The following is a 144179-nucleotide window of genomic DNA, read 5'->3' as shown; positions in this document are numbered from 1 at the left end:
TCAGGTATTGGTCCCCACTTCTTTTAGAGAACCGGTGTTAATGGGAAGGGGTCACTACAGAAAGGATAACACCCTTAAGTTTCTGACAGAGAAGATTTATTGGCCCGGGGTTTATAGGGGTGTCGCCAAATATTGTGCTTCTTGTGTAACGTTCTAATATAAGAACCCGACCAATGTAAAAAAAAGCCCCTCTACTTCCTCTCCCCATAATCAATGTCCCCTTCAAGAGAGTTGGTATGGACTAGTGGGACCACTTTCCCCCTCTGCAAGAGGTCACCGTTATATATTGGTACAGGTCGACTATGCTAGTAGATATCCCGAAACTTTCCCTCTAACTAGTATGACTACTCCTAACGTAGCCCAGGCCATGATCTCCTTTTTCTCAAGGGTTGGGTTCCCCACCGAAATTCTAACAGACCGGGGATCTGCAAGGTGTTAGGGATCAAACAGACTAGAACCTCAGTATACCATCCCCAGACTGATGGTTTAGTGGAGCGCTACAATAAAACCATTAAAAATATGCTACGCAAGGTCATTTCAGAGACCCGGAAAGACTGGGACAGATGCCTACCTCTAGCCCTCTTGGGATAAGATTGCATGAACAGTGATTCACAGGATTTTCCCCTTTTGAGCTAGTACTTGAGAGAAAACCAAGGTCCTTCCTGGAGATGGCACTAGAACAGTGGGAAAGTGAGCAGTAGGAGGGAAAACCAATGTCTGAATACGTAGAAAACCTAAAAACCATCCTGTCTCAGTTATGGGGTTTACTACATGACCACATGGAGGAAGCGCAAGAAAACCCAAAAAAGTATTATGATTGAAGGAGCTCACTAAGGGAGTTTGAAAAGGGGAACAAGGTACTCATCCTACTCCCATCCACAGACAACAGACTCCTGACCCAGTGGCAATGACCCTATGTCATTGAGAAGAAGATTACTCCTGTTACCTATAGCATGATGTCACCCCTACGGGGGGAGAGAGACAAATATATCACGTTAACCTCTTAGAGAAATGGGAGGAACCTCTTCCCTCTAGAAAAGAACAGACATCCATACTACATGTTAGTACAACTACCCCAGTGGATATTCCCCTGTTTTCTTGCTAAGAGGATGAGGATACTGTAGTCAATATAGGGGCTGCCTTAGACAACTCTCAGAAACGGCACCTACACAATTTGTTAGACAAATATTCAGCTCTTTTTTCTACCAAACCAGACCTAACCCCTCTTTTTCACCATGATATAGTGTCTTTAAAAGATCAAGTAGTGAAGTTGAAACCATATTGTATACCAGCAGCCCAAAGGGAAGCCATTGAGAGAGAAGTAACTGCCAACCTATGGTCCAATATAATAGAACCATCCCAGATTGACTGGTGTTCCCCAATCGTAATTGTACCCAAACCCGACAGTTGCCTCCACTTTTGCATCGACTTTCGTCAGGTGAATAAAATCACTAATCTCAACACGTACCCTATGCCCCATGTCAATGACCTTGTTGAGCAGCTGGGGAAGGCCAGCTTCATGTCCACCCTTAACTTGACAAAGGGGTACTGGCAAATCCCTTTAACTCCCCAAGCTAAGTAAAAGACCACATTCTCTACCCCTTCAGGTTTATATCACTTTAAGGTTCTACCCTTCGGATTGCATGGAGCCTCAGCAACATTCCAGTGCCTTATGGCTAGAATTCTTAGACCCCATAGAAACTATACAGCAGCCTATCTGGACGATATAGTTATTTTGAGTTCTACTTGAGAGGAACACCTACGGCACCTGGCCTCCGTTTTTAAGGCAATACAAGAAGCAGGACTAACCACAAACCCAAAAACGTCAATGGTAGCCACAAACAAAATTCAATATCTGGGATACACCATACAAGAGGGACTCATACAACCACAGAAGGTTAATATTGAAGCCATTCAAAGAATACTTACCCCCACAACCAAAAAGGACATACGGTTGTTCTTGGGGTTTATCGGGTATTACTGCAGATTTGTTCCCCATTTCTCAACAATAGCTAGTCCCCTCACAGACTTCCTCAAATACCCATAAGGCATAGCCCACTGGAATCAGGACCATGAAGGGAGTTTCAAAGCCCTAAAAGACTGCATTTGTAAGGAACCAGTTCTCCACTGCTTAGATTTTACCAAAACCATTGTTTACAAACAGATGCGTCCGGACGGGGCCTAGGGGCTGTCTTGTCAGTCAGACACACAAGGAGCTCTGTCACCCCTTTTGTACATCAGCAGGAAACTGTTTCCTATAGAGATGCATTACTCACAGATTGAAAAAGAATGCCTATTGATAAAATGGGCTATAGAAGTCCTCCAATGCTTTCTTTTGGGATGTAAATTCCTAGTCCTCACTGATCATGCACCCCTCACCTGGTTAGTAAAAAACAAGAACTCCAATCCCCGCATTTTGCGCTGGTTCTTAGCGTTGCAACCATTTGCTTTTCAGGCCCTCCACATCCCGGGTAAAATGCAGATTTTGGCTGATTATCTTTCCAGACACCCATCATCTGAATGGACACAATGGCCAATCCTAGTTGAAGATTATTATAAGAAAGGTCCGGAATCCAACATGGCCAACATCCCCAGCTGAACCCAGGACACGAAGAGCACTCCAGTCTTTCCTGGAGCAGATGAGAGACCATGCCCCCTATTAGGTCAAAGGGAGCATGAGAAGGAGAAGCGGGGTTCGACCCAAGAAGCTCGCGAGCACGGCTTCGGAGAGAACGCCAAGAGAAACGGAGACGCGAACTGCCGGGGAAGACGACCTTCCGTCTGAAGATGAGAGAACAAGGGGATTTGTAATAGAGCATACAGTTTAAAATCAGAGCCAACATATTATAGGTTATGTTCTAAAGCTTGCCCTTACGAGTCTACTTTAACAACCTTTTTATCATCTCTCCCGAAGAAAGTTTTATTTCTTGGTATTGCCGGGGCACACACCTTACCCCTATGAGCAATCCATCTACTCCAGATCTGCCCCCAATTTTGGAGGCAGCCTTTATTCTCATAGATGGTCTTTTCTGATACCATTTACCAGTCCATGTCTCTTTCCCATTCCGTTATTGTGGGCGATTCACCTACTCCTCATTTCCTAGCAATATTCCATTTAGTGTAATAGTGTGCTTTTAGGTTTTGAATATATGTCCTATTGTTCATTTACAGTTACCCCTGACGAAGGGCCCTGAGGGGCCCGAAATGCATTGGGTTTTAATAAACTGCTTTCGACGAACGTTGCCTTATTCGTGTTCTTTGAAGAGGTTCGGATGGCCCACTAGAACATAAGAAAAATTGGAAATTGCATTTCCTTGCATGGGATACTGTATGTTCAGTAAAAGCAGAAACGGAAAAACATGGTGGAAAGAAAAGGAAAAATTAATTAGAGAAGATGAATGATTAAATGTATCTGCAATTGCAGCAACAGGCTGTCACCACTGGCTTTGGGGTAAAAAGTAGCCCCAATAAGATGGTGTTCAGTTTAAAAACGTGTTTTTTGGGCTTGGCACGTCAGCAGTGAGCACGCCTTAAGATGAATTGTGTTGTTTAAAAGTGAGCTAAAAATTCAAGAAAAACGGAGTGCAACCCCCCCAGAATTGAAAACCCAGTGTTACCCATAATTGTTGCTTTCTGTTGAGGTCTGTCTGTCCCCATATGTTTAGAAGACATAATTTGGGTGTGTGCTGGATTCCCTTTCCACTGACCACCTACAGTTGTGTTGCCACCGCCTCCCAGTATTTCTGAAGGACAGGACACTCCCAAATTATATGATAGAATATTTCCTCTTGTTTACACTGCCTGTTGCACATGGAATCTTCTTTTCTCTACATTTTTGTCAGAGTAGTGCAGGAAAAATATGTTCTGTGAAGGATCTTAAATTGGATTAGTCTTAATCTGGAGGTTATGCCTACATCTCTGGAGGAGGCTAACGCTTCCTGCCAATCGTCTTCTTCCAGCTCTCCTATGTTATTTTGCCATCTCTCTCTCAGTGTCAGTAAAGGATCTGGCATGTTATTGTGTAATTTCCTATATGTGATAGAGCTCACTTTGCTGTCTATACGGTCATTAAGCAGTCTGTCCTCCAGTGGTGTTGATTCTGGGAGGTCTGTACCCTGTGGGATGGCCGCTCTTAGAGCATGTCTAATTTGTAGCTATCTATATGCCTCGGAATCTGCCATATCGTATTCTGTTTGTATTTCGACAAATGGTTTAACATTACCCCTGGACCACAGGTCACCCACCCTCGAGATGCCGATCATATCCCATTTGTCAAAACCAGGACATTTTATCAGTGTACCCAATCTCTCAGCATCTCATAGTGGCATGTAATTGGGTCACTTTATTCCTCCACCCTAGTCTTTTTGTCACTGTATGCCAAAGAGTAACAGTTTGTTGTGTCGGGCCTATTAGGGGCTGCTTTTTTGGGTTTGTATACAACGCTGTCTGTAGCCTATGGGCCCCACAAGTATATTATCTATTTGGTATGCGGGGATGGTTTGTGAGCCATATATCCACTGGCTGCTTACCGCCAATTGGCCGGCCTCGTAGTACATTCAGACGTCAGGAAGGGCTATACCTCCGTCAAACCACCCCTTTACAAGTTTGTGTGTAGCGATTCCACGGGGTCTTCCATCCCACAGTAGTGCTCGTATCTCACTTTCAATGTCACTAAATTAAGTGTCTGGGACAGCGTAAGGTGTGTTTTGTAAGAAATACTGTAATCTTGATAATGCCATCATTTTAAAGAGGGCTGTGCTCCCTAATAGGGATAGTGGTAGAGTTCTCCAATGTTGAGTGTCCTTTTACAGTCATTTTAAGGGGCCTAGTAAATTATGCTTATAGAAAATGGTGGGTTCACATGTGACATAGGGCCCGATTCACAGAAGTAATCTGAGACAAAATCCTAAACTTACTACTTTTGGTATTCACAGAAGGCATTTAGTAGTAGTAAAGTTAAGATTTTGTCTTAAATCTGTCTTAAGTCTCTCTTAAGTCTTTCTTAAGTCTGTCCTAAGTTTGTCTTAAGTTTGTCTTAAGTCTGTCTTAAGTCTTTCTTAAGTCAAATTTAAGACAAAATCCTAACTTTACTACTACTAAATGCCTCTGTGAATACCAAAAGTAGTAAGTTTAGCCTTTGTCTCAGATTAGTTCTGTGAATTGACCCCATAGATTCCTAGATAACGTAAACCCTCTTCGGCCATCGTAACTGTACAGTTTGGTGGTACTTTTGGAACAGGTCCATGAAGGATAAACAGTACCGACTTGGACCAATTGATGGTATATCCGGAGTATTTCTGAAAATTAGTGAAAATTTGCACGATCCTGTTAAAGGATGAATATGGTGAGGCCATACAGAGCAGAACATCATCCGCGTATAACGAGAATCTATCCTCCCACCCCCTAGTCCACCACAATCCTCAAATAAAAGGATCTCCTCTTATCCAGGTCTCTAGCGGCTCTAGCATTAGTGCAAATATCATTGGTGATAGACTTCATCCCTGCTGTGTTCCTCTTTTGAGAGGAATATTATGTGAAGTGTGTCCATTTACTACAACTTGTGCTAATGGTTCTGCGCATAGCAACTTGACCCACGCGATGCATTTGGAACCATAACCTAACCGTTCCAGTACTGCAAAGAGGTATGGCCATTCGATGGTGTCAAACTCCATACGTGCATCTAGTGATAGTATTGCTGCCTCTTCCTTGATGGTCTGTCTTCTGCCCAGCACGCCATGTAGGCATCACAAATTTAAGTCCGTGTTTCTCCCTGGCAAGAAGCCACATTGATCTGAGAACACTAAATTTGCAATGACCGGTAGAAGTCTATTTGCTAGTAGTTTGGCCGGTATTTAATCCTCTGCGTTAAGCAGCAATATGGGGCGGCACAAGCTGCATAATTCTGCCGGTTTCCCCTGTTTGTGAATGACCAGGATGGTGGCCAGTCTCTGGTCTGCAGGAAGGCTCCCCTGTCGTCTACTGTCTTCATAAATTTGTCAAAAGTAAGGTGCAATTTTCGAAGCTGTGAGTTTATATAGTTCTATTGGGAAGCCACTTGTCCCCATTGCTTTCCCTGATTGTATACTATTTATTGCACTGACGATTTCATCTTCGGTGATGTCGATATCTAGTGTGTCCACTTCCTCTGTGGTTACTGAGGGGAGAGGCATTTCTGTGAGTAATTCTTTAGAATCATTGATCGTCGTATATAAACATGTGTAGTATAGAGCGAATAACTCAGGTATTTCTTGAGAGTCCCTTACTGTCATTTCATTCTCAGTCCTAAGAAACGCCATCCATTTATTTGCCTTTTCGCACCTGTCTAGCCATGCTAGTAACTTCCCGGCTTTGTCTCCTGTCTCATATATTCTATGGTGTACTGCTAAACAGCTACTCCTGGCCGCCTCTGTTCCTAGGTTTTTGTATTCCTGTTGCTTGATAGCCAGTGCGTGGTTAGTCACCTCACTCTCTGAGACGGTTTATCTGTGCTTCTTTCTTTAGGAACTCTTTTTCCAATTTTGTGAGTGCTATCTGCCTATCCTTTTTGTGTCCGGTCGTTAAAGATAGTGCTTGCCCTTTGATGACTGTTGTATATGCTTCCCATAGGGTTTGCAGGGATTTTACAGAACCTTCATTTTCGTTAAAGTAGTGTACTGTGGTTCGGGTTAGGTCATCGTGTATGTGAGGGATGATTTTGAGATACCTGGGATTCAGGGTAATCATCTTCCGTATCGGTGTGTGTAGAGGGCCGATATCTGTGAAGGATACGATATTCCACGTGCAAGATGATGGACGTCCTTAATGGAGGGTACTTAGTCAGTCAATGTCAGGATATAGTCTATTCGTGATTGGCTGTTGTATGCGCCTGAATGAAATGAGAATTGTGAAGTGTACGGATTATGTGCTCTCCAAACGTGTGTTAGGCCCATTGTCACCAGGTAGTCTGCTAGGGTAGAGCTGTTGCCTGGTGTATTTATCGGGGGTTTGGGATCTTCTTTCCCCGCAAGGCACTATATTTAAGTCCCCACCTAGTATCATGTCTCCCTTCTGGCAGTTCAAGAATTAATTTTCTTAATTCAGGCAGGGTAGTCTTCTGCAGTGTTGGTGAGATATAAACCAAAAGGACATGGAGTGGCTTACCTTCCCATGTACTCATGATGGCAGCAAATCTACCCAGAGGTCTATATTAGATCTTCCTGTTATGATGGGAAAATTGTTGCTTATGAGTATTCCTGTCCCTCTGGATTCAACTGTAAACCTGTGTGTGTAACTAACGTGTATCCCCATTTGTTTAGCACTTTACATTTGTTATCTACAAGGTGGGTCTGCTGTAGTAATACTACCTCCAGTGGGTGTTGTTTGATGAATTGAAGGACTATCCCCTGCTTCAGCTTATCGCCTAAACCATTTGCATTCTAGGAGAGTAGCCGGAGGGAGGGATTGTAGTTTGAAATCAGGTATCAGCGGGGATTGGTGTGTGGGCATAACTTCTCTCTTTTTGAGATGTACCACAGACTGTGTGGAAGTAGAGATGAGAGTGGAGTGTGGGCTGTTTCCTGACTTTGATCGGCTTCCGGTGTTTGTCATTTAGACTTGACTGTGTGAAGTGTTTCCAAACAATTAAACAAAGAATATCACAAAACTGCTCCCAACTTATATAATCAGTGCAGGTTGCAAATTCAGAATGTATTCGAACATTTCCCTCCCCCATCCCTGTCTTCCTGCATGACAGTGTGCTGACTGCCTGCCTCCCCAAAATTGCAGAGTGCCTGTCGTCTACCCAAAGAAAGAAAGAAACTGAGGGGATCTAGGTCTCCCAATCCCCTTCCTCTCATTACCATGTTAGCCTGGTGCATACATTGTCTGGAATCCGATTACCTCTAAGTCACATACTTTGTCCATGTTTGTTGGTACTTACATCGATGTATAGTCTCGAGACTTTAGGCATATTTTGTTTTGTAGTAGGGCTTCTAGGACATGTTATTCGCTCGTCAAGCTCCTTGTTTATTCATGGATTTTTGCCCAGGTTTGTATCTGTGTGTTTCTGCAATTTCTCAATGCGTCTTGCTCGTTTACAGGAAGGGCTCTAATGTTCTACTGTTCGCCATCCATCTAGCCACTCACAGGTTTCCTCAGGGTTGGAGTAGAACCAGGTCTTCCCCTCAGCTTCCACCCTTAACTTTGCAGGGAACAGCATTGCATATTTGATTTATTTTTCTCTGAGTGCTCTTTTGACTTCAAGAAAGCAGCGTCGCTATCTTTGCACATTTAAGGTGAAGTCAGGAAAGAATGTAATTGTATTATTTTCATAATGGGCCTGTGGGGCACTGCGCGGTATTTGTAATAGGACGTCATGGTCTTGGAAATTAAAGACTTGGGCCAGAATCGGTCTAAGTGGGGCCCCCAGTCTGGGGCTTCCTCTCGAAACCTATGGGCTCTCTTGATGGAGAAATAATTCGACAAGCCCCGGGTTTGTAGGTGTTTCAAAATAAGATCCTCCACAGGAGATCTATGGCCGGTCCTTCAGATTGTTCGGGTACGCCAATAATGTGTATATTGTTTCTTCTGGATCTAACTTCGTATTCATCCAGCTTTGCTTAGAATATTTTTGTCATATTTTTCAATTCTTTCACTTGTTGTTGAAGGGTTGAAGTCTCTGCCTTTAGGGTTTTGACTGTGAACTTTGTTACTGGCGGCCATGATATTGTTCAGGGTTAGTTTGTCTTTCCCGTGTGCTGATTCAGTCGTGTTGCCACCATCTACCTGGCCTTTTTGTAGGGTATATTAATCTAATTTGGTCTGTTGTATTCCCTGTCCTCCTTTACTGCCCGACATGACGTGCTTGCCTGCAGGGGTTGATTGGGAATTGTGTGGACCGGTGTTGGTCACCAGGTTACTCACTGCCACCTGCCCGGGGGAATATTACCTCATGGCCTGCCGGTTTTCTCCAGGAGGGTGACGCACAGTCACTTGTTCTATAACTGAGACTTGTTATGATGTGCGTTTGGCCCAGAGTATGATGGGATCAACCTGAGGAGCAGTAATTATATGCTTCTGTAGGCGTTAGCACTTTGGTCTTGAAGCACACATCTTTAGTGTGTGGCTTCCACTGCTGATTACTAGTCCGTGTGGGGGAGGAAAATGGAACAGGAGCAAACAGCGCCATCACCAATGTGGGCTGCCTGCCCTGTTGCTGTCTGTTGCAACAGGTGCGGGGGAGGGCATCAGTGCTTCCCCACTGTGTGATCAGAGCCCTCGTCTGTTGCCCTCCACTGTGTGATACTAGGTAGTGCTGCTGTCGCCTCTCTGATCGTCTCTCCTTCTCCCGGTGATCTCTTCCTTCCCAGTAGGGGACCGGCTGCACCCTTACCTGACGTTCTTTTGCATGACACCGGCTCCTGGTTACTCGTCCAGTGTAGATGATTTGTGTCTTTGCTACGTCACAGCTGTTGGCTCTTGCTAATCAGTCGTGGCAGACATCGGAGGGTGGGCGCAGTGGTCGCGGGTCTCTGTATGTTCTTTAGAGGTGCAGATGTGTTCTTCGCATTCTCTGCTTGTCTGCACAATTTTGGAAGTTGCTCGTAGGAACGCCCTTTTGCCTGTGCTGTGCCCCGCCCACTTCTCTCACACGTTGGCTCTGTCCGTCACTGTGTGTCCCGGCTTTTAAAGTTTGCAGGCTGCACAAGGCTACAGATTACAGCAGCCAGGAATTGGTCACTTTCATGGAGGTTTAAGAATCAGTGATTGGACATCAATAGCGTTATGTCCGCATAATATTGATGGATTTTGAGTTGGATATTAACCCCTTCTGTGCCCATGACGAGCTGGACTCGTCATGGGCCGCGGTTGCGCTGTGCCCATGACAAGTCCAGCTCATCATGAACCCCGCCCGCTAATGCAACGCCCGGCACAGGGCAGGGAAAGGGCGGGGCACACAAGGGGTTAAGGGGTAAAGGGCACAGTCCCCAGGAGCTAAGCCTGTGTGCAGCCATTTCCTTTAATAGCTGGCCACACCCCCTAGCATTCAGCGTTGTTGTCTGTAAATACCAATGACAATTGAGCCAAGGATTAAAAAAAACAAGCATTTGCAATGCAATCGGTCTCGCATTTGTCAGCGTTAGAGCTATTGGTGTTGTAAATGACAATGTCTTTTACCCATGTGTTTTGGTTTGCAGTGGAGTGAATGTATGTGGTTTGGATGGGTATTAGGTGTGTTGAATTGGAATTGTTAGTTGTGGAATTGAGTGGGGTAGAATTGTGTGGTGTGTAGTGTATTTGTGTAGTGGAATTATGTGGGATAGTGAATAGAAAGGGGTGAGAGTTGCACAGAATAGATGGAAAGGAAGACAGAGAGGGTAGTTTGTGCATGAAATGGCAAATGAACTCCAGACAGAGGAGTAGAAAGAGTGTGCAAAAAAGAGAGAAAGAATGGGAGAGCAGGCCACAGATGCATTTTTGTGGCATGGAACTGAGTGACTTTGCATGATGCGTATTGGAAATATGGGTCATGGTGAATAGTAGTGCATTTATGTGGATTGCTGGTATGTGGCATAGAGTGAATTTATGAGGGGTGTTTTATGTTGTATTGAGTAGAATGTAATTATTTGGAGTGTAATGATGTGACGCTGATTGGTATTATGTGGAGTGTAATTATGCTGTGTTGTTTAGAATTGTTTGGCACTGAATGGTGTGTTTGGTTGTGGAATTATGTTGGGTAGTTTGGAGTGGTATTATGTGGCATTGTGTGGAGTAGGATTATACGGTGTGGAATTATGTGGCATGTTGTGAATTTGAATTTATTTTGTAGAGTCTAATTATGTGTTTTGGAATTTAGTGGAGAGATGTGGAGATACATTCTGCAGGACTGCAGCATGTTCACTGTAAGGTGGATTCTTGTGCCTTTTGTTTGATGCTCTCTGTCAGTTTCCTTCCTAAGTCACCTCCCTAGCTATCTTTATGCTACAGCTTTACAGATAGTCAACAGTGGGCTATGTTGCATCAAGCGTGTAGCTTGGTCAGTGAGATTCAGGGCCCATACATCATGACTTTGCAGAGGTTCAACTGAGCGGAACATTTTTCAAATGTCCTGAGTGTCTTTTATTGACCACAGAAACATAAAAAGTTGAGTCGGCCCTAAGGGGCTCCAGTTTGTGAACTGCATATCATAGGTAGATTGTCTGTCTGCACATGAAGCCTTTGAGATATCTACTGTTGAAACTCAAAAGGCTTGCATGCAATACCAACAGTTACTTAACATTACTGTTAACTCATGTAAGTGATATTTGAAAAGGAGTGTTACACCAAAGAAAGATACACTATTTACAGAGTAATCAAACAGGACCAGAATGCAGTATTACAGATCAAGGTACAGTTATATTATTGCATGTCTAAGGTATGTGGACCAGGTGCATGCCTGAGCAAATATAACTGAGAACCGAATGCCTATCAGATTAAATTCCCTCATTGTTTGATCAAACTGGGTGAGGAAGTAGAGAACTTAGGAAAAAGAATTGTAACTTTCCTGAGTTTGAGGGGGCGTGGAGGTGGGCTCTGCCAAGCATGAGGGCAGGAAGGAGAGCCAAGGACAAACAAGGTCTTTAAGCTAAGTGAAAAACAGTTGTGAAAACAGAAAGCGAGGGGCAGTCATAGTGGCAGCAGACTTCTGCTGTGGCATTGATTTGGACACGCACACAGTGCTCATCCTGTGACCTGCGATGTCAAAAGGGTGTGTTGAGAGGGGGGTGTCTGATGCGCACTGAGGTATCTCAACACAGCCACCATAGTATAGCAGAGCTCTGCAGACCCACCAGTGCCGCACAGCTTTAGTTATCATCTGGTAGATGAGTGATGCACAGCCCGTGGTGTGTAATACAGAAGAGGTATGCAAAAACAGCAAAAAGAAAGGTTACGAAAATAGAACAATAATTATAAATGCAGTTAAACTATTTAACAGTAAAACTAAAAGTGGTAGAATAGAGTTTCTGCTCATTTCGACTTGCTATAGTCCGGACATTTCATTTAACAAAGTGATCTCATAAATATGTGACAACAGAGACAAAATCTCCCCAAAATACATGGAAATAAAAAGCAAAAAGCACACGTGTAGCTCCAATTCAAACTGCCACTCTTTACCTGCCTGCTGATTTTTCTGCTGCCTATTAGTCTGTTTTTGCAGCTCTGTGAGGTGCACTGACACCCTTGAACAGGGTCAACATCATCTTGTACATAAAGTAAAATGCATAACTGCAACTCCCTAAATAAAGTGCAGACATGGGACGCTTGGATCATAGTGACATGTCATTCGCCACATGACACATGCAATTACACAGTTGCATGCGTGGTAAGCAGAAGGTGATCAAAACATATCGCAATTATTTGGTCAAGAGCACATAACCGATCAGGCAATTTCACAACATACTAAAAAAAATACATAATGTCAGAATTACGAATGTGCAGAAACACACACACACAGAAACATGCACACACAGCTGCTGCACGACTCCTGATGAACATTTCCAAACATCAAGCTTAACCAAGACTTTGAGAGATCTCCACTGGCTTCCAGTAGAACACAGAGTGCAGTTCAATACTCTTTGCATTATGCGCAGGGCAATTAATACAAAAAGGCCCTTCTTTGTTAAGATCTCCAGCCTCCCCAAACTTGCCGGGTAGAGTCCTCAGAGCCTCTTCAGCTCACCTACTGAAGGTCCCCAGGATCCGTAGATCTCGCTGGGTTGACTGTTCTACTTCCTTCCTGCCCCTAGACTCTGGAACAATTTACTGCTCGAACTGTGCCTATTGGAGCAGGAACTCCCCTTCAGCAAGGCCTTGAACACTGGCTTTTCTGAGACTAACTTCCTTGTCAGTCTGGTTCTACCATCTCTCGTGTCTGTTGCCGCGTTGGGAGGCCTCCAGGCAGTCATGCCCTATTGAAGAGCGCAAGAATAGAATAGAATAGGTCAGGTCATAAAGAGCGTGCTGCATCATCTGCTCTCAGGCTTTGCTCCAAGTAAAACTGATTAGAAATGAGAGAAATTAAGATAGTGGCCCACGTGACTTGCAGTCTCTGTGTGCCTTGAAACAAGATGGCCAAGAGATTAACCTGAACATAAAAGCATTCTAGTTTCTCAATCCTTATAGAACGCAATGGTTTTATAAAGAATAGGTGAAATAAAAGGGTGTGTTATGAGAAGAGGCAATAAATATCTTGCATCCTTTATTACACTAGATAGCTTGCAGCCTTTATTGTATTCAATGTAGACACGGGTGGACGCTATAAGAGGTGTGGCACCGTGGCCAAGGAGACTGACTCCAGAATCTGGGGATCACGGTTCGATCGCTGGCGGCAGATAAGCCCAGCACCATCTGACTCTGGGCAATAGCTTGCTTAATCTTCCCGATGGCCCCCAGCGCCTAGAGACCCTTATGGGTGATTGTTCGCGCTTTACAAATGTGTATATTATTATTATTATAAAGCTTTTACTCTGTATCCCATGCACATGGGTCACTTTGCTACTGCTCTGAGGGTGACAAGACCTCATAAACGAGGGGGATGCACTCTATTCCTCACTCATTTTCTTTTCACTAAACGGCTATGCAGCACCGCAAGTCAGCAGAGTTGCACCGCTCCTGCCAGTCACAGAGGATATAAAAAGACACTTCCTTAGATAACCTACATTACAATCCATCACGTATTAAGGTCTTTTACAGCTTATAACGCTCGTGCAGTAGAGCGCGTTGTCCGTATGTTTTTGTCATACAGATATACCCCAAAGAATTTCCATTTGCCACAGGATACATTACATACTAATGCAGGGAGCTTGGTGTGTGTTCAGTTTCAGGGGAATGTATCTACCTGCAATCCTTTTGCATTTCGTAACCAAGATAATACTGGATGATCTGCCAACTCCATGTTTTCAGAGATGCTCATCTCCTGTTCTTGTGTGGCTATTGCCCCTGAAATCTTTCCTCTGAGGCTAGCCACATTGCTGGGTTCTGAGAAGACTCAATCCACGATCGGTACCAAGATACCTTTAACATGACAGTCACCCAAACATAATACTGTATTTGCCAAAGGTTGCTCATAACCGTTGACCAGACATGCACCCATTTCTCCACTACTGAACACTCCGGGTTCATGTAGCCTGTAAGACACGTCTCAGATCAGTTTTACTTGGCATCCGAGCGTACGTAGGTTATGCGTCAGTGTCTTTCTAGGTGGCAATTGACAGTTGCCAAGTGGCTCGTCATAATCGTGAGTAAAAATAGCGCCCGTGGTCTTGGTGCATCCTCTATTGCTGCCGAGTATGAGGGAGATGCAGGAACGAACATACAGTAGGAACTCCGTGCAGGTGCCAGGTCAATGATTCACTATCATAATTTCTTATCCTGAGTTATTAAATAATTATGAGCTACGCTCTGCAGCACTACCTATAGACGCCAAGAACACAGCGGGTACAATAGCCCTGATTCTAGCATTCGCGTGCTTCAGACAACTATAGAAGCCCTGTCACTACCCTCGAAGTGCTAAAAGCTGGAACTGGTGCACAGTGGCTATTTCAGGGTTTCACCTGTCTAGCCTTAAACAGCCGAAAGAAGTGACAGGGGCCAAGGACGCTGGGGTGCCGATTCATAAGACGCACTAATACTTTTTGGTGGGGTCATGGGGTACAGGATACCATTCAAACGATATCATACGGTGGGTTCGGAGAATTTCGAGAACGGGGTGAGGAGCTTATGATCTTCTTGCTATTGAAGCTGTCGTTCGGAAGCTAGAGCGCATCGTTTCAAAGGGGATAGTTGCCGAACTGCACTCTATTACTGGGACGGCCAGGGTTCGTTACCTGGGTGGGGGTCAGCTCCTTCCCCAGCTCATCCAACTCCAAATGCCCGTAGCGGACCTGGAGAGGATGCATCAGCTTCTCTTCCAACTGAGGTTCAGTGGTCCATTCCACGTGGCCAAGTCGAGCATCATGGTGGGCAACGGGAGGAATGCACAAAGAAAACACGTCAGAAAAAAAGCGGCCATTACAAACGTGTGAACGGCGCTCCCTTCCCTCAAAGGACGCCACAGACAGCAGCGCCCGCCACTCACATTCACAAATGAGTAGCATCTGCTAGTGCTTGCGCGTGCATGCGATAGAAACAAGCAGAGCATGCGCTGCAACAAAAAAGGAGTGCTAATTTACTGACCAATCACACAACAAACAAGCATTTAAAATGCAATAGGACTCTTATTTACGTGAGACCTATTGAATTTTAAACGGAAGTGTGAGCGTTAAAAAGGCACAAACAGGAGTTTGGGGGGGTGCTACTGGCCTGAGAAGCCACGGATTGCGGGAGGGAATGGGAGGAGGCAGGGAAACGAAACGGTTTTGAAAGTAAAGGGGCCGATAGCTGTGGAAGGACAATAATGACAACATGGCTATCAGGAGGCGGGATTAAGTTTACAAAAACCAATCAGAATGCAGCATTTACGATTGCGGCCAATTACAAAGAAAGGCGGAAAGTGGGCGGAGCTTCCTCTATTATACTGTACACAGCATCTCTCAACGAAACAGCGCATGCGCTGCCTAGGCGAGACCTAAAAAAAAAAAGAAAAGCAGCCCATCACTGCATAAAGATGCACAGTGCTGCACGGGGGAAAATCTTACAGCGCTGTATGTGCTAAGAATGCTGTGATGTCTTCAGCTGCACTTGCCATAAAAACGATGTGCTATTCCAGTGCTTTAATGTGGTCGCACTACAGACGCAAATGAACGGTCTCTTCTGTGAAATTTGTACTGAAGGCACACTCACACTGCACATTTCTATGTGGAGAGAACCACCCAGGGGTAAGCCTGGTAAAATGTGTAATTTTGGAGACATTACACTTCTTGTGCATGGAAGGAACACGTGATATTCAGCTTGCCCATTGTTTGCTCCTAGGTTGCTTTACAGCTAGATTTCAATGTAAAGATAGTTTGTGGTACTTTACTAGCTGTGGCTTTACATGGAACCCTAGGGTTGTTGCATGGTTCCTGTCCTTTATGCCTACTTTTCACAGATTGTAAATGGCTTTGTACTGTGTGACACATGGAAAAGTGATGCTGTGCGTTCTATAGTGCTGAAGCACACAGTCTGTGTTCTGCCACACCCAAGTCTGTGTTGTGGTTTGGACCCATTCACAGGCTATTTTGATGTTTCTGCCTCCAATTAGACTTTTCGAAGTTTGTGCAAGCACAAGGCTGTGTTCTGGTTTGTGCCTTTTCATGGGCTATTTGGTTGTGGTTAGTATTCACTCACTGCTTACATAGTTTGGCACTAAACAAGGCTGTGTAAGGGTTTTGAGGTGCAGACACTCACGCAGGCTATGGCCACAAGTATTTAGTCTGTGGTTTGTTCCCATTCACAGGCTGTTTTTTGTACTCTCACTTCAGTTTTATATGGTTCGAGCCTGCAAGCAGATGGTCTGTGACTACACGTAGGGAGTGTATGGTTTACGTGTACACACGGGCCGTGTTGTGTGCCGACAGCCTCTTCTTGAGTAAGTGACTGTTGTGTTTTATGTTAATGGTAAATTGTGCTCCGTGCTGAAATAAAAACTCTTTAATTTGTTACTTTAAAATAGAAGATTGTTTACCTACTCTGGAACCTCTGAGCTACAAGTGACATTAAGTTTTAGTTCTGAGATGATTCTTAGGAGGAGCAAATGTGTATTGCATGCTGCATCTCTGTATAAAATGCACAAGTCTAAAAGTACAGATTCACTAATAATATATGTGCCATTTACGTGTATTTTATAGTTCAGTCTAGTTCCTCATTATGGCTTTTGAAAGCCCTTCCATATATTAATGCAGACTAAGTTATACAAACATATCACTTTAAATAAGTACTTCTCAATACACTGCTATAATGTGCCTATCAGTGCCGAAGCTTTCACTTTAAAGAACAGCAGATGCTGTTGCACCCAGGATAATGTACTGCATGTCTAAAAACGTATAAGATCCCAACAGCGAGAACTAATGGCTATGCCAATGCAATGAGCACCAGTGGTTTAACTGGGTGGCTTATTTCTCCATGATGTAAATTGTTTCATTACCTGTTCTAACATCTAAGTACACCTCCTGGTCGGAAACGCCCCGGCTGTTCTTTTTTAATTAAAGTCATTCTTCTAATGTAAACTTTTCAGGTCGAGCCTAGAGTCAGCGCGCAAGCACTGCTCTGGTGATGATTTGGGGTAGTTCAGTATGGGAGAGAAGCCCCGCCCACTCCCTGCCCCTATTTTTCATTGCCTTGTGTCTTTCTCCTTCCTAAACGCTGTGTTCTGATTCCTGAACAGTCTTGTTAGTGACTCCTTAGTATGGCCATGTCATCATTTGTCACCTCCCATGACTACTGGCCCCTTTACTTCGCTTTGCACATGGTACATTTTATTTTTTTATTTAACGAGTGCTGCAGCCTTAGCATTAATAATGACCGGGGCGCTTTCCTTTTGCATCTTACAATCATCGAACGCGGCCCGAATGCCTTTTTTTCTACTTATTTACTTTTTTTAGGTCAAGCATCAGCGCGCATGCGTTGTCTGCAAGACCTGGGGTAATTACTGATACTGGGTGTAATCCCGTCTGCTGCTTGCCATTGGCTAACTCCTGCATTGCTCTTCTTTCCTGTCTACCTATAGGTTGGTGCTCCCGGTTCAACATTTCCGGTTTGTGCTGAGGAGCACTGGTCAACTACAATTTTCTTACGCTATTAGATGTTATCCGTTTCTGTAGGGACTATTTGTTTTCTTGCCTTCGAGTATTTTCTCACAGGGCGCGCATATCGTTTTTAGGCACAAAAGTGTATCATGGTATAGCACGGCGCCAGCTTTATTTATATTGCAGCTTCTATTCTAAAACAGGTGGCGCCCTCGCAAAGACAAAACAAACAGCAGATGTGCAAACCGCTGGGCATCTGTGTGCTTTTAATGTCCAGTCTGCACAAAAAGAAGAAGCCGGGTGTGAAGTTTACACTATTGTACATCCGCGTTCTGCGGTGCTTACATGAAGGAAGTTATACGTTTGTAGTAGTTATGAATAAAAACAATTATCCGAAAGCGGGGCTCTGCTTTTTAAAAATAATCTATTTTCATGGATTCCTCGCAACTGGCAGTATTTAAAGGCCCTCTGTTCCCCTCTCGGCTGGTCGTTCCCTTTTCCACTCCTCCACCATCCTCTCCTTCTGAAAGGTTGTCTGCTTGCATCACTTTGCCTCCATGGGAGTTTTCTAGGCACCAGAACGGATCGAGCGTGCTCTGAAAATGCAGAGCATGTTACCCAGCCAATCCCAAGAAACACTCGCACATTCCTCCTATTAAGTAATCTTGTTCTAGACTATTCTTTACAGCTGTAGGCATTTCTGTTCTTTTTATGCATGGCTTTGGCTCCGGTTTCCAGTTCTTCTTCAAATGAAGTTCTTACAAATAGTATTTCCGCCGAACGTTCCTTAAAATAATTCTAACTAACAATGTTCACACGAAGCTGCATTATAACACTGATGCATTGAAGTTTACCACTTAATAATATGACCGAGAATTCAAATTACGATAAACATTACAATTTGCACTAAATTAGTATAAAAGGCCAGTTTCAGGTGAGTGAGGCAACAGTTTTAAAATCTCAGACTTAAAAAAATCTCACTTTTGGCTGTTAGCGCGAGGAATTTCATCGTTTTTGAGATAAGCGTTGCTGTTAGCACGCTATCTCAGCGATAAAATTCCACGATAGCCGGCGATAATTATCCTAGCGCTAAGTGCGCTTAGCGATAATTATCGCCGGCCCTTGCTGATATGCCCCTACATTTGTAAATGAACATGGCAAAGCTAAAACAGAGCAACATACCGTCGTCAGTCCGAAATGCGGAACCATTGCAGCCTTCTGAAGTCAAATCTACTCGTTTTATTTATCAGTGAGGGACACATTTCTGTTTTCTCTCAAAGCACGCTTATTTCATCAAACGCTAACTTATTCTTTCAGCAAGGACAACGAAGAATGTTTTGCGATGTCCATCCATAGATTGTCACCTCCAGCGCAATGTCCATGACATTCAGGTGGGCACCGAAAAGCCGTAATATGTTGTGGCAGCTGTAGTGTCTTACATACATTTATAGTTAAATGTACACATCTCTGTATGTGCGGCATCGAATCATGTTTTGGACGGTAGCAGTTACACCGTGAAGCAGTTCAAGGCTGGGATAGTTTTCTATTTCTTTTGCTGCTGTATGCAAAATGTTTTGGTGTCATGTAGGAGTGACCTGGAGATGCTCTTGCCTTAGGGTGCCGTGCATAGTAATATGATAGTTATAGTCAGGGGCACTATATTTATGCGATGCTGCAGCATTTTCCTCTTAATTAAAAATTTGCCACATTTCGTCCACGCTACACCGTTTACAGATACTTTCTAGTTATAATGCATCAAAAATTAGTAAAAGCCCTGCAGTGGTAGGCCCTTTGCAATCCTTAACTAGTCATCTTCCAATTGCTGAATTCTGTACTTAAGTGGTAAACTGATAATAATGATGTTAAACTTTAGCCCAAATAGTGTTAAAGTTGACACAATAGTGAAGCAGTATGGGACAAAATGTGATGCACTGCCACCAGACAAACGTCCAATAGGACACCACTAGGAACACCCATTCCGGAAGAATCATTGTTCAACTTAGCATTGCGCTTCCTTAATTTGCAGTGTTACTGCTTCTGTACAGGCATTTCTTATTCAATGTGCAAGTTTAGTGCTTATTTGCAGGCATCTCATATAAGTGTGCCAATGAATGTGCAATACTGGATCCTTTTCATTTTCAATGCCAATAGCTCAAAATTTCACTAATGCGAGATCTATTGCATTGACAATGCTTGTTTAACAATGCTACCACCCGCGTTTAGCTAAAGCGCAGGTGCCGAGATTGCTTCAAAAGTAAAGACATTATTTATTTTTCTATTTATTTACTTTTGTAGCAATCTCGGCACCCGCGCTTTAGTTTACGATGTTTACAGCTAAAGTGCGAGTGCCGCAAAGAAACAAAGCTGTTGGCTGCTGGCCAGAGGCCAGGCCCAGAGTCACCAGATACAAATAACAAAAGATGGCTGAGAGAGCAGGGAAGGAGGGCAAAAGCCTGCCCCTTTCAGCAACTAGCGTTGCCCACCGGCAACAGACCCCGGCTTCTCACCCCCTGCACGGTGCTTCCAAACACACTCAAAAGTCACACTTCCTAGCTTTTCTAACGCATTTGGAAATGACAGCTCTGCAACGCACAGAGACGTTTTGATGCATGGGCAAAGTGGGCTCTGACCCAGGTCGCCAGCCTTTCAGGGGGCACCCTGACTGAGTCAGCTCCGTTCTCCAGAGTTTTGCCCCAATGACCTTGAATATTTCTTAAACAGATTGCTTTAAATACTGTTTTCCTTTAATTTATTTTTTATGTACCTGATGTGTGAGAGTCTAGTACAGCCATTTTGCAGAGAAATGTTGTGTTTATGTTTCATGCAATATACATAAAAATGTTTCTTTTAGATCAAAACAAGGCCTAACATATAAGAAATGGAAGGGTTTCACAGAGATTATTTGCAGTAATATTGGTGAGCTGCTGCTGTTTTACAATATTGAAAACACACATAACTATCCCTAAATATTAGATGTAAACACATTTAGGGCCTTATTTATGAGAAGTGATGCATCGCTGTATGAAAACAGGGATGCGTCACTTCTTAGTGCGACATGACGGATGTGTCATATTTACTGTATGATGCATCATGTCGCAAGGACTTACAGATTCGTCAGTATTTCTGAAGTGTCTGTAGGCGCAAAAGTGATGCATTGCTGGGGTGTGTCTGAAAATAAACGCAACTCCAGCAATGTGTCCTTTCACATAGGGCAAGCCCCATGTGAAAGGGCCTGCATCAGTCTTACCCCTGCTGTGAGACAGGTGTAAGATATTGACGCAATGGCGTCCTAGAAGTGGCGCACTGAGTTCTCATAGATTTCAATGCGCCACTTCTACAAGGCTTCTTGCGGGGGAACACCCACCCTGCATACATTATACCTGGCTCAGATGTAATGTGGTGCTGGGGTTTACAAAGTGACGCATCTGCCTAGATGCATCACTGTGTAAATAGGGCGCAACATGGCATATCTTTTACACTGCCGGTGCGTCACAAAAAGTAATGCAATGGCGGCATAAAAGTGAAGCAAGGCCTCATAAATAAGGCCCTTAGAATTTGGATGAGTGTTCCTTTGCACTGTCAGGGACCTAATGAAATGAAATAGTGTATTTAATAAAGCGCGCAGCTACTTAGACTAGAGTGTCCTGACACGCGACAGCGGGAAGAAAAGGTTCCTCAAAAAACCCATAAGTTATTAAAAAGACAGGTTTTAAACATTTTCCTGAAAGAGAGTAGGTCTGTGGTTAGTCTCAGAGACTCAGGGAGTCTATTCCACAATTTTACGCCTAGAAACCAGAGGGACCTGATCTGCCTCCAGTGCTGCCACTGCATATTTTAGGCACGATAGCCTGGAAGATCTTAGGGGCCTAGATGTTGTTGTTGGAAGGCGGACCCCGAGGAGTCGGCGAGACCACCAAGGGGGGCCCTCACACTGTACGAAGTAGCCGAGCGCTGCCGAGAAGTCTCCTGAGAGATCCTTCTCCTATCACGTACTAGCACAGTAACACCACCACACAGGACTCAGGGAGGTTGTCTCAAGATAAGCAATTCTTTATCAGCAATAAAAAGGTTACGAGGTCAATATTTACACGAAGGGATCGAGGGATCCACCAAAAGTCTCAGTGTCTCTTTGGAAGGGTAGGGGTAGCGGGACAGTCTTTGGCAGGAATGCGGTACGAGGGTACCTGGGGCCCAGTTCTTATCCTCAAGCTGGAGGACCTCCGGATCTCGGAGGGGTCGAGCCGCGACGGCGTCAGCAGGGCTCTGGCGTACAGTTCGTGGAGAGCCGCGATTCAATCAGCAGGGCTCTCAAGATGGTTTCTGCTCAGCTCGAGCCGCGACGTCGTCAGCAGGGCTCCGAGGAAGGTTTCAGCGAGGTTGGGCCGCGACAGCGTCAGCAGGGCTCCGATGGTCCGGGTGGTTCAAAGTGTTCACAAGAGGGAGCCGCGACGCAGTCAGCAGGGCTCGTGATGGTTCCGACAAAAGTTCTTCTCCGTAAGGTCAGCCGCGATTCAATCAGCAGGGCTCTCGACTCCGGGATACAACTGCCGATCTGTGGTGGGGTCGCCCCAGATATAGGTCTGGAGCCCTTTGATGTCCGGACCTATGCGCCCCGGGGGGCGGAGTGGCCGGGTGGAGGTGGCCAGACGCCCAGCAGGAGAGGCGCCAGGCCCAAGGGAGTTGCAGGGCGATCACACCTCGAGAGGGGAGGACAGTTGGGGGTCCCATCGATACTGTCCTCCGCCGGGGGCGATGAATGGTTCCTGCGGCACCCCCTGGCCAGTTCGTGGTGCCTCTATGTCAGGGCTTCGCTGGGGTCGCGCTGGCTGGTGCACAGAGTGACGTGGATGCCAACAAGATGGCGGAGCCACGAGGAGTATGCGACCGCGTGCAGCTCAGGGTGAAGGGCCTTGGTGCAGTTCAGACGGGTGGCCCGTGAAGGCCGGGGCGGGGAACGGGCACAATCCATGGGGTTAAGGACCACGCCACGAGGCCGGGTCCAACAGGCGTCCCCCCCAGCCGAAGGCATGGAGAGTCACCCATCTCCTTGGGGATTCTCCTCGTCAAGGCGGAAGAAGCGGGACAGGCCGTCGGCGTTGGCGTAGTCATTGCTGGGCCGGTGTTCGACATCAAAGTCCATCCCTTGTAGCGAGATGGACCACCGCAGCAGCTTGGGGTTCTCGCCCCGCATTTGCATTAACCACCGCAAGGGCCGGTGGTCGGTCTGGACCCGGAAGTGGGTACCAAAGAGGTAGGGCCGGAGCTTCTTGAGGGCCCACACTACAGCGAAGGCCTCACGCTCAATGGTGCTCCATCGTTGCTCTCGGGGCAGTAGTCGTCGGCTGATGAAGGCCACTGGTCGGTCGAGCCCCTTTTCGTCGGCTTGGGATAGGGCGGCCCCGATCCCATACTCGGAGGCGTCTGTCTGTACCACGAACTCCTTATTGTAGTCCGGGGCTTGCAGCACCGGAGCAGTACACATGGCTGTCTTTAGGGTGTCGAAGGCTGTTTGGCAGCGGGGTGTCCAGTGCACCTTCTTGGGCTGCTTTTTGGACGTTAACTCTGTGAGGGGGCCAACAATGCTCCCATAGTCCCGGATAAACCGCCGGTAGTATCCGGTGAGGCCCAGGAAGGCCCGGACAGCGGTCTGGGTAGTGGGGGGTTCCCAGGTCTGGATGGCATCTATCTTCGCTTGGAGGGGGGCCACCTGCCCGCTCCCCACTTGATGGCCCAGGTAGGTCACGGATCCGTGGCCGACTTGGCATTTGCTGGCCTTGATTGTGAGCCCGGCCCGCTGGAGGGCGGCCAGGACGGCTTTAAGGTGAAGGAGGTGCTCTGCCCAGTGGTTGCTGTACATGGCAATGTCATCTAGGTAGGCCGCGCTGAAGGCCTCAAGCCCGGCCAAAACCTTGTTCACCAGTCTTTGGAAGGTGGCCGGGGCGTTCTTCATTCCGAAGGGCGTCACCCAAAAGTGGTAATGCCCATCCGGGGTCGAAAAGGCGGATCTTTCTTGGGCGCCGGGGGTGAGCTGGATTTGCCAGTACCCGGCGGTGAGGTCCAGCGTGCTCAAGTAGCGAGCGGCCCCTAGGCGGTCGATGAGTTCGTCGGCCCGGGGTATCGGGTGGGCGTCTGTCTTGGTTACTGCATTCAGGGCTCGGTAGTCCACGCAGAATCGCAACTCTGGGGGGTGGCCGGGAGCTGCGGCCTTGGGCACCAGGACGACAGGGCTGGCCCACGGGCTGTCGGAGGGTTCGATGACCCCCAGGGCCAGCATCTTCGTTACTTCGGCCTGGATGCAGGCCCGCACTCGGTCAGGCACCCGGTAGGCTCTGTGTCGCACGGGGGGGCTCTCCCCGGTGTCGACGTCGTGGACGCACCAGTGGGTCACCCCCGGGGTGAGGGAGAAGAGGGCTGCGTAGTCCCGCAGCAATTGCTGGCAGTCGTTGCGCTGTTCCGGAGTCAGGGAAGAGGCGAGTTGGACACCTTCGATCGATCCATCATGAATGTTGGACTGCAAGAGGTCGGGCAGGGGTTCGGAGTCGTCCTCGCCCCCCTCGTCGGTCGCCAGCAGCAGGCTCAGTTCGGTCCGGGCAAAGTGGGGTTTTAGCCTGTTCGCATGTAAGACCCGGAGGGGGTTCCGGGGGGACTCCAGGTCGACCAGGTAGGTGACGGGACTTTTCTTCTCCACTACCTTGAAGGGCCCGGTCCACTTGTCCTGGAGGGCGCCGGGTTCGACCGGGGCCATGACCCATACTTTCTGACCGGGCTCGAATTCTATGGTAGAGGAGTTCCGATCGTACCACCGCTTCATGTCCTCCTGGCTGGCCTCGAGTTTGGCTTCGGCCATGGCTCGGAACTTGCGGGTCTGGTTCCGGAGAGTCAGGAGGTATCGGTAGACGTCAGGAGGGGCGCCTTGGGGCTTCATCTGCCAACCCTCCTTGACCAGGCTGAGCGGTCCGCGGACCGGGTGTCCATACAATAGCTCGAACGGGCTGAACCCCAGGGACTTCTGCGGAACCTCCCGATAGGCAAACAGGAGGCACGGCAGCAGAACATCCCATCTCCGCCTGAGGGGCTCTTCCAGGCCCTGGATCATCCCTTTTAATGTTCGGTTGAACCGCTCAACCAGTCCGTTCCCCTGAGGGTGATAGGGGGTCGTGAACTTGTATGTGACCCCGCACTGCTGCCACAGGGACCGCATGTACCTGGAGATAAAGTTTGTGCTGCGGTCGCTCACCACTTCGCGGGGAAATCCCACTCGGGAGAAGATCCCCATCAAGGCCCGGCCTACCACAGGGGCCGTTATAGTTCTTAGCGGGACCGCCTCCGGGTACCTGGTGGCGTGGTCCACGAGGACCAGGATGAAGCGGTGGCCCAGGGCGGTTTGGGGGTCCAGGGGCCCCACAATATCGATTCCGACCCGTTCGAACGGGGTGCTGACGGCTGGAAAGGGCTGGAGGGGGGCCTTGACCCGACCCCCCGTCTTCCCGCTGGCTTGGCAGGTCTGGCAGGACCGGCAGTGGTTGTCCACGTCTCTCCGCATCCGGGGCCAGTAGAAGTGGGTCACCAGACGACTGTACGTTTTGTCTTGCCCCAACTGTCCGGCGAGGGGCACATCATGTGCCAGGTTGAGAAGGAACTCCCGGAAGCCGAGGGGGACCACCAACACGCGGCTGGCCCCGAGTTCTGCCACTTTCTGTTCACTGTACAACAGGCCCTCGGCCCAGTAGACCCAGTGGGTGCCGGTCTGGTCACCGTTGGCTTGCGCGGTCGCCTGTTGTCGGACCCCTTCGAGAGAGGGACAGGACTGCTGTTCTTGCTGGAACTGCTCTCGGGTGGGGCCCCCTTCATGTCGCCATTGTGTCAGTTCTGGTAGGGCGCTCGGGGACGCCATCTCTTCGGGGGAGGATTCGCTGGGTCCAGGGTCGGTGTCCGCCTCCTCCTCGCTGCTGGTGGGAGGGGGTGTGAGCCCCTCGGCTTGGGCGGCCCCGGAGGTCGAGGATGAGCGGGGGGGCCCGGGCGGTCATGGACCGGGTGATGGCGCAGGCCCAGTCAGCCAGTCCCAACATTCGGAGGTGCTCTCGTCGCTCCACTTGAGCCCAGGGGGAACTCTCCAAGTCGTTCCCCAGGAGACAGTCGACAGGGGCGTCGTCGCGCACCGTCACCTTCAGCAGGCCCGTCACCCCTCCCCACTCGAAGGGGACCAGGGCCATCTGGCACAGGCTTTCACTGTTGTCGGCCGTCCGTACGGGGCACAGGACATTCGGTAGAATCTGTTCAGGGGTCACCAGGTGGCAGCGGACAGCGGTGATACTGGCGCCTGTGTCACGAAGGGCTTCGGCCCGTTGTCCATTGACCGTGACCTGCTGCCGGTATTTCTGGGTGTTGCTTGGGATGGGGGTGCAGGGTACCATTTCTCGGCTACCCAGGCAGACCAGGGACATGGCTGCCGGCTCCCACTCAGTGTTTCCTCGGTCGAGGGCCTCCTCTTCCTCTTCTCCTTCTCCCAGGGCGGCGGCCGCCAGCTGTCGGGGCGGGGGCCCGCCGGCCCCGTTTCTTCGGTTCAGGGGGCAGACCGGATCACTGGCATAGTGTCCGGTTTGTTGGCAGCCGTAGCAGGTCACTGGTGGCCGTGGTCCGGGTCTGGCCGGGGGCGCCCCCCTTCGGGCTAGGCTCGGGGAGAGTGGTTGCTGCAGTGGCCCTCGAGGGGGGCTCCTGGGGGCCCCGGCGGGAGGGTCTCGGTTCCTGTTCGGCCCTCCCCCTCCACCGCGCTGGCGGGGGGGTCCGGTGGGGTTCCTCTGGTACTCCCCCATTGAGTTCCGGGGGACCCGGGAGTTGACCCATCGATCGGCCTCGACGGCGAGTTTTCGTGGGTCGGTCATTTTGCTGTCGAGGAGGTGCTGTCTCAGTTCCACAAAGCAATTGTTGGAGAGGTGCTCCCACACGATGAGGTCGACCAACTGCCCGTAGGTGGTTACTTTGCTCCCTTTGATCCACCCTTCTAGGGCCCGACTGAAAAAGTGCACATATTCCACCCATGTGGTACCCGGGATTTTCTTGCAGTCTCTGAACCGCTGGCGGTACATTTCCGCGGTTAGCCCGTAGCGGGTGAGCAAGGCCTCCTTCATGTGATCGTAGGAGGTCATCACCTCCTCCGGCAGCTGGAGCAGCGTGTCTCGACCCTCACTCAGGAACTGCCCCCACAGGCCCGCGCCCCAGTCTTTTCGGGGCACCCGATGAGAGGTCATGGCCACCTCGTAGGCCTTGAACCATTGTTGGATGTCGTCATTCTTGTAATACTCCTTGACGACCTCTTTCGGGATATGTACCTTGGTCTCGGAAGGCGGTAGAGTGTCTCTAGTACTGGGGGTGTTGGTCCCTCCGTTCTTGGCCTTGATCTCGAGCTCCTTGAGACTGCGCTCGTGCTCAAGAGTCAGTTTCTTCTCCTCCAACTCCCGGTGTTGTCTCTTCTCCTCGATCTCCTCTTGAAGCCGTAGCTGCTCTAGGGCCAGTTTCTTTTCTGCCAGCTGGAGTTCGCCGTCCAGCCGCAGTCGTGCGAGCTCTAGCTCGTGGCTCCGGACCTTCTCCCGCTCTTGTATTTCGTCTTCGGAGAGGCCGGTTTCTAGGCTCTTTCTTCCTCCGGTTGCCGGAGTCAGTGCGGTTGATGTGGTCTCAGTCAGGGGCAGGGGACCTTCTTCCTGGGAGGGGCCTGCCCCGGCCTCCCACCATGCCCTTAGAGCTTTCTGCATCTCCTAGGCCGGTGGTTGCAATGCCTTTGTCCTTGCAGAACTGTTTTAACTCTTTGTGCGTATATTCCTCCAGCCGTTCGGGCTGGAACTCCATTGTCGCGTTGTTTTCCTGGCTGCTCATGATGCTGTTCGTTTGGATGGGTAGCTAGTGGGTACTGGCTGGTACGTATTGCGTTCGGCTCGGATCCCGTCGCTGGCCACCAAATGTTGGAAGGCGGACCCCGAGGAGTCGGCGAGACCACCAAGGGGGGCCCTCACACTGTACGAAGTAGCCGAGCGCTGCCGAGAAGTCTCCTGAGAGATCCTTCTCCTATCACGTACTAGCACAGTAACACCACCACACAGGACTCAGGGAGGTTGTCTCAAGATAAGCAATTCTTTATCAGCAATAAAAAGGTTACGAGGTCAATATTTACACGAAGGGATCGAGGGATCCACCAAAAGTCTCAGTGTCTCTTTGGAAGGGTAGGGGTAGCGGGACAGTCTTTGGCAGGAATGCGGTACGAGGGTACCTGGGGCCCAGTTCTTATCCTCAAGCTGGAGGACCTCCGGATCTCGGAGGGGTCGAGCCGCGACGGCGTCAGCAGGGCTCTGGCGTACAGTTCGTGGAGAGCCGCGATTCAATCAGCAGGGCTCTCAAGATGGTTTCTGCTCAGCTCGAGCCGCGACGTCGTCAGCAGGGCTCCGAGGAAGGTTTCAGCGAGGTTGGGCCGCGACAGCGTCAGCAGGGCTCCGATGTTCCGGGTGGTTCAAAGTGTTCACAAGAGGGAGCCGCGACGCAGTCAGCAGGGCTCGTGATGGTTCCGACAAGAGTTCTTCTCCGTAGGGTCAGCCGCGATTCAATCAGCAGGGCTCTCGACTCCGGGATACAACTGCCGATCTGTGGTGGGGTCGCCCCAGATATAGGTCTGGAGCCCTTTGATGTCCGGACCTATGCGCCCGGGGGGGCGGAGTGGCCGGGTGGAGGTGGCCAGACGCCCAGCAGGAGAGGCGCCAGGCCCAAGGGAGTTGCAGGGCGATCACACCTCGAGAGGGGAGGACAGTTGGGGGTCCCATCGATACTGTCCTCCGCCGGGGGCGATGAATGGTTCCTGCGGCACCCCCTGGCCAGTTCGTGGTGCCTCGATGTCGGGGCTTCGCTGGGGTCGAGGCCGGGTTGAGCGGGGTCGCGCTGGCTGGTGCACAGAGTGACATGGATGCCAACAAGATGGCGGAGCCACGAGGAGTATGCGACCGCGTGCAGCTCAGGGTGAAGGGCCTTGGTGCAGTTCAGACGGGTGGCCCGTGAAGGCCGGGGCGGGGAACGGGCACAATCCATGGGGTTAAGGACCACGCCACGAGGCCGGGTCCAACAGTTGTGTAGCGAATAACGCGCTTATTTAGATAGCCGGCTTCTAAGCCGTGGAAAGCTTCAAAGTCATCGCTTTGAAGTCGATCTGTTGTTTTATGCAGAGCCAGTGTAGAGACTTAAGAATAGGGGTCATACTAGATCTGGGTTTAGGTCTCAGGATGGCTCTGGCTTCTGCTTTTTGTACCACTTATAGACGCTGGATAAGGGATTTAGGAAGTCCAAGGTACAAGCTGTTGACATAGTCAAGCTTTGATGTCACCAGAGCCTGCACCACGATCTTTCTGCTCTCAAGCGGTAACAGTGGCAGGAATGTATTTAGCATCCTGAGTATGCCAAAGCAAGCGCCAGTTAGATTTTAGATTTGAAAGCTCGTGGAGAGTATCTTGTCTATGACAATTCCTATGTTTTTGACTTTCTCTTTTTCTGCGGGAGGGGGCGGCAGATCTTTTGGCCACCAGGAGTTCCAGTCAGGCGTTTCTGGATTACCAAAGAACTTCAGTTTTGTCAGGATTGCACTTCAGCTGATTGATCTTAAGCCAGTTAAAAACCTTTGTGAGGCAAGACCTAATCACTGCCCCGTCAAAGTCGGTTCCTTTTTCACATGCAAAAATCGGCTGCGTGTCATCAGCATAGTAAACAATTTTGATGCCCTCTTCCTCTACCAGAAATGCAAGGAGGAATAGATATATATTAAAAAGGGTAGGACTGAGAATGGAGCCCTGGTAGACACCTACATTCATGTCCGGAACCGGGAACGAGAAAGCGGGGAGCCAGATGTCCTGAGATCTATTTCCCTAGAAGGATGACATCCATGTTAAGGTGGTCCCCCACAGGTCGATGTTAGCAAATCTCTCCAGGAGCCTCTCATGTGGGACCGTATCAAAGGCCGCCGACAGATTGAGCAGTATCAGAACAGCCTTGCCTCCCTGGTCCAGCTTACACTTGAGAAATTCAGTCTCTTCCAGCAGAGCGGAGTCCGTACTGTAGTTAGCCCGAACACCGAATTGGGACTCATTATGGAGCTTCCCATCTTCAATGTGTTTTTGGAGGTTCTTGTTTACATGCTTCTTTAATACTTTGGAGAGGGCCGGAAGAAGGGAGATTGGCCTGTAGTTGGCAGGGTCTGTCAGTTTGGCGTTAGCCTTTATCAGTGGAAGAATCTTAGCATTCTTCCATAATTTCGGCATGGTGCCTGAGGAGAGGAAAGCATCAAAAAGCTGGTTTATCGTGGGGTTTATGGTGGGAGCTAATAGGTTCAGGATATTCGCTGGACATGGGTTGGTAGGAGAGCCAGACTTAATGCCTTGAAGAAGGGTCAGTGGCTCTTCAAGCTGAAACTCAGGGAAAGGAATGATGGAGGATCCAAGAGGGGAAATTTGCTATTAGAACTAAGGGAGAAAGTCAGTTCTTCCTCTGAGATGTTAGTGAAGGCTTGTTAGATCACGGAGATCCATTTGTGGAAGAATTGAGCTATTTGCTTAGACCATTCTTCCGTGCATGGCCCTTCCTTTGTGCAGGCTTTCGGGCCGGTAAAGGATTTAACTATGCTAAAGATTTCCTTACTCTTATTTTGGGCAGTTTCTATCTTTGTTTGAAAGACGTTTTTCTTGGCTGCCTTCACAAGAATGTGATGAGCTTTTAAGGTGTCTTTATACACCTTCCTGTCCTTAGGTAGACAGGATTACGCCATTTCTGTTCCATTTTTCTACAATTTCTTTTGCTAGATCTGAGGGAATCGTTAAACCATGGAGCTGGTGTGGCCGATTTGAGGAGCGGGAAACAACCGGTACCGCTGCACCAATGTTGGTTCAGAGCCATGAATCTATTGAGAGGGCATCCGAGTCAGGGCAGCCAGACCGCTCCGCTGAGGAATGACCGAGGGCGTCAGCTAACATCTGGATGGATATTTTATGTAACGTCCTGTAATTAGGGACCCTCTGCCCTGCGATAGCCCGAGGGGCTATGGCAGAGTTGGGAATAACTAATAGGAGGTGGTCAGGCCAGGTAATGGGAAGAGGTAGGCTTACTGATATGTCAAAGTTGTGAAAGATTTGGTCATGGTGGCCGAGAAATAGATGGAAACATGTTGCAGGCTTGCAGAGTCTCCAACAAGGAAATTGTTTGAGGGTCTTTTCCATTGTCCATATGTATATTGAAATCTCCCAGAATAAGGCAGTTGTTGTATTTTAAGGTCAGGGAGGTGCTGGCTGTATTAAGCATAGTAATATAATTTCCAATTGAACCGGGAGGTCTGTAAATAAAAAAAACAGCTATGCGATGATGGGGGGATAAGATACAGCGGAAACCTAAGGACTCTGTGCCCTCGATGGTTTCCATCGGGATGGGAGAGTAGTCTAGGTTTTGATTGTAAATTATGGAGACCCCCTCCTTCCCACTCTATCGGTCCCTCCTAAGGATTTTATAACTCATAGGGATGGCCGAGGTGATAGTAGGGTCGGAGGCTTCGAGCAGCCAGGTCTCAGCGAGAAATGAAAGCTCAGGCTGTTTGTTTGTCTAAAAGTAGGTCATAAATGTGTGGTTCATGCTTTTACATAGAGTGGCAATTTAAAAGGGTGGCGTTTAAGTCCTCTGTTTTCTTATTGTTTTTACACTTATTGTTCCATGGGAGGATCTTGGGTGCGAGTTTCCTGGGCTTATCTTATCTTATCTTAAGTGTAATTTGTAAAGCGCACTGACGCCGAAGCTTCCTGACGCTAGTAGACAGAATGGGTAGGGAGGGAGCATAGAAGGCGGAGTTTTAGCTAATGGGGGGAATAGGTGAGTTTTTAACAATTTTCTGAAGTTCAGAAGGGAAGAGGAGGATTTTATTGGAAGAGGAAGGAGATTCCAAAGCACAGGAGCTAGATAGGAGAAGTGGCGACCGCCGAATTTCTTGGTTTTGCTTTTAGGAGTGATTAACAAATCACGGTGGGCTGATCGGAGGTTACGTGTTGGGCAATGAGGATGGATGAGAGATTTGAGGAACGCAGGGCCAGAGCAGTGAAGGGCTTTGAAAGTGAGGCATGCCACCTTGAAGGCAGCCCTTTGGGCTATCGGAAGCCAATGGAGGCTGTGAAGCAGAGGCTTGGCTGATTGCCATATGGGGGTTCCATGAATCAAGCGGGCTGCTTGATTCTGGACGACTTGAAGGCGATGTAACAGGAATTGTGGAAGACCGTGATAGATGGAGTTAGAAAAGTCCAAACGGGAGAGCACAAGTGAGACGACAGTTTGGGTGAGTGCTGCAGGGGGAAGAAGGTGACGGACTTTGCGGATCCTCCGGAGTTGGTACATACAAGATGAGACTACCGCTCCAACTTGGGCTTTGAGGGAGAGTTCGGCGTCAATGATTACACCCAAGCTCTTTACTGTTTTTGCTGGGATAGGGGGGGGAGCCAAGCTCCGGAGGCCAGAACTGTGGGCCCCAGTGGGCATGACTGAATCCAGGGAGGAGGAGCTCAGTTTTTCCGGGGTTCAGCTTCAATTGGTTCAGATTCATCCAGAGTTGGATATGGATCATGACTGCGTGGAACGTTTTGATGGCATGTGGTGAATTGAGTGAGAGGATGATTTGTAAGTCGTCGGCGTAATTATAGGCAATGATGTCCCATTTCCGCAGAGATTGAATCAGGGGCCAGAGGTAAAGATTAAATAGAAGTGGAGAAAGAGAGGAGCCCTGGGGGACTCCGCAAAATGAGGGGTTTTTTTTGGCAGTGTAGGGACCCAGGCGGACCGCCTGTGTTCTTCCAGTGAGGAAGGACCTGACCCACTCGAGAGCAGTGCCCTGGATGCCTGCCTGCTCGACACGGTGGAGAAGGATGTTATGATCCACCGTGACGAACGCGGCTGATAAATCCAGGAGGACGAGGGCTTGGGGGAGCCCCGCGTCCGCATTGCTCCTGAGTGTGTCAAGGACTGCCAAGATGACTGTCTCTGTGGAATGGGCGGGTCTGAAGCCGGCTTGGTTAGGCTCGAGATGACAGGAAGATTCGATAAAGTTTGACAGGCACCGGGTAACATGGGCCTCCATTAGTTTTGAGAAGTATGGAAGGAGGGAGATGGGGCGATAATTCGCCGGCTCCGCGGGGTCGGCGCCGGGTTTTTTGAGGAGGGGCACTAGGATGGCCTCCTTGAAAGAAGTAGGGAAGGTGCCACTGCTAAAGGATCTGTTAAGTAAGTGTAGAATACAATCTGGCAGGTTGAGGCATATACTCCGCAGGACCGACGGTGGACAGCAGTCGTTCGGGGAGCCAGATTTCACGCGGTTGGCAAGTTCCGCTAGAGAGGTAGGATCTAGGGCAGGGAAGGTGGTAAAAGTCAAGGAGTTATTAGAGGAGATAACCGGTGCAAGTGACTGGGGAAGGGGGGGAATAGACTTTTTGATTTTTGTGATCTTTTCCAAGAAAAAAGAGTTCAGGGTGTTGCAGGCCTCCTGAGTGGGGGTCTGGGCTGGGAGGGTTCTATCATCTGTGGTTAGCTCGTTCAGGACTCTGAACACCTCCTTAGATTTGTTGACTGCCGAGCAGATCCTATTGGAGAAGTGTTCCATTTTAGCTGAGCTGATGGCTGTTTTATAATCTTTACGTGCGGCCAGATAGGACTGTCTAGCAGAGTCAGAATAGTCACGTCTCCAAATACGTTCTAGCTGGCGAGTTTTTAATTTCTGAGCCTTAAGGTCGTCAGAAAACCACCTATGGGAGTGCCGATGCCTGGTGCTGGGGAATTTGACTAAGGGAGCAAACAGGTCGCTGGCCGATTCTAACCAGGAACCGATGTCTTGTTCTAGTCCGTCGATGTCATTGGGGGGGTGAGAGACTGGGCAGGAGTCGGCCAGGGCAGTGAGGAAGCCCTGAGAGTCGTATGTGGTCCATTTCCGTGAAAGGCCACCGGCCATCAGGGGGGCAGGAATCTGACCGGCGACTGTGAGGGTGGTGTCCACCAGGTAATGGTCGGACCAGACACAGGGGAGTATGTCTGGTGAAGATATGGCCAGATTGCAGGTCCAGATCTGGTCGAGGATATGTCCCTTGATGTGGGTGGGTAGGGAAACGTGTTGAGTAAGATTCAGATTTTTTAGAGTCTCGAAGAGCTCCGTGGCATGGGGGCCAGGATTGGTGTCGTTAAACCAGTAGTTTAGATCGCCGAAGATAGCGAAGCAGGAGTGCAGCGTTAGCAGAGAGGACAGTTGTTCACTCAAGATGGAGGAGAAGGATGGCATAGAATGGGGTGTCGGTATAGGAGGAGCAAGGTAAGGGGGCCGGTAACAGTTTGTACGCTGATGAGTAAGTTCTCCACCTCGGGGAGGGGAAGAGAGTAAGAGGAAATTGAATTCAAGCGTTTAGATATAATGGCTGCCACCCCACCACCGGGTCGGTCACCAGGGCGATCGGCATGGAGAATATAATAATCAGGGGGAGGGCAGCCAGGATGTCTGGGAGAGACTCTGATGTTAGCCACGTTTCCGTGAGCAGAAGCATATCAGGATTAGAGTTGGAGAGCAAAATGAAGATGTCTTCGGAGTGTTTCACCAACGAGCGGGTGTTCATATATGATACCCTGATGGAAGTGGTGTTCCTAATCGGCATAGCTGAAGGTGAGCGTCCGTGTAAATGGAGTTGGTCAGGGCGCATAAGGCCAGCAGAGGGTATGCGGCGAATAGCCGTTGGCGATGGCGTGATGGCAGTGTATTGTAGATCTCTGAGTGATTGAGGTGAGTAGCTGATAGGATGGTCAGCGTGGCGTGCCCTAGGGCCCGTCCTGGCGCGTACAGGCGCAGACGGGCTTGCCTTAGGCGCGCCTTCGGCACGCAAACGGCGCTCCCGCTGCGCTCGTCCGCTGCGCTTCCGGTAGATGCACATGATTTATGCTGGGAGGAGGGGATTGGATGGGCGTGGCTTAAAAAGGGCGGTGGCCTCTCTCGTGGCCGGTAATAGTGTCGGGGGGAGTGTTGTAGGAGGCTACGTGGCAGCGCTAGAATCCGCTGTGCGTGCCTGTCCAATTCGAGCGAGTGCTCTGAAGGTGATCTCGCTAGCTGGTGAGTTTTTTAAAAGTACAAGTTTATTTGTGACAATCAATTTTAAAAAGTGTGAGTGCGCGAGTAAATGCTCCCGGCTTCCGCCTCAGGAGAAAGGTCTGTCTGAAGGGACGCTTGTGTTCAGCGTTTTTATACTCGGCGACGAAGGGCGTGGCTTAAACAGGGGCGTGGCCTCTCTCGTGGTCGGTAATGGCGTCAGGGGGAGTGTTGTAGGAGGCTACGTGGCAGCGCTAGAATCCGCTGTGCGTGCCTGTCCAATTCGAGCGAATGCTCTGAAGGTGATCTCGCTAGCTGGTGAGTTTTTTAAAAGTACAAGTTTATTCGTGACAATCAATTTTAAAAAGCGTGAGTGCGCGAGTAAATGCTCCCGGCTTCCGCCTCAGGAGAAAGGTCTGTCTGAAGGGACGCTTGTGTTCAGCGTTTTTATACTCGGCGACGAAGGGCGTGGCTTAAAAAGGGGCGTGGCCTCTCTCGTGGCCGGTAATGGCGTCAGGGGGAGTGTTGTAGGAGGCTACGTGGCAGCGCTAGAATCCGCTGTGCGTGCCTGTCTAATTCGAGCGAGTGCTCTGAAGGTGATCTCGCTAGCTGGTGAGTTTTTAAAAGTACAAGTTTATTCGTGACAATCAATTTTAAAAAGCGTGAGTGCGCGAGTAAATGCTCCCGGCTTCCGCCTCAGGAGAAAGGTCTGTCTGAAGGGACGCTTGTGTTCAGCGTTTTTATACTCGGCGACGAAGGGCGTGGCTTAAAAAGGGGCGTGGCCTCTCTCGTGGCCGGTAATGGCGTCAGGGGGAGTGTTGTAGGAGGCTACGTGGCAGCGCTAGAATCCGCTGTGCGTGCCTGTCCAATTCGAGCGAGTTCTCTGAAGGTGACCTCGCTAGCTGGTGAGTTTTTTAAAAGTACAAGTTTATTCGTGACAATCAATTTTAAAAAGCGTGAGTGCGCGAGTAAATGCTCCCGGCTTCCGCTTCAGGAGAAAGGTCTGTCTGAAGGGACGCTTGTGTTCAGCGTTTTTATACTCGGCGACGAAGGGCGTGGCTTAAAAAGGGGCGTGGCCTCTCTCGTGGCCGGTAATGGCGTCAGGGGGAGTGTTGTAGGAGGCTACGTGGCAGCGCTAGAATCCGCTGTGCGTGCCTGTCTAATTCGAGCGAGTGCTCTGAAGGTGATCTCGCTAGCTGGTGAGTTTTTAAAAGTACAAGTTTATTCGTGACAATCAATTTTAAAAAGCGTGAGTGCGCGAGTAAATGCTCCCGGCTTCCGCCTCAGGAGAAAGGTCTGTCTGAAGGGACGCTTGTGTTCAGCGTTTTTATACTAGGCGACGAAGGGCATGGCTTAAAAAGGGGCGTGGCCTCTCTCGTGGCCGATAATGGCGTCAGGGGGAGTGTTGTAGGAGGCTACGTGGCAGCGCAAGAATCCGCTGTGCGTGCCTGTCCAATTCGAGCGAGTGCTCTGAAGGTGATCTCGCTAGCTGGTGAGTTTTTTAAAGGTACAAGTTTATTCGTGACAATCAATTTTAAAAAGCGTGAGTGCGCGAGTAAATGCTCCCGGCTTCCGCCTCAGGAGTGGGCTGGAGTGTGGTACTGAAAATTCTGGACCCGTGTTATAAACATCGTCGTATCATGACGATTTTGGTATCAGCAGACCGAGAATGATTAGAATATGCACAAGCATTTTCGTCATATTCGGGTGACAAAATCCCCCTGAAATCAGAGTTTCCGTCCTGAACCCCCGGGTTCCATTTGAACGGCAGCCATTTTGTGATTGCCCTCACATAGGCCAATGACTAAGGCCAAAAACGAGTCTGAAGGACACGTACATCTTTGCTGACTCCTCTGTGACCTGGGCAAGCTGATTCCACTGCCTGAAGCCAAACCTGTTCGGCCAGTTCCTTTCCCAGTGGCCGAATGGGATTAGTATCAAGGCACAACATATCTTAAAACCTTTCATCACACACAAACCATGCCTAATCTTACACACACCTGTCCCTGTTCCTTTCTTTATGACTTGCTTTACGAGGAGGAGGTGCCCGTTTTTATTGGGGGTCCGTCGATATCTGATGAAAGTACGGAGCCTCGCCGGGTAATTGATTGAGGGCTGGACAAACTGAAATATGGGCTTGTCATCATGACTCTGCTTTTTCTTTGTAGTGAAAATATGTGAATGGTCAACTGTAAAATAAGGAATTTTTGCCTAAAGCATAATATTTTGTATAAAAAGAGAAGGCTGGCTCTGTAAGGTTGAGCAGTCTCCTGAGAATATACACCGTGTTGTATTTCTAGGATACCTGTTACTGGCTGCAGCCAATAAATACGATCTTTGACTTCACCAAGAAGACTATGTGTTTCTGTAGTCTGAAACAGGAAGGACTCGAAGTCTTAGGGTGTGTTCCCTGGCACCGCTGGGTTCTGAAAAACCCAGTACTTCAGTTGGCGCCCAAGGTGGGGCAATTTCAGCGGTACCGGTCCAAGCCAGAGGTTCGTGAGGAGCTTCGTGTGAAAATTCTGGAGGAAGACCGCCACTTCATCGACCCCTGTATGTCGACGTGGTCCGAAAGTCTTTGCTGCAAGGTTCCCCACTTCCCGACGGCTACGAAGGACTGCTGCCCTGACTATCGCCCTGTTTTGGACCCTTGATGATTGGTAGAGCAAAACGATAGACGAGTCTTCTGGTGACGTCATCGATACCTCAGTTAAGTATAAGTGGAGCGTCTCCCAGTCCTTAGTTTGGTTCTTAGTTTGGTATCCCCTTGGGATCTTTGATTTGGAACTTGCAAGTACCAAAGCCGAGGGACTCGTGTATTCACGAGACTATCGTATTCGATAATCCTTTGAAGTTTGAAGCTAGACTAGAGAGCGAAGATGCCTGGTCTTAGCAGACTTGGAAATTTGTTTTGTCTTGGTTGTAATAGGGATTCCCGATTGGAGGACTCGTGTCCGGTTCCTCCGATTGGAACTCCAACCTATGAACTATATGTGAAACATGGCATAGGCCCCCTCACATATAATGAAGTATGGATCCGGTACACCAGGAAAGATGGTGTTTTAAAATGGCCCTAATATGGTAGTTTTGACACAGAGATTCTGGATAATCTGGAGGTTAATCTTTTTAAGAAGAAAGCCCGGCCGGCGATGTTTGACTCTTTCTGCCTATGGCGTAAGGAAGCCAAACAGAAGGAAATTAAATTAGCAAAGAGAAATAAGAGAGAAAAGGGTATCTCGATAAGGCAAGCTGCTACGCAATTTAAAGATAATGAAGAAGAACAGATGAGTGAGCAGTTGCACAGGCAACGTAAAATGGTGATCGATAAATGTTATCCAGTTTTGCCGCTTCTTCAGCAAGATGCAGCAAAAGAACTTGAGAAAGATCCTTTAATGTCACACTTGTTGAGTTCGCCACCCCCTTATGCGCAGAGTGCTACAGCACCTCCGCAACCTTTAGTTGTGCAACCTCCGGTTATTGTGCCTCAGGTTCTTCCACAGCCGCCAGCTCCTCTTCAGTTGGCTCCTACTCCTATGGCGCAGCCCCCTCAAGGGCCGCCGACTTTGCTACCTGCTCCATCTGTACTTCCTACGACTTTGTCTACTACATCGACTGCCTCTTCTGGTGTTCTTCCTGATACTGCCTCTGCGTCTGCATCTGCCTTGCCTCCCTCTGTTTTTCCTCCTGTTCTTTCGTCAACTTCTCCTTCTGTCTGACAGAGAATGACTGATACTGTTGCTAGCCTTATATTTCCTCTCTTTGGGTCATCTGGTGTGACCCCTGATTCGGAGCGTAAGCAGTCGCGTAGTCAACTGCCTAATTCGAGAGAGAGAGAGAGAGAGAGAGAAATGTTTTACCGTATGGCACGTAAATGGGTTACTTACCCTTTAAAATATGATGTGGAGTCTGTTATGGATGTCTTCCGTCAATGGGAAGCACCGAAACAAAGATACGTTTTTGAGAAAATGTGTGCTTTCCTTTGTGAGGAATTGGAGGATAATGATTTGGAAACAAATCCGCCTGATTTGTGCCGTGTACGGTTTGAGTTTGAAAAGGGCACGATTGTGGGTTCCGATGTTGAGAAAGCAGTTGCGACGTTGTTGTCCTTTAGGAATAAGGATCCTTCTCAGTCACTGTTTGAACATGACTCCTCTGTTAGAAAAAAAGTGGGACAGTACCCAATGAGAGAAGTCCCTCCGGTATGGAAGGACGCCGTTGCGGCTGATGTCGCTAATCAAATTGATGCTGTTCCAGCTCATTTTCAGCGTGTTTGGGTACATGTTCCTTGGAAGCGAGCTGAAGTTTTAGCTCTAAAGCAGACTTTGCCTGACCCCCGTAAAAACCCTGCAGGGTATTATAAGGAATTATCACAGACTGCAGACTCATGCATTATGAATTTAGCCGACATAGACATGTTATTTGGGAATGTTGTTCCACAGCCTTTGTGGGGATTGATTCACCATACAGATCATGCGCAAGAGTTAGGTGACTCATGGGCTAATATTAGTGCTGCAAATGATAGACAAGTTGGTGGTGCCAAGCCTGAGCCTTTGGTAGCAGAACTTCCTGCTAGGATCATTACTTACATGAAGACTTTAATGCCAGCGATGCGTGTGAATTGGGATAAATTGTCTGCGTGTAAGCAGAAGAAAGATGAAACAGTGTCTCATTTCTTCACCAGATTTGAGGAAACGTTTATCGACCACATTGGTCAAGATATGAGTACAGAAGGTGGTCAACGGTTGTTCGTTGACAAGTTTGTGCACAATTTTCTTCCCGAGCTGTGTAAGAAATTGAAAGATTCAGAGAGTTCTTGGGCCGTTTCCTCTTCAGCACAAATATTGGCTACTGCACAGTACTACGAAAATAGGGATAAAGATGAGAAGGATAGAGCAGACAAGAAAACTAAAGAATTAAAGACGAAGGTTCTTTTACAACAGGCGTATCCACCACGTGGTGGTCAGAGTAACTATCAGCAACCTCAACAGTTTCAGAGAAACTTGCAAAGGTTCGAGTTTTCTCAACCACGTGTTCCTGTAGGTCCCAATCAGTGTTCATATTGTAAAGAAGAGGGTAATTTCAAGTATAGTTGTCCTATTTTGTTACAGCGTACGAATGGTGCTTCTGGCGCAAGAGGTCGAGGTGTTCAACAAGCTCCTAGAGGTAGAGGACGTGGAAGTTTCCCCCAGAACGCGCGTTCCTTTCCGTCTCAGAATTCAATGAATAGTTTTGACCAGCAAAATAACGCGTCTGGTAGGACGGCTCAGTACTATGCTGACGACTACTATGCAGAAGATGAGAATATGGAAGGTAATGATTGCTAGGACAGCCATAGAAAAAGAGAGGGAGTTGTTTCAGTTCCAGTAGATCAGAGTGGACCTTATGTTGAGGTGATTACATCAGGTGTGTCAGAGCCTTTTCTGTTGGATACTGGTGCTACAAAGAGTTCTATTATGCACTCAAAACTCCCTGGCGCACCTTTGTCTGGCGAGATGAATGTTTCAGTAGGTTTTTCTGGCGCCCCGGTTAGGAACCCGATTTCTAGTCCTATGTCCCTTTCTGTTGGACCTTGTGAATTGGAAGCACCCCTTATTCTGACGACAGGTTGTGGTGAAAACTTGTTAGGATTGGATTTGTCGAAAAGATTGTATGCGACATTATATTGTTCTCTTTCGGGAGTACAACTTACACTGGGTAGGAAAGTGATCTCTCCAATGTATTTGTCGAAGGATAAACTTCCGACCGAATTGTCGTTTCTTCCTGATATTCTTTGGGCTACTGGTCCTAATGATGTGGGTCTTTTGGAAATACCGCCATATGTTGTGACATTGAAAGCCAATGTTAAATTGCCACGCATTCCCCAATACAAGATCTCTAGTGAAGGTGAAAATGCGTTGCTAGCGATCATTTATGATTTGATTGAAAAAAATGTAATTGAAGAGACAAGAGGCAACGTTTGTAATAGTCCTGTTCTGCCTGTTTTGAAACGTACTGACCCTTCTCAGCCACCTGTTTACAGGTTCGTGATTGATCTTAGAGAGGTCAATAAAATAGTTGTGCCACAGTTTCCAGTTGTTCCTGATATCACTGCCCTATTGACTATGATTCCAGCTTCCGCCACCTGGTTCTCGGTGATTGACTTGAAGAATGCTTTCTTCAGCATCCCGATTGCCGAGGAGAGCAGGGATATTTTTGGCTTCAGTTTAGGAGGCCGAAGCTTCAAACGCGCTCCTCAAGGCTACTGTGAAAGTCCAACAATATATAGTCAGGCTTTAAAAACACAGCTTGATGCAATTGTTTTACCTGATGGCGCTACCCTTATTCAGTACGTCGATGATTTGCTAATCGCTGCAGATATTGAGGAGATTTGTAAAGAAGCCACCTTGTCATTGTTGCGTCATTTGTCTGATTTACATCACAAAGTGTCTCTTTCAAAACTGCAATATTGTCGACAAGAAGTGACCTACTTAGGTCATCTCTTATCGAAGGAGGAAAGGAAACTGACCCCAGAAAGAATTCAGGCAATTGCAAAATTGAGTGTGCCAAGGACACAGAGAGAAGTACGTGCTTTCTTGGGCATTACATCATACTGCAGACAATGGATACCGAATTTTTCTTTGCTGGCCAAACCTTTGGTAGCATTGACCTGTAAAGATACACCGAATCCCGTTCCGTGGTCTGAAGATTGTCAGAAAATTTTTCCGAATTGCGTAATGCATTGTGTTCGGCTCCTGTGTTGGGTACCCCCGACTACAGTAAGCCCTTTACACTGTATGTCCATGAGAAAGAGGGTTGTGCATTGTCAGTGCTGACACAGTCTTTTGGAGACAAGCAGCGTCCATGCGCGTATTGTTCGTCGACTTTGGATCCGGTAGCTAAAGCATTGCCGAGTTGCTTGAGAGCCACAGCGGCAGCAGCTGTTTCTATTCGACAGTCTGCTGGGTTAGTGATGAATAATATGTTGATTGTGATGGTTCCACATGCAGTGGACACGTTGTTAAACAGGACCAAGACACAGCACTTAACTAGTGCTCGATTGTCAGGTTACGAGTTGACACTGTTAGCGAGTCATGTGCACATAAAGAGGTGCAATACGTTGAATCCAGCCACGTTATTGCCGATTTCAGTAGAGACAGATGATGTTGAACAGCATGATTGTTTTCTCAGGACAGAAGAAGAAACGAAAGGGAGAGTAGATCTTAAAGATACTCCTCTTGTAAAGTGTGATGGTACCTTATGGGTGGATGGTTCATGCTTCAAGCTTCCGAATGGTGATACGACTGCAGCATATGCTGTCACGACTTTGCATACGATTGTTGAAGCTGCACGTATACCACATAATTCAGCTCAAGCAGCAGAGTTGATTGCACTTACGAGAGCGTGTGTGTTATCGAAAGGACTGAAAGTGACCATATATACCGACAGCCAGTATGCGTTTGGTGTGGCTCATAGTTTTGGACGATTGTGGAAAGAACGTGGGTTCCTGACTTCGCATGGAGCTAAGATTCAGCATGGTCAGTTGGTGAATGAGCTTCTTGAGTCACTGACCTTGCCGTTACAAGTTGCGATTGTGAAATGCAGTGCACACAAGAAGGTTACTGATGATGTTGGTCGTGGCAATGCATTTGCTGACGAAATCGCAAAAGAAACAGCAAAAGATGTGATGAATCGAATGTATGTTGCAGGCCCTGCAAGATGGGTTGGTGATGTTGGAATGTGTGAAGATACGATAGAGTGTGTGAAGTCTCTTCAAGCTGAAGCTTCAGAGAAAGAGTTGAGTGTGTGGAGAGAGAGTACGGGTAAATTGGATGAAAATGGTTGTTGGGTTGACTTTTCAGAACATCAGCGATGGTTGTTACCCGATGCGTTTGTGCTTGCAGTGGTGACAATGGCTCATGGAATGGCCCATATCAGTGTGAAAGGGATTTGTAAGTTGTTGGCTCCAGTATGGCAAAATGCTGGAATTACTAAATGTGCAGAGAATGTGGTCAAGAATTGCATGGTGTGTCTGAAATACAATCCTGGTAGGGGAACCCCAACTCCAGCTGGTCATTTTGCGCCTCCAACGTATCCGTTCGAGGTTTTGCAGCTAGATTTCATCCACATGGAAAGGTGCAACAATTTGAAATACGTACTCGTTGTTGTTTGTGCCTTTTCAAGATGGGTAGAAGCATATCCCTTAAAAAGACAACACTGCCTTATCCACAGCTAAAGCCCTTGCCAAAGAATTCTTCCCTAGGTTTGGAATGCAGAGAATGGTCTGGAGTGATAATGGGATTGAATTTGTGGGTCGAGTGATGAAAAAAGTATGTGAGGGGCTAGGTATCCAGCAAAAATTCCTCGCTGCAAATCACCCCCAATCAGCTGGACTAGTAGAGTGCTATAATGGCACGCTAAAACTGAAATTGGCAAAGATACAAGCGAGCTCTGGTCTTAAATGGCCTGACGCTCTGCCTTTAGCACTCCTATCAACAAGAATGACTGTGCATTCACGAGTGGGACTTAGTCCCTATGAAATTGTGTTCGGCCGCCCGGCCAACATATGGGGAGTGCCAAGGCCGACAAAATTCAGTGAGATCGAACACCCTGTACTGCTTGATTTGTATGAAATGACGGCTAAATTGCGTGTTTTACACCAACAGGTGCACGATACTCTGCCTCAGGTCTCTGAAGCTCCAGGACATCCTATTGATCCTGGATCATGGGTGCTGGTCAAGAACTTCCAGCGGACAAAGAATGACCAGCCCCGTTGGACCGGCCCCCACCTCGTCCTTCTCTCAACAAGATCAGCTGTTCGAGTGGAAAGAGGGAAAAAGAACTGGATCCACAGCGTACACTGCAAGAGGGTCCCTTTGCCTCTACCGTACGACCGGTGGGTCCAGGAGGGGATCGCTGACTCTGCCTCGTTTTCTGCCTTTTAGCGATGCACGTGTAAAAGGAACAATTTCTGAACGAGAAAGTGACAATATTTTGCAAGAAGCTGTGCCACCGTCAATTCGATTGAACACTACAGAGCCTGAACTCTTGTTCCAGAACCAGAGAGTACATGGAAAAAGCTGTTATAATTTGAGGCCGAGAACTATGGACAAATAAAAAATTATTTTTCTTTTGCTATTTTTGAAAGTGCAGCTCTCTCATCTGAGAAACTTTCTTATTTTTGTTTTTCGAACCGCCATCCGGGTTCAGCTGTAGGGTCGTGGTTGCCCAAGTCTTTGGAGTGCAGCTGAAGACGTTAGGTTGACAGTTCTGGTCGGTCTAAGGGAGTTGCCCTGGACTGACAGAAGCATTCCCTAGCATAGAACACCCTACCACCGCGAGCAGCAATTAGAGAGGATGGAGTTTTTCGAGAATGAGAGACCTGCCAAACAGATGGACTTTAAAGCCAGAATGTGTATAATGATGACAAAGAAACGATTTTTGATATTATGTATTTTCATGTTGCTTAGTGTAATGACGTTTTTTATAGGATATGTTTATTCTCTTTTCAAGTGACATTTGCACCCACTACACAGCCCATACCTCCTTCTTCTGTTTCCTCGCATTCTTTTCACCCTCTGCCTGAACACGAGTCCGCTAGAAGATTAGAATTTGTCAATAATTCATTCATTCAGCTTCTACACCAACACCAATTAGTAGTGAACACAACTAACTGTTGGGTGTGTGGTCTTATGCCTCATACTACTGATAAAGGTATCCCTTATCTGGTCCTGCCTTTCAGCCATAATGGTTCTGTGTGGGCATATAGAACGATGTTCATATACGCTCATGAAGCCAAACTCCCTACGTTCTGTGAAAGATAATCCTAAGAATAGTGCTCTAGTTAAGGGTATAGTAGATATGATTAGGGAAGATATTTCCTATGAGACTATCCCGAGAGTTGAGACACTGGCATATATTGGATGGAACATAACAGGATATGGAGTTACTCTGAGTGAGAACCAGCGAGCAAAGAGATCCTCCCCGATTTGGATTGTACCCCATCAGGGTCACCTATGTCTGCAAGGTAATGGCAAGAATCCCAGAGCTCAGTTAGGGAAAAGTATCTGCACTGAAACATATGTTTTTGCGTCTCAGACTTCCCCTTCGTTCCTAGCAGCTAAGGGTACCTATTTCATCTGCCATAATAGAGCCTATACATGGTTGCCCCCTGACTTCTCAGACACATGTTTTGTTTCGTTCCTGTTGCCTCCCACCTACACGGCAGCGGCAGATTACCATAAGACAAGGATAGTTAGAGGTGTCATCAGTAAAGAAGACACTACAGGACAAGAACTTGGAGATTTCGTAAAGGGTTTTCTGCCGTTTTGGGGGCCTATGGTTAACAGCAGGAACATAAGGCAATTGACAAGGGTGGTTGTATCCACGGTAGTTGAAACCGCCGGTGCCCTTAGTAATTTGACTGCTGAGCTCCAGTCGGATCGCCTTATGACTCTTCAGAACAGGGTCGCATTAGATGTCATACTTGCAGACCGAGGTGGGGTATGTAAAGTGATTCAATCAAGTTGCTGTGTTTTCATTCCAGATAACGCTCCGACAGTCTACCAGGCCATTTCCAAACTGCATAAGATAAAGGAGATTGGTCATTGATGGGGTGGTTCTGGGAACTGATATCCACCTGGGGATGGAAGATTCTGATAGTCATTGGGATGATCTTAGCCATTCTTTTCCTGTCCTGTCTGTGTGTACAGTGTGCTCCTGCAATATGTGGCCTCTGTGCTACATCGTGTGTAAGGAAACCTGTATCAAGAGACAAGCTAAGTAATAGGATGATGCTACAGCAACATCTCAACGACTTTATGAATATAGACCTGGACTCAGATTAGCATGAGTATAGGTTATTGCCTATGTAAGGGTAAAAGGAGGGTCTGTGGTACTGAAAATTCTGGACCGTGTTATAAACATCGTCGTATCATGACGATTTTGGTATCAGCGGACCGAGAATGATTAGAATACTATGCACAAGCATTTTCGTCATATTCGGGTGACGAAATCACCCTGAAATCAGAGTTTCCGTCCTGAACCCCCGGGTTCCATTTGAGCGGCAGCCATTTTGTGATTGCCCTCACATAGGCCAATGACTAAGGCCAAAAATGAGTCTGAAGGACACGTACACCTTTGTTGACTCCTCTGTGACCTGGGCAAGCTGACTCCACTGCCTGAAGCCAAACCTGTTCGGCCAGTTCCTTTCCCAGTGGCCGAATGGGATTAGTATCAAGGCACAACATATCATAAAACCTTTCATCACACACAAACCATGCCTAATCTTACATACACCTGTCCCTGTTCCTTTCTTTATGACTTGCTTTACGAGGAGGAGGTGCCCGTTTTTATTGGGGGTCCGTCGATATCTGATGAAAGTACTGAGCCTCGCCGGGTAATTGATTGAGGGCTGGACAAACTGAAATATGGGCTTGTCATCATGACTCTGCTTTTTCTTTGTAGTGAAAATATGTGAATGGTCAACTGTAAAATAAGGAATGTTTGCCTAAAGTATAATATTTTGTATAAAAAGAGAAGGCTGGCTCTGTAAGGTTGAGCAGTCTCCTGAGAATATACACCGTGTTGTATTTCTAGGATATCTGTTACTGGCTGCAGCCAATAAATACGATCTTTGACTTCACCAAGAAGACTCTGTGTTTCTGTAGTCTGAAACAGGAAGGACTCGAAGTCTTAGGGTGTGTTCCCTGGCACCGCTGGGTTCTGAAAAACCCAGTACTTCAGGAGGAGTGACAAGTTGCACTTATTGCATCGAAATTCTACCTCCAAGCTCGGATCTGCCGCTGTACACTGACATAATGGTAGCTGCCTAAGGCTAAGCAGTTTTTCCCTAATGTAATATAGTGGAAGAAACTCACCGGAGGGGAACTGGGCAGCATGGCCGGCGGCAGACGCTGGCGGGCACAAACGGGCTTGTCTTTGGCACGCGTCGGCTGCGCTTCCGCTGCGCTCGTCCATTTGCATTGGGAATATATAAGCTGTCAATGATGCAAACTGGATCGCTAATGCAGCTGAGGAAGCAGAAACTGCGTGAGCAGAAGTGAGGAGCCGGATAGTAGCCCCAGCCCTCTGCACAATCGGCGTATCAGCCGTTGCATACCAGGACCGGAGGAAAAGCGAGATGCAAATCGGAGCAGCTAAGGTGGTGTAGGCAAGCAGAATCAAGTGAAGGGCGAGTAGGTAGGAGAAATTGTTAAAAAGCACCGAGTAATTCAGCCACACATATACAATTTAAAAAGTATTAAAAACCTAGTAGCAGTGCAGGAAACACAAAATCCTACCGCTGTCAGCTGCGCACGTCTGTTTACATCGGCAATATAGAGGCTAATGCCTATGATGCAAACTGGCTCGCTGACGCAGCTGAGGAAGGGGAAACTGAGTGGGAAACAGGGGCTCAAATTGAATCATAAATTCAAAGCTGTTCTGAACAGGGGTCCCAAAAATATGTTTGGCCCAGGGCCCCCAAAAATCCTTAAGATGTCCCTGGCAACGCACAAGAGTTGCTTACATAATGTGTACACAACTCACTACTAACACATGTCCACCGTTATTCCTTTGAAGTTTGCACATTCCTACATTAGGATTTTATCATGCTAAAATCTGTAGTGAGCCCTCAAAGTATTCTTTAATTCGGCACCTCGGTAGACTACATTGGCCAGCGTTTTGGCGTTTTTTTAACCCACCGTTCGATGATGCTGCAGAGTGTCAGTCGTGCAAGCCCAGCAGGCAGGATAAACAGGCTGACAAAAACAAAGTGCACGGAAGGTCACCTCACGCCTGACAGCGGCAATCGGACTCTGCAACCCAGCACACCACATGCCAAATACCACAGAAAGTAAAGCAATAATACAAAAAAAGAAACCTGACTGGGAAGTATTCTCAAAACTGCAGACTAAAACTGTTTGTTTTTAACTCAGCGTCTTTAGTATACTGTAAGTGGAAACGGTTCCAAAGCAATACAAGCATTGGCATAGCCAATAGGTCTCGCCTTTGGGATCTTATAAGTGTTTAGCCATGCAACACTTGATGTTGTTGCACCAAGGATATTTTGCTGGATAACTAAACACTTATAAGGCCCCAAAGGCGAGACCTATTGGCTATGCTTAATGGGGAAAAAAGCTCTATGATGAAGTCAACGCTGGCCGCATCATAGCACTTCTTAAAAACTTTAAGCCATGATGTACAGCAGCTTGTGCTGCTGTGCAACATGTGTGAAAAAAACTTTATCAAAACCAATAGATCTTGCATAAATGAAACCTATTGGTTTTGGCAATGCTTATTTTATTATCAGATGGTTTGGGCTAAGGAGTGGGTGTATGGTGTGCTTTCAGTGCATTTTCAAACCCACATTAATGTCCTGGCTCACATTCTGACGTTACCTTCAATCAATTACACCTTTATTGTTATACTGTATTGGTGTGACTGTGACTGAACCTGTGTTGCAAGGCTGCGACAGAATATCTCTCTTGTCTGTAAACGTGCTTCATCGTTTTGATCTGGAAAATAGACTTTCTGGTCCGTGAATGAAAGATTTCTGCTGCTTAAACAACAATTTACCATTTCTACTGAATCCTACCTGGGGAAGTTTCCCACTGTTCTTCTTTGCACCATGCAAAATACCCCCTACTCTGTCCGAACACAATGTTTCTCTCAGTGAATGATGTTTTTTTAATCTTTTCGGATGCCTCACAGACCAGGACATGGTCCCCTCAGCCCCGCCGCTTGGAGAAACTGTTCACTGCGGAGAATCTCGGACATGGCTTTTGCGTGAATGTATGAGCGTCCTTGGGGCCCTAATATTTTAGGATTGCATGTTATTGACATGGGCATCTATCTTCCATTATAAATTTTGGAGTGAAACTGGCAGAGTTCAACATTCTCTATCATGTCTCAAATAGGCCTGGGCCAAAACTCCGTTCCGGAAATTGCGATATTTTGGCATTTTCGCGTTCCGCGGAAAGCGCGAAAATGTCAAAAATTCCGAATTCCGCAGCTTAGCGATAATTTGTTTCTTGCTCGCGCTGTAAAAAAATACATTCTCGCGTGCGCGCGATCGCCTTACCTGAATCCCCGCGTTCGCCGACAAGTTTTCCCGACCCGGTCGTGTTCTCCACGAGATGTTGGATGTTGGAAGCCATTTTGCGCTGTCTCGCGACAGTTCGCGGCCGCATTAACGTCATTTGTCGCGTGATCACGTCATTTGTCGCGCGATCACGTCTTTCTTCTCGCGATCATACACCGCGCAAGTATGAGAAGATTGAGATCTCGAACACGTCATTCTACATCGCGAGCGAGAGGGTGAGGACGCGGGCACGTCTAATCGAACGCGAACAGGAGAAAGAGACCCCGAACACGTCATATCCAACGCGACAGGGACAAAGAGAATGCGATCATGTCATTTTCGACACGCCGGCGGAAGTAATGTGAAGCTCGATAACTCGAACATGTAACATTTTCAATTTGGAGAGGAATATCAGCTCTAGCAGCATGAAACCTTCTGCAAATGCTGATTTTGGATGAAAACAACTCCTTACATTGACATTTGGCTGTCCTTTTTTGTGCAAGGAGTCCTTTTTTTAAAAGGTGGCGAGAGGGAGGAAGTGACACAATCTCCAACTTCCTGTTCCTGTCCAGCAGGCTCCTCCCAGTGCTTTGTCCATCTCCTGCTCATTCTGCCTTTGGATTTGGAGCTGGAAAGATCACTCTTTTTGTCTGCTGCATCATTGCAATTGGATTTGAGGATTTTTGGAATAGGATATTTTACAAGTAAGTGGTTGTTGTGTCTGTTTGATTGTGGGCATTGCAGTTGTTGTAAGTAACTACAATTTATTTTTGATAATTATTATCATCATTCCTTTTTTTATTTTTTATTATGTGGGTAGTAGTAGTAGGCCCGAGCTAGCCATGGGCATGGCCTCATGGGTGTGTGCATGATGAAGCAACTGTTCCTTTTGTTGTTTTTTGAATGTATTTCATTTTCAAGCACATTTAGGGCATGGATGGCATTGGATTGAGTTGGGGAAGTGTGTTTTTTGGGGGTGGCCTTTGTGATGTTGTTGGGCCTGGCCATGTGGCTGGTGGCCATTTTGAAGCCTAGGCCTGCAAGCTTGTCTGGCCTTGTCTGCCAACAGGCCTGCTTTTTCATCCACTAGGATCAGAGCAGGTAGCCACAGCTTTATTAATCAAGTGTTTTCTGTGTGATCTGTTGAATTTAGACATAATTTAGGGCATGGATGGCATTGGATTGAGTTGTGGAAGTGTGTTTTTTGGGGGTGGCCTTTGTGATGTTATTGGGCTTGGCCATGTGGCTGGTGGCCATTTTGAAGCCTAGGCCTGCAAGCTTGCCTGGCCTTGTCTGCCAACAGGCCTGCTTTTTCATCCACTAGGATCAGAGCAGGTAGCCACAGCTTTATTAATCAAGTGTTTTCTGTGTGATCTGTCGAATTTAGACATCATTTAGGGCATGGATGGCATTGGATTGAGTTGGGGAAGTGTGTTTTTCGGGGTGGCCTTTGTGATGTTGTTGGGCCTGGCCATGTGGCTGGTGGCCATTTTGAAGCCTAGGCCTGCAAGCTTGCCTGGCCTTGTCTGCCAACAGGCCTGCTTTTTCATCCACTAGGATCAGAGCAGGTAGCCACAGCTTTATTGATCAAGTGTTTTCTATGTGATCTGTTGAATTTAGACATCATTTAGGGCATGGATGGCATTGGATTGGGTTGGGGAAGTGTGTTTTTTGGGGGTGGCCTTTGTGATGTTGTTGGGCCTGGCCATGTGGCTGGTGGCCGTTTTGAAGCCTAGGCCTGCAAGCTTGCCTGGCCTGGTCTGCCAACAGGCCTGCTTTTTCATCCACTAGGAGCAGCGCAGGTAGCCACAGCTTTATTGATCAAGTGTTTTCTGTGTGATCTGTTGAATTTAGACATCATTTAGGGCATGGATGGCATTGGATTGAGTTGGGGAAGTGTGTTTTTTGGGAGTGGCCTTTGTGATGTTGTTGGGCCTGGCCATGTGGCTGGTGGCCATTTTGAAGCCTAGGCCTGCAAGCTTGCCTGGCCTTGTCTGCCAACAGGCCTGCTTTTTCATCCAATAGGATCAGAGCAGGTAGCCACAGCTTTATTAATCAAGTGTTTTCTGTGTGATCTGTTGAATTTAGACATCATTTAGGGCATGGATGGCATTGGATTGAGTTGGGGAAGTGTGTTTTTTGGGGGTGGCCTTTGTGATGTTGTTGGGCCTGGCCATGTGGCTGGTGGCCACTTTGAAGCCTAGGCCTGCAAGCTTGCCTGGCCTTGTCTGCCAACAGGCCTGCTTTTCCATCCACTAGGATCAGAGCAGGTAGCCACAGCTTTATTGATCAAGTGTTTTCTGTGTGATCTGTTGAATTTAGACATCATTTAGGGCATGGATGGCATTGGATTGAGTTGGGGAAGTGTGTTTTTTGGGGTGGCCTTTCTGATGTTGGTTGTCTTAAAGACATGCTTTTGTTGTATGTGTCTGGTGTGTTGGTGTGCAATGCATGCACCCTGCAGACCTTTTTTGGGCCTGTGAATGTTCGTATTTCCATTTAGTTGCATTAAAAAGGCAGAGCAGTGTGCTTTAGCATGCATCCTTTACCTGGCTTTTATAGGCCTTTTGTGAGCTCCAGGTGTTTCCCAGGCCCCCGGCTTGTTTGTGATTTGTGAGTGTCCATGTGGGTGGTGGCATTTTTTGGTGTTTGGACTGTGAATTATTAGTGTCCTGCTTTTGCCATAGGCCTGCATGGTTTTCCTATTGGCTATTTGGCTTACTGCTTCCATCCATCCACCCCCTTTGCCAGCAGCAGCTTCATGGATGCTGAGATGCTCAAATAATGTAATGGTCCACCCCACTTTCATTACATTTTTATTTTGGTGGTTATTATTAACTTTCCTATCCTTCCTGAGAGTGTAGTGTGTGGCTGTACACAGTAGTATAACATAGCTCTAGTTTAAAAAAAAAAGTCATAAATGGCTAGACTATCTTTTGTTTGCACTAGTACAGTACTAAGTAACTGAACCACAACAACAAATGCAACATTTCACTGATGTTCTTCTCCTGTCTTATTGACTTTTAGGTGCACAAAAGACAGAGTAGGAGGTGTCATCAGCATCACCCGGCTACCCGTTGTACTGCCAGCCAGACAGAAGTCCTGCTGCGCATCACGTCCACGTGTGCCCAGAACTTGTTGTGCATCTGCATCCTGCCTGACATCTGAAGAAGATGGCCCCAAAGAAAGGTACCAGGTCCAGTACCAAGAAAGTTGCCGGTGAGAAGAAGGAACAGAAAAAGGAAGTGCCATTAACCACGACTGGTGGTGTGCCGGCCAATGTTTTTTTTTGCACCAAAAAAGTTACGCCTGCAGCAGCGTTGTCCGGGAACCAAGCTGGGAGCAGCACAGCGGTCCAACCACACCAACCTAGGCCCAAGGTCTTTAGTGTCGCAGAGGTAGCCAGTCTACTAACGAGCAGCGATGTTGGAAGAAATGTCATTACCGCAAAGTAGTACACAAATAAAGTTCAACGCAGGCGCCAACTCAGCAGATCAGTGTGCAGCCGCCGCAACAAGAACAGCAGCAGCCGCCGCAACAAGAACAGCAGCAGCCGCCGCAACAGCCCACCATAGTAGTTGTTGCTCCTGACGTAGGGGCATTTCAGGAAATCGAGCTTCCTGCAGACAAAGTGGAGCAAAGTCAAACCACTGTTTCAGAAGATCTATTGTCTTCCAGACCACCAGCAAGGAAAAGGAGGCTTAGTCCATCATCTTCTTCTTCAAGCCCCGCTTCTGATGATCGTGAGGACACTTGGGTCCCACCAGCTCGGTCTGAGAGTGATATACGCCACAAGACAATGCTTCTGAAAAGGAAGGTCCCAGAAAAACTTAGAGTTATGGAGGTAGATGTAAAAGAGGGGGGTGATGATGTTGATGAAGATGAGCCAGTCATCACGCACATTACTCCCGCCCCAAAGGGATTGGAGACCAACATTCTCACCCTATCCAGAAAGGCTGCTACTGAGCGGGATGTAGCACGGATCTCACCAACACAGGTTACACCACCACTACCTCCAGCTGCCATATTTTCCAAGGCCCGGCAGGGACCTACATCCAGCTCAACCATCTCAGTAGGTAGTGGTAGTAAAAGTCACAGTGTAGGTGCACAGGGTCACACATTTTCAAACACCCCCTCAAGTTCATCTGGTGTTGAAAGTGGCACATCCAGCAGTGCCAGAAAGTTCTCCTCCCCAGTTTGAGATTTCTTTTCTGTTAGCGCCAAGGAGGAGAACGTTGCTATATGCTCAATTTGTCGGCAAGGTGTTCGGCGTGGTAAGCTTGGTACAAATTATGGTACCGGAGGACAAGCAAGTCATCTCAGAAAACACCACACTATCGTGTGGGAGGATCACCTACTCAAGTTAAAAGAAAATAGAAAAAGTCAACCCATTGAAGTTGGTCAGGATGAATCAGAGAGCGATATTATTGCGGTGGCAGCTCAAGAGGGAGGCATTTCTAGCCCTGTCACCAGTAGTGCAGTGGTGGTAACGCCCACATCCTCCTCAGTAACATCAGAGTGGCACCGCAGTAAGAGCCATACTCAGTCTGTGCGAGACACCAAGGCGACCGGCGAGTACCTCAATGAGACAATCTGTGTCGTTGAGCTGTAGTGGGTTAATGAAAACAGCACCACTAAGGAAAGTAAGCCAGCCTACCATTGAGAGCATGTTTAGGTTGGAGGGGCAGTTCCAACGCAACCACCCAACGGCACGATTGTACAATGCGAAGCTGGCTAAAATGTTAGCGCTGGACCTTCTTCCTTTTTCATTTGTGGAAGGGGTGGGTTTCCTTGAATTTGTGTCTGCCACCTGCCCGAAATGGAAAGTTCCCAGCCGGTCCTATTTCGCAAGAATTGCTGTTCCGGCACTACATCATGATGTGCTGGAATTGGTTGGACAAGCTTTGCAGAAGAGTGCTGTGCACAATATCCACCTGACAACAGACATGTGGAGCAGTTGCCAAGCCACAGATTACATGTGCATCACTGCACACTGGATCTCTTTTGTGGGGGTTAAAGATAAACTATCTGCACGAGGTGTTGTTGACACAGCTGCGATTTTTGAAGGTACTCGGAAACATGCAACTGTAGCCATGTTCGCCATGGAGAAATCTCATACGGCTGAAAACATTTTATATGAGTTTTGCACCAAGGTTTTGGAATGGCTGCGGCCCAGAGGGCTTCGTATTGGTTTTGTTGCCACAGACAATGGCAGTAATGTACTTAAGGCCATGGAACTTGGTTCCTATTTCAGGGTTCCGTGTTTGGTGCACTGCATAAACATTATAGTTCAAGACTTTCTGAAAAAAGAACCCATAGTCAGCAATTTACTGGCCATCTGCCGAAGAATATGCACTCATTTCAGCCATTCTTTTAAAGCTCGGAAGCAGCTGAGGATCATCCAACGTGAATTTAGGATGCCAGTCAAGGCACTCATCCAGGAGGTGGCAACATGTTGGAACTCAACGTATTACATGCTTGATCGTCTGTACGAACAGCACATGTCACTCCATGAATATGTCTGGAAAAGAAGAGGGGATGCTAGTGCTACTGTTAAAGGCATGATCCTTGACATGGAGCAATGGAGCCTAATTAAATGCCTGACTGAGATGCTTTCTCCTTTTGAGGTCTTCACACGTGAAGTCAGCAAGGAGGACTGTACAATGGGCCAAGCTATCCCATTATTGCAAATGCTAGAGTATGAGCTGAATAATGTGTCTGAATCATACAAAGGTGTAGAGGACAGAAGGCAAGCCCATGACTTGGTGGAGTGCTCATCCCGGCGCTTAACTGAAAATGTAAGGTTACAAAATAAAATTTTGTCACAAGAACATTACATTTGTGCCACAATTCTGGATCCACGTGCAAAATTGGGACTACTGAAGACATTCCTTGCTTTTTCCGACAATGATGTTGCCCGCTACAAAAGTTGTATAGCTGAAGCAGCCAGTAAGTTGGAAAACGAATGGCTGCTAATTAAAAGCCCGCAAGATCAACCCACAAAAAGTACTGATACTGAAGCAGGCCATGCAGAATCAAGTGCAACTTCGTCGGCTGAGGGCAGTGCGGTTGGCTCACAATCACAACACTCACCATCACTATCGACTACAGAAACAATAACTGGATCATTAGGCCGAGTACAATCATTATCATTACAGGATTGGTATGTAAAGATGGGCTATTGTAAGCACAGTGCTGATGCACAGAAAAAACAGCACAAAAGCTTACCAGCAGCAACCCTGAACATTGAGCGGATGGTCCAGGCCTATCTGGACGACCCAACAGAGGTGTACGTTGATCAAAACCCATTGCAGTATTGGTATAGGAAAAGGTCTGAATGGCCACAGCTCAGCAGGCTGGCGATAAGCTATCTGGCTTGCCCTGTCGCAAGTGTCTCTTCCGAACGTGTTTTCAGTGCTGCTGGTTCCATTGTAACATTGAGAAGGACCAGTCTATCTGCAAAAAACGTGGAGAGGTTAACAATGATCAAAATGAATCAGCACTTCATCCACAGAATTACACAATACATGAATCAACGGAGGAAGATGAGGACAGCGGCTCAGGTGACGGAAGAATTGTGTCAGATGATTACCTACTACTGGCTGAACCGCCAGAGTTTGAGGACGAGCTATACTTCCCTGACAATTAGGCTCGCACTTACTGTCTTCCTCCCTTTGTTTATGTGTCAGTCGTTCCGGTTATAAACTTGTGAATCACAACAAATCCATTACCACCATCTTCTAATTTAATATACAAGTTTCAGGTGTCTGCTATTTGACAGTACAGTCCTCCGAATCCAGCTCCTCCGCTCCATCATACTGAATCTCCTGCTCAATTCCATTTCCCTCATGAATGATGATTGGATGATGGTAACAACAAATTCAAACTTTCCTAGTCCTTCCAAAAGAAGTGGACCATGAATCAGATGACTACTATAGCTATCCTCCTTTCAGAGCCGAGAGAGACTGGCCATTAACTGAAAATAAGATGGAACAGGTAATGATTGATGCCATGCATTGGACGCAGAGTCGCAGACTGAATGATTTAGATTTTGTTGTGTTTGTTGTTCCTGAATTTATGTAATTGTGCACTGCCACTAATCAACTTTCTACAGAACACACTAATTTCCCCCTTCTTGCAAATAAGAAATTGGTACTTCTCCTGCAGCTTGGTGACCCATTGCTTTTAATTCAATACAGGAAGGGGACTCACTCAATCTGCGCAATGAGTATGATTGACACAACAGCACCGTCCATCATGATGATGGCGAAATAGACGGCCCGTTAACTTAAGATGAGAAGGAACAGGTAATAATGATGACAATTAATGGCATGCATTGGACACCTGACTCTAAGCTATTGGTGTTTGTGTTTGTGTTTGCGTTGTTTGTTTGTTGTGCACAAAGTGATATCAAAGTGTACTAGTAATCTATCTTTCTGTACACAATAAAGAATGACTCAAGTCAGTAATATTTATATTTCTACTCTTGTTGTGTCATAAAAATGTTACTTATACTGCAGGCCGATCTTCACAGTCAGTCAGTAAAAGTATCAGAGATGATGATGATTAAGTCAGGACTCAGGAGGACGTTTCATCATGAGTGTCATAAAACGGAAAAGCCAAAAGGTAAACACTTCAACAACAACAACCCCAGCAGACCCAAATGTCTGTGTAGAAGTTGAACAGAGTCTAGCGGTGGGATGACTGCAGCGCATTGATTTTACTAACTTAAACTGTAAAATGCTATGTTTGGAATGGATAATGTGCTTTGCGTTTGTCCAACTCTTTGAGAGAAAAAAAAAGAATTTTAAGTGTTAACGTAGGATGTGCTAATGTTAAGCACTGTGGGCCTGCTCTCTCCTGTTACTGTTGAAGGTCAATGCTGGAAACAGACTAGAGTAGAGATGATGCATAGATGCCACCTTGGAAAGTGTTCTTGTTGCACTACACCATCACTTGTGCATTTGTTTTAACTTTCTTTCTCAATATCCCCTTTGGTTTTCAATCTACAATTACAGGCCAGGCCTTGCCCGAAACTTTGTAAAACATTACAATGCATATTCATTACCTTACCAATCAATCACCTTTTTTTTCCAGCCGGGCAGTGGCGAGTGGCGAGGCGACACACCCAAGATTGATGGACGAGAGGAGCAAGAGGAATGCCGAGATGCAAAAATCCAGTCCACATTTTTGACCAGGATAAGACAGTAACAGTATCCACTTATCATCTTTTAAATAATTTGATTAATATCTTGTATACAATCTTTACAACAGTGGAGTTGTTGTTATCAATCATCATTAGGTTTGCTCTGTGTTTACAATTCTTCCCTACCAATATTTAAAATTTCTATTTGCTATCTGTTAAAGTATTAAGGCCGGATCAACAGAACAATAACTAGAAGTGTATGTAATACGGGTCTCTCATCATCATGCATGCATTGCCTTTTTCTCCCTTAACATATGGATATGGTAGTCTTCAATGATTGTTGTTTGTTTGTCCATGCATACTATTTTTCTATGTCAAACCTTTCCCAAAACCCCCCTTCCCATCCATTCAACAAACCCTAACCCTCTTCCCCCGGGCTGTGTGACTTATTGTCGAGGTGTGACTAAATTAAATGTACACCATTACTTAATCACACACTTGCTGGGGCGGATGTGGTGAAAGCAACACTACTTCAATTTCAAGGCAGAGCGATGATCTTCTTCTGCTTGGCCACCCATGAGTAGGATATTTCAGAGGTTATTTTTTTTAACAAAGGAACATATACCTCAGCATGAATTGCCGGCATTGATTGGATTTGTTTCTTGTCATTCCTCATATACAATGGTTCTGTCGGGTATTAAATAAAACAATCGCTTTGTTGTACAAATAAATCAAAAGATGACCACATAAACTAAGAATACAAATCACACTGATGCTAGATTTGGAGGGTATGATGTCGTTTTTTATATAAATTTCAGCATTTATATAGGAACCCCCATATTACTTGTAACGCAAGGTTACCAATGAAATAAACTTTAACGTGAAGTAGTGAATCAGTGACAAGGTGACAAGAGTGACAATTATGTGCACAATATTTACAAAATACAAACGAAACATTCTATGTACATAGAATGTTTCGTTTGTATTTTGTAAATATTGTGCACATAATTGTCACTCTTGTCACCTTGTCACTGATTCACTACTTCACGTTAAAGTTTATTTCATTGGTAACCTTGCGTTACAAGTAATATGGGGGTTCCTATATAAATGCTGAAATTTATATAAAAAACGACATCATACCCTCCAAATCTAGCATCAGTGTGATTTGTATTCTTAGTTTATGTGGTCATCTTTTGATTTATTTGTACAACAAAGCGATTGTTTTATTTAATACCCGACAGAACCATTGTTTTTTGTAATAATTCTACCCAGGTTCTGAGGGACACAGGGTCACCCCATTGCTTTTATAATATTCCTCATATACAGCACTAACTGTTAGGCTGTAGGCCTAGTCAAGTGACTCGACACAACTATAGTTTGTAACTCTGTCTAGTAGGCTATCCTCGTAACCACAATTCTGTTTTTTTGTCAAATATTTGAGCATATTATTGTTGCTCGGTAAGTTCTGTACTGTACTTCATTCAACTACTCCTCTAACAGTCTCTCAAAGGCGATTGACTGTCTCCTTCTCTTTTTTTGCAAATGCTGCCGCCCTGCCAGTGTCTACTACTACTACTATGCTGCTACCACCCCCACCACCCCAATCATGGCATGTATGAAAAAGGAAACCATCTTCACCATGCAGCCAGTGCTGTGCCACAGTTGGACATAAACATCAAGCACCGGTAAGAGACAAGTTTGGGGGAGGCAGAATTAATAATGGACATGTTGTCAATGATTTCATTTTCACACACCAGTACAAAGAATGCATAGACTAGAGGACAGACTGAAAGTACTAGAAGGACCAGTCAATGAGTGAGGTGTGTCGCATCTATCTGTGTCTTATACAGTCAGCCAATTATTGAAATCAAACACAGGCTATGGGCGGCCATGCACCAGCAAGGAAACAGTGTGATGTAAAACAGTTACCCCACCTACAAAACATTAACAACATTGCATGTAACATAGAAAAATATATTTAATTTACCCTAACAAATAAACTAAAACCACAAAAGCTGACCCACCCCCCTCCCTAACCCCAACCAATGTCCATAGAAGTCCGTAACGCCCAAACAAGATCCCACCCACCCACCCAAACATGAATTAAAAAAGGGGCAGAACAGGATGACAGGGACTAAGTGGTGGGGCGGGACTCCAGGAGGACACGCATCTGGCGCATCTCGCCCTCTAAACGGGCGAAGCGGCGTCTAAGGGTGCGGCAGTTGCAGCCACAGTTGGGGAGGCACCGGAGATGGAACGGTGGCGGCGGGCAGCCGCCAGACGGTGGCGCCGTACCGCTGGAGGGCGGTGGCTGGGGCCCGGGCCACGGGAGGAGGCTTCAATAATTGCAGCCGCAGTCTCCTCCTCCTCCTCGGCTAAGACCACCAGCCGCCGGTATTCTCGCTGGATTGCCTCCAGCTTCCGGCGCCGTGCCTTGGCGGCCAACTCCTTGCGGTTTAGGTTAGGAGTAGCTGTGTATCAAAAAGAAAAAAACAAGACAATTGTAAAATATACTCTTAGAAAAACAGTAAGACAAGTTAATTATTTATACACATAGTGGCATGTAGAGTAGCACTATAAAGCACAGTAGTACATAACATTTTAAATCTCGCCCGTCCTTCTTACTTCCACCCGTCTTCCACTTTTTAGTTGAACAGTGCACCAGGTGCTCTTCTCCATAAAAATTTCAAAGCGGAGTTGAAATCAGATAGATGAGGCCATTGGTTACTCAATACTCCCGCTCCTATGCAAATTAAAGGGATTCTAGTCTTCTAGTTTACTCGTCAAACGTCCCCAACAACTCATACTTACTTACGACATCGGATAGCGGGCGGACTTTATCTGCTCGCCATCCTCACACTAAAAAGGGTGGGGGTCCCGTGGGGACAATTAATTAGGATGATGCGCCCGGCACAGTGGCGGGCGCATCCTGTTTTTTTTACATTCTGGTTGGCGGTGCCGAAAGCAATGCTAAAAATACATGTTCTGCTTTTCCAAGCACAACATGATGGGCCCCGCACGGACCCTGTCACGTTTTGCTTTGAAAGGCAGGGGGGTACCATAGCATAGGTAGGTACCCTCCATGGGTGCCCCCAAGCATACTTTGCAATGTCTGCATGCCTTTCCGTGGTGGACGGCAATGCCGCCACGCAAAGGCATTCCAAAATGCAGATTATATGGCTGGCGGTGTGTTCAGAGAGACACCACCGCCATATTGAACCCATTTCCGCCTGGTCAACATATGGGGGGTCTGACTCTTTTCTACAGGGATGGAGGGAGGTTTGCCCCTGTGGTGTCGGCGGTGAATCCCGCTGGCCCAGCGGGGGCAATACGCCCGCCATCCTAATGGGGCCCTAAGTCTCAACAGTACAGTATACATATACATACAGTACACCCTTGCAGTGAGTGTACTGTCAAGTTCAACAATAGTTAAGGATTATGAATCTAACTTACCACCGCCTGCCACTGGTGCTGCCACTCCCCCTACTGCTCCGTTGCTATCTGCAGCAACTGCCGCATCCTCGCCCTCCGCGTCGCCTTCACTGGCCCCGGCAATGGTGGTCGGTAGTGCGCCTAGAAAACATTACACATTTATTAGGCGTCATATACACCTTCCCCCTATTGATCAGTAGCAAGGTTGAAAAATGAGTTAATACTAACATACATCACTAGTACAAATCAGGTAGTAGTAGAGTAGACACTAATAGTTATATATGATCATAGTAGCCTTTGCTTAATTAGCCCTAGCCATGCTACCATTTTACCTTTGTGTCTTTTATTTTTGCACATGTGACGTTACCTTTACCTTGTAGCTTAAGACACCTTTGAGCCCACATGACCTGCCTCACACTGCTACTGACTAGTCTACGCGCTGCGTACAAGCGGTCAACAAACATTAACAAGCCACTTTTTTAGGAAGTACTGGTGTACTACTGTTACTGTTAGTCCATATTGCTTATCCATAAATGCTACACTTTTTGGCACGGCTGAGAAATGCTTGCAAGTTTCAATATACTAACGCACACCATTTCATTTTTCGCATTACAGACGCGAGATTCCCTTCTACGAACCAGAGCTTCTGAATGATGCAACAACTACCAGTACTAGGTTCTTCTAAGGTGAGGGGTCCCTTCACTCACATCTTCATTTATGAATTTATATAAACTAAATTGCTATGGGATGGTGGTGCTGCCTTCCACCACTGTTCAGTTATCATGATTTAATTCCCAACTGTATAAGTGTAACAATGTATATTGTATTAATGTTATTGATGTTCCGGTTGGTGCTGCATTTATAAGAAAACAGTGTACAGACCTTCTCAAATTGAAATAAACATTTTGAACTTACATAGACTTGGTGGTATTTGGTGTGGACTAACTTACACGAGTGAGCAAATTAAAGTAAGGGTGTGCATGTGAATTGCTTCCACGACTGAGAGGTTGGGTGTGTTATGTTATGGGTTGTCTACTTGTTGGGTATCTTAGGGGGAGGGTTTCGAGACCTAATAGTTATGACAAGACAGTACTATAGTCAAGCAGTGGAATTGTGGTGGGTGTGGAATTTCTGATTGAGGTGTGCAAGGAAGGTCCAACCTACCATCACCAACATCCTATTTTCTGGTGCAAATGTCTGTGTATGTGCAATATCCCTACAACAGTAGTATGTCCTATAGGGTATCGTATCAAAATAATAATAAATCTGGTAGGGCTGTTGCTGTGAATTTTCAAAGCCTCAAGATCTATAAGAGTAAAAGTAGTACAAGACAACGACCCAACGGATTGGACTCAATGGCTCGAGCTACTGGTGAATATGAGTTTTATATTACCTTTCACAAAGAGTGGCACTGGCCAACTGGGCAAGACTAGCTACTACAGTACAGACAGACTGATAGTATGTAGTAGTAGTAGTACTCAGAGTCATCATAGCGGAGGCAGGGATAAGATTTTTGAAACCGTACAGATCGAATTATAATTGGTGGTAAAAAAATAGCATTTGGAAACAAACAATAGTTCGGGAAAAATATGGGGCAGTACAAGTTATGGAATAAGAAATATTATTAAAAACAAGAAGACTTACTGGGGCCAGCAGAGGAGCCCTCAGCGGTGTCCTCCTGGTGGTGTTCTGTGTGTCCCGCCGACTGCCCAGTCCCTGTCGGTCTGCCCCTGGGTGCTGATGAACAGGAAAGATATAAGAAAGAGACAAACATTGATGGATGGTGTCAAACAAATACAATATTTTTCAACAACAGTCAAAAAACACTTATGGATTGTAAACAATTGCAATAACTAAATTGACCTATCTCATCTGGTCAACAAGAAATATCGGGGGATTCGCAGTTCGACTACTTAAGTTACTATTTATCAACAGTAATCCAGTCTTCCATTCTGATTCCAGAATACCAAGTTACAACTAAGCCTAAGTACAGCGTACCACCCAACCTAGCCCACCTATTACAGGCATGCCAATTGTACATCAAGTATGCATTTCCACTGTATTCCTCAACAATGCATATGGTCAAATCATGGAGGACACATGAACATGACTACATGTTTTATATACACCAAATTTGGGTTTGATTGATTGATGCTGATCTGCTAGTGCTAAGTATCTGCTAAGCCTACCACCACTCATTGAACAAACTAGAAAAGGTTCTAATAAAGACAGCCGTACTACCAGCACGTCACGTAACTGAGTGAGGGGGCATCACGCATACCACTAACAAATTAGAAGCTCATACAAAGTACCTAAACCGAAGTATCAATCCGCCCCTATCTATTAGTGACAGGACAAAGTAAGGAGTGGACTAGAGTCACTGTAGCATTACGTAACTTAATTTCTCTAAAATAAACTCGTAAAGAATCACGCTAAGCAAGCGCAAACGCAAAGCTGCAAACAAGTAAGATTAGTAGTAGCGCAGAAGAGCACCTGTGTCAAAAAAATCAGACTTTTAAACTTACTTAACCTGGAATGTAACCAGCAACATTCTAGCTGGTTGGAAGAAAAAAAAGATATTCGCAATATATAACACAGAGCAGAAGAACAGACACAAAGTAGTAATAATTAAATAGGTACTCACCAAGCCCCGGGACCTCCACTCCCAGCAGGTCCAGCAGGTCCTGCTCACGGTCCAAGATGTCGGACCACCGGTGCGTCAGATGCGCCTGGGTGCGCCGAACACCAGAGAAGCGTGACACTGCCCAGCGCACCTTCCCCCATCCCGTGCCGACGCTCCCGGAGGCCGTACCCGGACCCAGGCCTGCCACCTGCTGCCAGGGTTGAGGGGAGGTGGCGCTGCACAAAGAAAATTAGTGCAGCCAACTCCACCTCCCCAAATAAGGCCCGTGCCTGCACCCCTTGTGGGCGCCGCCTTCCGCAAGGTAGGCGGTCGCGGCTCTGGCTGCGCCGGCGAACAGCCCTACCCTTGGACATGGTTCCGGGGACGGGGCGGGAAAGAAAAGGTAAAATAAATAAAGGAGTAAAGGAAATAAATAGCAGGCAATAGAAAGAGAAAAAGTAGCTAAAAAACAAAAAAAAAGTAGACAAAAACCAAAAATATAGAGGCAGGAAAATAGTTAGAGAAATAATAAGTAATAAAGATCCAAAAAAAGTGGCTATAAACAAAGGATTGAAAAGATTTTGGGAGGATTCAAAATCAGGCCCCAGAACCATGCAAAATAGTGAAAAACAAGAAGGCCGCGCCCATTGCGACCACGTGCGCAAGTTCGCGCAACATTTTCTCCCGAGCAAGCAAAAAGCAACGCGATCAAGTAAAAGCGGTCGCGAACAGGAAATATTGACCGCGAATGGGCGCGGACATGCATTGCGCGACCCGGAACAGGAAGTAAGCATCGTGAGAGGGCGGGACAAGTGAAAACAAGATGGCCGCGCCCGTGAGCAACCGCATGGGTAAGTTGGCGACCCGCGATCACGCAAAAAATACCGCGAATAAGCGGGAAAAAAACTTCCGCGTCTTCGCGATATTTCCGGCGTGTTTGCGGAGATTTTTAGCATTTTCGCGATAGTTTGCGAAAATTAATTTTGCAAATTCCGCCCACCCCTAGACTCAAACACATGCACAACCCTGGTCAGGCCCAGTTCCGGATTGCCAAATAGGGAAAGAAGGTCCCGGCCTATGCGCCCGACTCCTTTTAGGAGCCCTGCGACACTCTCACAGAGGGGAAACATAGACAGGGAAGTGTGTCTCTCATTCGCACAGAGAAGAGACAGGTGCACTGAGCTAGAGGTCATTTTCAAAAAGCATGGACGTACACAGGGAACCAGAGTATCTCATTCACACAGGGAACCAGAGGGCCACATTCTTACAGAGCAGAAAAAGACACATGGAGCTACAGTCTTATTCTCACAAAGCATAAACACACACAGGAAGTCTCTAACAAGTAGAGACACATGCATGGAGTCAGTGTCTCTTTCTCACAGGGCATAAACACAGAAAGGAAGTCTCTTTCTCAAAAGCAGAGGTGTATGCATGGAATCTCAGTGTCTCTTTCTCACAAGCAGAGACACATGCATGGAGTCACAGCGTCTCATTCTCACAAGCAGAGACACATGCATGGAGTCACAGTGTCTCATACTCACAAGGCATAAACACAGAAAGTTAATCTCTTTTTTACAAGCAGAGACACATGCATGGAGTCACAGCGTCTCATTCTCACAAGGCATAAACACAAAGTAAATCTCTTTTTTACAAGCAGAGACACAAGCATGGAGTCACAGCGTCTCATTCTCAGAGGGCAGAAACACACACAGGATGTCTCTTTCTTACAAGCAGAGACACATGCATCGAGTCACAGTGTCTCCTTCTCACAAGGCATAAACACAGAAAGTAAGTCTCTTTTTTAAAGCAGAGACACATGCATGGAGTCACAGCGTCTCATTCTCACAGGGCAGAAACACACACAAGGAGTCTCTTTCTTACAAGCAGAGACACATGCATGGAGTCTCAGTGTCTCATTCTCACCGGGCAGAAACACACACAGGGAGTCTCTTTCTCAAAAGCAGAGACACATGCATGGAGCCACAGTGTCTCATTCTCACAGGGCAGAAACACACACAGGGAGTCTCTTTTTCACAAGCAGAGAGACATGCATGGAGTCCCAGTGTCTCATTCTCGCAGAGCATAGACACACACAGGAAGTCTCACACAAGCAGAGGCATATGCATGGAGTCACAGTGCCTCATTTTCACAAGCAGAGACACATGCATGGAGTCCCAGTATCTCATTCTCACAGAGTAGAGACACACACAGGAAGTCTCTCACAAGCAGAGACACATGCATGGAGTTCCAGTGCCTCATTCTCACAAGCAGAGACACACACAGGAAGACGAGTAAGATAGAAAACCTGTCACAAAGAGAGAACGCTATAATGAGATAACTGGGAAGGGGTGTCGAGGAGTGGTTAAAGAGGCATGAGGTGCATTATTTAGTTATTCGGGGTGCTTGTGTCAATAGCACTGGCCTAGGGCTTCTGAGCAGAGCCTTGGGCACCAGTATTTATCCTTTCACAAATTAAGCACTTAAAAATCTTGTGTTATTTCTGGCATTAATAGTGTTACACTAAATGCCTGAGAATACGCCATATTGCATACTTGAAATTTCATTTGGGTAAAACTCCTATTGCAAAAGCAACTAATCAAACGAATCAACTGCTGTTCACATCACACGTGATTCTGCACATTTGTGTAGTGCAAATCATGTCACTCTGTCCAAAATGGGCATGATGATCCATTTTGTGCTAAAAAAAAACATAGTGCAAAATTCCAGATCGACATTTTATGTCAGAACACCTACTTTTGCATAGTCTTTTGGGCATTGCACATTATTTCCACAAGAGTAATTATGCAAAATTCACCCAGGCTAGCGCAATTTTTAGGCAGCTAGCTACAAATATTTCTAACGGATGCAGTTTGTATCAATCACTTCGTTTGTTGACATCTACTGAACTGCTACTGAGAAAATTCCTGTTGTTTCCAGTTGGTTGCATCTTGGAAGTTGCTATTAATGTGTGAGAAGTCCATTGTTTTCAGCCTTTATGTAGAATCTAGCTTATGTGTGCTGTGCCAACACTCACCTGTCACAATTGGATCCAGTAGCAACTGGGCAGCTGGCAATCCCGCAAGAGGGACATTTCTTGAAGAAACTATCTCCCTCTAAATTTCAGATAGAGCTGATGCATAGTTATTGGCATACTGCGCACATAGTGCTAAAGTGTCATATATGTTGACAGCATTTCACCTTCTCCTTTCTCCCTCGTGCAGTAATTGATTATTACGGTACACTAACGCCGCAAACTATTTTTCTAACCAAGGGCTAATGAAGTCTGCACCAAAGAATTGCATCAGGAAAATCTAGCAGCGCATAATAAGTTGATCTCACTTTTTTTTTTGTGAAGTCAACATGCAGCCAGGAGGCAACATCAATACATATATATATATTTTGGAGATGAATATGCGTGTACGCACAACAATTTGTCATCGCTGATTTCATGGCATGCTCTAAGTGACGATCGAAAAATTCTCCACGTTGCACATTTTCAGGCCAATTTTTTTAATTCAACGGTACGATTCCGAATTACCTACCTCCAGTTTCTCTGGAAAATGACTGAAGGTTGGACAGATAAGTTCACCAATAAGTTAGAGAAAACAAGCGGGCTCACCTCGCTATGAAAGTAAAAAAAAAAAAAAAGTTTGACGAGGAAAGGAGGAGGCAGCAGGGGGAGGGGAGAGAGGAGGGGGCCTGCGCCTGTTTCCCTTGCGGGAACCATCTGTTCATTACAAACAGATGGTTTCAAAGCTCGCTGCCGCAAGGAAATCGCCAAACGTGCAAGCGTTGCCATTGAAAGCAATCCAATGCGTGCATGTTTTTGGGCCAAAAACTGAATTGATTCCTAAAGGTCTCCTCCTATGCAGCGCGTATACGCTGCGTAGGCGAGACCTAAAAAGCTAAATGTCCAGAATTTTTTTTTTTTGTTTAAATCTGTTTTACTGATTTTATATAGTTTTATGAAAGGTGATAGCTGTCATGCAATGTTTTGTCGAACAATTAAGACATATATAATGATCCATGTGTATCTGATGGCCGTCAATGCCGTACAATGTTTAGTATCAGTCATAAAGTACACAGCATATATCATCAACGCGTCTAAACAGTTATCTATTGAAAAGCATGTACATTATTCGTCTTCCAGTCATCGTTACACATTATGCAGAGTTACAGATAGTTGCAATTGAATGGGAATTGACCATTTATGATATTCTGCAAGAGTTTTCCAGCTTTGTCGTGTTGAGTGTATGAACAGGTAGAACAACTAATAAAACGTGAACAATGACCCGCTCATATTATCGCTTTACCACATCCTCGCTCCTGCTTGCATTGCATTTTCGTGTAGGTACTTTACTCGGTGTCTCCCGCTTGTGACGTCCACTCCTGCGCATATATTTAACTGGCGGATGTGTGTCCATGGAATACCGCGAAGCACCTTTTAATGGCATATGTGGTGCACTTTGTCTGCTCTCCTACCCCTCGGTGGGGTTGCCCCTCAGGTCCCCCCCTCTATCTGCTGCAACTCATGTAAGAAGGCATCCCAATGCATTGCTATGGGGTCTCGAGGCAGCCCCAACGTTTCCTCACGCCTGATAGCGATGCTCTCTGCCTTAGCCCATGCAATCAACAAATTATGCCATGCCCGCACATGTGGCAGATTCGCTGCTTTCCACCGTCTAGTGAGGAGTCGCTTAGCAACCACTATCCCCAGATCCAGGAACCTAGATGCTACTTTTGTGGCAGACGTCTTCCTAAATTGGTGTAGTAGGTATACTGACCATTCAAAAGGCAGCTCACGGCTTGTGTATGTGTGTAACATTCTAGCTATTGTGCTCCAGTATGCCACCTATCCCGGGACAGCCCCATAGCATGTGTATCAGGTCAGCCCCTGGTTCAGCACACCTCGGGCACGTCGAGTCTGTGCGATTAATATATCGATTGATCGTGGTAGGTGTGAGATAGGTCCTTTGGATAATGTATAATTGAATCTGCCTAAACTGCATGTGTGAGAAAGTCCCCTCTTTCTTGCATAGTATGCCCCCACTTTTTGCTGAATTGCTGATGTACTTTGACTGAGTGTGCCCTGGGCTACTGCCAATCAGGTACCCAGGGCCTGTGTTCCTTCCCTAAACCTGCATTGAAGCCTAAACCAAATTGGCATCTCTGGCCACATGTCAGCCCCTGGTAAATGGTACCACAGGTACCCAGGGCACTTTGACCAGAGAAGGCCTCTAAGGGCTGCAGCACTTATTGTGCCACCCTTAGAGGTCCTACCCTGACACACATACACTGCTTTTGCAGGCTGCGTGTCTTGGTGCAGAACAAAACAAAGAGTCGACATGGCACACATCCCTGTGTGCCATGCCCGCAAACCACTGCCCTGGCATACATCAGTCACCCCTCTAGCTGGGTGCACTATGCCAGTGGTGAGGGTACAGGTGCATGAGCCCTGTACCCCCTACAGTGCCCAAGTCCATTCCTGGGCCCTGTAAGTGCAGTGTTGCCATTAAGAGTTTATGGTGAAGGGAGTTTGTCATTACGAACTCCACAGCACCTTGATGGCTACCCTGAAGACTGGGAAGTTTGGTATCAAACTTCTCAGCACATTAAACCCACATTGATGCCAGTGTGGGATTTAATGTAAAATGCACAACAGAGGGCATCTTCGAGATGCCCGCCGAAACTCAACCAACTCCCAGTGACCTGACTGAGTGGCTGCGCATGCTGCCACCACCAGACTTGTTTCTGGACCCCTGGGTCGAGAGCTTGCTGCTCTCAGGGGCCTGAAACAATGCACATCCTGGGACGAGGTGCCAAGCCTCCTCCCCCAGGATGGGCAGGGTTCATGAAGGAAAAGCTTCAAAGGCATGCCACCTTTGTGAGCCTCTCCAGACCATTTGCTGCTTTCAGTAACTGGTCCCCACTGGTTCTACCCCCAACTTTGAGCGGGAGAAACAGCGAAAAAAACAATAGAGGAAGAGAGGTGTGCTCACCTCGGCCAACTCCACCCCTAAGGTGTGGGAGGCGAGGTTAAGCACAACCTCGAGTCCCTGGCATCTTGAGGATGGGGGACCCAGCCAACCATGGACAGGCTCCTGCCCCCCACTGGAGAGTGGCAGAATAGGGGGTGTACCCACCCCAGGGAAGGGACCCATTGGTCCCTGTCCTTTACCTACCTGTATCGCCCCTAAATTTTGTATTTAGGGGCACCCTGAACCTTCCTTCCTCAGATCCAGCCTACCTACAAGAAAAAGAAGAGAAGAAGAAGGATGAGAAGCCGTGCAGAGTTAACAAGAGGACGACGCCCACTGACTTGCCCCCAGCCCTACAGGCCTGTCTCCCCTCAAACCTGCTCCTGCAAAACCCCGGCGTGTCCAGTGGATAGCAACCTCAAAAACCCCAGAGGACCTGCCTGCCTTCACTTTCCAAGCTGTTTCTCCTGTTAACACCAGACGTGTTTGAACTGCAGCTTCTGGTGCCAGCCAGGAACTGCGAATCCCACACACTCTGCACCCGCCGATTCCGGCCCGAGCTCGAGTGGACAAATACCATGAGGAGGTCCCCCCAGCGATCCTGACCGGAGATCCGGCGATCCCTGACCTGTCTCAAGCCTCCTGACGACGCCTGCAGCCTCAATCCAGAAGACCCCACCTTACCGTGACTAGAGCGGGAGAGAAAATCCGACGTCCCAAGGCACCCCTGGACCCGACGCCCCACGGCCTTGTGTGCCCAACCCAGTGGTGCCTAACCAACCCTCTACATCCCTACTTACCCCTCGAAGTGGTGGTCACTCCTGGAAGATCCCTGTCCCGGAACCTGCAGTGTTTCTTTGTCCCGGAGAATCTCCATTGAAATCAACAGGGCACCCGACCTAAAAACAACACCCTGCACTCGGCCACCCGAGTACCGCTGAGGATGCCCCTTTGGTGCTAACTTTGTCCCCAACTTGCCCCGAGCTTAACCCTAGGAGCTTTGCTCCCGAGACCCCGTGGCCTGATTGCCAGCAGCCACTAACCGGAGTCCCCCTATCCTCCATAGGATAACATTGGGCCTTAACACTCTGCACCCGGCTGCCCTAGTGCCACTGGGGGTGCAACAACAGTGCGTCACTGACCCTGGGAGACCCCTGAGTCTTGCCCCAAAACCCTAACATCAAAGACCGAATACTTACCTTGAAACCGTTAACTTGTTTTTCCTCATAGGATAACACTGACACTTTTTCTCCCAAAACATTTGTGTCGACTTTTGAAAACTAAGAATATTTCTTAAAAAATCGCACAAATTACCTAACCTAATTTTCTCAACTGTTTGCAGGAAATGTCCCAGTGCTGAACCCAGGTGTCCAGCACTGAGTAAGAAAAGTAACTAAAAAGTAACTTACCTGTGAATTGATTTTCCTTCCATAGGATAACATTGGGGGTTCTTCGTGAAAAAGTTTTTGTGTCAACTTTTGAAATACAATAATAGTCTTTAAAAATCGTACCTCTATCTAAAACAAATTGACTCAACTGTTTTCAGGAAATGCCCCAGTGCTGAATCTAGGATACAGCCCTGTGTTAGCAAAAGTAATCTGAAAAATAATCACATGCATTTTTCTTAAAAAGCCCATTCATTCGAATGTATTATACCTGCTAAGTGTTGCAAACTGCTTACTTAAACTGTAACCAAAATCAGTACAAGTTATACTGCAATTCTGAACTGTGTTCATACAAGTAATTTACTACTGCAAAGTATTTATATGCTTACCTGTACCAGGCTTGCTTGGTTCTAGAAATAAAACAACAGTATATTTTTATACACAAACAATTGGCCTAGAGTTAAGTTCTTGAGTGTGTGGATTCATTTGCTGACTGAGTGTGTACATCAAATGCTTAACACTGTCCTTTTATACTGCCTTACTGCTCGAACAAGCTACCACTTTAGTGAGTAAGGTTCTATCTAACATTAACCTCTGCCAAACCTCTGGAGACCCTTCGACTCTACACACTCTGTACCTCACATTGGTGCAGTATATATGAGCCAGGTTCTTACATTGGTGGATCAGCGGCGGGGTACAAATTTGCATTTGTTGGACTACTTGGTTAGCATCTGATCACACAACAGAACTCTTAAATTGCCTTTAGAATTCAGATTTTTTCAAATTGGCATTTTTTTCCAAACTACTAAAGGTCTTGTTAGGGCCTTGCTTAAGTCCCTGCAGAATTTTAGAAAATAAAAAGTCACTATAGTCAAGGGTAGAGGGGTTAGAACTTTTTGTTAGAATGTCTCAAAAACAGAACCCAGCTATTAGTGAAGATAACAATAATGGCATAGAGGACATGGTTGAGGATCTCAACCTCACCCCTTACCTCCACCTGTCTTTACTGGATGTAAGGTCCTTATGCAAAATTGAAAACATAGCCATGGGCCAGCATCCAACCAAACAAAAGCTCCAGCAGCTGTTGGCTGAGTATGCCAAGGACCACCCCTCTGAGAATGGTGATGACCAACCAGAAGGGGAAGGAGGTGAGGGGGTAGGGGATAGGAACCCGCCTTCATCACTTCCTAGGGAAGAAAGGGTCCCTGGGTCCTTGTTTCTAAGAACTAACCTCTGGGGACCTAGAATCCACACAGGTGGTATAGGTCCCAGTGAGGACATTGAGGGCAGCCTTTTAGCAAGGCTGGCCAAAAGATTGGATCTAGAGTCCAGACTCCTGGCTCTAGAAAAAGAAAGACAGGAGATGGGTTTAGCATACATCAATGGTGGCAGCAATTCAAATAATAAGGACAAAGAGCAATCTTGTGATCCTGAAATCCCTAAAGGGATTGTCCCTAAATTTGAGGAGGGTGATGTCATCACCAAATGGTTTACAGCCTTTGAGAGGGCTTGTGACATGAGAAAGGTGAAGAAACCTCTCTGGGGGGCACTCCTGTGGGAACTGTTCTCTGGTAACTGCAGAGACAGTCTTCTGACCCTCTCTGGGCTAGATGCAGGGTCCTATGACCTCATGAAGAGAACTCTGATTGAGGGATTTGGAGTTACCACTGAGGAGTAAAGAATTAGATTCAGGGGGGCTCCCAGAACCAGCCCTGAATTGATTTTGTAGACTACTCAGTAAAGACACTGGATGGTTGGTTAACTGGACACAACGTGCATGACTTTACTGGACCTTACAATGTGTTTATGAAGGAACATATATTGAGTAATTGCACAAATGAAAAGTTACATCAGCATTTGGTCCCCTAGGTCTAATTTCTCCCCAAGAATTGGGAAAGAAGGCAAACCACTGGGTCAAGACTAGGGTGACAAGGACAACCACTGGGGGTGACCAGAAGAAAGTGGTTACAAAACCTCCCCAGGGGAAAGGTAGTGAGAATCCCCAAAATAAAAAGTCTGAGTCTTCTAAAGGGCCCCAAAAACCTGCACAGGGGGGTGGGTCCCAAACTACTCATTGTACTCCACAGATGGGATCAACAGTGTGCCCAGAGCAAATCAGGATGCACACTGAAGCAGTTCTAGTTTCAGAGGAGGAAGTTGAGTTTGCCACTGTAGCTGTGTGGCCACCCAACTTAAAGAAATACTTACAGTACCCTTGGATTAATGGAACTAGGATAGAGGCTCTCAGGGATACAGGTGCCAGTGTCATTATGGTGAAAGAGACACTGGTTTCCCTTGAGCAATATCTGATTGGGCGTACTTACCCAATCACCAATGCTGACAGTGTTACCACTAATCATGCAATGGCTATGGTGACATTAGACGGGGGGGTTTACTGGCCTGAAACAGGTAGTGGTATCTCCAAAGCTACCAGCTGCATGTCTGCTTGGCAATGACCTGGAAACCTTAGCCTAGGCTGAGGTTTAACTAAAAACCCATGCAGCAATGCTGGATATCCCTGAATTGGTATGTGTAAAAACAAGAGCACAGAGTAAAAGGCAGGGTGAAAAAGTGTTGGAGCCTGAAAGAATGGCCCAATCTATCAAGAGAAAAGGTAAGAACACTGGGGAACCAGCTTCTGTTCAGCAAAAAGATCAGGGCCCCTCTCCTCAGGAAGAGGACTTGGACACCCCAGAGGGAACTGAAACTATGGAGCTTGACCCTTACCAGGTTGAACTCTTGGGCCCAGGGGGACCCTCTAGGAAAGAGCTGTGCCAGGGTCAGCAAGACTGTCCCACTCTTAAAAGCCTGAGGCAGCAAGCTGTTTCAGAAGAAAGGGAGATGTCAGTGGTACCCACAGAGTTTATAAGGAAGAGGGATTTCTGTACACTGAGGCAAGAAACCCCAATCCTGGAGCCACCAGGACAGTGGTAGTGCCACAGAAGTACAGAGAGTTCCTCCTAACTTTAGCTCATGACATCCCCCTAGCTGGACATCTGGGCCAAACCAAAACTTGGGAAAGCTAGTTGGCCACTTTTACTGGCCCCTGATGCACCAAAAGGTGAAGCAGTTTGTCAGCTCCTGTGTTACCTGATGAGCCAGTGGCAATACAGGTGGCCACCCAAAGGCCCCCCTGATACCAATGCCTGTGGTGGGGGTTCCCTTTGAAAGGGTAGGTGTGGACATAGTGGGTCCACTTGAGCCTCCCACAGCCTCAGGGAACAAATTAATTCTAGTGGTAGTGGATCATGCTATTAGGTACCCTGAAGCAATTCCACTTAGGACTACTATAGCTCCTGCAGTAGCCCTCATTGGTGTCTTCACCAGGGTAGGGTTTCCTTAGGAGGTGGTTTCAGACAGAGGTTCTAACTTCATGTCTGCTTACCTAAAACACATGTAGAAGTAGTGGAGTATCACCCACAAAACAATGGCCTTGTAGAGAGATTTAACAAGACATTGAAAGGTATGATCATGGGACTCTCTCAAAAGCTCAAGAGGAGATGGGATATCCTTTTGCTATGCCTGCTTTTTGCTTACAGAGAAGTGCCACAGAAGGGAGCAAGGTTTTCCCCCTTTGAACTTCTTTTTGGTCATCCTGTGAGGGGACCACTCTGTCTTGTGAAAGAGGGTTGGGAGAGGCCTCTCCAAGAACCCAAACAAGATATTATGAACTATGTGCTTGGCCTGAGGTCCAGAATGGCTGTGTACATGGAAAAGGCATCCAAGAATCTTGAGGCCAGCCAGGAGTTTCAGAAGCACTGGTATGACCAAAAAGCTGCACTGGTTGAATTTCAACCTGGGCAACAGGTGTGGGTTTTGGAGCCAGTGACACCAAGGGCACTCCAAGATAGATGAAGTGGTCCTTACCCTATCTTAGAGAAAAAGAATGAAGTCACCTACTTAGTTGACCTGGGCACACGCAGGACACCCAAAAGGATTATCCATGTGAACCTCCTCAAGCTCTATAATGACAGGGCTGACATCACCATGCTGATGGTGACTGATGAGGAACAGGAAGCAGAGAGTGAACCTCTCCCTGATCTCCTCTCCTACAGCCCAAAAGATGGGTCAGTAGATGGAGTTGTCTTTTGAGACACCCTCTCTGCCAAACAGCAGATTGACTGCAAGCAAGTCTTGCAACAGTATGCTAAGCTCTTTTCCCTGACCCCTGGTCTGACAAACTGGTGTACCCATGATGTGGACACTGGTGACAGTGCACCTGTCAAAAACAAGATCTATCAACAGTCAGACCAAGTCAAGGAAAGCATCAAAGCTCAAGTCAGCAAGATGCTGGAGTTAGGGGTAATTGAACCCTCTGAGAGCCCCTGAGCCAGCCCAGTGAATCTGGTCTCCAAACCTCATACATAGGGTGGAAAGAGAGAAATGAGTCTCTGTGTGGACTATAGAGAACTCAACTCCGTCACCAAGAAAGATGCTCACCCTAACCCAAGAGCAGATGAGTTGATAGACAAATTAGGGGCAGCCACATTTCTAAGTACCTTTGACTTAACTGCAGGGTACTGGCAGATTGGCATGGCCCCAGGAGCAAAAGAGAAAACAGCATTCTCCACACCTGATGGGCACTATCAGTTCACTGTTATGCCCTTTGGTTTAAAGAATGCCCCTGCCACCTTCTAGAGGTTTGTAAATCAAGTCCTTGCTGGGTTGGAGTCATTTAGTGCAGCTTATCTTGGTGATATTGCTGTCTTTAGTGCCACCTGGCAGAATCACCTGATCCACCTTGGGAAGGTTTTAAAAGCCCTGCAAACTGCAGGCCTAACTCTCAAGGCATCCAAATGCAAGATAGGGCAGGGCACTGTGGTGTACTTGAGCCACCTTGTTGGTGGTGGCCAGGTACAGCCCTTACAGCCCAAGATCCAGGCCATCCTGGACTGGGCAGCTCCAACAACCAAGACCCAAGTCAGGGCATTTCTTTGGCTTGACTGGGTACTACAGGAGGTTTGTGAAGGGATATGGGTCCATTGTGACTCCCCTCACAGAACTCACCTCCAAGAAAATGCCCAAGAAGGTTAACTGGAAAGTTAGTTCCCAAAAGGCTTTTGACACCCTGAAAGAAGCAATGTGCTCAGCCCCAATTCTAAAATCTCCAGATTATGCCAAGCAAATCATAGGGCAGACTGATGCATCTGAGCTAGGGATAGGAGCGATCCTATCCCAGACCAATGATGAAGGCCAAGACCAAACTGTTGCTTTTATAAGCAGGAGGCTTCTCCCCAGGGAGCAGTGTTAGAGTGCCATTGAGAGGGAGGCCTTTGCTGTAGTTTGGTCCCTGAAGAAGTTGAGGCCATACTTGTTTGGTACTCACTTCCTAGTTCAAACTGACCAGAGGCCTCTCAGATGGCTAATGCAAATGAAAGGAGAAAATCCTAAACTGTCGAGGTGGTCCATCTACCTACAGGGAATGGACTTTGGAGTGGAACACAGACCTGTGACTGCCCATGCCAAAACAGATGGACTTTCCAGGTTCTTCCAATTAGGCAATGAAGACTCTCTAGGGCAAGGTTAGTCTCATCATCTTTCATTTGGGGAGGTTGTGTGAGAACGTGCCCTCTTTCTTGCATGGTATACCCCCACTTTTTGCTGAATTGCTGATGTACTTTGACTGAGTGTGCCCTGGGCTCCTGCCAATCAGGTACCCAGGGCCTGTGTTCCTTCTCTAAACCTGCATTGAAGCCTAAACCCAATTGGCATCTCTGGCCACATGTCAGCCCCTGGTAAATGGTACCAAAGGTACCCAGGGCACTGTGACCAGAGAAGGCCTCTAAGGGCTGCAGCACTTATTGTGCCACCCTTAGAGGTTCTGTACCCTGACTCTCACACACTGCCTTTGCAGGCTGCATGCCTTGGTGCAGAACAAAAAAAAGAGTTGACATGGCACACATATGGCTGGGTTCAAACTGGAACGGCACGGTGAGCAAAAAAACAATGGATTTAGGCCCAGATCTCTGTACTGGGGTGAATGTATGACATTGTTCTGCATTCTGTCCATCAACTGTTGTTTTTGCATTTGTCACTCCGAGAGTGGGAGGGGTATGCCCAGACGTGGATCCTGTGCTCTCCATGCCACTGGACTCAAGCTATCCTGGCTGAAGAGGGGTGAAACCCCGAAACCGGTCTAGGATGCTTGTTTCCAGTCCAGAGAGGACCTGGCTTGGCAGTTTGGGCTGGACTGTTCCCATGAGGCACAGGGTCAAGACTGATTTGCATATGGCTGGGTTCAAACTGGGACGGCATGGTGAGCAACAAAACAATGGATTTAGGTCCAGATTTCTGTACTGGAGTGAATGTATGACATTGTTCTGCATTCTGTCCATCAACTGTTGTTTTTACATTTGTCACCCCGAGTGGGAAGGGTATGCCCAGACGTGGGTCCCGTGCTCTCCATGCCACTGGAATCAAGCTATCCTGGCTGAAGAGGGGTCAAACCACAAAACCGGTCCTAAGATGCTTGTTTCCAGTCCAGGGAGGACCTGGCTTGGCAGTTCAGGCTGGACTGTTCCCATGAGGCACAGGGTCAAGACTGATTTGCATATGGCTGGGTTCAAACTGTAACGGCATGGTGAGCAAAAAAACAATGGATTTAGGCCCAGATCTCTGTACTGGGGTGAATGTATGACATTGTTCTGCATTCTGTCCATCCACTGTTGTTTTTATTCGTCCCTGTGTGCCATGCCCACAAACCACTGACATACATCAGTCACCTTTCTAGCTGGGTGCACTATGCCAGTGGTGAGGGTACAGGTGCATGAGCCCTGTACCCCTACAGTGCCCAAGTCCATTCCTGGGCCCTGTAAGTGCAGTGTTGCCATTAAGAGTATATGGTGAAGGGAGTTTGTCATTACGAACTCCACAGCACCTTGATGGCTACCCTGAAGACTGGGAAGTTTGGTATCAAACTTCTCAGCACATTAAACCCACATTGATGCCAGTGTGGGATTTAATGTAAAATGCACAACAGAGGGCATCTTCGAGATGCCCGCCGAAACTCAACCAACTCCCAGTGACCTGACTGAGTGGCTGCGCATGCTGCCACCACCAGACTTGTTTCTGGACCCCTGGGTCGAGAGCTTGCTGCTCTCAGGGGCCTGAAACAATGCACATCCTGGGACGAGGTGCCAAGCCTCCTCCCCCAGGATGGGCAGGGTTCATGAAGGAAAAGCTTCAAAGGCATGCCACCTTTGTGAGCCTCTCCAGACCATTTGCTGCTTTCAGTAACTGGTCCCCACTGGTTCTACCCCCAACTTTGAGCGGGAGAAACAGCGAAAAAAACAATAGAGGAAGAGAGGTGTGCTCACCTCGGCCAACTACACCCCTAAAGTGTGGGAGGCGAGGTTAAGCACAACCTAGAGTCCCTGGCATCTTGAGGATGGGGGGACCCAGCCAACCATGGACAGGCTCCTGCCCCCCACTGGAGAGTGGCAGAATAGGGGGTGTACCCACCCCAGGGAAGGGACCCATTGGTCCCTGTCCTTTACCTACCTGTATCGCCCCAAAATTTTGTATTTAGGGGCACCCTGAACCTTCCTTCCTCAGATCCAGCCTACCTACAAGAAAAAGAAGAGAAGAAGAAGGATGAGAAGCCGTGCAGAGTTAACAAGAGGACGACGTCCACTGACTTGCCCCCAGCCCTACAGGCCTGTCTCCCCTCAAACCTGCTCCTGCAAAACCCCGGCGTGTCCAGTGGATAGCAACCTCAAAAACCCCAGAGGACCTGCCTGCCTTCACTTTCCAAGCTGTTTCTCCTGTGAACACCAGACGTGTTTGAACTGCAGCTTCTGGTGCCAGCCAGGAACTGCGAATCCCACACACTCTGCACCCGCCGATTCCGGCCCGAGCTCGAGTGGACAAATACCATGAGGAGGTCCCCCCAGCGATCCTGACCGGAGATCCGGCGATCCCTGACCTGTCTCAAGCCTCCTGACGACGCCTGCAGCCTCAATCCAGAAGACCCCACCTTACCGTGACTAGAGCGGGAGAGAAAATCCGACGTCCCAAGGCACCCCTGGACCCGACGCCCCACGGCCTTGTGTGCCCAACCCAGTGGTGCCTAACCAACCCTCTACATCCCTACTTACCCCTCGAAGTGGTGGTCACTCCTGGAAGATCCCTGTCCCGGAACCTGCAGTGTTTCTTTGTCCCGGAGAATCTCCATTGAAATCAACAGGGCACCCGACCTAAAAACAACACCCTGCACCCGGCCACCCGAGTACCGCTGAGGATGCCCCTTTGGTGCTAACTTTGTCCCCAACTTGCCCCGAGCTTAACCCTAGGAGCTTTGCTCCCGAGACCCCGTGGCCTGATTGCCAGCAGCCACTAACCGGAGTCCCCCTATCCTCCATAGGATAACATTGGGCCTTAACACTCTGCACCCGGCTGCCCTAGTGCCACTGGGGGTGCAACAACAGTGCGTCACTGACCCTGGGAGACCCCTGAGTCTTGCCCCAGAACCCTAACATCAAAGACCGAATACTTACCTTGAAACCGTTAACTTGTTTTTCCTCATAGGATAACACTGACACTTTTTCTCCCAAAACATTTGTGTCGACTTATGAAAACTAAGAATATTTCTTAAAAAAATCGCACAAATTACCTAACCTAATTTTCTCAACTGTTTGCAGGAAAGGTCCCAGTGCTGAACCCAGGTGTCCAGCACTGAGTAAGAAAAGTAACTAAAAAGTAACTTACCTGTGAATTGATTTTCCTTCTATAGGATAACATTGGGGGTTCTTCGTGAAAAAGTTTTAAAAATCGTACCTCTATCTAAAACAAATTGACTCAACTGTTTTCAGGAAATGCCCCAGTGCTGAATCTAGGATACAGCCCTGTGTTAGCAAAAGTAATCTGAAAAATAATCACATGCATTTTTCTTAAAAAGCCCATTCATTCGAATGTATTATACCTGCTAAGTGTTGCAAACTGCTTACTTAAACTGTAACCAAAATCAGTACAAGTTATACTGCAATTCTGAACTGTGTTCATACAAGTAATTTACTACTGCAAAGTATTTATATGCTTACCTGTACCAGGCTTGCTTGGTTCTAGAAATAAAACAACAGTATATTTTTATACACAAACAATTGGCCTAGAGTTAAGTTCTTGAGTGTGTGGATTCATTTGCTGACTGAGTGTGTACATCAAATGCTTAACACGGTCCTTTTATACTGCCTTACTGCTCGAACAAGCTACCACTTTAGTGAGTAAGGTTCTATCTAACATTAACCTCTGCCAAACCTCTGGAGACCCTTCGACTCTACACACTCTGTACCTCACTTTGGTGCAGTATATATGAGCCAGGTTCTTACATTGGTGGATCAGCGGCGGGATACAAATTTGCATTTGTTGGACTACTTGGTTAGCATCTGATCACACAACAGAACTCTTAAATTGCCTTTAGAATTCAGATTTTTTCAAATTGGCATTTTTTTTCCAAACTACTAAAGGTCTTGTTAGGGCCTTGCTTAAGTCCCTGCAGAATTTTAGAAAATAAAAAGTCACTATAGTCAAGGGTAGAGGGGTTAGAACTTTTTGTTAGAATGTCTCAAAACAGAACCCAGCTATTAGTGAAGATAACAATAATGGCATAGAGGACATGGTTGAGGATCTCAACCTCACCCCTTACCTCCACCTGTCTTTACTGGATGTAAGGTCCTTATGCAAAATTGAAAACATAGCCATGGGCCAGCATCCAACCAAACAAAAGCTCCAGCAGCTGTTGGCTGAGTATACCAAGGACCACCCCTCTGAGAATGGTGATGACCAACCAGAAGGGGAAGGAGGTGAGGGGGTAGGGGATAGGAACCCGCCTTCATCACTTCCTAGGGAAGAAAGGGCCCCTGGGCCCTTGTTTCTAAGAACTAACCTCTGGGGACCTAGAATCCACACAGGTGGTATAGGTCCCAGTGAGGACATTGAGGGCAGCCTCAATGAGGAGGACAGCCTTTTAGCAAGCCTGGCCAAAAGATTGGATCTAGAGTCCAGACTCCTGGCTCTAGAAAAAGAAAGACAGGAGATGGGTTTAGCATACATCAATGGTGGCAGCAATTCAAATAATAAGGACAAAGAGCAATCTTGTGATCCTGAAATCCCTAAAGGGATTGTCCCTAAATTTGAGGAGGTTGATGTCATCACCAAATGGTTTACAGCCTTTGAGAGGGCTTGTGACATGAGAAAGGTGAAGAAACCTCTCTGGGGGGCACTCCTGTGGGAACTGTTCTCTGGTAACTGCAGAGACAGTCTTCTGACCCTCTCTGGGCTAGATGCAGGGTCCTATGACCTCATGAAGAGAACTCTGATTGAGGGATTTGGAGTTACCACTGAGGAGTAAAGAATTCGATTCAGGGGGGCTCCCAGAACCAGCCCTGGATTGATTTTGTAGACTACTCAGTAAAGGCACTGGATGGTTGGTTAACTGGAGACAATGTGCATGACTTTACTGGACTTTACAATTTGTTTATGAAGGAACATATATTGAGTAATTGAACAAATGAAAAGTTACATCAGCATTTGGTCCCCTAGGTCTAATTTCTCCCCAAGAATTGGGAAAGAAGGCAAACCACTGGGTCAAGACTAGGGTGACAAGGACAACCACTGGGGGTGACCAGAAGAAAGTGGTTACAAAACCTCCCCAGGGGAAAGGTAGTGAGAATCCCCAAAATAAAAAGTCTGAGTCTTCTAAAGGGCCCCAAAAACCTGCACAGGGGGGTGGGTCCCAAACTACTCATTGTACTCCACAGATGGGATCAACAGTGTGCCCAGAGCAAATCAGGATGCACACTGAAGCAGTTCTAGTTTCAGAGGAGGAAGTTGAGTTTGCCACTGTAGCTGTGTGGCCACCCAACTTAAAGAAATACTTACAGTACCCTTGGATTAATGGAACTAGGATAGAGGCTCTCAGGGATACAGGTGCCAGTGTCATTATGGTGAAAGAGACACTGGTTTCCCTTGAGCAATATCTGATTGGGCGTACTTACCCAATCACCAATGCTGACAGTGTTACCACTAATCATGCAATGGCTATGGTGACATTAGACTGGGGGGTTACTGGCCTGAAAAAGGTAGTGGTATCTCCAAAGCTACCAGCTGCATGTCTGCTTGGCAATGACCTGGAAACCTTAGCCTAGGCTGAGGTTTAACTAAAATCCTATGCAGCAATGCTGGATATCCCTGAATTGGTATGTGTAAAAACAAGAGCACAGAGTAAAAGGCAGGGTGAAAAAGTGTTGGAGCCTGAAAGAATGGCCCAATCTATCAAGAGAAAAGGTAAGAACACTGGGGAACCAGCTTCTGTTCAGCAAAAAGATCAGGGCCCCTCTCCTCAGGAAGAGGACTTGGACACCCCAGAGGGAACTGAAACTATGGAGCTTGACCCTTACCAGGTTGAACTCTTGGGCCCAGGGGGACCCTCTAGGAAAGAGCTGTGCCAGGGTCAGCAAGACTGTCCCACTCTTAAAAGCCTGAGGCAGCAAGCTGTTTCAGAAGAAAGGGAGATGTTAGTGGTACCCACAGAGTTTATAAGGAAGAGGGATTTCTGTACACTGAGGCAAGAAACCCCAATCCTGGAGCCACCAGGACAGTGGTAGTGCCACAGAAGTACAGGGAGTTCCTCCTAACTTTAGCTCATGACATCCCCCTAGCTGGACATCTGGGCCAAACCAAAACTTGGGAAAGCTAGTTGGCCACTTTTACTGGCCCCTGATGCACCAAAAGGTGAAGCAGTTTGTCAGCTCCTGTGTTACCTGACGAGCCAGTGGCAATACAGGTGGCCACCCAAAGGCCCCCCTGATACCAATGCCTGTGGTGGGGGTTCCCTTTGAAAGGGTAGGTGTGGACATAGTGGGTCCACTTGAGCCTCCCACAGCCTCAGGGAACAAATTAATTCTAGTGGTAGTGGATCATGCTATTAGGTACCCTGAAGCAATTCCACTTAGGACTACTATAGCTCCTGCAGTAGCCCTCATTGGTGTCTTCACCAGGGTAGGGTTTCCTTAGGAGGTGGTTTCAGACAGAGGTTCTAACTTCATGTCTGCTTACCTAAAACACATGTAGAAGTAGTGGAGTATCACCCACAAAACAATGGCCTTGTAGAGAGATTTAACAAGACATTGAAAGGTATGATCATGGGACTCTCTCAAAAGCTCAAGAGGAGATGGGATATCCTTTTGCTATGCCTGCTTTTCGCTTACAGAGAAGTGCCACAGAAGGGAGCAAGGTTTTCCCCCTTTGAACTTCTTTTTGGTCATCCTGTGAGGGGACCACTCTGTCTTGTGAAAGAGGGTTGGAAGAGGCCTCTCCAAGAACCCAAACAAGATATTATGAACTATGTGCTTGGCCTGAGGTCCAGAATGGCTGTGTACATGGAAACGGCATCCAAGAATCTTGAGGCCAGCCAGGAGTTTCAGAAGCACTGGTATGACCAAAAAGCTGCACTGGTTGAATTTCAACCTGGGCAACAGGTGTGGGTTTTGGAGCCAGTGGCACCAAGGGCACTCCAAGATAGATGAAGTGGTCCTTACCCTATCTTAGAGAAAAAGAGTGAAGTCACCTACTTAGTTGACCTGGGCACAAGCAGGACACCCAAAAGGATTATCCATGTGAACCTCCTCAAGCTCTATAATGACAGGGCTGACATCACCATGCTGATGGTGACTGATGAGGAACAGGAAGCAGAGAGTGAACCTCTCCCTGATCTCCTCTCCTACAGCCCAAAAGATGGGTCAGTAGATGGAGTTGTCTTTTGAGACACCCTCTCTGCCAAACAGCAGATTGACTGCAAGCAAGTCTTGCAACAGTATGCGAAGCTCTTTTCCCTGACCCCTGGTCTGACAAACTGGTGTACCCATGATGTGAGAAAAAACAACAACTCTCAACTGGTATCATTCGACCAAGACAAATGATTTGCATGTAAAAAACATTACAAAGGAGATAAGGAAGACTCAAGAAGAGAATGATTTAAGAAAAATACTGTATTTGATTAGGAAAAAATTGCTTACATAAAAACATGTATAAATTTGAAAGGTCCAAAAAATGAAGCAGTAATAGCAGCACTGTACATACAATTAATATATCATAAAGACAACCCGGACTTGTACTTGGTGCTTAAAGTGTATGTGACACGAAGACGGCGACGCAAGTGACAAGGTGAGATCAGCAAGGGACGGCGCAACGTGAAGTGAAAGTGAATAGTGGAATGATAATTACAAGGTTCTGAATTCAATTTTCGACATTAAAGAATTATTTTTACATCAATTTGAGGAACCATATAGCCATCAGTTAAGCTGAAAAGGTCGACGGCGTTTCGATCCTGATTAAATTGGGATCATCGTCAGGACAGGGTTGAATTATTCATCACAGTGCTATACAAGAAAGGAAAACAGTATGAATGTAAGACAAAGAAGTATAAATTGTAAAGGGAACAGGCTAAGGTCCAAGTATTCAGAGAGCTAGTCTTGTCAAGTAATCAAGACGTGCAGAAGTGACGGGGAAAAGGCAAGGTAGGTGTTGAGGTAGTGAAAGGGGGGGGGGGGGAAACAAGAAAGAGGAGAGTGGAAGGGGGAAAGGAAATAAGCAATGTATTTACCTAAATGGATGAAGGTTCAAGGTTAAGGGACGGTGGAGAGAAAGGGTCCAGAGTAATTCTGTGAGGAGAGAGATGAAGGTGTTAAAGTCATAGGGGCGGTGTCGACATAGAGGGAAAACAACCGATGATTGCCAGAGCTAATTACCTGGGGCTGGGTGACAAAGGGCGGGGCGCTGGATCCAGAGCAATGAAAGTCAGCAGGTCTGGGTCGGCGAGAATGAACTCGTGGCCGTAAGGCGAATGGGCTGATCGGGTGTCAACAATTCTGAGGTGGGGGTGGGAAGGTAGTCAGAATTAGCTATACAGACAAAACGTGGCGTGATGCTAAAATTAATTGGCACACTGAAAACGCGATAACTTACAATTAATTGGTATTCGTTTCAGGCACAACGACTAGGGGCTTGAAACAGAAAGTGGTTGGTCACGAGGAATCCATGATCATAATCGACTGGAGCGGAGAGGATCAGAGTAAGGGGGAGGGGCGGCCTGGACAACCTGAATTGGGAAATAAAATTAACACGGAGTTGTCCATTGACGCTATCAATGCGAGGGAAAAGGCCGGGAAAAACTGCAGCCGAAAGAATGCGCTTACCTAATGAATGCGGTGTCCGGAAGGAAATTTCAGGGGATTGGGGCGGTCAGGACTGCCTGGAAACGAAGTAATTACAGGGAGTCAACAATGCGCGCCATAAACGGGAGGGGAGGTGCGGGACTCGAGAAACCGGGACGGCATGCTTACCTAATGAATATGACGTCCGGGGGGTGTCTCAGTTACCAGGACTCCAGCAAGGGTGATTACTTCGTGGGGATACGTGGGGAAAGCAATGCTGAACAAATAGGCAAGCAGGGGGAGTGGTTATGACGTAAGACTACGTCCGGTTGAGAGGTCAAGGCAATGAAGATAGAAGAAAGTGTGCTAGAGGGAATAGGGAGAAAGGGGGGTGGAGGAAAATTGTAAGAAGGACACATGACAATTAATTATTATATTACAGCTGGCACGGGGACCAGGTGGTGTAATAAAAACGGCTGTAGATCGGGCTGTACCTAACAATAAACATACTAAAGGGCATGTGTTGAATGTCCTCGGTAATCACCTAAAGAATAAAGTGTAAAGGGGTCAAGGAGGGTCATGAATATGACAAGGGGCCAGTCAGTGAAGAAGAAGGGAGGGGGGTGAGTGACGGGCAGGGTAAAGGGGAGAAAGAGAAGGGAAGGAAAGGGCGAAAAAAACAAAGGAGGAAAAATTGCAATTTAAGAATCAAGGGTATGTTGAAAATAAATTCAATAAGGATACAAGTATATGGGGGGGGGGGGGGGGGAAAGGGGGGGGAGAGGGGAGGTGGTTAGGAGGGAGGAAAAGAGCAGGAAGGCAAACATCAAGGAGTCAATACTTTCAGAATCTTGAGCGGAAAGAGAATAAATTCCAAGGGACCATATGTATAGACAGAGACTTCAGAGCAATATCGTACTGTTCCATTCATCAATGGTGTTTAAGCCAGCGTTTACGGAGTCACAAATGGTCATCCATTTGGACTCACTTTTGTTCAACAATAGTTTAATATTACCCCCTCTAAGTGGTAATGTGGGTTGTTCAATTACTTGCCAAACAAAATCTGTGGAGTTGTGACCCTTTTCCAGGAAATGGTTCACCAATGGAGCAGTCAATGTCTTACAGTGTATTCGGCTTTTGTGTTGTATGATACGCTGTTTAATCATTTGGGTTGTTTGTCCAATATACGTAAGGTCACAGGGGCATCTGATTGCATACACTACGTTATGGGACCTGCAGTTAGTCATGGTTTTAAGTATGTAGCTTCTGGCGCCTGTTTTGAACTCCTTGGTATTTCGCGTTAGATCACACACTGAACAGTTCTGACATTTGTAATGGCCATTGATAGGGGGAAGGCCCCACGCTGCAGTAATGGAATTGGTTTCAGGTGTGTTGGAAGGCCAGGTTATAGCATGGACCAAGTGTGTCGCAAGATTTTTACCCCGTTGATATGAAAACAGGGGAGGTTCCTTGAAGGAGTCAAGCTGTCTGAGTACAGACCAGTTACGTTTGATGATTTTAGAGACCAAATTACTACAAGGGCTAAATTGCGAAACAAAGGGAATTCGAGACATGTTTTGTTTAGGTTGTGGTGTCAAAAGTACTTCCCGTGGACAGTACCAAGCTCTCTTCCGTGCTCTGGACAGAAGGCGTTTAGGATAACCTCTGTCTGATAATTTTTGCATTAGGACATCTGATTCAGAGAAATAATCTTTTCGCCACTTACAATTCCTACGGATACGTAGGAATTGGCCATAGGGGAGACGATCGCGCAAAGCTCTGGGGTGATAACTGGAGTAATGGAGAAGGGTGTTTCTCTCCGTGGGTTTTCGAAAGAGGCGAGTACCAATAACACCTTCCTCGGCGTGTATAGTGACATCAAGGAAGGGTAAATCATTGGATTTAGCTTCACATGTGAAATTTAGATGTTGCTGTGACTGGTTGAGCCAAACCATGAACAAATCAAGTGTCTCTGAAGTGCCTTTCCAAAAGACCAAGATGTCGTCAATATAGCGACGCCAGAGGGAGATACACTCAAGGAAGGGATTGATGCCCGTGAGGATATGGGTTTTCTCCAAGTTGTGTACATACAGAATGGCAAAATTTGGGGCAAAACATGCACCCATGGATACTCCTTTAACTTGTAGGTAAAAGGATTCACGGTATAGAAAGTAATTGTTCTCTAACGCAACTTGGAGTAAATCCATTACAAATTCTGTAGGGATCAAACAGGGGCGTGGTCTGGAATCTAGGAGATCTCTTATAACTCGAAGTCCATCCGAGTGGGGAATGTTAGTGTAAAGAGATTCGATATCTAAGCCTGCCATGATTTCAGAGTTGTTATCGAATGGTCTGTTCTCAATTGTCACAATGAGATCCATGGTGTCTTTAATGTAAGTATCCGTGTGGGGTACGAATTCTTTGATAATTGCGTCAATATACTTTCCCAAAGGTTCCAAGATGGATCCGCACCCGGACACGATGGGACGGCCCGGGGGGTTTGTAGGGTTCTTATGAATTTTGGGAAGTATATACAGTACTGGTGTCCGAGGGAACTGGTTATTTACAAAATTAAACTCCTTTGCAGATATAATATTGAGGGTTTTTGCTTTTGCAGTCAATGCCAATATTTTATCCCTAAGAGCAGGTAAGGGGTCTTTGGTCAATTGTAAATAGTGTTTTTTATTTGAAAGTTGTCTTCTTATTTCCAAATCATATTTGTGATTGTCCATGAGTACTATACCGCCGCCCTTATCTGCTGGTTTGATGGTCAGTTGTGGATTATTTGCAAGATTTTTAAGAGCCAGTTTTTCAGATAGCGGTATGTTATAAGGAACATATTCAAAACGTGTTCCTAAGTCAGCCACTTCTTGTAGGACTAGACGTTCAAATGTTAGAATCTCAGTGGGCATGGCAATGGAAGGGGGGTTGAATCTTGAGGGGGGATGAAAACGGGGAGTCAAAACGTTAAGATCACGAGGTTTGTCAGAGAAAAATTGTTTCAATCTTATGCGGCGAAAGAATGTCAAAAGGTTAGTTTGTAGGTCAAGGAAATTGGTACGTTCCGTAGGTACAAAACTTAGTCCTTTACTGAGTATCTGAGTCTCATGTTCAGAGAGAATGTGATCAGATAAATTGAAAATAGGTATAGTCAATGAATCGTTAGCAGGGGCAATTGAGCTCATTGGGGAGGTCCCCATTGGTAATACCTGTTGCGAGTTTGTCTCTCCCCTGGGTATTGGTGTTGGTACTGGCGATTGTTGCGTGGTCTGGATTGTGATCGGCCGCGTCCGCGGCTGGGCCCTAAAAAACCAGGTGGTAAGAGAGGTTGAGGTCTTTGAGCCAATCCACTCGTGCTAGACGTACTGGCTCCGTCTGAGTCTTCCAAGGAGGTGTTGGAGGAATCTGAGAAAGTAACACGCTGGTTGTTACGTGATCTACCCCAAGTGTGTGTCCTAAGGGGGGTAAATGGAGTGTTGTAAAACTCTTCTCTAAGATAAGGATAAGTATTATCAACACTATAGAATTTGATATCCTTCTGTATTTTAGTGACTTTTTTATTTTGTTCGAAGGTATTAAAAGTCAGGATAGTTGCACTAATTTTATCAAGAAGGTTTTTGGCCTCTGTACAACTAGTGTCTGCTAGAATCAATTTCTCCAATTCAGCAATTTCCTCTAGTTCAAGTCGACTATGTTCTATTGCGGTATCGATCCCCAACACCATCCAGTGGCGAGAGCAAGTGGTGGCCAGGTGGCTGAAATTTAACCGGAATTTAGGATCTTGGGTAAAGATAGCCGGTATATTTCTAATTTGTAGGCCTAGTGGTATTACTCCTGATTTTAGGTATTCCGTAAGCATACGGGCATGCAAATCAGTCCTGATTTGCTTCTTTTTCAATTTTTCAAGTTTGTCCAACAGTAGACGAGAGGAATTAGGGGTGGAGACAGGGGTGGTGGAGGACGAGGGTCCTGAAAGAAGAGAAGGGCCACCAATAAGTCGTTGGATATAATCCTCAGAATAAGAAAGAGTCTCCCTAGACATTCTAATAGACAAATAAATCCCTAAAAGAGAGACCTAATGAATAGGCTGAACTAGTGGATCACAAGGTGATCTACTCTCGCAGCTAAAGAGCTGCTCACAATCTTAAAAAGAACAACAGGAGCATAACCCGTAAATTTATCTGATCACATTCTCTCTGAACATGAGACTCAGATACTCAGTAAAGGACTAAGTTTTGTACCTACGGAACGTACCAATTTCCTTGACCTACAAACTAACCTTTTGACATTCTTTCGCCGCATAAGATTGAAACAATTTTTCTCTGACAAACCTCGTGATCTTAACGTTTTGACTCCCCGTTTTCATCCCCCCTCAAGATTCAACCCCCCTTCCATTGCCATGCCCACTGAGATTCTAACATTTGAACGTCTAGTCCTACAAGAAGTGGCTGACTTAGGAACACGTTTTGAATATGTTCCTTATAACATACCGCTATCTGAAAAACTGGCTCTTAAAAATCTTGCAAATAATCCACAACTGACCATCAAACCAGCAGATAAGGGCGGCGGTATAGTACTCATGGACAATCACAAATATGATTTGGAAATAAGAAGACAACTTTCAAATAAAAAACACTATTTACAATTGACCAAAGACCCCTTACCTGCTCTTAGGGATAAAATATTGGCATTGACTGCAAAAGCAAAAACCCTCAATATTATATCTGCAAAGGAGTTTAATTTTCTAAATAACCAGTTCCCTCGGACACCAGTACTGTATATACTTCCCAAAATTCATAAGAACCCTACAAACCCCCCGGGCCGTCCCATCGTGTCCGGGTGCGGATCCATCTTGGAACCTTTGGGAAAGTATATTGACGCAATTATCAAAGAATTCGTACCCCACACGGATACTTACATTAAAGACACCATGGATCTCATTGTGACAATTGAGAACAGACCATTCGATAACAACTCTGAAATCATGGCAGGCTTAGATATCGAATCTCTTTACACTAACATTCCCCACTCGGATGGACTTCGAGTTATAAGAGATCTCCTAGATTCCAGACCACGCCCCTGTTTGATCCCTACAGAATTTGTAATGGATTTACTCCAAGTTGCGTTAGAGAACAATTACTTTCTATACCGTGAATCCTTTTACCTACAAGTTAAAGGAGTATCCATGGGTGCATGTTTTGCCCCAAATTTTGCCATTCTGTATGTACACAACTTGGAGAAAACCCATATCCTCACGGGCATCAATCCCTTCCTTGAGTGTATCTCCCTTTGGCGTCGCTATATTGACGACATCTTGGTCTTTTGGAAAGGCACTTCAGAGACACTTGATTTGTTCATGGTTTGGCTCAACCAGTCACAGCAACATCTAAATTTCACATGTGAAGCTAAATCCAATGATTTACCCTTCCTTGATGTCACTATACACGCCGAGGAAGGTGTTATTGGTACTCGCCTCTTTCGAAAACCCACGGAGAGAAACACCCTTCTCCATTACTCCAGTTATCACCCCAGAGCTTTGCGCGATGGTCTCCCCTATGGCCAATTCCTACGTATCCGTAGGAATTGTAAGTGGCGAAAAGATTATTTCTCTGAATCAGATGTCCTAATGCAAAAATTATCAGACAGAGGTTATCCTAAACGCCTTCTGTCCAGAGCACGGAAGAGAGCTTGGTACTGTCCACGGGAAGTACTTTTGACACCACAACCTAAACAAAACATGTCTCGAATTCCCTTTGTTTCGCAATTTAGCCCTTTTAGTAATTTGGTCTCTAAAATCATCAAACGTAACTGGTCTGTACTCAGACAGCTTGACTCCTTCAAGGAACCTCCCCTGTTTTCATATCAACGGGGTAAAAATCTTGCGACACACTTGGTCCATGCTATAACCTGGCCTTCCAACACACCTGAAACCAATTCCATTACTGCAGCGTGGGGCCTTCCCCCTATCAATGGCCATTACAAATGTCAGAACTGTTCAGTGTGTGATCTAACGCGAAATACCAAGGAGTTCAAAACAGGCGCCAGAAGCTACATACTTAAAACCATGACTAACTGCAGGTCCCATAACGTAGTGTATGCAATCAGATGCCCCTGTGACCTTACGTATATTGGACAAACAACCCAAATGATTAAACAGCGTATCATACAACACAAAAGCCGAATACACTGTAAGACATTGACTGCTCCATTGGTGAACCATTTCCTGGAAAAGGGTCACAACTCCACAGATTTTGTTTGGCAAGTAATTGAACAACCCACATTACCACTTAGAGGGGGTAATATTAAACTATTGTTGAACAAAAGTGAGTCCAAATGGATGACCATTTGTGACTCCGTAAACGCTGGCTTAAACACCATTGATGAATGGAACAGTACGATATTGCTCTGAAGTCTCTGTCTATACATATGGTCCCTTGGAATTTATTCTCTTTCCGCTCAAGATTCTGAAAGTATTGACTCCTTGATGTTTGCCTTCCTGCTCTTTTCCTCCCTCCTAACCACCTCCCCTCTCCCCCCCCTTTCCCCCCCCCCCCCCATATACTTGTATCCTTATTGAATTTATTTTCAACATACCCTTGATTCTTAAATTGCAATTTTTCCTCCTTTGTTTTTTTCGCCCTTTCCTTCCCTTCTCTTTCTCCCCTTTACCCTGCCCGTCACTCACCCCCCTCCCTTCTTCTTCACTGACTGGCCCCTTGTCATATTCATGACCCTCCTTGACCCCTTTACACTTTATTCTTTAGGTGATTACCGAGGACATTCAACACATGCCCTTTAGTATGTTTATTGTTAGGTACAGCCCGATCTACAGCCGTTTTTATTACACCACCTGGTCCCCGTGCCAGCTGTAATATAATAATTAATTGTCATGTGTCCTTCTTACAATTTTCCTCCACCCCCCTTTCTCCCTATTCCCTCTAGCACACTTTCTTCTATCTTCATTGCCTTGACCTCTCAACCGGACGTAGTCTTACGTCATAACCACTCCCCCTGCTTGCCTATTTGTTCAGCATTGCTTTCCCCACGTATCCCCACGAAGTAATCACCCTTGCTGGAGTCCTGGTAACTGAGACACCCCCCGGACGTCATATTCATTAGGTAAGCATGCCGTCCCGGTTTCTCGAGTCCCGCACCTCCCCTCCCGTTTATGGCGCGCATTGTTGACTCCCTGTAATTACTTCGTTTCCAGGCAGTCCTGACCGCCCCAATCCCCTGAAATTTCCTTCCGGACACCGCATTCATTAGGTAAGCGCATTCTTTCGGCTGCAGTTTTTCCCGGCCTTTTCCCTCGCATTGATAGCGTCAATGGACAACTCCGTGTTAATTTTATTTCCCAATTCAGGTTGTCCGGGCCGCCCCTCCCCCTTACTCTGATCCTCTCCGCTCCAGTCGATTATGATCATGGATTCCTCGTGACCAACCACTTTCTGTTTCAAGCCCCTAGTCGTTGTGTCTGAAACGAATACCAATTAATTGTAAGTTATCGCGTTTTCAGTGTGCCAATTAATTTTAGCATCACGCCACGTTTTGTCTGTATAGCTAATTCTGACTACCTTCCCACCCCCACCTCAGAATTGTTGACACCCGATCAGCCCATTCGCCTTACAGCCACGAGTTCATTCTCGCCGACCCAGACCTGCTGACTTTCATTGCTCTGGATCCAGCGCCCCGCCCTTTGTCACCCAGCCCCAGGTAATTAGCTCTGGCAATCATCGGTTGTTTTCCCTCTATGTCGACACCGCCCCTATGACTTTAACACCTTCATCTCTCTCCTCACAGAATTACTCTGGACCCTTTCTCTCCACCGTCCCTTAACCTTGAACCTTCATCCATTTAGGTAAATACATTGCTTATTTCCTTTCCCCCTTCCACTCTCCTCTTTCTTGTTTCCCCCCCTTTCACTACCTCAACACCTACCTTGCCTTTTCCCCGTCACTTCTGCACGTCTTGATTACTTGACAAGACTAGCTCTCTGAATACTTGGACCTTAGCCTGTTCCCTTTACAATTTATACTTCTTTGTCTTACATTCATACTGTTTTCCTTTCTTGTATAGCACTGTGATGAATAATTCAACCCTGTCCTGACGATGATCCCAATTTAATCAGGATCGAAACGCCGTCGACCTTTTCAGCTTAACTGATGGCTATATGGTTCCTCAAATTGATGTAAAAATAATTCTTTAATGTCGAAAATTGAATTCAGAACCTTGTAATTATCATTCCACTATTCACTTTCACTTCACGTTGCGCCGTCCCTTGCTGATCTCACCTTGTCACTTGCGTCGCCGTCTTCGTGTCACATACACTTTAAGCACCAAGTACAAGTCCGGGTTGTCTTTATGATATATTAATTGTATGTACAGTGCTGCTATTACTGCTTCATTTTTTGGACCTTTCAAATTTATACATGTTTTTATGTAAGCAATTTTTTCCTAATCAAATACAGTATTTTTCTTAAATCATTCTCTTCTTGAGTCTTCCTTATCTCCTTTGTAATGTTTTTTACATGCAAATCATTTGTCTTGGTCGAATGATACCAGTTGAGAGTTGTTGTTTTTTCTTACATTATTACCCTATCTCAACGAGGTTTACGGGTTATGCTCCTGTTGTTCTTTTTAAGTACCCATGATGTGGACACTGGTGACAGTGCACCTGTCAAAAACAAGATCTATCAACAGTCAGACCAAGTCAAGGAAAGCATCAAAGCTCAAGTCAGCAAGATGCTGGAGTTAGGGGTAATTGAACCCTCTGAGAGCCCCTGGGCCAGCCCAGTGAATCTGGTCCCCAAACCTCATACATAGGGTGGAAAGAGAGAAATGAGTCTCTGTGTGGACTATAGAGAACTCAACTCCGTCACCAAGAAAGATGCTCACCATAACCCAAGAGCAGATGAGTTGATAGACAAATTAGGGGCAGCCACATTTCTAAGTACCTTTGACTTAACTGCAGGGTACTGGCAGATTGGCATGGCCCCAGGAGCAAAAGAGAAAACAACATTCTCCACACCTGATGGGCACTATCAGTTCACTGTTATGCCCTTTGGTTTAAAGAATGCCCCTGCCACCTTCTAGAGGTTTGTAAATCAAGTCCTTGCTGGGTTGGAGTCATTTAGTGCAGCTTATCTTGGTGATATTGCTGTCTTTAGTGCCACCTGGCAGAATCACCTGATCCACCTTGAGAAGGTTTTAAAAGCCCTGCAAACTGCAGGCCTAACTCTCAAGGCATCCAAATGCAAGATAGGACAGGGCACTGTGGTGTACTTGAGCCACCTTGTTGGTGGTGGCCAGGTACAGCCCTTACAGCCCAAGATCCAGGCCATCCTGGACTGGGCAGCTCCAACAACCAAGAGCCAAGTCAGGGCATTTCTTTGGCTTGACTGGGTACTACAGGAGGTTTGTGAAGGGATATGGGTCCATTGTGACTCCCCTCACAGAACTCACCTCCAAGAAAATGCCCAAGAAGGTTGACTGGAAAGTTAGTTCCCAAAAGGCTTTTGACACCCTGAAAGAAGCAATGTGCTCAGCACCAATTCTAAAATCTCCAGAGTATGCCAAGCAAAGCATAGGGCAGACTGATGCATCTGAGCTAGGGATAGGAGCGGTCCTATCCCAGACCAATGATGAAGGCCAAGACCAAACTGTTGCTTTTATAAGCAGGAGGCTTCTCCACAGGGAGCAGTGTTAGAGTGCCATTGAGAGGGAGGCCTTTGCTGTAGTTTGGTCCCTGAAGAAGTTGAGGCCATACTTGTTTGGTACTCACTTCCTAGTTCAAACTGACCACAGGCCTCTCAGATGGCTAATGCAAATGAAAGGAGAAAATCCTAAACTGTTTAGGTGGTCCATCTACCTACAGGGAATGGACTTTGGAGTGGAACACAGACCCGTGACTGCCCATGCCAAAGCAGATGGACTTTCCAGGTTCTTCCACTTAGACAATGAAGACTCTCTAGGGCAAGGTTAGTCTCATCATCTTTCATTTGGGGAGGTTGTGTGAGAACGTGCCCTCTTTCTTGCATGGTATACCCCCACTTTTTGCTGAATTGCTGATGTACTTTGACTGAGTTTGCCCTGGGCTCCTGCCAATCAGGTACCCAGGGCCTGTGTTCCTTCTCTAAACCTGCATTGAAGCCTAAACCCAATTGGCATCTCTGGCCACATGTCAGCCCCTGGTAAATGGTACCAAAGGTACCCAGGGCACTGTGACCAGAGAAGGCCTCTAAGGGCTGCAGCACTTATTGTGCCACCCTTAGAGGTTCTGTACCCTGACTCTCACACACTGCCTTTGCAGGCTGCATGCCTTGGTGCAGAACAAAAAAAAGAGTTGACACGGCACACATATGGCTGGGTTCAAACTGGAACGGCACGGTGAGCAAAAAAACAATGGATTTAGGCCCAGATCTCTGTACTGGGGTGAATGTATGACATTGTTCTGCATTCTGTCCATCAACTGTTGTTTTTGCATTTGTCACTCCGAGAGTGGGAGGGGTATGCTCAGACGTGGATCCTGTGCTCTCCATGCCACTGGAATTAAGCTATCCTGGCTGAAGAGGGGTAAAATCCCGAAACCGGTCCTAGGATGCTTGTTTCCAGTCCAGGGAGGACCTGGCTTGGCAGTTCGGGCTGGACTGTTCCCATGAGGCAGAGGGTCAAGACTGATTTGCATATGGCTTGGTTCAAACTGGAACAGCATGGTGAGAAAAAAAAGATGGATTTAGGCCCAGATCTCTGTACTGGGGTGAATGTATGACATTGTTCTGCATTCTGTCCCTCAACTGTTGTTTTTGCATTTGACACCCCGAGTGGAAAGGATATGCCCAGACATGGGTTCCATGCTCTCCATGCCACTGGACTCAAGCTATCCTGGCTGAAGAGGGGTGAAACCCCGAAACCGGTCTAGGATGCTTGTTTCCAGTCCAGAGAGGACCTGGCTTGGCAGTTTGGGCTGGACTGTTCCCATGAGGCACAGGGTCAAGACTGATTTGCATATGGCTGGGTTCAAACTGGGACGGCATGGTGAGCAACAAAACAATGGATTTAGGTCCAGATCTCTGTACTGGGGTGAATGTATGACATTGTTCTGCATTCTGTCCATCAACTGTTGTTTTTACATTTGTCACCCCGAGTGGGAAGGGTATGCCCAGACGTGGGTCCCGTGCTCTCCATGCCACTGGAATCAAGCTATCCTGGCTGAAAAGGGGTCAAACCACAAAACCGGTCCTAAGATGCTTGTTTCCAGTCCAGGGAGGACCTGGCTTGGCAGTTCGAGCTGGACTGTTCCCATGAGGCACATGGTCTAGACTGATTTGCATATGGCTGGGTTCAAACTGGAATGGCATGGTGAGCAAAAAAACAATGGATTTAGGCCCAGATCGCTGTACTGGGGTGAATGTATGACATTGTTCTGCATTCTGTCCATCAACTGTTGTTTTTGCATTTCTCACCCCGAGTGGGAAGGGTATGTATGCCCAGACGTGGGTCACGTGCTCTCCATGCCACTGGAATCAAGCTATCCTGGCTGAAGAGGGGTGAAACCCCAAAACCGGTCCTAGGATGCTTGTTTCCAGTCCAGGGAGGACCTGGCTTGGCAGTTCAGGCTGGACTGTTCCCATGAGGCACAGGGTCAAGACTGATTTGCATATGGCTGGGTTCAAACTGTAATGGCATGGTGAGCAAAAAAACTATGGATTTAGGCCCAGATCTCTGTACTGGGGTGAATTTATGACATTGTTCTGCATTCTGTCCATCCACTGTTGTTTTTATTCGTCCCTGTGTGCCATGCCCACAAACCACTGACATACATCAGTCACCTTTCTAGCTGGGTGCACTATGCCAGTGGTGAGGGTACAGGTGCATGAGCCCTTTACCCCTACAGTGCCCAAGTCCATTCCTGGGCCCTGTGAGTGCAGTGTTGCCATTAAGAGTATATGGTGAAGGGAGTTTGTCATTACGAACTCCACAGCACCATGATGGCTACCCTGAAGACTGGGAAGTTTGGTATCAAACTTCTCAGCACATTAAACCCACATTGATGCCAGTTTGGGATTTAATTTAAAATGCACGACAGAGGTCATCTTAGAGATGCCCCCTGAAACTCAACCATCTCCCAGTGACCTGACTGAGTGGCTGCGCAGGCTGCCACCACCAGACAGGTTTCTGGACCCCTGGGTCGAGAACTTGCTGCTCTCGGGGGCCTGAAACAATGCACATCCTGGGACGAGGTGCCAAGCCTCCTTCCCCAGGATGGGCAGGGTTCATGAAGGAGAAGCTTCAAAGGCATTCCACCTTTGTGAGCCTCTCCAGACCATATGCTGCTTTCAACAACTGGTTCCCACTGGTTCTACCTTCCCCACTTTGGGCGGGAGAACCGGCTGGAAAAACAAGTGAGGAAGAGAGGTGAGCCTACCTCTGCCAACTCCACCCATAAGGTGCGGGAGGCGAGGTTAAGCACAACCTCGTGTCCCCGCCATCTTGAGGATGGGGGGGACTCAGCCAACCAGGTACAGGCTCCTGCCCCCCTCCCACTGGAGAGTTGCAGAATATGGGGTGTACCCACCCCAGGGAAGGGACCCATTGGACCCTGCCCTTTACCTACCTGTAATGCCTCAAAATGTAGTATTTAGGGGCACCCTGAACCTTTCTTCCTCAGGTCCAGCCTACCTACAAGAAAAAGAAGAGAAGAAGAAGGACGAAAAGCCATGCCAAGCTAACAAGAGGACGATGCCCACTGACTTTGCCCCAGCCCTACAGGCCTGTCTCCCCTCAAACCTGCCCCTGCAAAACCCCGGCATGTCCAGCGGACAGCAACCTCAAAAACCCCAGAGGACCAGCCTGCCTTCACTTTCCAAGCTGTTTCTCCCGTGAACACCGGACGTATTTGAACAGCAGCTTCTGGTGCCAGCAAGAAACCATGAATCCCACGCATTCTGCACCCACCGTATCCAGCTCGAGTGGACAAATACCACGAGGAGGTTCCCCCGGCGATCCTGACCGGAGATCTGGTGACCCCTGACCTGCCTCCTGACGCCTGTAGCCTCAATCCAGAAGACCCCCCTACCGCGACCAGAGCGGGTAAGAAAATCCGATGTCCCAAGGCACCCCTGCACCCGACGCCCCATGGCCTTGTGTGCCCAACCCAGTGGTGCCTAACCAACCCTCTACATCCCTACTTACCCCTCGAAGTGGTGGTCACTCCTGGAAGATCCTCGTCCCCGAGCCTGCAGTGTTTCTTTGTCCCGGAGAATCTCCATTGAAATCAACAGGCACCTGACCTCAAAACAGCACCCTGCACCGGGCCGCCCTAGTGCCGCTGAGGGTGACCCTTTGGTGCTTACCTGGTCCCCAACTTGCCCTGAGCTTAACCCTAGGGGCATTGCTCCCACAACCCAGTGGCCTGCTTGCCAGCAGCCACCAACCGTAGTCCCCCTATCCTCCATAGGATAACATTGGGCCTTAACACTCTGCACCGGCCGCCCTAGTGCCACTGGGGGTGCAACAACAGTGCGTCACTGACCCTGGGAGACCTCTGAGTCTTGGCCCAGAACCCTAACTTCAAAGACCGAATACTTACCTCGAAACCGATAAACTGCTTTTCCTCATAGGATAACATTGACACTTTTTCTCCCAAAAAGTTTCCAAGTGTCGACTTTTGAAAACTAAGAATATTCCTTAAAAATCGCACAAATAACCTAACCGAATTTTCTCAACTGTTTGCAGGAAAGGTCCCGGTGTTGAACCCATCACCCCCGCCTGACACAGTCAAGGTAGCCAAAAATTCAGGAGTACAATTTGACACTGCATTCTCCTTCCTTCCACACGCCACAGCCGTAGCAGGGACCTGCTTTAGCATTATTAAATCACTAAAAAAATTATTTGATCTAATTCCACTTGCTGCAAGGAAATCAGTGGCAGTAGCCTTGATTCTTTCATGTCTAGACTATTGCAACAGCCTCCTGGCAGGAGCCAGCAAATGAACATTAAAGAAACTACAAGTTGTCCAACATGCTGCGGTTCGTTTATTTCTTAAACTCCCACGAAGATCCTCGGCATCGGCGGCATTAAAAGCCCTCCACTGGCTTCCGGTGCACAAAATAATTATTTTTAAAATCCTCCTATTCACCTACAGAGCCAGGCATAAATTGGGACCCAAGTATCTCTCGGCACAGTTCACTCCCTACATCACAACCAGGACTCTCAGGTCCTCTTCTGCCAACCTTCTCAAACCACCCACTTTTAAATGTAAAACTAAAGGAGGAAAAACAGTGGCTGTTTTGGGAACCAAAGCTTGGAACCTGCTACCACCTCATTTGAGACTGCTGAATACAAAAACGCAGTTCAGGAGGGCCCTGAAGACCTGGGTATTCAGCACCCCAGATGAATTTTGTCTCTCTCTTATTTAGTAGTCTTAGGACCCCCTCTCACCTTCGACCAACCAGCGCCAGAATGCTCCTTTCGGAGTGGCAGGCTGCGCTCTATAAATACCGCTTTAAATTACATTACAGGTGTCCAGCACTGAGTAAGAAAAGTAACTAAAAAGTAACTTACCTGTGAATTGAATTTCCTTTCATAGGATAACATTGGGGGTTTCTTTGTGAAAAAGTTTTTGTGTCTAGTTTTGAAATACAATAATATTCTTTAAAAATCGTACCTCTAACTAAAATGAACTTACTCAACAATTTTCAGGAAATGTCCCAGAGCCTAATCTAGGATCCAACCCTGTTTTAGAAAAAGTAATCTGAAAAATAATGAATTGCATTTTTCTTAAAAAGTCCATTCATTTGAATGTACTATACCTGCTAAGTGTTGCAAACTGCTTACTTAAACTGTAACCAAAATCAGTACAAGTTATACTGCAATTTTGAACTGTGTTCATACAAGTAATTTACTACTGCAAAGTATTTATATGCTTACCTGTACCAGGCTTGCTTGGTTCTAGAAATAAAACAGTATATTTTTTTTACAAAAACAATTGGGCTAGAGTTCAATTCTTGAGTTTGTGAATTCATTTGCTGGCTGAGTGTGTACATCAAAGGCTTAACACTGTCAACTTTTGAAATACAAGCATATTCTTTCAAAATCGTACAAACTACAAAAACCTAATTACTTACCTGTTTTAAGTAGATGTCCCAGTGCTGAAACTAGGAGTCCAGCACTGGATTACAAAAGTAACGCAAAAGTAACTTACCTGCTAAGTGAACTTCCTCCCATTGGATAACATTGGTGATTCTATGTGAAAAGGTTTTGAAGTGTCAACATTTGAAATACAATAATATTCTTTAAAATTCGTACCACCTATTTGCGGTAACGTTTAGTGTGCTTCAAAGCAAGTGTGCAGTAACCATGCAGTGGACTTAAGTGCTTTGGTACCCCCTCAGTGGCTTCAAATCAGCATGTGCTTGTTCCTTTGCTGGGAGATTTTTTAGTAGCACGCGCCACCAATCACCCAAGGCATCGGCAAAATGGCAGACAGGGAGTCTAAGCTACAAAACAAAAGGAACAAAAGTGAACCTTCAGCCTCTGATTCTCCTATCAAACTCAAACCGGACATTAATAGCACACTAGACATGATCCTTAAAAAATGGACCAATGTCCATGATTTAGCTAAGTCCACCAAACAAACTACGGACACTATTCAACTTGAAATAACATCTATTAGAGCAGACATGAACACAGTCAATACTAGGTTAGCACTGGCTGAACAAAGAATTAGCAATGTAGAAGATATCTCTAATAAATCTTTTAATGAGGTGAAGTTCCTGAGGAATTTGACAGCCACGCTACAAAGACAAACAGCTGAGCTTGAAGATCGCAATCGGAGAGGCAACAGTCGAATTCTTGATGTCCCGGAGGGTTCGGAGGACTCTGTAGATTCATGTCTAGCCTTCCCCGAGGATTGGATTCCGAAGTTAACAGGCATAAAGTTCGACCATCAATTCGAACTGGATAGAGCGCACAGAATTCCAACATTTAAATCCTCAAGACAAGGGGTGTGGCTTAGCTGGCTGCAAGATAGCCGCACCTTGAGTGGGCTCCGCCGGCCAAGCCTTTTATCCGTTAATGTCATGCAGACGTTCCGTCCATCGCCGTCGGGAACTCCGCCATCGCATATCTCCTTCTTCTGGGGTACAAATTGACACATCTCCCGTGGCCCTGCGAGCTGTGGTGCCTGATCCTGAGCTGTGTGCGCCCCGGGCCTGGGCCCTGACTGCTCCGCCTGGTTCAGCCGGCTGTCGCTATTCTCAGGCCGCCTGTTGGCGGTTGATCCACCCTGCCCTCTGCACTGCTACCTCCAACGTCTTGCCGGTGAGTCTCGCGACTGGGGGGCTCTCTGTGGCGGGATCTGGGGTACACGTGTCGCACCGCCCGGGCGGGCGCCTCGCCTGACCCTTAGGTGTCTGCCGTAGAGGCGGTTTCCCATCGGGCCGGGTGAATTGGGCCGCACGCCCCCATGACTCCCTGCTGCGGGCTGCTCCCTCTTCCCCGGCGGACTCCTGGTTACCGGATGTGCTGCTCCGTGGCTGCAACGTGTGAGGCCTCACTACCCCTGCTCTGCCCTCTTGCTGGTTCGGCGGCCTACCGGTGGGCCCTACGATCCTGGGCAATGTTGTTCTGGAATCATCTGCTGGTTACCTGCGCAAAATCATCTCCTCTTCAGTCAGCGCCTGCCTACTCCTTCTGTTGTGCCCCCCAGTCTCTTTTGCAACTACCGGGCCCTCCCGTGCCGCCTGCTGTGGGCTACCACCGCTACGGCTGTGTTCTTCTTTCCTCCCGGCACCTCCTAGCTGCGGCAGCTGTACCGGCCAGCTGCCTGTTGTCATCCTTCCTGCTGTAGCGTGCACCCGCTGTTGCCTGCTCTGTGTCAGAGGGCCCCGTGATCCACGTCCGGCCTGGTCTGCTTCTTCTGGCCACCACTAGCAGCGACCTGTGGGCTCCACTCTCTCTGCCTGTGCCTGCCTGCTCGTTCTGCCTGGACCTCGGCTGCCTACCCTGCTCTGCTATGGTTATCCAGCTGTACCAGGGGTGAGTGAGGGGATTGTTGCCTGTTGTGCATCGGCCTGGGGGGGTGGGGGGGGGGGGTGTGGAGTCGTTCGCCCCCCTTATATCCCCGCTATTACCCCCTTTTCTGGTTGCATTCTATACCTGGACCTCCTGGGCGGCATGAGTGATTCTGCCGCTGAATTCTTTCCCCTAGCCTTTCTCTGGTAGCAGCGACTCCCTGCCTACTCTGCCATAGTGCTGGACATTACAGACTCTCCACGCGCTGGTTGTCATTTCGGTGCTCCCTTTTCCTGGCAGCCGCCATGGGTAAGGCTGACCCTAAACAGCCCCGGCTAACTTTCGATCAACGGAGGCAGACGTGCCAGGAGGGCGCCACTGCCGACGGGGGTGACCAGCCTGCCCCTGCGGAGATGGCTGTCACGCGTGAAGCCGACCTTAAAGCCATCATGCTGGAGGTCAAATCGGCTGTGTGCGGGATCCCCACGCAGCTTGAACAGTTGACCTCCCGCCTGGACGTGGTCAAGTCTAGGGTGGACTCGCATGAAAATCGTCTGCTTCACGTCGAGTCAAGAGTGTCTGATGTGGAGGACTCCGCCACCCAAGATTGCCAAAACTTGCCCCAAATGGACAAAATCCTCAACCTCATTCTTTTGAAGAATGAAGATTTGGAGGCCCGCTCTCGTAGGAGCGGCCTCCGCATCACAGGGGTGCCGGAGTCTACCAACATAACTAGGATGGAGGATTATGTGGAGCAGCTGCTGCGTGAACTGCTTGGGGATGCACTTTCCCAGGTCTTCATCGTGGAGAGAGCACACCGTTCCCTCTGCCTGCTCCTGGACTACCTGCTCGTCCGATCATTGCAAAAATCCTAAATTTCCGGGTTTGTGATGCAGTTCTTTGGGCTGCCAGGGAGAGGGGTGAGATCCGGCATCAAGGTAATACTCTGTCTTTCTACCCTGACTACACCCTGGCTGTGCAGGCTGCCCCTTAGCGAATTCCTACCCGCAAAACGCATCTTGCAAAAACACGAAGTGTCCTACTCTTTGGCTTATCCGGCCAAGCTGCGGGTCAGGCAGGGGTCCAAAACCCTGGTATTCCCACACCCAAAGGGAGCTCTCGCCTTCGCTAAACAGCTGGACCGTTCCCACCACTCCAGCTAGTTCTCAGTACCCAGTTGCAGCTAATATGAGTGACAATGATTGGAATGTATCCTTTCAATGCTTTTGGCTTCGTGTTTTCCTATATAAGGTTTTGCTTTAAAATGTGGGACCGGTTCTTATGGCTGCCCCCTGATTGACTACTTGCGCATTGCTCACCTCTACATCCACGCACTGGGCTTACCGGCTATTCCTTGGATGTGCTGCATTGTTTTCCCTTTAGTCTGCAGATGGTTCTGGCTTTTTCCGGCAGGGGTGAATGCTGGGTGCTGCCATGCCCCCGCAGGATGATTCCCACCTCTGTTGCTGACTTTTCCCCTCTCAGTTGTGGTTCCCCAGGAAGGTTGTGGGTGGATGCTCGACCTGTTTGGAGGGTTGGTGTGGGTGGATGGGCTTTGGGTTTTTGTGTCCTCCTTTTGAGGAGCTCTTGTGATTTATTGTACTCCTTCTGCTCTCACATTGCAAGATTCATGCATCCAGAATTTATGTTGGGGGGTGGGTTTGTTTGGGTGGGGGTGGTGGGTTTGTTGGATTGCCTTGTTTTTCTTTGAGGTGCTATTGTTTCTATGTTCTCATTCCTTGTATTGCTTCCGTATGCATCACATCACCGCTATGTCTGATCATTGCACTGCATCTGTACAATGCATTTTGCCCTCCCTTAGACAGGCGCTATCTGCTCTGGCACCGCCTGTCTCACCTCTCTTATTTACTTGTGTCTTCCGCCCATTGCTATGCCATCCATACTCGCAGGTCCCTGCTGGCTCCAGTCCATGGTCCATGCAACTGCCTCGCCCCCTCTCTTTCCAGGTATGCCTTCCCCGCTATATACACCAGCCCTCGGACGCGAACTATGCTCGCTGCCCTGCGTTCCATACTTCCTGGCTCTTATATAGTATGACTGATACAATATGCTGGACCTGGAATATCCACGGCCTTAATGACTACCGCAAGGCCCGGCTCGTTCACTCCCACCTACTCTGGCACAAAGTTGACATTTGCCTCCTACAAGAAACCCACCTGTTACCTGCAACTTCTGTTAGGCTCCAGTCGCGCTACTGGGGTGAATTGCACTCCTCTTTCTATTTCATCTATTCCCGGGGAATGTCCATTTTGATACAGAAGCGGCTTCCATGGCATACAAATCAGGTACTTACTGACCCTGATGGGCGGTATGTTATTTTGCATGGCTCCCTACTGTCCCAACCAATGACGATTGCGGCTGTGTACCGCCCTAACTTGGATGACCCTGATTTCTTTACTCATATATGGCACCTAATCTCGTCTTTGGGCCCTGCGGCACTCCTCTGGGGGAGAGATTTTAACGTTACACTTTCTGCTGTCCTGGACCGCTCTGGTCCTTACTCTTCACACCCGCACTCTGCGGCTCTTCTTCAGTCTATACTTGCCGACAACTCACTATATGATGTGTGGCGTCATCTATGGCCCGAGGCCCGCAAGGGAACCTGCGTCAATGGTGTCCACGGTTGCTGGTCTCATATTGATCTTTGGATCACCTACCCAGATGTTCTCACCTGGCTAACTTCCGCTAACAATATGGCGCGCACTTTTTCTGATCATGCGCCAGTCCAGCTTTGTCCACGCCTTCCTAACTCTCCACAGCGGGCCTTCACCTGGCGACTCCCCCCGAACGCTCTCCCTGACTCCGTGTTCTTTGACGAGAGCCAAACCGTGATCACTAACTATTTTGACTTGAACGTCGGCTCTGTAGATTCGCCCTCCACTCTGTGGGATGGTTTTAAGACTGTGATTTGTGGCGAGTGTATCTCCAAACAATCCGGAGTCCTTCGCTGTATCCGCACCACTTTAGATAAACTAGAGTTGGAGATCAAGGCTTTGGACTCCGCTCATGCAATGCACCCCAGCTCTGAGACGCTCGCTCGCTCGCTTGCGTGAAAAACATTAAGAATTTGCTGAGGAGGCCGACAGGGAACTCTCCTTCCTTGGCATAGAGGCCCGGACATGCTGCTTCGGTGAGGTCGATTGTCCCCCCCGTGCTGCATCGTATGTCGCGGCGCTTCGGGACGGCGGCCCTGATAGAACCACTTCCCCTGAGGAAATCAAGTCGCGCTTCATGGATTATTACACGCGACTCTATACAGCGGGCTCTACCCCTTCATGTGAGGACTTCAACCAATATTTTGATACCCTCTCACTTGCTTGGCTCGAAGATTATTACCGTAAATTTCTAGAAGAGCCCTTCTCCAAGAAAGAGATACTCGCTGCCATTAACAGTCTGCCCAGTGACAAGGCCCCTGGCTCAGACGGCTTCCCTGCTTCGTTCTAATAAAACTTTTGCTCCCCTCCTCGTGCCGCACCTAGCCGCCATGTATAATGACTCCTTTGATAATGGCCTTCTCCCGCCATCGCTCCGTGAGGCGGTGATAATGCTTCTTCTTAAGCCGGACAAACCTTCGGATTGCCGCATGCGTGAGATAATACGGTTTGGTGGACTCTCCGGTATACAGGTGAACTGGAACAAGTCAGTGTTGTTTCATCTTACATATGCCACCAAGCCATCCATACCCAGACTTTCCTTTCGTGTGGGCCTCTGGCCCCACCCGCTACCTAGGTATTTGGCTGAGCAGGGACCTGGATGACCTTTGGAGGGCCAATTTTGGAAGTGCGGTGGACTGGCTTGAGACCAAAATACCTCACTGGAACCGGCTCCCCCTGTCACTGGCTGGCCGTATAGCAATCGCTAAGATGGTAGTCCTCCCAAAATTCCTTTACCTCTTTTTAAATATCTCCATACCATTAACGGCCCATTTTTTTCATAAGATCTTGTTTGGTTTGGCAAGCAACCGTGAATTGCATATGACGTCCTTACTCTCCCCATGTTGGCTGGAGGCATGGGCGCTCCCAATTTCAAACTTTACACCCTAAGTGCCCAGGCCAGCTTTTTAAATTTCTGGATTCACCCCTCCCCTTATCAGCCGCATGTCGCGGTTGAAGCTGACCTTGCTACCCCTTGGCCGCTGAACACTGCCCTGTTTGCTCCGGCCAGTCGCCCACGAGCTGAGGTGGACATGGTTGAGTTCCTGCGCTGTGCCTGGTTAGGACTGCCTCGTCTCTCTAACGCTCCAATCTTATTGGCTAATACTATGCCGATTGTACGTCACCCTGCCTTCCCCCCTTCCAACCATCTGGCATGTCCAAACATGCAGACCGCCTGGGGCTGAAGACACTGGCAGATCTCTACCCCGGAAACACCTTATATTCTCTTCCTGCGACCTCTGGTCCTATGGACACATTGCTCTTTTACCAGCTGTGGGCTATCTGTAGGGAGTTACATTCCACGTTCTCCCAACCTCCACCTTCGATGCCCTCTCTTGGCTTTATATATTCCTCCCCCACTCCCCGGAAGCTGGTGACCAAACTATATGCCCTTACGTTGTCGACCTCCTCCATCTCCACTGATCGCGCCCATATGGCGTGGGGCGAGGATCTTGGTATGAACATCTCCCAAGCTGATTGGCTCTATTGCTGCATCCAGATGAAGAAACTATCCTCTAACTATCGCCTCCGTCTTATACACTTCAAATACTTGCACAGGCTATACCGTACCCCTGTTCAGCTATATAAATTGAGGCTCATCCCTAACGATAGTTGCTTGCATTGCTCTGCTCCTGCTGCTGATTTTGCTCATCTTGCTTGGTTATTCCCAAAGGTGTCAGATTTCTGGCGGGAGGTCTGCGCCGCCCTCTCTGAGATCACCTCGGCACCGGTTCAGCCCGATCCACCGTTATGCATGTTGGGCTTTGTTAAGTTTTGCCCGGATGCCCCTCGCCGATTGGTCGCAATGCTGCTTGTTCTTGTGCGGCGTGGGGTGTCCAGGTGCTGGGGGCATAGGCCAGCTCCTAAGTTCGCTCACTGGCTTGAAGATGCATCGAGATGTCAGACCCTATTGTCTGAATTCTGAGACCTTATGCCCGCTAGGTCTTGCCCGCCCGACATATGGGGCCCCCTGGTAACGTACCTTCATGCCCGATCACATCCGAGCCAGACTGCCTCTCCCGCGCTCCCTGCCGTCACTCCGCCCGCAGCGGCCGCCAGTATTGGTCAGTAGCCCCCTCCTTCTCCTGTCCCCATCTCTCCCCGGCCGGACCTGCTCTTCCCTCTGCAGTGCTGTTCCCACATCATACAGCTATGTATTGTTCGATTAAGCTTTGTTCTGTTGGACACGATAACGCTTATGTATGATTGGTTCTCCCTAATTTTGAAGTACTCCGCGAATGGTCTTATGTGTACGATGCTCTGATTTGATGCAAAATTTTATTTTGGCAATGCGGAATTTGTTAAAAAAGGTTTTCGGAAAAAAAAAAACATTTTAAAAATCCTCCTTAAGACAGGCTTCCCGTCCGATTATCTGTAAGCCACTGTAATATCAAAATACAGAACCTATTCTTAACCATGCTCGTAAGAATCGTCAACTTACTTGGAACGGACACAATATCATCTTCATGCAGGATTACTCTAAACCTACTGTCGACACTAGGAAGGGCTTTCTTGCCTTACGTGACAAATTGAGGGTCAAAAACATTCAATTCTCCTTTTGTCGGTCCGACTAAATTCAGAATTATAGACAGTGGTAGGCATCATTTTTTCAATGACCCTAGAGACCTCGCAAACTATTTGGAAGGCCCAGCCACTCAGGACATGGACTCTTCGCAATCTTACACCAGCAAGAGAAAATCGTCTCCATGTCCGGTGTAAAGGTTGGAAACTGATCAGTTATACAGCGCTGCTAGGTGTTTATGCCTTATGTACCTCTGTTTACTAGGTCGTTTTTTGTTGTTGATAATACATATTCTTGTGTTGCTACCATCACTAATAGTGAAAATGCTGCTGATCCTCTTCTATTTACTTGTATTCGTTTGGCTTACAAATGCCCTACTTTTCGAAGATATATGGTTATATACAATGTGTACAGAAGTGCCTAAGATATTTCTGTCCAATTTGATTTTTCTGAGGAGTGCAAATTCTTCAGTGTTATATTCTAATCAGTCCATATGTGAAACTCTGGGAGAATTGAGATATAAGTTAATTTAGCCGGCTAATTCTCCATGAGACGGATAGACGATCCTGCCGTCGCACCTCCTACATTCGAGGTATTCAGGGAAGGGTGGGGAGGGAGGGGATAGTGGGGGGGGGGGGCTGGAGGAACTCTAGTGATTGCAGAATGTTTCTTCCAATGCCTTAACTAGTGCCTTGGGGTTTCTCAGTTGTATCTTCCTTTTACTTTTTGTTTTCTTCTTCTTCTTCTTCACCTCTTTTCTTTCTTCACTCCATATCTTAAACTTTTCTTTGCTTAGGCCTTTCTTTCAGTCTGTTATGCAAGAGTACCCGTATTTACTGGTTCACCTTGTTACAATGTACCTAGAGTTTGCGCTTGAAACGTTCCTTAATGAGGTTTACTCATTGTGCCACAATTTCATGTTATTTCTTCAATGGTCAGTAAGTCTCACTTTGATTATATGCTCGAGATACTGGCTATACGATCTCTTATATGATGGCTCACAATAGACCACACACCCCAGCAAAAGACCTTAATATAGTGTCCTTAAATGTTAATGGACTTAATCACCCGATTAGACCGAAACATTATTGATTATTTGGCCAAAACTAAAGGAGATATCATATTGCTACAAGAGACAAAGCTGTCCGAAGATGATAGTAACTTTATTAGATGTAACTGGATTTTGCAAATGGCCTGTTCCCAAGCTGACAATAAAAAACGGGGTGTAATTACATTGATATCAAAAAAAGCTAACATCTCGGTGGAATCACATGACAATGAAGGCAGACTTCTGGTGACCCATTTGAGGAAAGGAGAGGATCTAATCCATATCTAGCACCATAGAGGGTCTTCCTCAAGAGGATCTTATTGTAGTAGCAGGTGACTTTAATATTCAATTAGACCCAATAACTGACAATCTACCTGTCATTACCATCCTACGAGCTCACATGCTATACTCCAGACTATTTGCTCTAAATTTAACCTCAAGGATCCTTGGCACCTCCAATATCCAGACACAAGAGACTACACCTTTTATTCCACTCCTCATAACTCCTACACCAGGATAGACTATATTCTTATTTCTGGTTCCCATACACGGCTAATTGATCATGCGGATATAGCCCCTAGGTTAGTGTCCGACCATTCGTGCATTAGCCTTAAATTGGCGGGCTGTCACAAAGAGCCTGTGCCTACAAGATGGCGATTTCATAATTATGTTTTATCTGACCCTGAAGATAAAAAAAAAAGAATCGAAGATGCTATTTCAGATTACCTCAGACATAATGACACATCTGAAACCGGCATAAACACTCATTGGGATGCTCTAAAAGCCACCATTAGGGGTATAATAATCGAAATTAAGGCAAAAATAAACAAACGTATGAATCTGAGGCTAAGGCAATTAGAACAAGAGATTAAAAACTTAGAATCTTCTCACTCTTCATCACTACATGACACAAAAATACTTACATTATTAACACACAAGAAATATGTATACAATAAAATTTCAAGTGAGAGGGCAGGGGTATGGATCAATAAATTTAAAGCCCTTAATTTATGTGAGGCAAATAAGGCAGGAAAATGACTTGCTTCCTATCTCAGACACAAACAGAACCAGAACGCTATCTCATCCATTAAAGACTCTAATAACAAAACTCATACAAAACATAAAGATATACTGAATACCTTTAAAGCATTTTAATAGGAACTCTATAAGAGTGACCAGACCCTTCACCTGGAGGAGTGTACCAAATATCTAAATAGACTTAAATTACCACAAGTTACTGATGACGACACAATTATGTTAGGTCAGGAAATTAGTATCTCGGAAATTGAAAAGTCAGTTGAACCATTGAAAGATAACAAAGCCCCTGGACATGATGGTTTTACAGCTTTGTTTTACAAGACTTTTTCAGACCAGCTAAAACCAACTATGAAACATGTTTTTAACCATATTGCAACTAAAGGGATTATGTCAGACGCTATGTCAGAAGCCAACATAATAGTCATTCTGAAGGAAGGGAAAGATCCTGTCTTACCGAAAAACTATAGATCTATATCCCTAATCAATGTGAATTGCAAAATCTATTCAAAAATGTTAGCTGTTAGACTCAATTTGGTGCTCCCAAAATTGATAAGTAAGTCCCAAGTGGGGTTCCTTCGCACACGCATATCTAACAAAAATACCCGTTTATTATGCCATGTTCTAGAAAATGCTGCAACTAAATCAGAGCCGTCCATTGCTATCACACTAGATGCCGAAAAGGACTTTGATAGTGTCTCTTGGGCTTTTTTAGACCGATGTATGCATTCGTTCAATCTAGGTGAGGCTTACATTAACATGGTTATGTCTCTTTATTTTAAACCATCAGCCCGTATTGTTGTTAATGGGTCCCTATCAGAATCCTTTACCCTTTAACAGGGAACTAGAAAGGGCTGCCCACTGTCCCCATCCTTATTTTTGATAGCACTGGAACCTCTTATCCAGGATATTAACTTAAACTCGAGTATTAAGGGGGTGGATATTAATGGCGTCCAAATCAAATTAGCCGCTTACGCAGACGACATCTTAATAGTGACAGAACAACCGGATACATCAATTGCAGCTCTGATGGATACAATCACAGAATATTCCGTCCATTCCAGCTATAAGTTAAAAAGAGACAAATCAGAAGTTAAACCATTAAATGTGCACTGTACTAGAGATATTTTGAGAGAATCAGGCCTAATGTGGCAATCTGGATATATAAAATATTTGAGAATCGAATTTGGTAACAACTTAATGGATACTCTCCACCAGAATGAGAAAGTAATGCTAGAAAAAAAATCAAAAAACATTTGGATTCGTGGTCTCCAAAATTTATTACGTGGTGGGGAAGAATTGAAACTATAACAAGCATTTGCAATGCAATAGGTCTCGCATTTATAGGAGTTTGAGCTATTGGCATTGTAAATGACAATGCTTTTTATTTAAGTTTGGTTTTTTTAAAACATAAATAAAAGGCACTGTCATTTATAATGCCAATAGCTCAAACTCGTATAACTGCGAGACCTATTGCATTGCAAATGCTTGTTTTCCAAAGCATTCTGGGAAAGATGCCAACTAGAGCAAACTGTTAAAGAACACAGAGTGTAAAGGGACGCGAAAGAAGGATTGCAGGCTTTGAGGAAGAGGAGGGCCACGGACAGAGATCATGCGGTGAGAAACAGGAGGGGCAAAGGCAGATATGGAAGACGACGATCCACGGAGGAGGTCAAGCCGTGGGGAGGCACAGGCAGAGAGCAGACACAGAGCAAGGGGAGAGGAGGCGACAGGCAGCCAGAAACAGGAGGGGCACAGACAGCGTGAAGGGCAGAGGGAGCTAGATTGTAGGCGCTATGAAAGAAGGAGACGAGTTCAAACATTGGGAGACTGTGGAGAGAGGCACTGTTCAGGACAAAGATATGTATTTAAAGGAGACACAGGCAGAAAGAGGTGAAACCGGGAAGAGGCCAAGGACAGATAGGGGGAAGGGGACAGGAAGTGTGAAAACAGAGTGTGGAAGGGGCAAAGATGCACGGGCAGGGAGAAGAGTGGCAAAGGCGGTGAGAAAAGGGGAACAGGTAAGCGAAAGGCAAAAACAAAGTGTGCGGGGAAGGGAAACATGCATGTCCAGGACAAGCAGGGTTGTGCAGAAAGTGACGATTCTGCGTGACAGGCACCGCCACAGCTCCGCCCCTCAGGCTCCGGCTCACATTTCACTTTAGTTCCTGTCCAAGCGATTCAGTTATAGCTAAAAAAACAAGCATTGGCCGGGATGCCTTTTGTTCCCATCCATGTGCAGTACACGTCATGGCAAAAATTACGTATGCGTGTACGGTCTGCGGTAAAAACAAGGCAGTGCGCGATTGGCTAAAATGCAGACAGAAAAACAGTATTTGCAGGGATCACTTGATCGCTGTGCAGGCTAACGCTTTGAAATATAATTCAAATCAATATTTTCTGAAAAATCTTTGCATATAAAAATGGTGTATAGCAGCTAGCCAGTGTATAAACCACGGTCAAAGATCTGCAAAATATGCAGCTAACAGACAACCAAACTTTAGAAATGGACACATCACAAAGCACCCTGCACCACACACGCACCACACACCCCTCAGTGATCCGCAACGGTTACGCCTCACCTCCATGCGCGGCTAGCCGAAATAAACAACAAGCAGGTGAGCTTAACTAGCCCAGGTGCAGTAGTCACTGCACCTAAAACGCAAAGTGGATAGGTGTACAACCACAGTATCACGACACTATACTGGTGTACACCTCGTGAAGTAGATGCGCGGAAATGACTGCGGTCTGCGGGAGGCGGGAGTCTCCTATATGACGTGGTTGTGATGTAATTGTGCACTGCGTCCTCTGCCATAGGTCGACTCTCAAATGTCGTGCTCCAATTATCGTTCTCTTGCAGTCACTGCTATCCGATCCAAATAACTACTGGCAGGTGGGTTTATGCGAGGTAGTCGATGACGGCAACATCCTCACAGGTTTTTAACAGGTTTATAACAAGCCCGGCGGAGCGTGGTGCGCGCGCGCGCTTGGGGGCGGGGGAGCGGACCCTTTGAAGTGCTCCCAAAAGGCGGATTGCATGGCGGCACGATGCGCGTGATTGTGCGCGTGCTAGCCATGCAATCCGCTTTTTGGGAGCACTTTTGAAACCCGTATTCTATAGTCTCGCTTTGCGATCGCTTACGCGATAGCAAGGCGAGACCTAAAAATGATGATCACCCCCATAATTAATTATCTTACCAGCATGCTCCCGCTCCTCTTGACAGACGTTTTTCACCACAAGCTAGATATCCTTCTCACTAAATTCCTTTGGCTCGGCAAACAAGCACGTATTAGCATTAAAAAACTGAGGCTTGATAAAACATTAGGAGGTGTGAATCTAGCTGATTTTAAACTATACCAGTTTGCTTTTCTTGCTAAACAGGGTTCATATTGGATTTTCCCCCCAGCTGGCTACATGCCTGTATGGTTAGAGGTAGAGAAGGCTATCGTCAATAACTTAAATCCTCTGTCACTCCTTACAACCAATCGGCTTTACCCATCTAGCTCTAAGTCTATTTTTTAAAATACTAAATTAGCAGTCCTCAAGCTAGACAAGAACCTGGAGAACAGTATTAAGGGCTGTAAAATGGAATCATTATGGTGCAATAGTAAAATACTCTACAAAGGCAAATGCCTAACTCTAGGATTAAGAAAGGCATCTTCTTCCCTTATCAGCTGGAAAATGCCTCCTACCTAAGTTACGTTTTCAGACCTTCAATCCAGATATAAATTAGCTGATATCGAATTTTATAACTTTTTGAAAATAAGAGCTGCTCTGTCAAAAACCAAATTATCCACTGATCATTCATTATTATCAGTGTTCGTAACAAACATAAACAAACTGGGCCACCAGGTCTCACAGATATATAAAGTCCTTCGTCCTAAAATCTCGAACCTTAATAGTAAGATTGTAGATTTCTGGGACCTACACTCTTCTGTACCAATAACCAAACCTTTATGGCCTACACTGTGGAGCTCTGTCTCATATAATAAGATATCTCCGGTACACTCTCAAACCAAATATTGGCTATTACATAAAGCTCTTTGGACTCCTGCTCTATTATTCTCTTTAGGGATTTGTGCGATGCATTATGTTGAAATTGTTACCAAGAAACAGGCGACTTAGCCCATCTTATTCTACACTGTTCAACAGTGAAGCCTTTTTGGGATACGATTTTTGACTTCTTAACTCAAATGTTTAATTGTACATTGGTTAAAGAACTCTCTACCTTACCTATGGCTTTTTTGAGGGTGGATGTAGGTTCTGATTCTGATAAAGCTCTCCTTGATTTTCTACTAACCTCTGCAGTGAAAATGGTTCTTGCTAACTGGAAAGACACGAGCAACACATCTTATAAAGGCTGGTTAAATTAGATTACTCATCTTAAGGGTGCAGATAACATTGCCTTACCAAACTCTCCTTCGAAGCCTTCATCCTGATCAGTGTGGAACACTTTGGACTTCTATTTCGACTCCCATAAACCTCCGTGAGCTCAAATAACGCGACCTTGACTATTTCATATGTTACGGCAGTATTTTATGTATGTATTTTCATAATTATAGGGTCAATCTCTGTACTATAGGTTTTCTATATGTTACAAGTGTTGTTTATTGGGTTACTCTTGCACCTACAATTACATAGAACTTTTGCAGTATCTGACTCTTGCTCCTTCTTCTTTTCATTTGTCTTTCCTTTCTTCCTTTCACCTTTTCTATGCTTCTCTCTATTCTTCATTTGTCGATTGCACTACCATGAGGTTGAATACTTCATTTTATGCTTTTTATGTGCGAATTATTTGTTTATCTACATGTTATTCTAACCCTGACATGATATTATTTCCTGTGTTGTTCCTCTACTTTTTGAAAACAAAGTCCTAAAAAAGAAAAATCGTACCTCTAACTAAAACAAATGTACTCAACTGTTTTCAGGAAATGTCCCAGTGCTGAATCTAGGGTCCAGCCCTGTGTTAGCAAAAGTAATCTGAAAAGTAATGAATTGCATTTTTCTTAAAAAGGCCATTCATTTGAATATACTATACCGGCTAAGTGTTGCAAACTGCTTAATTAAACTAACCAAAATCAGTACAAGTTATACTGCAATGTTGAACTGTGTTCATAAAAGTAAATTACTACTGCAAAGTATTGATATGTTTACCTGTACCATGCTTGCTTGGTTCTAGAAATAAAACAAGAGTATATTTTTTATACAAAAACAATTGGCCTAGAGTTCAGTTCTTGAGTGTGTGAATTCATTTGCTGAGTGTGTGCATCAAATGCTTGACACTGTCCTCTGATACTGCCTTACTGCTCGACCAAGCTACCACTTTAGAGAGTAAGGTTCTATCTAACTTTAACCTCTGCCAAACCTCTGGAGACCCTTGGACTCTATACACACTGTACCTCACTTTGGTGCAGTATATATAGAGCCAGTTTCTTACAGTATGTTTCTGGGTATGCGTATTGGGCTCTCCAGTATCCGTGTCCATTCCTTGTCTATCAACTGGCGTCCCAAGATGAACTCCCATTTATGACGGAGGGGGTCAATACTAAGCGCCGCATGGGTCCTAAGGGAGGCTGCAAACCAGCGAATAAGATGTCTGCCACGTCCCATGACATGTACGCACTGTATGGTGAGGTGCGGACGTGGTTCAGTAGTCATGTACGCTCATCAGGCCGCCAAAGTTGTTATCAATGAGGGATGTGTAAGGAATTGTCCCGGTGGGAACCCCTCTTCGTCTACCAGAGTCGTGTACGGTATGAGTGTCCCATCGCCGTAGAGGTCCCCTAAGTCTGGGTACGCCACTCCAAGATCAGTTGCGCTGTGAGCACTGTAAGTCCGTTAGGAGACCCTTCTAGCAGTATCGCTGGTGCATAGGGAGTGACGCCTCTGGTGATATACAGGCATCTGCGGAAGCATTTGTACGCCACCGCAAGCAGCAGCGGTGTTGGCATCTTCGACTTAGCGGCAGGGTGGAAAAGTCTGATAATTTGTACCATCGAGTGAGGCTGTTGTGTGGTAGCCGTGTCTGTGCGGTATCTACCTGCAAGCCAGCATGCTACCCATTGCAGCTGAGCAGCTAAATAGTAATGCTCAAAGCAGGGCGCTGCAAGGCCCCCTTGGTCGGTAGGCAAGTATAGTTTCGCTAGCGCCATTCTATGTCTTGCGTTTCCCCATATGAAGTCCCTGACGAGTTTAGTTAGCGTAGCAAAAAAGGACGCAGGGATGTACAAAGGCAGATTGGCAAAGTAGTAGAAAAGCCGGGGGAGGGTTACCATCTTGGCCAGGGCCACTCTGCCTGTCACTGCTAGCGGAAGTGTACCCCAAAATTGAATTTGTGACCAGATTGCTGTCAGGGATCTTCCCAGGTTCCAGTCAAACAGTTCCCTTGGCTACCGATAAATCCGGATACACAGGTAGCGGAAGGTATCCTCCCTCCATTGCACCTTTTTACCATTAATGGTAAAGATTGGGTCTCGGCCCCCCTCTTGGAATGCGTATATACAGGACTTTTTGACATTAACTTTTTGTCCCAAGATGATGGCAAAATTCTGCAGCAGGCGTGCTAATTGGTCAGAGACCCTCTCTATGTCTTTAGTATAGACTAGGAGGTCATCCACATTTGCGATATCTGGTGTACTGTGTCTCCCAGGGGTATACCATCTCCCTATGTGGTGCGCATCGCCTCTAGTGTCTCTATAGCATGCACAAATAGGAGGGGGAACAAAGGGCACCCCTGCCTAGTGCCTCTATGCACCGGAACAGCATCCAATATATATTGTCCCAGGCACACACGAACCATAGGGCCTGTGTACATATAATAGGTTAACTAACTGAAGGAACCCGAGGCCCAGATCCTATTTAAACAGCGCCGCAGACAGGTGGTCCCACTCCAGAGCATCGAAGACTTTTTCTCAAAGTCCAGAATTAAACATCCTGCTCTAGGCCACTCCTGTGCAGCGTCTGTCGCCACTCCAAAAAACACACCCCAAGTTAAGGGAGGTGCTCCGTGCTGACACAAAGCTGTTTTGGTCGGCATGAACCAGCATAGGGACTACCGGCACCAGTCTATCGACTAACACCTGGGCAAGTATTTTATAATCTGTGTTAAGCAGGGCCAAAGGCCTGTAGGAGCCAAGTGCCATGGGATCCTTATCTGGCTTCAACAGGGACACTAGATATGCCTCACGCATCGAGGGAGGTAGCTCTTGTTTCCCAAGGCAGTAGTATATAAGGTGTGGAGTCTTTGCATGAGAGACACACAGTACATTTTATAATACTCCGCCGGCTGGCCATCCGGTCCAGGCGTTTTCCCGGAGGCCGGAGATCCTATGGTGAGTCTAGTGTGAGCTGGCCATTAAGGATTGCTTGATGTTCCCCTGAGGCTGTAGGCAGTTGTATGGAACCTAAAAACCCCTCCAATTCATGATCAGCACAGTGCCCTTTAGATTGATATAACTGGGTGTAGTGTTTCGTCATAGCTATGTGTATTTCGTGCTGCGTATACAACAGAGTCCCTTGCCTGTGTACGTATAGCTCCTATTGGGGTGCAGGTGTTGTCTTGTCGTATCAGCCAGGCAAGCAGTCGGCCCGTCCGGTTAGATGATGCATGTGTGCGGGCTGTATGTGCTGCATAATTATGGTAACTTAAACGTTCCAGTAAATCTGCATCTTCCGCGTGCTGCTGCCCCAGTCGTCTTGAGTCTCTGCCCTCCCCTTCCAAATCCAGTTCATGCCTCAACAGTTGGGCCTTTATTTTTTTGAGTGAGGAAGTCAACTGACTGCGTATACTCCATGTGGCCCCCAGGCAATGCCCCCTAACAGTCGTATAGAAAGCATCCCAATTTTATGAGTGCATTGCTCGCTGTACCCTCATTGAGTTCGAAATAAGTGAGGTCGCTAGTGATGATCGGAACTCTGTGTCTTCCAACGCGTTTGTCTGGGGATGCCATGTTAGTATGGGAGGACGGTCTAGTACCTAGCTAAGTTGCATCCACAAGGGTTTATGATCAGAGTGTGTCCGGCCAAGGTATTCTGTCTTCTTAATTAAGGGGAGCAGTGACAGGGAACCCACCAACCTATCAAGTCGTACATGTAGGCCATGTACCGCTGAGTAAAAGGAGTAGGTACGCTCTGTTGGATTAAGAGTGCGCCATATGTCTATGATCGTCCAATTTGTGAGCCAGTCCTTGAGAGCTTGGGCATTGGATACGGCTGAGGTTTTATTAAGGGGGGGGGGGGAAATGACCTATCCAGATCAACGTTGAGCACAGAGTTGAAATCCTCTCCCAACACCCAGGGAATACCAGTCCAGGGGGTTAATTTCTGCGACAGTCACACAAGGAAGGAGGGTTGGTCTACATTTGGGACGTATATGGACCCCAGCTATATTGTTTGACCGTTTAATCTCCCCCGTACAAAAGTATACCTACCATCGTCATCGACTAAGGATTCTTCCTCTGTGAATGGGGTTCCCGTCCTCACCCAGATTAGTGTGCCTCTCGCGTACGCTGAGTATGTGGTACCGAATACCTGCCCTTTCCATCGTCTACGCAGCTTTTCTAACTCTGTTTGAGACATATGCATTTCTTGCAGCAAGGCAATGGCGCCCTACTGTCTCTGCAGGTAGGCGAATATGGAGTATCGTCTCATGGGTGTATGCATTCCCCATATATTCCATGTCAGTATGTTAACCCATGTCATGGCAATCGTGTGTAAATGTCATTGGGAGCAGAGGCGAGGGGTGTGTTGTCAAGCATGTGTTACCTATGTGGGACTTCGAGCTGGTCTGTCGTAACCAAAACATCAATAGAACCTTTAACATTATAATGACTGGGGGCGAACACTACGATGATAGTCCGTCCAAACTGCGTGTCTCACAATGACAAGAAAGAAACTATTCTAGTACAGTGCCTGGTGGAGGGTATGTATAGCTTGTACTGGACTACAACATTACCATCCCTTTCATGTCTAGAAGAGTTACCATCTATTAGCCAACCAGGCCGGTGCACAGTTGGTGTGTATATCAGTGTGTGGTGAATCTATCTGTGTGGCACGTGCTCCTAGACAAATGTCCCCACCACCCGTCTGGGTCCACATGGTGCCGCTGATGCGGCGCCTAACCTTTTTAGAGGGGTTTCTCAGTATGATGTGTCTATTAATTAAAATGTCTTTTAGTTACCCTCTGCCGCATTATCATAGGTGTCAAGCATTTCCCATGTGTATAGCCATTTTTGGCAATGGTTGCGACATGTTGTGCTATGGTATAACAGGGTATTGTTGTCCCCACATTTATCAGTACGGTGACATATGTGCAATGTCGATTACTGATGCCAGATGGAGCTAAATCTTACGTGTGGGGAACACATCATGGTGGCCGACACATCGGTGATGCCCAAATCAGTAGCACATTTGTGTGCACATCAATAAGCTTTATAATTGAGTCTCTACTTACATGAACCATCTCTGACACAGTACATAGCGGCGGCGTTCATTCAGATGATCTCATCGGCAGTCTGTGTAGTCACCTCGGGAAGCCTCGTTTCATCTGGATCGTCTGGGCCAGCGGCTGATGAGCCACTGGCCGCTGCTGAATCAGTGGAGCACACTTCCTGGTGCTCCCGATACTGCACGTTTCCTAGTGCTGAAACAATGTCTAAGGCGTCTTGGCGTTCCAGTCTGCTCCGTTCCGGGCTTGGCGCCACAGTCACTGACTTCACACGTCCCTGCTTCACGTGTCTCCCACGTCGGCGGGTTCTTCTACCAGGAGTCTTGGCGTGAATACCGTCCAGGGGGCGAGATGCTGACCACAGGCCCGACTCTTCCAGCCAGTCCCAGACTTCTGCAGGCGAGTCAAAGAAGCGAACTTCGCCTTTCGTCACCACTCTCAATCTGGCTGGGAACAGTAGGGAATAGGGCAGTTCCAATTCACAGAGTTGGTATTTCACTGCCGTGTAAATGCTTCTGCGCCTCTGCACCAGTGCTGTGTAGTCCTACATAACCTGATTTCCTCCCACCTCGAGGTCTGCAATTTTTCGGGTCCCGTGCAATACTGCGTCTCTGTCCCTGTAGTTGAGGAGCTAGAAGGGAAACGGTTGCGTCTGGCTCCTGGAGATGGTCTCTGTGTTGGAACTCGGTGCGCCCTCTCAACTACAAAATGCGGCGACAGTGTCCCCGGGGGTAATATTTCCTGGAGCCAACGCTCAACATAATGTTCTGGATTTTGTCCCTCCTCTCTCTCCGGAAGGCCAACCACGCGGACATTGTTGCATCGGAGGCGACCTCGCATCTTCGACTCTGTCTTCCAGCGTGTGCATATGGTCCAGAATACCTTGTAGGGCAGCAGTATGACTTTGGGTGATAGGTTTCAGTTCTGTAAGCGACTGGCTGTGCAGATTGACATTCTCAGCTAATTTACGGTGGTCAGCGTGCAGGTGAGTGAAGTCTGAGGTAACCTTATCAATCCTGGACTCTAAGGACGTTCTGGTTTGTTCCAGTGCATTACCAATCTTCTCCACTGCTGCTAGCACTGAGTCTAGTTTAGCTACCAATGCCGTGTTTGGCGGATCCGCAGAGTTTTCTCCTCCTGTGTATGGTGGCTCAGAGTTGCCTGTGCGTGTGGCACCTTGCTGTGTGTTAGTGCGTAGTCGGCCCATCAGTAGCTGCTGTGCGGTAGGAATTCCCGTCAAACAGATGATAGTGCCACTCCGCTGCGCTCAATAATGTAGCACAGTCAGGGGCGCTGGTCGACTCAGTACGTTCCAGGCAATTGCTTCAGACGTCAGGTCTGTTCTATGGATCTTTAGTGAGCCCTTGCCAGGTGTACGGAGCCAGGATTCGAAGCTGGCAGACAGTGGGCCCCTAGTCGGGATGAATCAGTGTCCCCCATTATGATGCTGTGCTCCTGGTACACATTTGTTGCAACACACTCTAGGGCCATTAACATTATGTGTGTGGGCATTCCTATCACATATGCTAGCACCCAGCGATGCTCTGTATCCTGCAGGTGAAAACGCATACCTTTTCGTCTGCCTCCTCGGTGCTAGGAAGATCAGGACCAGGTCCGCCCTATGGCGCACTGCTTCAAGGCCCCCTACACCGGCTCCAATGTCGGTCTAGGCAATGGTGCAAGGGTCCTCACACTCAGCGGATGGATAAATAGGAGGTCAGAGGAGAGGGTGTCACTATTACCTCTAGATGCTTGACCCTGAACGACGCAGCACTTCCAATCGGCATTTCCCCCACTGTTTTCAGTTCGGCTCATAGGCGGGCATCTGTCCCAGTCACTCTTAACCTCCCGTTGGTTCCAGGGTGGCGCATGTGATGGCCTTGAGCTGCGCCTTCAGGAGGACTCCTCCTTTGTCATCTCCGGGGCCCTACGGGAGCTTCTTATTCTCTGGGCTGGTTACGTCGTGGCCAGAGAGTGCCTCCACAATCGCCCCAAGGCACCTGACTCCCAACTCTCCGTCGCAGTTTAGTTGCAGCATCTCCCTAGGGCCTCGAGACTGCCCGCTAGCGTGTTGATGCCCCTGGTAAGGTGAGCGCTCCACCAGTCCAGGGGGTCCTATGCACGGGACTCGGCATTGGGGGTTTCTACAGCCACCTACCAAAATGGCCACAGGCCCCTCAGGTCTGCATTACCCCTGGCTAGGATCATTCTATGCCGATTAGTTCTGGTGCGCAGGCTCCAGGGAATACAGGGCCGGCCTACAGAAATCCTCCCCCCACGGGGTGCCAGCAGGGTGCGCTCCATGTAGGCCGCTTGCAGCGTCCTACCTTTTCCGCGGTTTGGGTGCTTTTGCTGATGTCCTTGTACCGCCGCCATCTCTCCCTCTGAGGGCAGCAGCCAGCGTCTCGTATGTAGGCCCCAGACTCCTCGCAGGCCGCGTCCAGACTCGCTGCTGAGGCGGCACCAGCGCGAGGCAGCACCGCCGCATACAGGCCAGCCTGCGCTTCACTACGGGGAGCAACGCTGAATCCACCCGTATCTGGCTGTCCCCGCCGCGGTGCGCGCCATCGATCTCTCCGGCGGGAGACTGAGTCCTGTCAGGGCCGCCCCGCGTCAGCCTCCCAGGGCCTGCCGTGACCCCCGGAGCTGCACTGAGGCGTCTCCTCTGTTCTCAGAGGGTCCCTCAGCTTACAGAGGTCTCGGGGCATTCGCGTCAGCCAGGGCACAAGTCCTAAAAAAAAAAGTGGGGGGGACGCTGTCACCGGAAGTGACGTCACAACCGGAATCTCATGAAAAGAAGTGGGGGGGACGCTGTCACCGGAAGTGACGTCACAACCGGTGCCTCTTAAAGTCTCCAATTACAAATATTAGCATATCTTTGGTACACAATGCTGTCCAGCTTTTGGGCAGGGGGGACGGCGTCCACCCGGAAAAACCTGGTAAAATAAGTGGGGGGACGCCGTCCACCCGCGTGGTACCCCGACTCGAGCCCTGGCGTCAGCACTCCCCGCCTCATGAGGGTTTCCTCTCAGCAGCGGGCATCAACGCAGGCCCAAGCGGCTTCCGCACCTCGGCCCCTCGTGGGTGTCGGGCTCATAGGCTGCGAGTGTCTTTGCGGCCATAACGTAAATGATATTAGGCCTCTAGGGCACTGCTATGCCTTTTCCGTGACCACTACGCCTTGCACTCCGAATTCCGTGCATTCCAGGCCTGGATGGCCACGATGGAGGATGATGAAGGGTTCACAGACGGAGCGGTCACAGCTCACGTCCGCCATGTTGGCTCGCTAGCCACGCCCCCCGTAAAGTAACCTGTTTTGAAGGTTCTGTCTGGTTTGCTTCTAGGGTGACCAACTGGCATTGGTGCAAAGTCAGGACGGTGAGTGTAAAACTTCAGGACAAAGGGTCAAAATTCAGGACACAAATTCAGGACAGGAGGTCAAAATTCAGGACAAAATGTCAGGACAATAGGTCAGTTTTACAGACACATCAGCGGAGGTCGCACAATAGTATATAAGTAAGCCCAGCCATGTCCACACATATTCAACCATTTGCAAACCTATCCATCATGTGCCACTTGCTTTGGAACGTTGGGCTCGCGGCGGCGGAAGAAGGAAGGGCGGCTGTAGACTCCGGGGCGCGCGCAGCAGTAGCACGAGCAGCGGCACGAGGCGCGTTGACACTTCCGCAGTGCAGCCCCTGCTCCCCGTGCACCCCCCGCGACAGCACTGCTCGCTCCGCCCGGCTCCCGGCAGCACCGCAGACCAAGCGGTATAAATAGCGCGCCAAATGCCCTGGCGTCGCATTTAACATCGGACTCCTGAGGCGGAAGCCGGGAGTGCTAGGACATTATCTTTTTAAAATTGTTGTGATACTGTGATTTTAAATACCTTTTCCACTTGCACTTTTGGCCCCCTGAACAGCGGACTCACGCTGCAACGACACCCCTTGAATTTACTCGCCAACTCACGAGGACGAGGCGCGTCACGAGACACGCCCCCTCTGCTGGCCACGCCCCCTCACCAAGCGGTATAAATAGCGCGCCAAATGCCCTGGCGTCGCATTTAACATCGGACTCCTGAGGCGGAAGCCGGGAGTGCTAGGACATTATCTTTTTAAAATTGTTGTGATACTGTGATTTTAAATACCTTTCCACTTGCACTTTTGGCCCCCTGAACAGCGGACTCACGCTGCAACGACACCCCTTGAATTTACTCGCCAACTCACGAGGACGAGGCGCGTCACGAGACACGCCCCCTCTGCTGGCCACGCCCCCTCACCAAGCGGTATAAATAGCGCGCCAAATGCCCTGGCGTCGCATTTAACATCGGACTCCTGAGGCGGAAGCCGGGAGTGCTAGGACATTATCTTTTTAAAATTGTTGTGATACTGTGATTTTAAATACCTTTCCACTTGCACTTTTGGCCCCCTGAACAGCGGACTCACGCTGCAACGACACCCCTTGAATTTACTCGCCAACTCACGAGGGCGAGGCGCGTCACGAGACACGCCCCCTCTGCTGGCCACGCCCCCTCCAACGCCCTGACGACCGACTATATATCATGTGTCTCGGTCGGAAGCGCAGCGGACGAGCGCAGCGGGCGCGACGTTTGCGCGCCGAAGGCGCGCCTAAGGCAAGCCCGTCTGCGCCCGTCCGCGACCAGACGGGGCCAGGGGCCATAAACCCTGATCCCCACACTCTTCTGGTCAGGACGTATTCCTCGGCGGCCCTTCGTAGCATAGGCAGTGGAGTTGGTGCTCACTGTACCCATATCTACGCCCCTACAGAGCTTCCTACTCAATGCCTGCTCTGTAAATATTCCTTCCGCCACCCCTCTACGTCTATTTTAGCACAAACATACCGCATGTTTGCCCTAAATTGCCGCTCCCTACCCAAACATAGCACGCAGATTGCTATGCTGCTAGAGGAACAAAAACCAGACGCACTTTTCCTGACGGAGACGTGGCTCACTGCGCACTCTGAGCCAGACGTACTACTAGCTCTACCTTCAGGGTATCACATTGTCCGGTTAGACAGATCGGAAGGGAGAGGGGGAGGTCTGGCGATCATATTGAAGACCCAGTACCAATGCCGCACCTCAACAGAAACCATTCCTGAGTGTGAGAGCATAGCATTCTGCATTGAGATGAATGCTAATAGCTCTTTTTCCGGCACCCTTATTTATCGCCCCCCAGAACAACCAAAAATGTTCCACAGATCTCTTCCAGAGATTATAGCAGAAAGAATTATGGCTTCGGCCAACCACACGGTCCTAGGGGACCTTAATTTCCACTTCAACTCCCCCTCAGACCAACTCGCTAAAGAACTAACAGAGGACCTTGGAGCTCTTCAAATGTCCCAGCTGGTGTTAGCTCCAACTCACGAAAAGGGCAATTTACTGGACCCCATATTCAGCAACTGCCCGGGTCTGACGGCCGACCTACCTATTCCCATCCCATGGTCAGACCACTTTCTGGTCCCGTTTACCTGGACCACACAAAAAGTCCCCCAGTTGCCACTCCAAGTCACTACTAGAAGAAATTGGAAAAAGCTCCCCTTGGATGCCTGGTCACACAATCTGGACGCTACTCGTCCACTACCCTGCCCAGACCCTAATGTGACAAATAGAAATTTTGTAGACTGGATTACAAATTCACTGGATTCGATCCTCCCTCTTCGCAGATCTTCCTCAAAGAAAGCACACAAATCTGCACCCTGGTTCTCCGACTCCCTGAGGGAACTAAAACGCCGTTGCAGGCAACAAGAGAGAGCCTGGCGACTAGACTTCCTTCCGGACAAAAAGGCCGCCTACAAAGAGGCGATCAAAGCTTACAAAAAAGGAATTAGGCTCGCCCAGGCAACCTACTACTCTGATAAAATTCTTGAAGCTAAATCTAAGCCTAAGGAAATCTTTAGTATAATAAAGCTATGCACCAGCCCCAATACAGCAACCCCGCCTAATAAAACCCAGGACCAATGTAATGAGCTTGCTAACTTTTTCCATGACAAAGTCGTAAAAATCTACTCTACATTCCCAACAGTAGCCACTAACCGGGACGCGACTGCCTCACCTCTTCCCAGACCGCACCTTCCCCCCGAGCAGCCCTCCCTTGAGCACTTCCCTCTTTTGGATCTCGACACCTTAGACAAGGTGGCACGCCAAGTTAAATCAGGCTCCCCATGTGACCCTGCTCCCCCAGATGTCCTGCTGCAGGCATCTAAAACCACCTTGCCAATAATACTGGAACTTCTCAACTCGTCCATCTCTGCATGCGTAGTCCCCACGACATGGAAGCAAGCCATGGTGCGGGCGCTGCTAAAAAAACCTAGCCTAGATCCCGATGATCTTGCGAGCTACCGCCCCATCTCACTTCTCCCTTGGGTCAGCAAGGTTCTGGAGAAGTTTATAAACGCCCAACTCGTTCAGTTCCTAGAGAACCATTCTCTGCTACACACATCGCAGACAGGCTTCAGACCGAAGCACGGTACTGAAACCGCCTTGCTAGCAGTCACAGAAGAATCTCGAAGGGTACTGGATCAGGGGGGATCAGTGGCAGTGATCCTCCTTGATCTAAGTGCCGCATTCGATACGGTCAGCTATAACACCTTGCTGAACCGCCTCCATGACATCGGAGTATCTGGCGACGCACTAAGGTGGTTTGAGTCTTTCCTGTCTGAGAGATCCTTTCGGATCTTTGATGGCGAGACAATGTCCTCTAGGAAAACCCTCAGCTGCGGAGTACCACAGGGCTCTTCCCTGAGCCCTGTGCTGTTCAACGTATACATGAGGCCGCTGGCGGGTGTCGTCGAACCGTATGGCATCAAAATTGTGTCATACGCCGACGACACGCAACTAGTGGTCTCATTGGCCGCGGGCAATAACAGGCAACGCCCGGCAGATCTGCTAAAATGCTTAGAGGATGTCAAGGGATGGATGACCTCCTCCTCCCTAAAACTGAATGGGGACAAGACGGAGCTAATGCTCCTAGGCCCAACCTCCCCAGTACCTTTCACCTCTCTATGGCCCTGTACTCTGGGTCCCCCTCCCACCCCCAAGGAAAGTGTTAAAAGCCTAGGAGTGTGGCTGGATAACAAACTCTCATTTACCAACCAGGCCATGAAGCTGTCCGCCACATGCTTTGGCCTTCTAAGAATTCTTAGAAAGATCCTTCCACTTCTACCGCTAGAAGCTAGAAAGGTGGCGGTACAGGGCCTCATTCAGTCTCGTCTGGACTCGAACAATGCCCTGTATGTGGGGGCTCCCGAAATGACCCTCCGGAAATTACAGATCGTGCAAAACTGTGCAGCACGCACCCTGCTACAGATTCCACGATCCCAGTCAGCCAGACCGGCCCTGAAGAGTCTCCACTGGCTGCCAGTGAGGCATAGAGTAGCATTCAAGGCGTTATGCATGGCACATCACGCCTTTTGGAAAACAGGCCCACCCATTAACAACGACCTGGTCATCCCCTATCATCCAAACAGGAATCTTAGGTCGATGGAAGCCTTCCTGGCTGTTGTTCCCAGAGTGAAGAGAGCCAGGTCGGGTGGCAGGCTGTTCTCTCTAAACACTGCCAAACTTTGGAACGCCCTTCCCCTCTCACTCCGATCTAATCCAAATCTGCTTTCATTCCGGAAATACCTGAAGACACTACTGTTTGCTAAATCCTTCGTGTCTTAATCCTTCCGCTCCTGGTCACTCCGCCTCAGTACAACTTAGCGCTTGGACGCCCCCGGGCAGCAATCGCGCTCAATAAATTTATTTTCATTTCATTCATTCATTTCATGTATCCTTCCATCTATCATTACACTCATCCATCCTTTCATCCATCCATTATCCATCCATCCACCCTTTCACCCTATCCATCTGTGCACTCATCCATCCACTCTTCTACCCAGCCATCCATTCACTCATCCATACAGCCATTTACCCTTTCACCCATCCAGCTATCCTTTCACTTACTCATCCATCCACCCAGTCACTCATCCTTCCACCCATCCACCCTTTCATTCATCCATCCATCTTCCCTTTCTCTCTCCATCGACCCTTTCACTTAGCCATCCTTCATTCCATCCATCCACCCACCCATCCATCTACTCGTCCACTCATGAATCCATCCATTGACCCTATCACTCATCCATCCTTTCTCTCATCCATCTATCCTTTCACTCCTTCACTCATCTATTCATCCTTTTGTCAATCTACCCTCCCTTTCACTCACTCATCCATCCTTACATCCGCCTTTCACTCATCCCTCCATCCATTCACCCTTACACTTACTTATCAATTTATCAATCCATCCATCATTTCACTCATCCATCCACCCACTCACTCATCATCCACCTTTTCACTCATCCATCCTTTCACTCATCCATCCACCCTTTTGCCCATCCAGCTACCCTTCCACCCATACATCCAGCTATTTACCTTTTCTCTCATCCATCCTTCCACTCACTCATCAATCCATCCATCCTCTCTCAGCCATCTATTAAATCTTTCATTCGTCCATTCACCCTTTCACTAATTCATCCAGCCATCCACCCATCCCTTCACTTACTCACTCGTTCACCTTTTCATATTAATTTTGAGCTGAGCCTTTTTGAGAAGAGGCCCATCAAGAACTTCACCCTCGCTGCAGGAGCCATTCCAGGACTGGGACAGAAGCCACCCAGGGCGCAGACGGGATCCACCACAGGGGGGGGTCAGGAGCCATCACAGGCGGAGGGGGGGGGGGGCAGGAGCCATCAATGGGGGGGGCGGGGGGAGGAGCCTTCACAGGAGGGGGAACAGGATCCACCAGGGTGGGCACAGGGGTGGGCATGCAGTATTCTAGTATCATCTTGGTCTCTTGCTTTTTTATTCCAGCCTTGAAACCCAGTTCTGGTAGAGCTATGGGGGGTTTATCCATATATGTGGACTTAAGGGTGCAAGGCAAGTGGATAAACATACCAAGCCCATCCCGCAATGTACAGGCCGTAAGGTTTGTGGGGCTGGGACTTGGCTTAATACTATATAACATTTATAATCCGGGTGGCGGAAGTGAGGAAGACGATATTGTGGGAGTATTAGATTCCATGCTGAGTAAGGATCACCCACACGCAAATGGAGTAATGCACCCACACCACATAATAATGGGTGATCTAAACACCCACCTATGCCCCTTTTTGCTTCCAATAAGTCTAGACTGGTCTCGTTGCCCCTCAGTCAAAGGGCCCCATTTTGCCCACACAACAGAGGGTAGAAAATTGAGTAAACTCCTGATTAGTCACAATATGGAACATACAATGGATATGATGGCTATGGAAAGTGACGGCTCTCTTCCCCCAACCTTTAAAGGAAGAGGGTGCTCGTCAATCATTGACTATTTTTTAGTCTCTAGGTCTCTCAAGCGCCTGATCATAGTGGTTGGAATTGAGTGGAATCCATTTAGTGATCACAACCCTTTAATAATGACAGTGCAGCATCAGGTCTCATCCAGCGCATGTACAGTGGGCGGGATTATAGAGAGGGCGACAGACCAAGGAAGGCGGCTCAAGTGGGCTAAGATTGAGGGCGTAGCTTTTTATAGAGCCCTGATTGAGCAAGGGAAACAACCAATTAAGGAATGCCTTGACCTAGCAACCGAGGGACCCCAACTATTAAGTGCTTTTGGGAAGATCACTAGTTTGGTCGATGAGCTTCTGACAACACAAACTGTAAAAAGAACCTCAAATCAACCAAAATGGTTTGACAGCGATTGCTCACGGGCCCTCAGAGAGCTGAAAAACTGTCTAAAACAGAAGCCCAGGATTAAAGATAGGGTTACTCAGTGCAGAGCTGAATATAAGGCAGAGGTTAAAAGAAGAAAATTAGCTCTCCAGGGAGAAGTGTGAGCCGATTTAAGGGAAGCAGCAGAAAGCAGGGACCTCTCCAAATTTTGGAGTATAATTAATAAACCCTGCTTTCAGGACAGCCGCACACCGGAAGTTAGTGTAAATATTCTCCCGGAGCAGTGGGTCACACATTTTAAGAGTCTGTACAATCACGAGAAAACGATGGTTGTCCCCGAGGAAGACATCACCTCGCAGGAACAGTCGGTTGAATTCTCTCTAGCAGAAATATCCGTGGGAATTAAGGGCCTGTCAAAAAACAAGGCACCAGGCCCCAACGGGGTCCCCCCCGACTTGTTTATTAGCAACGTGGATTTATGGGCCCCACTAATGACTAGGGTAATAAATGCAGCAATTTTGTTTGGCCTGCCGCGATCCTGGTCAACCGCCATTATTGTGACTATCTTTAAGAAGGGCAACAGGGACAATCCCCAGTGTTACCGGCCCATTTCTCTGATTGACGTCTCCGCCAAGATCCTAGGAAGGGTAATCCTTAACAGATTAATTGAATGGACCGAGGACAATGACATTGTATCGGACATTCAATACGGATTCAGGTCAGGGAGGTCAACTAGTGATCAATGTTTGAACCTATATATGCTAGCCGCCAAGTATACCATGACAAGCGATGAATCCATTCATCTAGGATTCATGGACTTGGCGGCTGCCTTTGATCATGTAAATAGGGAAAAATTGTGGCTAATGATGAGTCAACTTGGTATTGATCGGGGCCTGATTACTATTCTCAGGGAGTTACATAGAGACACTACAGCCAGGGTACGCTTTAACACTGAAGGGGGCCTCACTGAAGCTTTTGGATGCTCTAGTGGGGTAAGACAGGGGTGCATTCTTGCGTCCTTTTTATTTTCCCTTTATATTAATAATTTGGAGCAGACCCTGATTGCCTTAAACACTGACTGCCCGAGAATTGGTTTGCGTCAAATTCCAGTTTTGCTTTATGCTGACGACGCGGTTTTGTTAGCCCGTACTCCGAAAAGTTTACAGGTTTTAATTGATGGTTTTGTAAAGTTTATGGGCACTTTGGATCTCTCTGTAAATTTGGGCAAATCATTCGTGATGATGGTAGGCAAAAAATCAAGGCCCAAGTTTACATACAGAATTGGGACTCACACATTGGAAAGAGTGCAACTCTTCTCCTACTTAGGGATGTTGTTCGATGAGAGACTAAAATTTACATCCCTGGTAGAAGAGAGATGCGGAAAATTAATATCTTCAAATGGTGCAGTCACCAGTTATGGGCGAAGATTAGGAAGATGGTCCCCAGAACAAGTAATGCATTTGTATAGTTCCATCTGTTGCTCTAAAGTTCTGTATGGAGCAGAAGTCTGGGGCTTTGTAAATATAAAACAATTACAGCGGGAGGAAAATAAAATTTTCCGTTCCATATTAAAAATACCGCAGAGTACCCCAGCCATCATTGCTCATAGAGAGCTAGGGAGGCCATATATCAAAGATATGGTCAAGTATAGACCTATTTCAGCGTGGCTTAATATTTGGTCAAACACAGAAGCCAAAATAAGTAGGCTAATAATGAATGACTGCCTAGGAAGAGAAAAATGTATGAAGATACCCTGGGTTAAGTATGTCATGGCCTCCCTGGAGAAGCTGGGCCATATAGAACTTTTTACTAACCCATCAGTCATTAGAGCACAGGATAAAGCTATGATAAAAAGCTTGTTCCTGGCCCAAAGAAATACAAGCAGGATGGTGGAAGAAGGGACCAAAGGGTCAATGAACTCGCATAATCTTATCAAGACCACTGTGGGCATGGAGCCCTATCTCTATTTAATGTATAATGCTCAGGATAGATTTTTAATATCTCGTTTTAGGCTCAATCTTTTACCTTATTTATTAGCGGACCCACAAGGCTACACCATCCCGATTGAGCAGAAGGGTGCCTGCGGCTGCGACAATCGGTCTCCGCAGGACACTCTTCATTTTGTATTTTTCTGTTCTTATTATTCTACACCTAGGCAAAGTTTTTTAATTAACATTTTGAAAAAGGCTCATTTGACTCAGGCTAAATCAGCATTATTGTTTCTGCAAAGGGCAGCTGATCCACTGACATTGTGTTGCATTTTGAACTTTATTAAAGTAGCACTCAGATTAAGATTAACAATAGGTCAGGTTTAAATTGTGACTGTTAAGAAATTGCGCGCCTGTTAGGTGACACGCCTGTCTTTTCTTTCTCATCAAATGTTCACATGTGATTGATTTAATTGTTTTTTAAACATTTTGTATTGTGTATAGATATGCTCTTTTATGGTGTTTTTAACATCCGAATAAAGAACTATTGATGATGATGATGACTGAGTCCTGTCAGGGCCGCCCCGCGTCAGCCTCCCAGGGCCTGCCGTGACCCCCGGAGCTGCACTGAGGCGTCTCCTCTGTTCTCAGAGGGTCCCTCAGCTTACAGAGGTCTCGGGGCATTCGCGTCAGCACTCCCCGCCTCATGAGGGTTTCCTCTCAGCAGCGGGCATCAACGCAGGCCCAAGCGGCTTCCGCACCACGGCCCCTCGTGGGTGTCGGGCTCATAGGCTGCGAGTGTCTTTGCGGCCATAACGTAAATGATATTCGGCCTCTAGGGCACTGCCATGCCTTTTCCGTGACCACTACGCCTTGCACTCCGAATTCCGTGCATTCCAGGCCTGGATGGCCACGATGGAGGATGATGAAGGGTTCACAGACGGAGCGTTCACAGCTCACGTCCGCCATGTTGGCTCGCTAGCCACGCCCCCCGTAAAGTAAACTGTTTTGAAGGTTCTGTCTGGTCTGCTTCTAGGGTGACCAACTGGCATTGGTGCAAATTCAGGACGGTGAGTGTAAAACTTCAGGACAAAGGGTCAAAATTCAGGACACAAATTCAGGACAGGAGGTCAAAATTCAGGACAAAATGTCAGGACAATAGGTAAGTTTTACAGACACATCAGCGGAGGTCGCACAATAGTATATAAGTAAGCCCAGCCATGTCCACACATATTCAACCATTTGCAAACCTATCCATCATGTATCCTTCCATCTATCATTACACTCATCCATCCTTTCATCCATCCATTATCCATCCATCCACCCTTTCACCCTATCCATCTGTGCACTCATCCATCCACTCTTCTACCCATCGATCCATTCACTCATCCATACAGCCATTTACCCTTTCACCCATCCAGCTATCCTTTCACTTACTCATCCATCCACCCAGTCACTCATCCTTCCACCCATCCACCCTTTCAGTCATCCTTCCATCTTCCCTTTCTCTCTCCATCGACCCTTTCACTTAGCCATCCTTCATTCCATCCATCCACCCACCCATCCATCTACTCGTCCACTCATGTATCCATCCATTGACCCTATCACTCATCCATCCTTTCTCTCATCCATCTATCCTTTCACTCCTTCACTCATCTATTCATCCTTTTGTCCATCTACCCTCCCTTTCACTCACTCATCCATCCTTACATCCGCCTTTCACTCATCCCTCCATCCATTCACCCTTACACTTACTTATCAATTCATCAATCCATCCATCATTTCACTCATCCATCCACCCACTCACTCATCATCCACCTTTTCACTCATCCATCCTTTCACTCATCCATCCACCCTTTTGCCCATCCAGCTACCCTTCCACCCATACATCCAGCTATTTACCTTTTCTCTCATCCATCCTTCCACTCACTCATCAATCCATCCATCCTCTCTCAGCCATCTATTAAATCTTTCATTCGTCCATTCACCCTTTCACTAATTCATCCAGCCATCCACCCATCCCTTCACTTACTCACTCGTTCACCTTTTCATATTAATTTTGAGCTGACCCTTTTTGAGAAGAGGCCCATCAAGAACTTCACCCTCGCTGCAGGAGCCATTCCAGGACTGGGACAGAAGCCACCCAGGGCGCAGACGGGATCCACCACAGGGGGGGGTCAGGAGCCATCACAGGCGGAGGGGGGGGGGCAGGAGCCATCACTGGGGGGGGCGGGGGGGGGGAGGAGCCTTCACAGGAGGGGGAACAGGATCCACCAGGGTGGGCACAGAAGTGGGCATGCAGTATTCTAGTATCATCTTGGTTTCTTCCAGGGTGGGGTAGGGCTCCTCACCCCCTCCTGGACAAGACAACGAGAGGACAGGCTCTCTTTCTAAAATGTTAGTATTGCCATCCCCCACTGTGATGTACAGTACTTAAAGGAGATACTCCAAGAGAACTGATTTAACTGATTGTCCTCCATACTTTGTTCATCAGTGTGGGTGCGTTTGTGCCATTTCTTTATTTTATTACATTATAGACTGCATGTTTGCAGAACCGAGGTTTGCTTACAATTTAGTAACAGTAATTAAGCTTTGTGAAGAGAACCTCCTGCTGCCTCAGGGTAATCAGGGCCGGTTCTAGGATGTTTGGGGCCCTGGGCAGGAAGGGAATGTGTGAGGCCCCTCTAAATTGCAGAGACATGAAGCATTCAGGGCTGTTTGCATCTGAATAGATGCCCCTGCTCCTGAAGCTGCAGCCCCTCCCTCTGAGTCACCTTCAAGCACCTCTTAACAGCTCCTCAAGGGCGGAGGTGTGAGGGTGGCCATCCCGCTGTGCCTCTCCAATGCTGCCGGGTATCTGAGCTTTGGTACTGCATCGGAGTCTGTTACACCCGACCTCAGCAGCATCGGAGTCAAGCAGGGAGGTGGGTGGAAGCTGTGCCGGCTTTAGGGTGGTGCGACCGGTGCCCGGTTAAAATTACGGACAAATGGCGTCCGTTAAAGATCCTTCACGGACAACGGACAGAAGGCGGAAATTACGGACTGTCCGTGAAATTTACGGACGGTTGGTCACCCTATCTGCTTCCCATATCCCATATCGGGTTTCAGGCTGTCTGCATAGGCTGGGGGTGGTGCTCGAGTGTTGATTAATAGAGTTCCATAACAGAGGAATCTACTTCTATGATGGTATTAAAACGGCAGCCGGTAAGACGCTCACTAGGTTAATGTACCTGCTACATGGGCATATGTATTTAAACTGCAGATGAGAGATTTGAATTCTGGCATAATAGTTCAGTAGCTAAACCGCAGAGACAGGTAAATAATCTAAAAGTGACAGTTTCCAACCGCTGTCACGGACCTTATCTAATCTGCCTGTTATAAACTGTAAGCATTTGTGGTACACCTATGCACGTGGCTACTGGAAATAAATTATTTTAGCACACATGAATAGGGTCTGGGCAAAAGTTTCACCTCATCAGTACCAATTCCACACTGAACCACAATAATAGAAGGACCTTTTGACTCATATGAGAGTGAATCAGCATTTGCTATTGAAATCAGCAAACTCTGAAGCAGACGTTGGAATCTGAGGCAAGTAGAGTAAATATGTAATCATCTGGAATCAGAGCGGCCTTAACATCGCATAATTCCAGTGGCCATACCTACATTTCTCATGTTAAACTCTCAGCCCAGACAGCATAGGTCAGTTTAATAATCAATCTATTGTGATGAAATACAAGTAAACTGTTGGCAACATATTCCCATTCTAGTAAAACAGTTCATGTTGTTGACAGTCCTACTTAAGCGTAGGTCGTGAGTATCGAGTAGGGAATATTGTTATACCTTAATATCATTGCCGTAATATTGGGGACAAAAACAATATCTAAGTATGTAACATGACATAACGTGTATGTGTAAAGCGCACCTTCACCCATAGGTATCTTGGCGCTGAATAACAAATGTTTATTGTTACCCAACTGATTGGAACTCATTTTATCAACCTCAGATGGATGAAAGGCTGGGTGGACCCACCAGGATTTGAACCTGTGACCACGAGGTTGAACACAGGCACCTGCAGTGGACATATTAGTCCACAGATCCACCAGTCCCGGCCTGTAAAGATTTTCTATAACCAACTTCACATATATGTACCATGGCGGTATACATATGTATATCTTTAAGGTATATAGATGTGGAGTTAAGAATAGGAAATCTATACTTCCCAAAATTCAATAATGATTCAATATGTTTGTTTTCTTCATGTTGGCTACACTAGTAACGTAGAACGCGATTTCCTACTCAATATTCCAAATTGCAAACATCTACTAAAGAGTGGGCTACAGGTTCTAATGCCAATAATAATCAGTGGAATAAACAGCTCTCTTTAGACATTTGAAAATAATTTATAGATAACAGCTTCAAATCCCAGGGAACATAGCTCAGTGATAGTTAAAGGCTTATTTTCCAGCAGTTATTGTGTAACTATAGCCTACATATTTCAACCCCAGAAAGAAAATGTAGGTAAATAAAGTTCTTACTATAAAGAGCTCTAGTACCTAGAGTCCTTTGGGTGCTTTATAAATATGCAAACACTAAAATGTGTGTGCAAAGTGCATACCACCGCTGTCAAACATGGTTAGATCAGTGGAGTAGAGAGCATGCTGCTTTATTTCGATAAAAACATATCATAAAAGCTTTACAATTAAAAAGATTTTGAATTCATTTAGCTAAAAATCCAAGTTTTGCAATAAAAAAGAGAAGCACATCATAAATAAATGTTAAGAACGAATTAAACAATTTCTTTAAGCCTTTTGCTTCTGATGCACCATGCCCAAGATAGAAATTTTGAAAGGGCGCAAGCATACAGAGGACGGGAATCAGACATTAAAATGCGTAACGCCTCAATGTGGTTTCTAGTTCCTAAGGAACGGCACAATTGCTTAAGCCATCTTCTTCTTTTGTACACATACTGCTGGCATTCAAATAAAAAATGGGCCACAGACTCGTGCCTAGATATACAAAAGGGGCAAAATTCAGTGGTCTGGGCAGGGGGTTTCCGACGGGAAGTAAAAGCATAAAGTGGAAGAGTCCCAGTCCTAAATTTAAAGTAAAGAGATCTATCAAAAGGTCTCTCAATGATGTCGAGATATAGTTCCCGGATCGGTTGGTCCTTGAATTCCAGAAAGACCTCCGTAAGTCTGCCCAAAGTACAGTTCGTGTTTCGTTGGGTCGCAATCCAGTTCCAATATAGAGACTTAAGCGTAGCTTTCGGAGGGGAAGGCCTATTTTCCCATGCTGCGCTTAGCCCCAGATTACACAAGAGGGTTTTCATGTCACTCAGCCATTTTATCCTATGCCATCCGGGGAGTGACATAACTTCGGAGAGGCCTTTGGCATATTTGGCTAATTCCGGGACTCGCCACAACCGATCCCATAGCAGTAAAGGGCGAAATTTCGCCAAGTCACCAATAGGACGACATCCTAGATCGAGCATCAGTGGGGTCGTGGGGGTACCTTGAGGAAGTGACATGATGGCCCTACAGAACGTCCTCTCAGCTCTTGATAGCTCGCTAGTATTGCATGAGCCCCACAGTTCTGCTCCATAAAGAGCAGAGCTGACTCCCCTTGCTGCATACATTTCCATGACAGGGGCTATAGGTCTGATTACACATGAGCGCTGCTCCTTCAGGAGGGCCCCTGTTACCCTCTTGTGGGCTAGCAACATCTTGCATAAATGGGGGGCCCACTGCATATTATGAGATAGACGGATCCCTAGGTAATCAAACACGTCCACCCTCCCCAAAGGTACGGCATTTAATCTCGGAGGGCGCACAGATTTTTTGGGGGGGTTCATCACAAGAAATTTCGTTTTGTCAGTGTTGATTACCAGACCCCGTTTAGCGCAAAAGAGCTGGAAGTTGTTTAATAATTTTGAAGGCCCATAGGGGATTTGGAGAGTAAAAGGGTATCGTCCGCGAAGAGGAGGGTAGGGATACGTTCCCCCGCCAGGGATGGTTCATCTGAAGAGTCTTTCAACAGATGCTCAACCACACCGTTAACGTATAAGGAAAAAAGGGTGGGGGCTAGGACACACCCCTGGCGGACCCCTCTCTCTACCGGGATTCTACTAGTTCTCTCTCCATCCCTACCCCATCTAATCTGGGCAAAGTTGTTTTCGTGCAACCTGATGATTATCAGAAGTAAGTAGTGGGGTACCCCCATGTCAGCAAGGACTCTCCAAAGAGTCTCCCTGGGCACTAAATCAAAGGCAGCCTTTAAATCGATAAATGCGAGATAAAGACTGTCCTTGCCCAGGACCACCACCTTCCAATACACTAGTAACAGTCTGAATGTCTGTTCAATTGTACCTGTGCCTGCTCTAAAGCCTGCCTGGTAGTCAGAAAGGATGTTGTTTTCGTCGATCCATTGTAATAATCTGACCAGCAACACCTTCCCGACTACCTTTTGAGATATATCCAGCAGGCTTATAGGTCTGTAGCTGGACGGGACATCCCTGGCCCCCTTTTTAAAAATAGGGACGACCTCCGCCCCTTTCCAAGATGCCGGAATGGGAGCTCCCCTTCTAATAGCATTAAGGAGACACTGGATAAGTTTGCCCCATTTCGGAATATCTGAACGTAACAGATCCCCAGGGATACCATCTGGGCCGGCTGCTTTTTGGGGCCTGATGTTACTAATTGCATACTCCACTTCATTAGTCGAAAAAACTGAATCTGCCAGATCTGCCTCCCAGTCATTGAGTGGCATGATTGTACATGGCGTGCTGGTTTCGTGGTCTGCACTTCTTAATGGGAGGTCGGGAGTTACTAAAGCCACCTCTCGCACCTGATCATCGATAGAACTATCTGTAGGGAAAGTTAATAAAGTATCACCAGTTTGACTAGCATACAATTTAGAAAAGTGGTCAGTCCATGCTTGGCTGGTGATATTGCATGTAATAAGGTCGCTAACGGGTCTAGTTTTAGCTCTGATAGTATCCCAAAAGCGCCTTGAGTCTTTCCCTAGGCTTGCCTCTTTTAAGGAGCACCAATATTCAAGTTCCCACTCCTTTCTAGCACTTGCCAGGGTTTCCTTGTAATTTGACCGAGCTCCCTGTATCGCTCCTTGAATTTTAGTTTTGATGGCCTTAATCAAGAGCGATTTTGCATGTCTACAGGCAGATGTATACCAGTCATGCTTCCCCCTAGGGTTCCCAGTTACCTTGTTCTTGCCGGACGCTCCTTTTTTGAAAACACATTCCCAATAGACCTAAGGGTTTCCTCAAAGATGGAAGTGACCCAGCCAAGAGTTGAAGGTGCCTGGTCGGTGTTGTCCAACTCCATTTGTGAGGCAATAAGCAATGTGTTAATAGTATTGAGTTTGGTTTCGTCCTTTGAGACCAAATTCCACTTCTGTCGTCTCCCGCAAGAGGAGACAGAGATTTTATGGGCTATCTTGGGAGAGCATGTTGCAGAAATACGAGTAACTTGCAGGTGATACAAGCCATTCACAGAAGCACAGAAGGTTAGAGCACCTGCTGCAGTTCTGCATGTAGCCTACTGGTCACAGATCTGAATTCAGGTACACTACAGTAAGCCCTTCTGTCCGCTTGCAGGTTTCGAAATACATAAAATAAAAGGCATTGACATTTACAATGCCAATAGCTCAAACTCTCGCAAATGTGAGACCTATTGCATTGCAAATGCTTGTTATTGCAAGCCTTTAAATCTCATGCTTAGGCGGAAGCATTTTCTCTCTTTTTCTTTTTGTGACTGTGTGAATGTGGGGCTACTGAAAGACTAAAGGCGAAAGTTCAGCTTGTAGCACTGTGAGAACAGATTGGCCTAAAATGACGCCAGTTAGAAATGGCTATCGAGTTAAAAGGCCTTTAAGTGAAGAATCCTAACTAACAGAATAGTCCTACAGACGGATATTCATGTCTGTCTTAAACATACTTCTAAAAATATTCACATTAACAATGCCAGAAGCTCGGAGATCGGCCATTGCCGAGACCTATTGCCACTGCCAACGCTTATTAACTTTTACATTCGCCTTCCACAGGGATGAGTGACGAGTGAAGAGTCTGCCCCAGCCCCATCAGCTTTTGAGAGGTGTGGCAACTGTGAACTCTGCCCCAGGCTTTTAGAGGAAGGAATGACATGTAACACATGTTTAATATGCCCAGGGTATCTCTTGACTTAACAACACACCAGCTGCCCAGACACTGGGCTGTTTTGTGGTCTCCTAATTACTCCAGACATGTCACACTTGATCTCCAGTGAGGCCCAGAAGACCTGTCACTACAGGAGCCCTGCAAACAACCATCAAAGACCACATATATCTCAAAGAGCGGCCCCACAGTCACGGGTTCTCTGCATCTGTTTATCCTTGGGCTGTAAACCTTTCACATTCAAAGACAGAACACAGCATATTAGCATGATCACAAATAGCACATTGATTTAATAACAGGGACAAAGATGTCATTTTACTGCAGTTTTTAGGTGTACACAAAAATACAGAAAAATATACAGTTAGATGGTGCCAGACTTCATTTAATGTAAATTATGGAAGCTGCAGGAAGATCATTGCAGGCTGCAGAGATTATGGTGAGAAACATTTAAAACTCAGTGAGCCATACCTGCTCTTTTCTTTGTAGGCCTTGTTCCCAATGCAGGAATTTATGATCAAAATAAACCCAAGTGTTGTCCCTTCATTGTGATTTATGTTTTCTAAGAGAAAATCACAATTTCCATAACTTTCTAAATAGTTTTAACAGCACCTCTCTTGTTGGAAGCTAATGCACTCCACAGTAAAGACACCGTTGTGCTGGACCCCCCAAAATCCCATAAACGGGAGACCCTTTATCAATTCTTCTGTTGCTCTGTTTTTAGAGCTATCGGTATTGTAAATGGCAATGCCTTTTGAAAAATTAACAGGTATTGTAATGTATAATAGTAATTTTCCACCAGTACCATGACTACCACTATTATTATTACTATCACCACATAGTAGTAATAGTAATAATTGTAGTGGTAGTTATGGTACTTGTGGTGGTTGTAGCGGTGCTGGTAGTGGTGGTGGTATTGGTACTGGTGGTGTTAGTGGTGGTGGTACTGGTGGTCGACATGGATTTTATTTCATAACTTATGCTACTGCTGTAATATTTTTTAACAAAAACGAACAAACATTATCATTTGCAATGCCAATAGCTCAAACTTTTAATAATGCCAGCCCTATTGCATTGCAAATGCTTGTTTTATGTTGCAGGCATGAGGTGCATCATCTACTTCCCAAAATACAATCTCAGATTTGTAGACACTCGTAACAGTCCTATGGTAGGAGGCAGTTTTTCAGCCAGTGTAAGGCTAATAGCTCACACAACTTTGCATTTTGACACCTGAAGTTTTAAATTGCAATAAATGTAGTAGACCTCAGGGAGGAGACTTGAGTTACCAGTAACTGTGGTAAGAGCAATAACTTTAGAAACTGGTGCTTTATTTCACCTTTTCTGTGGTGTAAAGTTTACGGAACTGTTTTATTGCATTCGAATGGGCACAATGGGGCTTATATGCAAGTCCCTTGCACTGCTGGTGCTTCACTTTTGTGTGGGAAAATGTCCTGGTTCTCTGGCTCTAAAGCAGCTTTGCTGACCTGGTACTCTGGCTCTACAATGGATCTCCAGACCTGGTTCTCTGGCTCTAAAGCAGCTCTGCTGACCTGGTTCTCTGGCTCTATAGTGGCTCTCCTGACCTGGTTCTCTGGCTCTAAAGCAGCTCTGCTGACCTGGTTCTCTGGCTCTAGAGCAGCTCTGCTGACCTGATTCTATGGCTCTAAAGCAGCTCTGCTGACCTGGTTCTCTCCCTCTAAAGCAGCTCTGCTGACCTGGTGCTATGGCTTTAAAGCGGCTCTGCTGACCTGGTTCTATGGCTCTACAGCGGCTCTTTTGACCTGGTTCTATGGCTCTAAAGCAGCTCTGCTGTCATGGTTCTGTGGCTCTAGAGCAGCTCTGCTGACCTGGTTCTCTCGCTCTACAGCAGCTCTGCTGACCTAGTTCTCTGGCTCTAGAGCAGCTCTGCTGACCTGGTTCTCTGGCTCTACCAACGGCTCTGCTGACCTGGTTCTCTGTCTCTACAGCAGCTCTGCTGACCTGGTTCTGTGGCTCTAGAGCAGCTCTGCTGACCTGGTTATCTGGCTCTACAGCAGCTCTGCTGACCTGGTTCTATGGCTCTACAGCAGTTCTGCTGACCTGGTTCTCTGACTCTAAACCAGCTCTGCTGACCTGGTTCTCTGGCTCTGCAGCAGCTCTGCTGACCTGGTTCTCTGCCACTAGAGCAGCTATGCTGACCTGGTTCTTAGGCTCTAGTGTAGCTCTGCTGACCTGGTTTTCTGGCTCTAAAGCAGCTCTGCTGACCTGGTTCTCTGCCTCTAAAGCAACTCTGCTAACCTGGTTCTCTCTCTCTAAAGCAGCTCTGCTGACCTGGTTCTCTCCCTCTAAAGAAGCTCTGCTGACCTGGTTTCTCTAGCTCTACAGCAGCTCTGCTGACCTTGTTCTCTGGCTCTATAGCAGCTCTGCTGACCTGACTCTTAGGCTTTAGAGCGGCTCTGCTGACCTGTTTCTCTGGCTCTTCAACGGCTCTGCTAACATAAATTCTCTGGCTCTACAGCGGCTCTGTTGAACTGGTTCTCTGTTTCTACAGCAGCTCTGCTGACCTAGTTCTCTGGCTCTAGAGCAGCTCTGCTGACCTGGTTCTCTGGCTCTATAATGGCTCTGCTGACCTGGTTCTCTGGCTCTACAGCAGCTCTGCTGACCTGGTTCTATGGCTCTACAGCAGCTCTGCTGACCTGGTTCTCTGGCTCTAAGGCTGCTCTGCTGACCTGGTTTCTCTGGCTCTACAGCAGATCTGCTGACCTGGTTCTCTGGCTCTAGAGCAGCTCTGCTGACCTGGTTCTTAGGCTTTAGAGCAGCTCTGCTGACCTGGTTCTCTGGCTCTACAGCAGCTCAGCTGACCTGGTTCTCTGGCTCTGGAGCAGCTCTGCTGACCTGGATCTCTGGCTCTAAAGCGGCTCTGCTGACCTGATTCTCTGGCTCTATAGCGGCTCTGCTGACCTGGTTCTCTCCCTCTAAAGCAGCTCTGCTGAGCTGGTTCTCCGGCTCTAAAGCAGCTCTGCTGACCTGGTTCTCAGGCTCTACAGCAGCTCTGCTGACCTGGTTCTCTGGCTCTAAAGCAGCTCTGCTGACCTTGTTCTATGGCTATAAAGCAGCTCTGCTGACCTGGTTCCCTGGCTCTAAAGCAGCTCTGCTGACCCGGTTCTATGGCTCTAAAGCAGGTCTGCTGACCTCGTTCTCTGGCTCTACAGCAGCTCTGCTGACCTGGTTCTCTGCCTCTAGAGCAGCTCTGCTGACCTGGTTCTCTGGCTCTAAAGCAGCTCTGCTGACCTGGTTCTCTGGCTCTAAAGCAGCTGACCTGGTTCTCTGGCTCTAAAGCAGCTCTGCTAACCTGGTTCTCTGGCTCTAAAGTGGCTCTGCTGACCTGGTTCTCTGGCTCTACAGCAGCTCTGCTGACCTGGTTCTCTGGCTCTATAGTGGCTCTGTTGAACTGGTTCTCTGTTTCTACAGCAGCTCTGCTGACCTAGTTCTCTGGCTCTAGAGCAGCTCTGCTGACCTGGTTCGCTGGCTCTATAATGGCTCTGCTGACCTGGTTCTCTGGCTCTACAGCAGCTCTGCTGACCTGGTTCTCTAGCTCTAAGGCTGCTCTGCTGACCTGGTTTCTCTGGCTCTACAGCAGATCTGCTGACCTGGTTCTCTGGCTCTAGAGCAGCTCTGCTGACCTGGTTCTTAGGCTTTAGAGCAGCTCTGCTGACCTGGTTCTCTGTCTCTACAACGGCTCTGCTGACCTAAATTCTCTGGCTCTACAGCGGCTCTGTTGAGCTGGTTCTCTGTTTCTACAGCAGCTCTGCTGACCTAGTTCTCTGGCTCTAGAGCAGCTCTGCTGACCTGGTTCTCTGGCTCTATAATGGCTCTGCTGACCTGGTTCTATGGCTCTACAGCAGCTCTGCTGACCTGGTTCTATGGCTCTACAGCAGCTCTGCTGACCTGGTTCTCTGGCTCTAATGCTGCTCTGCTGACCTGGTTTCTCTGGCTCTACAGCAGATCTGCTGACCTGGTTGTCTGGCTCTAGAGCAGCTCTGCTGACCTGGTTCTTAGGCTTTAGAGCAGCTCTGCTGACCTGGTTCTCTGGCTCTACAGCAGCTCAGCTGACCTGGTTCTCTGGCTCTAGAGCAGCTCTGCTGACCTGGATCTCTGGCTCTAAAGCGGCTCTGCTGACCTGATTCTCTGGCTCTATAGCGGCTCTGCTGACCTGGTTCTCTCCCTCTAAAGCAGCTCTGCTGACCTGGTTCTCCGGCTCTAAAGCAGCTCTGCTGACCTGGTTCTCAGGCTCTACAGCAGCTCTGCTGACCTTTTTCTCTGGTTCTAAAGCAGCTCTGCTGACCTTGTTCCCTGGCTATAAAGCAGCTCTGCTGACCTGGTTCCCTGGCTCTAAAGCAGCTCTGCTGACCCGGTTCTATGGCTCTAAAGCAGGTCTGCTGACCTCGTTCTCTGGCTCTACAGCAGCTCTGCTGACCTGGTCCTCTGCCTCTAGAGCAGCTCTGCTGACCTGGTTCTCTGGCTCTAAAGCAGCTCTGCTGACCTGGTTCTCTGGCTCTAAAGCAGCTGACCTGGTTCTCTGGCTCTACAGCAGCTCTGCTGACCTGGTTCTCTGGCTCTATAGTGGCTCTCCTGACGTAGTTCTCTCCCTCTAAAGCAGCTCTGCTGACCTGATTCTCTGGCTCTAAAGCAGCTCTCCTGACCTGGTTCTCTGGCTCTAGAGCAGCTCTGCTGACCTGGTTCTCTGGCTCTACAATGGCTCTACTGACCTGGTTCTCTGTCTCTAAAGCAGCTCTGCTGACCTGGTTCTCTGCCTCTAGAGCAGCTCTGCTGACCTGGATCTTAGGCTCTAGAGCAGCTCTGCTGACCTGGTTCTCTGGCTCTAAAGCAGCTCTGCTGACCTGGTTCTCTGGCTCTATAGCGGTTCTGCTGACCTGGTTCTCTGGCTCTAAAGCAGCTCTGCTGACCTGGTTCTCTGACTCTATAGCGGCTCTGCTGACCTGGTTGTCTCCCTCTAAAGCAGCTCGGCTGACCTGGTTCTCTGGCTCTAAAGCAGCTCTACTGACCTGGTTCTCTGGCTCTAGAGCAGCTCTGCAGATCTGGTTGTTAGGCTCTAGAGCAGCTCTGCTGACCTGGTTCTCTGGCTCTACAACGGCTCTGCTGACATGGTTCTTTGGCTCTAAAGCAGCTCTGCTGACCTGGTTCTCTGCCTCTAGAGCAGATCTGCTGACCTAGTTCTCTGGCTCGAAAGCTGCTCTGCTGACCTGGTTGTTAGGCTCTAGAGCAGCTCTGCTGACCTGGTTCTCTGGCTCTAGAGCAGCTCTGCTGACCTGGTTCTCTGGCTCTACAATGGCTCTACTGACCTGGTTGTCTGTCTCTAAAGCAGCTCTGCTGACCTGGTTCTCTGCCTCTAGAGCAGCTCTGCTGACCTGGATCTTAGGCTCTAGAGCAGCTCTGCTGACCTGGTTCTCTGGCTCTAAAGCAGCTCTGCTGACCTGGTTCTCTGGCTCTATAGCGGTTCTGCTGACCTGGTTCTCTGGCTCTAAAGCAGCTCTGCTGACCTGGTTCTCTGACTCTATAGCGGCTCTGCTGACCT

At 47.3% G+C, this 144179-nt stretch overlaps 1 protein-coding gene across 1 annotated transcript; it reads right to left on the bottom strand.

The window, feature by feature from the left end:
• Positions 1-59116: 59116 nt before the first annotated feature.
• Positions 59117-121501, bottom strand: LOC146808482 (uncharacterized). Its single transcript, XM_085620638.1, has 4 exons — positions 118807-121501; positions 62073-62165; positions 60450-60569; positions 59117-59467 (listed from the first exon to the last, which is right to left on the bottom strand). Exons 1-4 carry the CDS (start codon positions 118844-118846, stop codon positions 59184-59186), a joined length of 537 nt encoding a protein of 178 aa, XP_085476764.1. The 5' UTR covers positions 118847-121501; the 3' UTR covers positions 59117-59183.
• Between the last annotated feature and the right edge of the window lie 22678 nt (positions 121502-144179).

Source organism: Triturus cristatus, chromosome 8 (genome assembly GCF_964204655.1).
Source record: "Triturus cristatus chromosome 8, aTriCri1.1, whole genome shotgun sequence".
Taxonomy (NCBI): domain Eukaryota; kingdom Metazoa; phylum Chordata; class Amphibia; order Caudata; family Salamandridae; genus Triturus; species Triturus cristatus.
This window is presented reverse-complemented; position numbering and strand designations above follow the sequence as displayed.

Bases quoted from the DNA above. Each gene is read 5' to 3' on its own strand.
- LOC146808482 (XM_085620638.1), bottom strand. From the start codon at position 118,846: ATGAACGCCGCCGCTATGTACTGTGTCAGAGATGGTTCAT. The intron at 62,166-118,806 runs GTAAGTAGAGAC...CCTGTTCATCAG, and splicing joins CTGTGTCAGAGATGGTTCAT to CACCCAGGGGCAGACCGACA. The intron at 59,468-60,449 runs GTAAGTTAGATT...TTTGATACACAG, and splicing joins AGCACCAGTGGCAGGCGGTG to CTACTCCTAACCTAAACCGC.